Source organism: Rhinolophus sinicus, linkage group LG10, assembly GCF_036562045.2.
Source record: "Rhinolophus sinicus isolate RSC01 linkage group LG10, ASM3656204v1, whole genome shotgun sequence".
NCBI classification, from domain to species: Eukaryota; Metazoa; Chordata; class Mammalia; order Chiroptera; family Rhinolophidae; genus Rhinolophus; species Rhinolophus sinicus.
Genome location: NC_133759.1, coordinates 88,731,427 through 88,846,624, shown reverse-complemented (window position 1 = coordinate 88,846,624; position 115,198 = coordinate 88,731,427). Strand labels below are relative to the sequence as shown.

General features: G+C 41.5%; 2 protein-coding genes, 2 non-coding genes and 1 pseudogene across 14 annotated transcripts; 2 read left to right on the top strand and 3 right to left on the bottom strand.

Annotated features, from left to right (window-relative positions):
- Nucleotides 1–2,194: 2,194 nt before the first annotated feature.
- LOC109448712 (dolichyl-diphosphooligosaccharide--protein glycosyltransferase subunit DAD1) lies at nt 2,195–6,465 on the bottom strand (annotated as a pseudogene).
- A 13,364-nt stretch (nt 6,466–19,829) lies between these two features.
- ARHGEF37 (Rho guanine nucleotide exchange factor 37) lies at nt 19,830–69,999 on the bottom strand. Of its 5 annotated transcripts, none has more exons than XM_074313745.1 (14): nt 55,709–55,982; nt 55,491–55,567; nt 45,883–46,073; nt 44,554–44,677; nt 39,006–39,153; nt 35,906–36,105; nt 34,404–34,534; nt 33,443–33,547; nt 31,573–31,683; nt 30,557–30,886; nt 28,020–28,148; nt 25,099–25,294; nt 23,466–23,623; nt 19,830–22,750 (listed from the first exon to the last, which is right to left on the bottom strand). In XM_074313745.1, exons 3-14 carry the CDS (start codon nt 46,060–46,062, stop codon nt 22,541–22,543), a joined length of 2,022 nt encoding a protein of 673 aa, XP_074169846.1. In that variant the 5' UTR covers nt 46,063–46,073; nt 55,491–55,567; nt 55,709–55,982; the 3' UTR covers nt 19,830–22,540. The 5 variants fall into 5 exon arrangements, with proteins under 5 accessions (XP_074169846.1, XP_074169845.1, XP_074169847.1 ...); XM_074313744.1 differs by having other exon boundaries at nt 55,491–55,561; XM_074313746.1 differs by lacking the exons at nt 55,491–55,567; nt 55,709–55,982 and adding an exon at nt 69,814–69,999.
- LOC141567419 (U6 spliceosomal RNA) lies at nt 40,294–40,401 on the top strand. The gene has a single exon (XR_012490001.1). It is a non-coding gene; the product is annotated as a U6 spliceosomal RNA (small nuclear RNA).
- A 28-nt stretch (nt 70,000–70,027) lies between the features above and the next one.
- CSNK1A1 (casein kinase 1 alpha 1) lies at nt 70,028–113,740 on the top strand. Of its 7 annotated transcripts, XM_019734331.2 has the most exons (12): nt 70,066–70,757; nt 71,374–71,480; nt 88,277–88,403; nt 92,105–92,203; nt 94,531–94,614; nt 98,447–98,586; nt 99,914–99,992; nt 100,984–101,058; nt 103,640–103,746; nt 104,663–104,811; nt 108,483–108,593; nt 109,312–109,749. In XM_019734331.2, exons 1-11 carry the CDS (start codon nt 70,635–70,637, stop codon nt 108,515–108,517), a joined length of 1,125 nt encoding a protein of 374 aa, XP_019589890.1. In that variant the 5' UTR covers nt 70,066–70,634; the 3' UTR covers nt 108,518–108,593; nt 109,312–109,749. The 7 variants fall into 7 exon arrangements, with proteins under 7 accessions (XP_019589897.1, XP_019589890.1, XP_019589892.1 ...); XM_019734333.2 differs by lacking the exons at nt 108,483–108,593; nt 109,312–109,749 and adding an exon at nt 111,208–113,740 and having other exon boundaries at nt 104,663–104,775; XM_019734332.2 differs by lacking the exons at nt 108,483–108,593; nt 109,312–109,749 and adding an exon at nt 111,208–113,740.
- Nucleotides 83,264–83,367, bottom strand: LOC141567410 (U6 spliceosomal RNA). The gene has a single exon (XR_012489993.1). It is a non-coding gene; the product is annotated as a U6 spliceosomal RNA (small nuclear RNA).
- Nucleotides 113,741–115,198: the final 1,458 nt, after the last annotated feature.

Here is a 115,198-nt window from a genome sequence, read left to right as displayed (position 1 = left end):
AAGCCTGGAGCTGCTGGTGAACATCTGTCTTTGCACGAGAAGAGCCTGCCCAAGGATGAAGCAGGCAAAGGAAAGCAGAAAAAGAGACTAAGAGAGCCCAAGTCTTGATGACGTCCTTTTATCCCCTGGATCCAGCAACTCTGACTCTAGACCTACATTATTCAGTTATATAAGCGAGTAAGTCCCTTAAACCAGTTTGAGGTGGGTTTTTGTCCTGTGCAACAAAGAGTGCTGACCACATGGGGACATGTAAGTGCCTTCCCCCAGACAGTGGGATTCCAGCTTCTCTCCTGGATTCCAGCTTCTTCCATCAGGCAATGAGCTTCAAAAAGGCCCCAGAATTGAACAGCAGAACTCTTAGAGGTCATTAAGTCCCGTCCCTCCTTGTTTAAGTGGGGAGACCTGGGGGGCAAGGAAGGCTGAGTCATGCATACAACAAAGTCAATGGGACATCAGCCCTTGGCTCTGTCAATAACTACACCCCTACCATGGTGGTGATAACAGCCAGTGGTGCAGTGCCAAAACTCTGACCGGCCCCTTCTCAAGGACACCCAGGCAGGGGCAGGGGCTCACTCCTTCAGCATAACAAAGGCCTTTATTGCCCTTTTCTTCGTATCTCAGTTTCTATAATTCCAATTGAACAAACGCACACATCCACATTGTTGTTTTTAATCACAAATGGAGGGTATGGACTTGGAAAAATTTTTCAGAAGACAAAGATGAGCAGAAAGGGGAACATAAAACCCTCCAGTAATCTTACCACCTGCACTGACCCTGACAACATTTGGGGAGCCTATTCTTTTGTGTTTATTTTCTTTTTCTACAAAGATTTATATCATGCAAGGTGGGCATTAGCTCTGAGGGACCCAAATTATCCTCCTGAGGAAGAAACTGGGGCAAGGCTTGGTTGGAAGTGAGAGAGGGAGAGAGAGCTTCCATTCTTGGGGGTCATATCAGACAGGGTTCTTTGGGCAAGCACCGGAAACTAAAGCGAGAGGGATTTTGTTGGAAGGCCCATGGAGCCCTATACAATTGATGAAGGGCTAGAGGAGTAGGTTTGGATCAGCAGGAGTTAAGGGAACTCTGTGAGCCAAGAAGCAGGAAGCAGGAAAAGCAGTCGTTACCTTCCACAGGCACAGAGAGGGGATGCTATCAGTGACCTCACAACTACTATTGCCACAAAGAGAATGGCCAGAAGCCATTCCCCTGTCCTTGCCAGAGTCAACATCCTGGGAAAGAGCATTTTTGATCATGTGTCCCCACTGATTCACCCAGGTGAGAAGAAGAGGGAGCTGACTCTTTTGACTTCAACCAGAAGAGGCCAGCAGTGGGAGGAGCCAAGAATGACCCCTTCCCAAAGACAGTCGGTAAGAGGCAATTTCCCTTCATGAAACTAGGGTGCTTTTAGGAGGAGAATGGGTGCTGTACAATCCGAAACTAAGAGCTACCCACAAGTAAGCCTAGAAAGAACCAGCACTTGGGAGCTGCTGCTTCTAGAAAGAGTGTACATGTGAGTCAGGAGTCTTGATCCTTGGTCCTAGCTTGGCCATTAGCTTGCTGTGTGATCTTGAGCAAGTTACTAGAGCTCTCTGTTCCCTACATTCCTCCTCAGGCAATAATCTCTGCTCTGCCCACCTCAGTCCTACTCAATGGCTTGAATGAAGTTAAGGTTGTGAAAACCTAGACAAAGCAAAATAAATAAAGAATTATTAACAATAAGTAATGTGGGGAGATTTTCTACTGCAATATTGGCTTTTCTGGGGCTGCAAAGTTGAGGAACTAGGAAATAGGGTTCTGGTTCAGAAAAACAGTTGTTCAGGGATGCTTCTCCACGTGCGCGTGAGTATGTGTGTCTCCATCTCTCTCTGACTCCATGTTTCTCTCTGGCTCTGTTGTTCTGTCTCTTCTTTTGTCCCTCCCTCTGCTCTCTGTCTCTCTCTCTCCTCCATGCCTCCCTCACCGTTTCCCACTCCTATCCAGGCCAGAGCTGAGGTGTTCTCACAAGCAGCTACTCAGGGCCCTTTTAGACCAGGTCTGCCCTCTGTGGTTGGCAAGATCAGATCAAGTCAAGACAGCCTCTGGGTTTTTCTGGGGCTCTGGCTCCAGGTTTGGAAGGAAGAGCATTTCAGTCTCTCACAAGTCCCAGGAATGTGTGAAAAACTGGACCTCACTGACAGATCAAGGCAGAGAGGCCTCAGGCTGCCACACTCAGCTCCTGGGGAAAGAGAGGGAAGGGGAGGGGACTCCAGCACTTGGTGACTGAGGACTTCAAAACAAGTTAGACGGTACTGGTGGCCCCAGCTCAGCCCTGCTTCCTGCCCACTCCTAGCCTCTACCAGCTGACCTGCTGCTGCAGCCTCTGCACTCAAGACAAACCTGGGTGAAAATCCTGACTCTCCCACCTACTCATTGTGTAACCTTGGGCAAGTCATTAACCTCTTCTGACCTCAATTTCTTTGTCTGGAAAATGGAGATGATAAGAGGTGAATTATAAGGATCTTGTTCAACAATAGCATGGCACAGAGCAGCAGTCAGCAATCTCCAGCCTGCAGACCAAATCCGGCTTACCACCTGTTTTTACTTATGCGGCACTCAAATGTCTACTGGCCTTTACAGAAAAACTTTGCCTATCCTTGGCAGAGGTTTAAGAGTGCAAACTACCCGCGTTCTAATCTCTGCTCTGTCACTAATTTTGTGACTTTGGGAAGGTCACATAATCTACATGTGCCTCAATTTCTTCTTCTGTAAAATGGGAATAACAATTGTTATTATGGGTTGTTTTGAGGATTAAATTAGTTAATATTTGTAGAGCACCAGGACCAATGTCTGCCCATAGTATTACGTAAATTTAAAAACGAGTTCATGTCAATGAAGAATTAAGCTGTACCGTACGTTTTAGACTTAATCGGAAGCAAAATCAGAAAGAATAGTGGCTTTGTCCCTGTGATTGTCCTGGGCTACATTTTTTTTGTCGGACACTTGAAGGAAGACCTCTACTATAAGACGGTGGGACGCACCGAGGGTGTGCAGGTGTGGGGGAGTCACTGGGAAAGAACAGAATTGGATTCCTAGAAGCTCTGTGAGGAACAAAAGCACTAAGTATACAGATGATGGCTTGGAGCTGCAACCTAAGTGTGTTCGGTTACAGTATAAAGATATTACGTGTTTTGCCTTTTTTTTTTTCTCCTATTAAAGAATAACAAAGAATAAGAACTGGTTCTTGTCTCTTCCTTGACCACTCCACCTCCCGAAGAGGAGAAGATTTTTGACTCATGGACTCTTGAAAAGGAGTTGAATGTGGAATCAGTTTTCCCAAGGTAGGAGAGGGATTGGAAGACTTGAGGTGACTGGGGAGACATGACACAGTAGCACATGTATGACATTATTAAATACAAAGCATAATATGCTGCCACCAAGTGAATACAATCTCAGGCTGCATTAATAGAAGTAGGGCTTGTAGGAAGAAGGAGGTGATATCTTTCTCTCTACTCTGGCTAAGCATGTCCTATTCTGGGCAATTCAAGAGGAATGTCGACACATTTGGTGGTATGCCTAGACCTTCTCATCAGTTGCATTGGGTTTCTCCCCACTCTCATTATTCCTGGCCATTAAGAGCAATTGATAAATGCTAGTAGCTCCTGTCTTCCAAACCTTCTCAATTATGCAGTACTCACACAACTCTCCCCTGGTGAAAGTATGCCTGGAGAATGAGTTCTTTGGCAGGTCAAGAATTCTACTTTATCAGCAGCTACAAAAACATTAACCTGATCCCCAGGGGCAAAGTTTAGCCTGTTTGGTAACTCCTCGGATCTCCTGGCTGCAGGAGATCCTGAATCCCCCACTGGTTTCAGAGACTAGATGGTCCATCTCAATGTCTTTAAGGCCCCTAGCCATGTATCTGCAGCCTAATTTCCCAACCTTATCTCCCACTATCCCCTTTACACATATATGACTCAGCCAAAGGAGAATACAGTTCAGCTTTTTCAAAAACGCATGCTGTATTAGTTGTTTTGTCATTGCTAGGGCCGAATGCCAACTCAGACCAGTTGACCAAGAAAGGAAATTTATAGGGTCATGTGACTGAGATGGACAAGGTTGTCTGGCATCAGGCCCAGTTAGATCCAGCAGCTTAGAGGCTCTCTGTCTCAGTCTCTCAGTTCTGTGTTAGCTTCATTCTCAGACCAGCTTTCCCCTTGGAACTTGCAAAATGGTTGCTGAAAGCTCCAGACTCAAAGCTTGCAGCTCACCAACCTTGACAGAAATTAGAATTTCTTTCCTCCAAGAGTTTGAGCCCAAAGCCCAGGAACTGACTCTCATAGAACAGACTGCAGTTCTGTGAGAAAAACTGTTATTCCCATTTTACAGAAGAAGAAATTGAGGCACATATAGGTTAAGTGACCTTCCCAAAGTTAAAAAATGAGTGACAGAACGAGATTTGTACCCTGGAAATCAAGTCCTATGGCAAGAGCCATTGAATACAGTGACTGAACAGACCTAAGTCACATGCCCCAGGATGCAGAGGAAGAGACCTCCTAAGAATTGGAGTTACCTTCCGGGTCAGTGTTGCTTACACCACAGGGCTTGCGAGTGGGAGGGTGAGTCCCTAAAGGGCAATGTGCATTCTGCAGTTAGGAGCGGAAGAAACAGGAGACGGGCAGGCAGTAGCACATGCCCGCCACCACGCATGCCATATCAGTCCTCCCAGCAGCCCAGTGAACTAACTGCTGGTAAAGGAAGTAAAGTCAGGAAGCGCACCTCTCAGAGCTGGAGGGAAAGTCCCTCGGGAGAGGGGAAAGAAAGGGCAAGGGAGCCATGGGGAGGATTTTGAACTTTGAAAGTTGATCGCCTTGAAAGGATCATGACTAACGAAAAGAGAGATGCCTTCAGAACCTAGTCCCAGAATCAGGCAGGGAGACCCAGGAGGAGAGGAGAGGCATTGTGTGCAGATACTACCCAACACCTTTCATCCCTTCCTTCCTTCTGGAAGAGCTCTGTACTGTATTCAGGTGTCCACTCAGCCCAGCCTCAGGGTGAATCATGATTGGTCCAAGTCTGTCATGATGCTCCCACCCCTCTTGCCAATGACTGGATTAGGTATGAACATGTGATGTGATTCTGACCAATGATATGCAGGGGCCTTTCCAGAACCATTTCCTTCACTAAAAAAAAACACACACACAAAAGAAGAAGCAGACCAACCCCTAAGCTGGGCATTGTCTTGTCTGGAAGTGCAGCATCTATCTTGTAACAAGAAGAGAGCCAGCACGTAGGCCAGTTGACCCCCATAGAGGACAGAGCAGAAAAATGGAAAGAACCCAAGCCCTGGCTTACGACATTGAGCCACTAGATTAATCAACCCTAGAACCATCTTACTTTGGGAATTCTTAGAATGTAGTATAATAAATTTCCCTTACTCTTTAGGCCAATCGCATTGGCATCCTCTCTTATTGCAGCCATGGCACACTAAGTGACTCAAATAGGTTTTGCTTATTGAAGAGAGAGGACATTTTCAACACCAGCTATTGAGGCTCTAGGCAAGTGGCATCGCCATTCTGGAAAGTGTAGGTGATGGAAAGAGGACCAGCTTCAGAAACTCAAGACTCCTAGATCCATGCCCTTGAATACATTAATTCTCTTCTCTAGGCCTCAGTGTTTTCATCTGTAAAATGGAAGAATAACCTATACTTTATCAACTTGTGAGGATTGAGACCACACATAGGGTTCTGACATACATTATAATGACCATTTATGGAAGGATAGTGTTTATCTATATATCATTAGACCAGGATCTCAATGTCTAAACAATGACTTATAAAGTGGTAACTTTTCTTTTCTTTTTTAGAAAGGAGTGTCATAGAGTTTAATTTGAAAGGCAAAAATGTTCCACTTAATTGAAGGGTGAGGTTGTTCTAATAAATGCTCATTATAAAGTTATTCTGACGCAGAAGCAAGGGAACATTTCTGGCTCTCTGCCAGCATACCAGATCAGAGCCGGTTAACAGGTATAAATCTGAAGAAAATCCATGTGTCCAACAAGCTGTCATTTCAAGAGCTCTTTTCCGGGGGAAATAAAAAAGTGAACATTCTAGTATCCCACTCTTCAATTAAGCAAATGGGAGTGCTTCCGCTAACAAAGTTCATGACAGCAAGGTGCAGGATGGCGCTGGCAAAAAGAAAATCAGCAAAGGCTCGCTCCAAGGCAATGCCTTGCAAATCTGCTTTGTTCTGTGGGTTGACCTGTATTCTCGGACAAACCAGTAGGATGAAGCTCCCTACCTGAGAGATGAAGCCCGAGAGGAAAGAGTTGAAGGGGAAGGTCCCCATGAGGAGACCATGGCCAAACTGCAGCGCCCCGGTCAGCAGGATATGCAGGAGACTCGCATCCAGCCACTTCAGACACTGAGGAATGGACATTCAGTTCTTTTCCAAGAACTACAAGATGACCAACACTACCAAGGCCGACATGACTACAAGGGAGGTACTCTGGCCTGCACTCCCCAAATTCCTAGCGGACCCCACAACCACACCCAATGTAAAGTGGTGACATTTTATCAGAATTCCCTCAGAAGGTTTTTGAAAAGTCCAGATTCCTGGACTCCCTCCCTGGAGACCATGACTCAATAGATCTGAGATGGGGTCTGTGGATTAGTCAGGACTCTTTCACTTGCAAGTGGCAGAGGACCCCAGCTCAAACTGGCTGAAGCGAAAAACCAAAAAAGCAATTTATTTGCTCATGTATCTGAATGGCCCAGGGGGATAAACCTCAGACAAAGCTGGATCCAGGTGCCATAACATGTCAGGAGATATGTCTGCCTCTCTCTCTCTCTCTCTCTCTCTCTCTCTCTCTCTCTCTCTCTCACACACACACACATACACACCCACACACACACACCCCCTGGTCATGGTTTGCCTCTGAGTTGGCTTCATTCTTAGCCAGCAGTTCCAAGCTGACAGCTACCAACCTAGGGCCTCTGAAAGAGAGCATCTCTTTCGCTATAGCTCTGCCAAGATCCCGGGGCTGCTGCTCCAGCCAAGCTATGACCCTGGGCTAATCATTCTGTCCATGACTGGCCCAGCCGTGACTGAAAAATATTCTCAACCCCGGAAACCTAGCAAGCAGAGTCTCTACCCAAACCACATGGGTTGTGTGTGGGGCAGGGAGGGCTCTGTAAGAGAACACAGAGGCTGTCCTCAGGGAAAGAGGAAGTGGTGCTGAGCAGGCAAATGCACTACAGGGCTCAGAATCCATATTTCTGACCAAGTCACCCAGTGGATTCCGATGCATAGACACATTTGGGAAAGACTGCTGAATAGAACACTGGTTTCAGAGCCATGGAATCATTTGCTTTCTAGAAAATCTTCAGCAGGAGCAAGTGAACAAAAAGGATCCCCAAAGTGGCCTCGTGCGGGTGAATGGAGGTGTTTGGGGGCCTCCCATCATCCCCCAAGCAGTCCCAGAGGTCCCAAAATCTCCCCTGAGCTCCCTGATAGAATTGTTCTCTGAGATCCCTTTCACTCTGATTTCCAATCCTGCGTTTGGTGCATGAGCAGGTTGTTGGGGCAGGGGGCAGTCTCAAAGAGTTCACCTAATGCTGTCCTCTTTCCAGCACCCACCCCTGCCTTAGAAGCCAGTGCCAGAGGAATAAATAGGGACAGGAGGGGCTAGTGGCTGACTTAGAGGATGCAACAGACTTGCCACATAGGATGCTTCTGACTTTGAAAGCCCATCCTGGCGCGAAACCAAATGGCTTCATGGGATCTGCGGAGCTCTGGACCCGGGTACTGCGTGGGCGTTGATGAGCTGCCTGTCTGCCAGTGACAGAGGGGATGGCAGTCGTGCTTGCATCAGTTGTAGCAGAGGGACACACTGGCTGGGGAGTGCTGCTGGAGGATGAAGTCAATTTCACACTTTATTAGTCAGTCCAGGGCCAACTGGGGCCGCCCTGAAACTGGGCTGAGGACCTGACGTTCGTTCCCTCCTCCTTTCACCAGCAAGAAAGGCCTCTATCCTGAAAATCTTCTTGTTGAAGAAGCAGTGTTTTGTTTTTCTGTTCAAACCCCACAGCATTCAATGAGTTGGATCCCTTTTATTCTGCAAGAGACTGCAGCAGCTGAGAGATCTGCAAGGCTGAGAGGTGAATGGATTTGATGTGTGTGGGTGGGTGGAGAAGGGGGTGAGCCAAGAGGGTGGGACCATGGGCCTCAAGTAGGATTACCGGCTAACACACAGGGCAGCAGGGTTACATTTGAATTTCAGATAAACCATCAGTAACCTTTTAGTATAAGCATGTTCCATTTGGGCCATACTAAAGATTGAATTGAGTATTGAATCAGATGGATAAAATCCCTACCCTGAGGAGCTTACTTTCTAATGGGGAAATCAGACAACAAACAAACACAAATAAATAAGAAAGTAAGAGGGAATAACACAGTCTACAATGACAGTAAGACAGGGTGCTGCACTGGTGAGTGATGGGGGTCAGGGTGGAGAGGGTCAGAGGCTTCCCAGATGGAGTGGCCAGCGAAGCCATCACGGGAGAGCTGACCCGTGTGGAAGAAGCCCGCCTTGGGTAGATCTGGGGGAAGAGCATCCCAGGGAAGCGAAGGGCCAGTGCAAAGGCTCTGATTCAGGAACCAGCTTCAAGTCACTGAGGAATAGAACGCAAGCAAGCAAGCCCAGTGAGAAAGCCATAGTACAGTGATCGAGGCAGAGGGTATGGTGAGAGAGAGACGGGCCCCTCACGAGGGCTTTTAAGGTCAGAGTAAGGAGCATGGGTTTTGTTCAGTTTTAAGCAGAGGCGTGACATTCTCTAATTTACTTTCCTAGAATCACTCATCACTCTGTGGAGAGTAGGCTGAGGGTGAAGGACAGGGGTGGGAACCTAGAGACCACCAGGAGGCTCCCGCAGGAGTGCAGGTAGGACATGACGCGTTCAGCCGGGAGAGGAGGTTGTGGACACGGGAGCAGTGGGTATATTTGGGAAAGGCGGTGGAGGACTCGCTGAAGGATTGACTGTAAAGGGGCGAGAGGAAGAGAGGAACTGCTGTGAATCCCAGGTTTGGGGCATGAACAACTGAGTGGGTGATGGCACCATTTACTGAGAGGGGAAGACTGAGAAGAATGGCTTTGGGGTTGCGGTTGCAGGTTAGGTATTTGTTGGCACTATACCTTACAGAAGGCAAAGAAGTGTGACAGACTCTTGGGGGAGGAAGGGATATAATTCTAATTCCATATTTAACTTTATTAAAAATAATGTATTATGTGTATACTGTGCTTCCCTGAAAAGAAGACCTAGCCGGACCATCAGCTCTAATGCGTCTTTTGGAGCAAAAATTAATATAAGACCCAGTATTGTGTTGTGTTATGTTATGTTATGTTATGTTATGTTATGTTATGTTATGTTATGTTACGTTACATTACATTATACTATATTATATAAGATCTGGTCTTGTATTATAGTAAAATAAGACCGGGTCTTATATTAATTTTTGCTCCAAAAGATGCATTAGAGCTGATGGTCCAGCAAGGTCTCATTTTCGGGGAAACATGGTATTGTAATACCTTAAGAAAAACAAAGAGCACATTATTGTCACAATACAAACTACAGAAGGTAAATATGGAGCAAGTGGTTTTGGCTAGCAGCTCTGATTCTCCAGGTGGGGCGAAGGGACACATGACTCCTAAAGAGAGTGCCACACCTTGGACTCTCTGTCCTGGGAGGTGGCTAGGGGGGTGATGTGAAGGGGAAGAGGACGGGTGTTGAAATTTTTTCAATAGTTTGTGTGTGCGTCATTGTGTTTGTTTTTTTATTTTATGGTTGCTATTCTGACCTATGGCCGTTGTGTGTGTGTGTGTGTGTGTGTGTGTGTGTGTGTGTGTGGCAGGGGATGGGTGATGAAAAAGAATTTGTAATAAAAACATTTAGAAATTTTGGGGGAAAGAGCAGGGGGAGGGAGACCCACAAACACAGGCGTTATCAGCAAGGCTATCTACAAATACTCTGTGGCTGATGAGAAAGCTTCTTGAGAGAATGAAGTAATTCAAGATGGCCGACTCTAATCACCAGAGAGTATCTGAGGACGTGGTCACAGTTACATTCTCAGAGGAACAACCTTTGGCCTCTTATGACACACACTTGTTTTCAGTTTTGAAAGTGATCACGCAGTGAGGGGCTATTTTTCAGAGTCTGAGGTGGTGAAGGGTCAGGAACACAGACATTAGAGGAAAGGTTGAGTGTTAGTCCAGAGAAAAGAGAACTCGGGTGTGGGGTCACTGCCTGCAGAGTTTGGAAGGATGCTGTGGAAGGGGTGGGAGGGAGCAATATTGGCTTGTGTGATCAAGGATCAATGATTTTTTTAAGCACTCATATGTCCCAGATACAGTACCAAATGTTTCCAGGCCTTGTTCCATTTCAACATCCCAGCAACCCTTGAGGTAGGGTTATTTCCTGAGTTTACCCACAAAAGAGGAAAGTGAGGTTTTAGAGAGATGAAGTGACTTTTTCAAACAAGGGCACACAGCTGATAAGTGCGGAGTCAGGATTTGAACTCAGGCACTTTGCAATGTGAATCTGCGCGCCTGACTTCACCCTGCCTCTAGCCCAGACCCTCTCCCAGGTCCAGTCCAACCTTGCTCCCTAGGTCCAATCCCGGACTCAGATGGGGTTTCAGGCAGTCCTCAGAGCTCAATATAAAGTTGCTTGCATTAAAAGCCGACCCTACACATATGCCCGTGTCTCAATCCTGCCCCCTGCCATGATCTCTGTGTCTTTAGTGGACCTCATCCTGGAGTCCCCAGGACCTGATACTTGAACCTCAACCCAAAGACCTGGACCCTACTGCCCACTCTGTGAGCTGGTCTTGATCTCTCTCCTGCCCAGATACTAGGAGATACCTGTCCTAAACTGCCCCCTTGGGGCTCTGATTGCCTACTAGGCACCCACTGCCTCCCCCCACGAGTGTCTGGGATAACGGTGCCTCCCAGACTCAAAAATCCTTCACCTGACTTGACCCTCTTCTAGGACGGGCAGCTGAATCTGTGTCCCCAGCCCCAGCTCTGCCCCATGGGAGAGGCCAGGACCTCAATCCCAACTGCGACACCAGCTTGTCTGGTGAAATGCCTACTGAAAGAGGTCCATAGTGGCTGGCTGCTGGTGAGATTTGTGTTTTTGTGTTTTTTTTTAGCTTACAGCTCTTGAGAGCTTCCTCTGTGCCAGGTGCTGAATTAATCATGCAAAGTGGATTCCCTTATACTCTCCAACAGCCCTGTGAGTAGTGAATAGAAGCTATGGTGGTCACTATTAACGCTCTGGTCTTTCCCCCAGGCCAGAGGCCCTGCTGATGTGCCCAGAAACCCTAAGACCCTAGAATCAAGACAAGCGGCTTCTTCCCTAGAAGGCCCACCCTCACTCCCCATCTCCCTGACCTGGGGCTCACTGCCCCTGAGCCAGGGCCAGATGCGTGCTGCTGAGGCACCATGGCTGTAAGGAGGGGACCCTCACTCCTCGCCCACAGCCTGACTCTGCTCTCACACAATGGCCCTGGGACCTCCTCTGTGTCTGTCTGCTCTGGACCCTGCAGGAACAGCCTCAGCTGGTCAAGACGAGGGATGGCTCAGCAGACTCTCATAGCCACTAACCCTGGAGTGACCCATTCAGCTGCTATCTGCAGCTGAAGACACTTCCATGAGTTCCACATCGGGAGAGCAGGACAGTCCCCTGACCCAGGGAAGGTGCAGCAGACCTGGTGATGGTCCCAATCTTCCCTGAGGGCTGGGCAGCCTGAGAGGCAGAGGTTCCTGGGAACCCTGTAGTTCTGCTACTGAGTCCCTCCCTGCACCCATAGCCGCTGAGCAGCACATCAGTCATTGTCCAGTTGGAAAGAGAACCACTCTATTTGAACAGAAGAAATTTAATAGAGGGAGCAGGTTACACAGGTGAATGAAGAGCTGAGAAGCACCCCAGAGATTAACAACAGCAAAAAGACACTCCAATCTTTAGGCCGGAGGGTCATAGGGAAGAGACAGTGTTATTAGTGTCCAGTATCTGGTGCCACCTGACAGAAATGGGAAGCATAGCTGGGCCTGTCCAACAGGACCTGAGACCATGAAGGAGGGGCCACAGAGAAGACCAGGCACAGGCGTAGCGGCTGCCTGAAGCTGAGCGGGAGACATACATTGGGTTCTCCCCACCTCCTTCCTGCCAGTGCTTCCCGTTGGCCAAACCCACCAGGAAACCAGAGGGCAAAGGAGCCTGGGAAATACAGTTCCCTAAAGTACAGAGCCGGGAGGGAATGACTGTGAGAGCAAGCAACCAAATAACCAACCTCTGGAAATGTGAGTTGCTCGGAAGTGGTGGCGGCAACTCCTATATCCACTCTGGTCCAAACTTTCTGGGGCTCAGGGCTATCACAAACCTGCAGCACTATTTAGAGCTCTTTCCACTCACAGTGCCCTAGGATGTCCAGATGCCTGATGACAGGCAGATGGGCCTGAGGTGGGGAACCCAGAATGCCCCTGAGAAGTCCTAGAAACATGGGGGGGCTGCCTGAGACCTCAGTATTAACTGAATAGCAGCAGCTGGTGCTCACGAGCCCAGCCATTAAATCAGAGGCCAGGACAAACCTAGTCCCCCCTTTCTTTGCTCCCTAGCAAGGAACCTGGGGCCCCAAAGCTGCTGGGTCTCTTAGGAACAGCCCGAGAAGATGTTCCTGGCTGCAAAGTATTGCTGTTCCAGTAGTATCACTATGCCTGGTTATTACCTGAGTACCTGTCCAACATGTCTGGGTGCAGTGGGCAGTAGAAAGCCCTATGGCTGGAGAGAGGCCGGAGAACTTGGGGCGCTTGTGCCCATGAGCATTGTCTGGATGGGAAACATACCCACCCTGACCCAGCTGGCAGCACCAGGGATGGCAGAGGAGGGAGTCTCCCTGGAATGCCTTTGGGGTGTAACAGCCAACCCTAGCCAGGCCCTCAGGAGCCAGGATCAGGGGTCTTCATCTACACAGGGCAGTGGCCAGGCCCTGCCCTGTCAGCACCACCCCAGAGAAAGATAGGCCCTGAAAACCTCCTCCAAATGTCATGCCATCTCTTCTAACGTCGCCATAATAATGATAACTGTGTCTGTTGATCACTAATGAGCCAAATGCCAGGATAAGTGATTTTATATCAGTATCCCATTTAATCCTCAAAAGACCCTTGTAAGACAGGCACTATGGAGATCCTCATGGGTGAGTCAGAAAATATGGCCCACAATCTAATAAATGCTTGAGACAAAACAACAGTAACAATAGCATAAAAGGAAACAGTGCTCCCCAGAGAGGTAAGGAAAGGAAATTAATGTCTGATGAAGGAGTAAAGTGCAGACACAGGAAGGGATTTCACAGGAAATATAAAAATGTGAAACTAGGGGTGGCCAGTTGGCTCAATTGGTTCTTAGAGCGTAGTGCTCATAACACCCAGGTCGCTGGTTCGATTCCCACATGGGCCAGTGAGCTGCGTCCTCCACAACTAGATTGAAAACAAGGACTTGACTTGGAACTGAGCTGCGCCCTCCAGAACTAGATTGAAAACAATGACTCCACAATTAGATTGAAAAAAAACCCCACAAAAACAGCTTGACTTGGAGCTGATGGGTCCTGGAAAAACACACTCTTTCCCAATATTCCCCAATAAAAATTAAAAAATATAAAAAAAATATGTGAATCTAATTCTTCAGAGGAGACCCTCCACCCAGGAAAGTCACCCTACACTCAGACAGATGCAAAGAGTGGGCTGTTGTAGCCCATACAATCTTCACACAGAAGACTTCACTTCAAAAGATTAAAACAAACAAAGCCCTCGTTTCTGACTTCTCTTGAAAAAGTCAGAATGTCTGGCTCCACTGGGTCTTCATTCTGATGTGGCAACATAGATTGGAGTGAAGAAGCTGCTCCTTTAGACTGAGTATATGTGCTTGGGTCCAACACAGTCCCCACCACTCCCTAATGTCTTTCACCTGGCCCTTCCTCTCATTTGCACCACCTGCCCAGCACCAGTGGGCATTTCAGTTTGACTCCAGGGCGCCCCAGCCCCAGCTTTCCTTCAGCTGAATGGTGGGGCCCTGCTGCCACCTGGTGGTCATAGTTCATATATTCCCTCACTGTATAGTAGTGATTCTCCTGATGCCGCCATTCATGCTGATTGTTTCATTTACTCCTTTCATCCACCCAGTGAGAACAGGAATTGTACTCATTTTACAAATGACAAAACAGAAAAAGCAAGTTCAGAAATTACTGATAAGGACACAGATGAACGAGAGAAGTGTTTTGATCAGGAGCGCCAAGATGGCGGAGTAGATAAACATGCTTGCCTCATCCTATGAACACATCAAAATTACAACTAAATTATAGAACAATCAACCTGGAGAACCATCTGAAGTCTAGCTGAACAGAAGTTTTACAACTAAGGATATAAGAAGAAGCCCCATCAAGACTGGTAGGAGAGGTGGAGACACAAAACAAGTTGGCCCCAAATCTCCGTGTGGTGTATGAATATTGGGAGGGATATCTCAGTCACAGAGGTTCCCCACGGAGGAGCAAGGGACCCAGACTCACACCAGCTTCCCCAGCCTGGAGTACTAGTGCCGAAAAGAGGAGACCCCACAACATTTGACTGTGAAAAATGAGGGATTCCGACCATCTGGGTGGGGCAGAAGGCTGCAGGAAACCCAGATATCCTCTTAAAGGGCCCGCGCAAGCACTCACCTTGGGCTCTGGCGGAGGGACAGTGACTCTGGGGGCATTGGAGACATATGGGGAGAGAATGAGTTGTATTACTTCAGGGCGAAGACTGGAGGAATAGTCCCCATTTTTCTCTGTGTTGGGTCTTCCTTCTGTGCAGCCAGCAGGCAGGTGCTATATTTCCTGGGTTGAACCCGCCCCCACAGGCCAAGCCTGAATCTAATTGGCCTGATGAGCTCCACTGCTCTATCCTGCTGACTCACCGAGACCCTGCCTCACCCAACCTGTGTATTGCTGGAGGCTTTATCAGCGGCTGAACTTTATGTGAGCCAGCAGGTGGCTGTAGGCCTCAGAGTGTCCTTGCTTTTTACAAGGCTACCCCAGACCTAGTACTGGTGGCAGCAGTCCTCAGTTCACAGCATGGATTCTCCCACGCGCCTCCGGGTACAGCACAGGCAGCGACCAACTATGGATCGCTTTGTAGCTCCTACCAGGTACTTACTTCCCAGCCAGTCATGTGCAGTGGCTGACCTGGGCCTGCACCGAAGCCCCTCCCAAGAGGCCCCAGAACCAACATACTTGGAGGTTGGCTTCAGACCACAGCAGAGCACCACCCAATTGACCCCACAAGAGACGACATGAAGGGAAGTCTCAACAGGCACCAGAGCCTGCTGGGGTGAATCCCGCTTCCTGGGGCAAGCACCTCCCTGACAGCAGCCCATAAGCTGTGGTTGTGGCCAAACACCACAGCCAGTCAGCCTGAGGGTCAATACCACCCACTGAAATGCCAATAGCTATCAAGGCTCACCTAGAACAGGAGGGCACACACAACCCACACAAGGGACACTCCTGGAGCACCCGGCTCAGGTGACCAGGGACTCCTACTACATAAGGCCACCTGGCAAGCCTGGAAGACAGAGCAGCCCTACCTACTACATAGAAGCAAACACAGAGAGGCAGCCAAAATGAGGAAACAAAGAAATACGTCCCAAATGAAAGAACAGAAGAAAATTCCAGGAAAAGAACTAAACAAAATGGAGGCAAGCAACCTACCAGATACAGAGTTCAAAATAATGGTTATAAGAATGTTCAAGGAACTTAGTGAGAACTTCAACAAAGAGATAACAAGCATACAGAAGGATATAGAAACTGTAAAAAAGAACCAGTCAGAAGTGAGGAATACAATAACTGACATGAGGAATGCACTAAAAGGAATCATTAGCAGACTAGATGAAACAGAGGATTGAATCAGTGATTTGGAAAACAAGGTAGCAGAAAACATCCAGTCAGAAGAGTGAAAAGAAAAAAGAATCCCGAAAATGAGGAGAGTTTAAGAGACCTCTGGGAACATCAAGCATAACAACATTCACATCAATAGGGCGTACCAGATGGAGAAGAGAGAAAGCAAGGGATTGAGAATCTATTTGAAGAAATAATAACTGAAAACTTTCCTAACCTGGCAAAGGAAATAAATATACAAGCCCAGGAAACACAGAGAGTCCCCCAAAAGATGAACCCAAACAGGCCTACACCAAGACACATTATAATTAAAATTGCAAAGATTAAAGATGAAGAGAAAATCCTAAAAGCACCAAGAGAAAAGCAGTTAGTTACCTACAAGGGTACTCCCATAAGACTGTCAGCTGATTTATCAACAGCAACATTGCAGGCTAGCGGGGATTGGCACAAAATATTCAAAGTGATGAAAAACAAGGACCTACAATCAAAAGTACTCTACCCAGGAAGGCTATCGTTTAAAATTGAAGGACAAAAAAGAGCTTCTCAGGCAAGAAAAAGCTAAAGGAATTCATCACAACCAAACAAGTATTACAAGGAATGTTAGAGGGACTTAAGATGGGGAAAAAAAAGATAAAAATATGAATAATAAAATGGCAATAACTGGGGCAGCTGGATGGCTCAGTTGGTTAGAGCGCAAGCTCTTAACAGCAAGCTTGCCAGTTCAATTCCCACATGGGATGGTGGGCTGCGCCCCCTGCAACTAAGATTGAAAACAGCGACTGGACTTGGAGCTGAGCTGCGCCCTCTACAACTAGATAGAAGGACAATGACTTGACTTGGAGCTGATGGGCCCTGGAGAAGCACACTGTTCCCCAATATTCCCCAATTTAAAAAAAAGCCAAATCCAATAAAACTGCTAAAAATTAGAAAGGCAATAACTATCTATCAACAATTGTGTTCAATGTAACTGGGTTAAATGCTCTAATCAAAAAAATATGGTGGCTGAATAGATAAAAAACAAAACTCTGACATATGCTACCTACAAAATACTCACTTCAGATTGAAAGACACACAGACTGAAAGTAAAGGGATGGAAAAAGTTATTTCATGAAAATGGAAAAGAAAAAAAAAAAAGCTGGGGTAGCAATACTTATACCAGACAAAATAGACTAAAACAAACATTATACCAAGAGACAAAGAAGGACCCAGTAATCCCACTTCAGGGTATTTTTCCAAAGAAACTCAAAATGCTGCTTAGAGGGGATGTGTGCATCCATATGTTCATTGCAGCATTGTTTACAGTAGCCAAAATGTGGAGGCAGCCTGGATGTCCATCGATGGATGAATAGACAAAGAGGAGGTGATACATATGACCATGAAAGGTAAACATTTTGAATAGATTCAGGACGTTGAGGCAACCATGACAGCACAACTAAAGACACTCATGAAACAGGACTTCCAGAACTGCTTGAGAGAGTGGCAAACAATGGATAAGTGTGTTTGAACTAAGGGGAAGTATTATGAGGGGGATTAATGGCAATGTGTCTTCTAGTAATCATTTTTAAAAATGTAAACATTCACCACAGTTTTTGATCACACCTCGTATATACAATGGAATATTGCTTGGCTAGGGAAAGGAATGGGTTCTTACCATCTGCGGCAGCACGGATGGACCTGGATGGTATTGTGCTGAGTGGAGTATGTCAGACAGTGAAAGACAGATGCAATGTGATTACACTTATATGTGGAATCTAAAGAACAAAATAAACAAATGAAACAGAAACACATTCATAGAGAACATTTTGATGGTTGCAGATGGGAGGGGGTTGGGGTGGTAGGTGAAAAAGGGGAAAGGATTAAAAAGTACAAATTGGTTGGTTGTTACACAGTAGTCATGGGGATGTAGGGTTATAGTCATATAATAAGGATTGTAGTCAATAATATTGTAATAACTATGTATGGTGTCAGATGTGTACTCGATTTGTTGGTGTGATAGATGGGAGGGGGTTGGGAAGGCTGAAAAAAGTGAACGGATTAAAAAGTACAAACTGGTAGTTACAAAATAATCATAGGGATGTAAAGTAAAGCATAGGAAATGTAGCCAATACTATGGTAATAATTATGTGTAGTGCCAGGTGGGTACTAGACTCGTTAGGGGGATCACTTCTTAAATTATATAAATTTCTAACCACATGCTGTACACCTGAAATTGAATGTCAACTGTAACTGAAAAATTAAAAAGGGGGGGAGGTGAAGGGCAATAAGTGGTCCAATTTTCCAGGTATAGAACAAATAAGTCATGGGGATGTAATGCACAGCAGAGGGAATAGAGTCAATAATACTGTGATAGCGTGGTACAGTATCAGATGGTTGCTGGACTTATCAAGTGATCACTTCTTTAGGTATATAAATGTTGAATAACTATGGTGTACATCTGAAACTAATATAATATTGTATGCTAACTATCTTTTTAATAAAAATCTTTTTCAAATGCAAAGAAAAAAAAGAAAGAAGAAGAAAACAGTTGAGCAAGGTTAAGTGAATGGATTGTTCAAGATCCTAGCTCCTAGCGATGTTACCAGGAGTGGAAACTGGCTCTTTCCTTAACCCCACCCAGTCCGGGATATATTAGTCTCTTCCCTGCCACCGCAGGCCCTAACATGACTCTTTACTCTAGAAGTTAGGTCCTGGTAGAGACAGCCAGTGACTCCTTGAGATAAGTCAGAACTCTGCAATGAGTACTTTGGGGGCTGAGTGGGGAGGACAGGGGAGGCTGGGGACCCTCATCAAACTCTTTCACATGCAGAAATCACGGTAAGAGCATTTGCTACTTGCCTATGGTGTCAAGTTGGTCTTGAACTCAGGTTTTCCAAGGTCAAGTGCCGGCCACTTTTCACACCACCACACTGCCTCCCCAGGCCTGCAAAGGCCTCTCTTTCCCCCTTTGCTTTCCCTAATCCTAACATGGCCCAGCACCTGCCCCTCCTCCTCCAGGAAAGCTCCTTAACCACCTCAGTCCTCCCTCCACCCCCCAAATATCCTTCTTGTATCCTGCCCTGTGGTGCCGGGTAACTGCCTGAAGATTGTATGTCTTGCCTCTCCAACTAGCCGGGAGATTCCTAAGGGGCAGGGCTTCCATGTTCCCATCCCCTCTGGGATGTTTATCTGAGCAATATGTATAGAACATCTATCACTTAGGGCACATGACAGATGCTTAGGGAGATTCCAGGATGAACCAGAGCTTGCATCCTAAGATAGAAGCTCTGGACAAGTTACTCCCCTGCTTCAAACCTTTTAGTGCCCCCCCACCCCCTTCAGAATACAACCCAAAGCTCCTTACTGTGCTGACCTCTCTAAACCATCTCTCATGGCGCCCACCACCCCTACACGATACCCTGTGTTCTAGCTCTACAGCATTTCTGTTCCCCGACAAATCCTATGAGTACTTGCCCTTACCACTGGGCCTTTGCACATGCCCTCCCTTTCAACTTCACCTAATGCTAGTTACCCATCAGGTCTCAGCTTGGACGTCACTTCTTTCAGGAAATCTTCCTTAGCTGGCCCTTTGCCTATGCTCCAGTGGCACCTGTTCTTGCCCCCTCCTGACACTTACACTGCCTCTGACTGTTCACTTGTCTCCTTTACCAGACGGTGGGCTTTGGGAGGACAGAGCCCCCATCTGTGATTTCTTGCTGTATCTGCAGCAGTGAAGACCAACTCCTAGAGGCACCAAGGGTGTGCTGTAGACACTCCTTAATGAACACATCGATGAATGAGGGCCATTTTTATGTGTAGCAGGTGTTCGGTGAACAAATGTCACACTGGGGTATCTGACTATCCAGTGGTTAGAGTGACACAGATTCCAGAGACGCTTTCTTCTTTGAAGTCCTTTATTCACCTCAGTTATTCACCAACTAGTTCACCTCAGTTATTCACCAAGCTAGAGCCCATCATATTAACTAAAAATTCACTCATCTTTCCCTTGATATTGTAATTTGTCCTCATGTCCAAAATTGGACCCAAAATTTTAAAGAGGTCTCATTCCACTGCTGGAAGCAAGGAGCACCCCTGTGAAACAGTCTTCAACTCCTAAAAGTCTAGTTTGGTTCCTAGACAAATACTTTAGCAGGTTCGATATGTGACAACCTAATGGTGAAATAAACAAGACAGTGCAATGGTTCTAGGCATTTTGGGGGGGAAAGGCACGTTATACAGAGTCCCCTGGAGAAAATTCAGGCCATTCTCCATCTTCTCAATATGCATTTTCTCACCCTTCAGAGACTTTTAATCTCATCCCCTGGTCCACAAGAAACCATAACCCATGTGCTACTGAATACATTTTTATTTTCCCTTCACGAGATAGATTTGGTTCCAAGTGTATTTCAGTTTTTTCCCTTCTGCCTATAGGAACATCCAATTTTGTTCAGGTCCCTTTTAATGGCACTTAATAAATATACATTCTGGGACCTGACAGAACAGGCTGTCCTATTTCAAACCACCTCTAAAGCTGCCTGTTCAAAACACGAGCTAGTACAAAGCTGAGATGGGGCATGTCCTGCTTATAGCTTGTGGCCATTTCTGATCCCTAATTCTCTCTTGTCCACCACTGCATGTATGGGCAGAGGTCCCCAACCCTGGCCACACACTAAGCCTCTGGAGAGCTTTCTGAGCTCCTGAGGCTCAGGCCACAGCCCAAATGACATCAGAATCTCCGGTGGGGTCCTGGCATACTTGAGAGTGGCCCAGGTGACTGCAGTAAAGAGCCACGTTGAGAAACTCTGAGTGAGGTAGGGATCTAGCGCACCGCAGGATCTCGGTAAGTATTGTGGAACCACAAGTGGATTTCTTATTTTAATATCTGATCCCTTATGCTTCCTATTTGTATCAGAAATCTGAGCAGGAAAGGAAAATGAGTCAAAAGCATCTGTAAAGTGAATTTGGGGCTGGGAAAGGGGTTACGGGGACTGAGTTTCTCTAGCATTATGCAGTCTTCATGCTTTCACAAGCCCAGAGGAGGTGAGTTACAGACTGTCTGATGCAGACATGTCTATATTTCTTAAAAGCCCTCTAAACATCAGAACTTACAGTTACAAGAACATAGAGATGTCTTGGACGTAAGTCTTAACTGCCAGCTACTTTTACACACGCTCTAACTGGGGTTGGTTCCAAAATTTGTCATTTGTATTAAAGATCATGCTGGATCCCTTTGCTCTTCTGTGAACCTTGCGATCTTAGCCCAAAGTGACAACCTCGAGATGACCATTGAACAGCAGCTGCACCCAAAATTGCCCCAATGGGTCAGTCTTTCTTGAACAGGAGCTGTTTTGAATGGCTTCCATTTCCAGGTTCTAGAAAGGGATGATAATAGGTTTGATCTCACCAAATTCGAGAGTTTGGCTCCCTAGACTGCAGTACTGAGAAGGCTGCTGCAGCAGAACCCGGGCTGGTGGGAATGGACACCACGTTGAGGAACGACGTCTGCCACGGGCATGGAATGGGAAGTGGAGCATGGATGCAAATGCTGGGGCCACTTCCCAAACATCCTGCTACCGAGGGTAATTTACATGTATATAGATTTCACAATTTGGAAGGAGTTGCCACATCTTTCGCCTCCTGCCATTCTCACCACAGCTCTGTGAGCTAGGTCTTTGTGGGTGGGAGAACTGAGTCGTGTCCTATGTCTAAGGTCCCACAGCCAACTGACATCATGACCATTGTTGCCTCCAGGCCCTCGGCGGCCTCCTGAAACTACTGGGGGTTCTCCTGGCTCCCCTTCTTCCAGAACCAGGAAACCAAGCCATTACCTAATCTCCCCCACCCACCAGGCTTGTCATCACCTGCTATCATCGCTGTGATTTGCATGCCCCTTTGTCCCCTAATCCAGAGAACACAGCAGCAGAGTACAACTGCTGCCAACAGCCTCATACACCCCAACTAATCATCCTCAACATCCCTTTTCCCCTGGAACAGGCTCTGAATGTTCCTACACACATTCCAGAACTGTGACTTGGTCATACCCACTCCCAGGCCCAGGCAAGAGTCTCCTGGGAACCTCTCCACTGCCCCGACAAGCCGTCGCTCCCCTGCTAGAGAGGGCTTCTGGAGTTCACTGCCCAAGATAACTCAGCTCCCAGTATGGAGAGGTAAAAGATGACTGCTGTCTCCTGATACCACATGCACTGTAGAAAGTGAACTGTCAGGCCAGGCAGCTCCAGGATTCTCTAGCGCCCCTCACCGCCACCACACAGCACACAGGTAACATTCACCTGGGTGACCCACTCCACAAGCAGGCCCAGATGGGGGACACAGGTAAGACTGGCCATTAGCTATGGCAAGTCCTTACCAACCTGGCCTGCCATCTAGGATGTTGACTTCAGGTTGGAATGAACTCTTTATAAAGATAGCATAATGGGTCCCAGCTAGAGCTTTTGTGAAGGCCTGCCCATCTCTTCTGTCTGCCTTCTGGGTGCCCTTCCCCCCACCATGGCTTGATCTCTCCTTCCACCCCAGCTTGTCTTCCCTCCTTGGGTCACAGCCTCTAAGCCTCCCCATCCTTTGGCCACAGGGCTCTAAGGCAGGCACCCTAGGAGGGCAGACTCCAGCCCCAAGGAGCTGGGCTTGGGGCCCTGGCCAGGAAGCCGGAAGGCACGTAGCCCCTCTGTCCGTTCACTTCCACGAGGCTCCATTCTGGGTTCCCCTTCTTGTCGTGGGCCTCCAGGACAGTCACGGGCTGGCCGGCCTGCAGACTCACTTCATGGCTGCTTCTGGCCACAAAGGGGTACACTGCTACCACCTGAAACACACGAGGAGTGACACAGAAACGGTGAGGGTGGCCAGACAGACAGACCCAACCCGGAGAAGCTATTTATCATGACCCCTCCCAGCCAACTCGGTCCCATTGCTGGCCAGTCGTCGCCTCCCACGTGCATCCTTTGTGCGGAAGACAACAGCTGCTTCTGCTGCTTCCATCACTAAAACCTACTACGTGACAGGCTCTGTTCTAGCACTTTGCCTGGTTTTGATTTTCACAATTCTATAACTCTACTGGCCCCATTTTTTGGATTAGGAGATTGAGACTGAGAAGTCAAGGAACTTAGCCAAAATCACACAGGTAGTTTTTTAAATGTGTTCACAAGGCTGTACAACTATCACGACGGTCTAATTCCAGAACACGTTCATCAGCCGCCCCCAAAAAACCCCACACCAGTTACCAGTCACATCCCATTCCCCCGCCCCCCCAGCCCCTGCCAACCACGGATTTACTTTCTGTCTCTAGGCATTTGCCGATTCTGGACACTTCATACAATCCGCAGCCTTCTGTGTCTAACTACACGTGGCAGCATGTATCAGCACTTCCTTTCTCCAGGTCCCACCCCCGGCCAGGACACTGGTGTGGCCACTGAGCAAGGCCCTGGCCTCCCAGGGTTTGGCCTCTCTGGACAAGAGGAAAATCAAAGCCCATTCTAGGTATCCATTAGAAGGCAAGCCTCCCCCCTCACCAGACTCACCTGGGTCCCAGTTGAGACAGTGGGGCAGGGAGCTGGGGGGGGCTCTGGTGTTAGATGTCGGGTGTCCTCTGGAGGCCCCGCCTGCCCTCTGAGCTTCTCCTCAGCAGGGACGACATGGTACAGCTCCAGTTTCCCAGCTGGCACGTACCCTCGATGTCCTACAGGACATGCAGACCGTTATCTGGCTATGGGCCCCGTTCTCCATCCCTTTTTAGTGATAGAGTAAGTCTACACCATTTATGAATATCAATGTACCAAGGCAGCTTATTGGCACTCCAGAGGGCCCAAAACGGACGTCTAGGAACCTCCCAAACCCACCCCCCACCCTGCATCATCTCTGCCTTCTGCTTGCACAGCCCCAGTGACAGGGAGCTCATTCCCTATGGAGGCAGCCCACTCCGTTTTGAACACCTCTGACAGAGAAGAAGTTCTTCCGTTGACTGGGATGAAACTGCTTTCCTGCCACTAGAGGGGAAGGGACATGGGTCCACTTCCCCTCTAGTGGCAGGCCTGGGCCAGGCTGCTGCCTCGCACCAGGACAGCCTTTCCCAGGAGGTGAAAATTGCCTTGTTCTTCTTCAATGTCCCCAGATCCTTCTCACGTCACAACTACTCCAGGGCTGTTCTGGTTGCTCTCGTTACGAACGGCTTCCGCTTCCCGAGAGTGCACTCGGGGCCAGAACTGGCAGTGATTATCCCGGCTTCACATCACCTCTGGTCAGTATTGTCATTTCCATTTTACTGGAGAGCCAGCCCAGCTCTGAAAGGTGCCATAACCTCCCAGATCATGCGATTGGAAAAGTGGCAGATTTGGGATCCACACCCAGGCCCTTTGACCCCAGGGGTCTTGCGTGAACCCCCATTCAGCTGTTTTTCAACGTGAATCATGATTTCTGCTGGATTAAGTACTGTCTTCTTAATGTTTTAATAGACTCACTTTTTAAAACTTGTCTTGTACTTTACAATATGAATAAAATCATGAGTTTATGTACTACTTATATTTTTTCCAATACACATTAAAATCCTTAAGAAACAATCGTAATGATAAACTGTCCGAAGGAGGGGAAACTGTCAGTAGATCCCCTCCTAACAGTCTTGTGTAACCCTCATCCCGTGGCTCACATGCTATGTCTGGAACACACTCTGCTGGGCCATCTCCTCCTGGATTCATGCTGCCACTTGCCTCCTGCCCAGTTACACTGGGGCACCCAAACCTGAGCAGCACACCCCTAGGGTGTAACCCGTGTAGGGGGAACAAGATAACACCAGAATTGAGACGTCTGTCCATGTAGCCGGGATCCAAGCAACCCTTCTCTGTCAATCTCCATCTTTCAGGGTGTTGCTGAGTCCTGTCCGCCCTAATGGTCTACGAGGTTCTCGAGGTAAGGCCCTTGTCTTCCTTGCACAGCGCCCAGCACACAGTAGGTGCTTCATAACGGATGTTGCAATGAAAGACTCAACTCCTCTTTCTGGCATTTCATGCCCCACACTAAGCTGGCTGTGCCCTTAGCCCTGCATTTTCCCGTGCTCATTCCCATCCTGGATTTGCACTGCCAGAGCGCATGAGGGTGCCCATGTCGCCCCACTAGTGGCTTTCCCAGAGGGAGGGGACGAGTCCAGGAAGTCCCACGTACCCCCGGTGTCCACCAGCCAGCGGGTGCTGTTCCCTTTGGTGTCCTTGTTTTGAAGGAGGGCCACGATTTGGCCCCGCAGCAGCGTCAGGTCCAGGGTCCCTGCCCCGCTGAGGTTGCTTGTCACCTGGTACAGCTTTCCTGGTCCATACTTGCTCAGGAGAGCCTGCACCTGGCGTTCAGCCCCTGGAAGGAGTGGCTGGGAAGAGGAGAGACAGAGAAAGACAGGTGCTTGAGTTAGCGTGTCTAAACTGGGCCAGTGTTTGCCCTCATGCTGAGCGCCAGGAGTCCTGGGCAGACACCACCCTACCCATCCCTGAGGGGCCTGTCCCGACGGGGGCAGTAGTCCCTCACCAACAGATATCTGGACTGGGTGAGAAACACATGCTCAGTATCCAAAGGCATCTCAGAAGAAACCTGTATTTTAGCCTCTAAAATCCCTTCCAGGTCTAAACTACTGGGGTTTTCTACAATTCTAATTCGGGTTCTAAAATTGCTCAGTTACAGATCTCCAGGACAGGGCCCTAAATTCTGCCCGTACCCCCAAGCTACGTTACCCCCAGGAAAATGCCCTGCGTAGGTCTTCAACCCCATTAGATGGTGACCTTCACGCAGGCACCAGACTTTCTCATCCGGCATCTCAGCCAGCACAGGACAGACCCAGGTAGACCCTCCCACACAGGTGAAGGAAGGAAATGCTGTTTTCAGTCCACAAATATTTATTGGGCACCTACTGTTTGCCAGGCATGGTAAGCCTTGTGAATGGTGTGGCAGAAACATAGGAGAGAGCTTTGCCCTGATGGAAACTGCCATCTAGTTGGGAAGAACGATTCTCTCAGTGGTGCCTTCAAGCTCATCTAAAAAATCTCCTGACAGGACCTTTGTTTCTTCATTCACTGCTTCCAGCAAAAGAATCAACAAGAAGGGACTAAGGGTTGAGTGTCCCCTTTTTGAAAAACAAAGAAGAAACTGAAAATGTTGAATATAGATTTACTACATAGTCTCTTTCTCTTACTACATATATAGATGTGTATACATTCCCCATGTTCTACACTGTTAGTTGTTTCTGGGTGGGGAGGTGTTGGGTTTACGGAGGTAGACAGAGGTGCATGTGGGCACATGTGGGCACAGACTGTGCTGTACCCATACTCCAGTGGATTCACTGGGCAGGATCGAGAACCAGGAAAACCTGATGTTTCAAACAGGCCCTTAAATGGCAATGTGGAGACAGGCCAGCTTTTGTTCCAGACCAGAGGTATTTACCTGAGCATAAAAGCCAGTCAGGTAGCAAACACGTGCCTTCTTCCCCAAGTCTGGCAGCCCCTCCCTGTGCAGAGAACACCGGCACTCCCTGGACGGACTGGGGGGTGCGGGGGGGGACAGGGGGAAGCATGTGAAGATATCACTGGGATTGCTCCTGTCCTGGAGGCCACCTCACTTCTATGGGTTCTGTACCCTTAGCCAAAGAAGTCAGGAATTTAGAGGAGTGGGGGGGTGGGGTGGTGGTATGCGCATGCATCATGGGTACACGGGGCAGGGAGAGGGGAGAAGGGGTCTCTTCTCTTCCTACCAATTTGCAAAATACACTGGGATTGTTATGTTCCCATTTGTTTCTTCTTTTTGTTTTTTTCCAGTCTTTTTTCTACACTCAGCATGGATTGCTTTTCCAATAAGAAAACTGTTATTTTGAGTAGAGAGGAGGTTCCCATGACTCACTTCAGGAACAGCTCTGTTCATTTTCTGCATCCTTCCTCTCCCCAAGTTGAAGGGCCTATGTCAAACACATCCCGTTCCCCCTTCGCGACCTCTGCTGGGGCAGCCTAAGTGTGGGGGAGGTGGTGGGGACAGCTATGGCCCCAGGAACAGACTTGTATCTCTCATGGTCTTGGACGTCCTCTGCACTCTGGCCAGGTGTGAAGCCTACCTGTATCTGCCCATCAATGCTGGGCTCCTGTGCTTGTCTCTGTGTGTCTCTGGGCCCCCTTCTCCCTTCTGGGGAAACTTGGGGCTGTCTCCTAACCCTTAACTTCACATCTCACATGTGACTGAATACAGTTTCAGTTTTCTCAAATCCAGGTTTGTCATATTCTAGGAGCCCCTTTTCCCTTCGGCTACTTCAGTTACTTTTAAAACATACACTACCTGGGTACCCACCTGTTCCTTATATTTTAGATAAAAATACTTCACCAAAAAAGGCATTTGGCCAGCCAAAGTTTTGTAAACCATATTGTGGCTGAAATCCTGTCTTTTGCAATTAAAAATTCTTTGGCATACAAACTTCTAGTTATAAAATAAATAAGTCATGGGAATACAATGTACAGTACAGGGAATATACTCAATAATATTATAACTTTGTGCAGTGACAGATGTTCTTATCATGGTGATTGTATCGTAAAGTATACAAATGTTGACTATACCTGAAACTAACATAATATGGTATGTCAACTATACTTTAATTAAAACAAAATTCCATAGTGAAAAGAACATTTAAATGACTTCTTATTCAAACATTTTGCTCATCCTGAATGCTGGCTGGTATTGGAAGCAGGTTCAGTGAGAAGGTGGCGAGGAAATGGTAAATTTTGGTGAAAAATTTGAAGAAGTTCTAGGTTTTTGGAGTTAATGTCACTATGCCTAATTTCACTTACTATTAAAATGTTTGAGTTTTCTTATTCTCGACCCGTATTGCTCTTATGTTTGGCTCTTATGCTTAGTGGTCATGACGAGGATGTGTGTATGGGTGTGTGAATCCCACCAGACCCCTCTCTCCCAGCTCACAGAAAGAAAGGAGAGAGGGAAAAGGAGAACGTTTCTGTGGGTAACAGGAAACACTGGGAAAAGGGAGAGGAAATAGGAGATTGAGCCTTGCCCCACTGGCAGCTGACGGACTGGACAGTCTTTGTGGGGGAAAGGGGGACACTCACTTGTATGGTGGGAGGTGGCAGCACTTTCTCGAAGTTCTCTTGAAAGGAGCGAAGCTGGTGACCAGCCTGGCCTAGTGCATCCTCCAGCAGCTTCCTGAAGGCTGGCTCAGAGAGCTGGCAGTGGGGCAGCTGGGTGGGGACAGACAGTGTCTCATCAGAGCCTTCTTCGAGGGACAGGGAGCAGGGAGCCCCTGGCAGCCCACACGCTAGCCCCAGGTGTGCTAAGATGGGCCTTTTTGTCTTGGTCAGCTGGCCTTTTTGTCTCCCTACTGCCCCCCTTTCCTTTGAGAAAGTGTCCTTTGCTGACGGTCTATAGAATCGCCCATCATGGGGCTCTGGGCACAGAGCTGGCAGTCGTGGTGTCCCTGCTATCCACCGTGATCGGTCCAAGGATTGGACAGGGGGCCTGAGCAAGACCAATGGGAACCTCCCGTCAGATGCAGCAGGTGACGTCTGGGAACTAGAGGTCACTCTTCCTTTGGGTTCTGAGATTAAAGATAAATACTTGGAGCTATTGGGAGCCATCTTTCCCACTGTGCACAAAAAGGCCTGCCTGAGAAGAAAGCCAACCCAGGGAGAGAAACAGAACTAGGGATGGAATGAAAGTCAGAGCCCTGACATTATCTGTACTGTATGCAGCTGGGCCTCAGGCTTGATCCCCTCGTGGCGTCCCAGTTATACAAGTCCATACATTCTTCTTTGTGCCTCAGCTGGTTTGGAACCCCAAGCGTTCTGAGTAACACTCCATCCGGAGACTCAGGCATCTCCTGCACTCTCATCAGACAGCCTAGGAGGGAGTGAGACCCCACAGCGAACAGAGATGGGTCCTGTCTGCTTGTCACCAAATCCACTGCTCTCCTGCTCTTGGTTCTGATTTAAAGCCTGCCCCCCTCCCCCCAATGAAAACAGACTGAGGTTCTCCCTGCAGGCCTTTCCCAGGCTCCACAGGACAAGTCCAGGTGAATGGGCCATGGGCTACCAACAAGGAAAGTGGCATCAATCACTAAAGGCCCTAACATTACACATTACAGGACCACCCAAGAAAGGCCCTCTAAGCTTTTATAAAGTTGATCTCCCCCCTGGCATCCTGTAACACTACCCAGTCCTGCACGCTCCAGCCTAAATACAAGAGGGTCTGGCAGCCCTGGAGAAAAAACTGGATAACGGGAGGAGAGCGAAAAGATCATCTAATCGGATTTACCCTCTGCTTTCAGGAAAGAGAAATGTTTCTTATTGCAGATGGTTCAGGCCTAATTCAATTCAAAAAGAGTGTCTGAGACAGAATTCTGTACTAAATGCTGTGAGGGCGAAAAAGGAGAAAAGCCAATAGTCTCAACCCCCCTCAATGAGGAGAAACAGTCATCCATCACCCCAGCAAAAGGCAGGCTCTCAGAAGTGCTTAGCTGAAGCACATCCTAAGGTTGCTGGAGTGTAGCTGGTGGGGAGATGGAATCTTCCATCTGGGAGAGGGGAATTCTGAAAGCTTCGTGGAGAGACTCGTTTGCCTGTCACATATTTGGGGAATTCCTATCACATGACATACACTGTGAAAGGCATGGGGAGGGGCATCCAGACCCAAGAAGGAGTCTGTGCTCAGGAACCATTGTGATATGCTGGACATGGGGGCTACGGGCATAAAGTGGGACTACACCCCAGAAAGGTAGTGGAGGGGGCACACATCAGAGGAATTTTCACGCAAAGAACTGGATGGGAAAGCTGCACTGGGAACATGAAGCACAGAAGGCACCATGTGGTACGAGGCGTACTGAAACCACTCCCAAGGTTGGACCCACAGGCCACTCAACTCTGATTTGACATCAGAGAGGGATATGAAAGCACCTAAGCATTCTTTCATATATTGATCCCAGTCTTCCAAACTCCAAAATCAAAGTGTGCACTTGGAGGTTTGTGTAACCCTCTTTGCAAGCTCCTCTTACAGGCCGTTGAGCATTCAGTCCGGAGCTCAGGCTCTGGAGCTGAATTGTCAGGGTTCACATCTCACTATTAGCTGTGTGGTCTTGGGAAAACTGCTTAACCTCTCTGTGCCTCAGCGGCCTTTTGAATAAGGATAATAATAAAACTTAGGTTGTTTGAGGAGTGAGATAGATAATGCACAGAAGGAGCTCCAAACAGATACATAGTAAATGTTCACGAGGAGGCGGCTGCTAGAAATAGTGATAGGAGCAGGAACATTTACCCCTGACTGCATACAAGGGACCTAATCTCTGCCACCAACTTCTAATGCACTCCAGGGAATGGCCCTTCAAGGTCTGCTATTTTCCCAGCCAAGCCTCCTCTGCTTCTGAGTTCCAGAGCCAGGCAATGACCTGGAGTCCCAGTTCTATCATTGCTTTCATGGTCTGATTCCATTATTGGAAGGAGAACAGGCATGAGGATATCCAGAAGGTCCCCATAACCTCCTCCTAAGTACCCGATGACCCGTTTGGAAAACCCAACCTCCATCTCATCCCAGAGGAAGGGGCTTGGAGGCCTTGTCTGGCTATTCCCCAGAGGCGCCTGAGTCCCAGAGGCCTTACCTGGGCCAAGCTGCCCTCTGCCTTCTGCAGCACTTGCTCTGCAAGGTCCCTCTGGAGAGCCATGAACGTACGCAGGATCTGGCCCAGCCACTGCACGGCCAGCTGGTTAAACTGCGGGAGCTCAGCCACTAGCATGGAGTTGAGTGCCTGGTATGTGTGCCGGGCCTCATTCTCCTCACAGGTCACACTGCCCACCTCCAACAGCTTTTCTTCCAGCCGCTCAAAGTCCAGTAGTTTATCCAGACGCTTCTTGATCAGGTTCTGAGGGCCGGCCAAGGCTTTGGCCAGGCTGCACAGTGGCTGCCATACCAGGCCTTCCAGCCGCTGCTTCTATGAGGAGAGGTAGGCTTGGGAGTCCGGGAAAGAGGTGGCAGAGGGTGGGCAATGGGGAAAGGGCTTTAGGTAGCCAGGTAGGCAGGCCTGGGCTCCAGTCCTACCCCCACTGACTAGCTATGACCTCCAACATGTTATCTAACCTTTCTGGGACTCAATGTACCCCTCTGAAAAATGGAGACAATGCAGGCAATGAGGTTAGCAGAGTGCCTGGCGTGGAACAGGTATTCAATATGCCACTTCTTAATATCGTTACTTTGCACAGACCTTGAAAAAGATTCTGTATAGAGTGGGTGGTCAAAAGCATAGCCTTTGGGACTCAGATCTCAGCTTGCCATTGACCATCTAAATAACCTGGGCAGTCACTCTCTCTGAGCCTCAGGTCTCATCTGCGGAATGGAACTATTAATAGTATCTACTCCGTAAGCCATGCCGTGAGGATTAAATGTGGTGAAGAATGTAAAGGGCTTAGCCCAGTGCCTGGCAGACAGTGAGGCTCAGTAAACATTAGCAGGGGCTATTTTTATCAGTAAAATGCACTAATAATAATCTCTGCCCTGTTGACTACCCAGGGCAGTTATACGGATGTGACAATCGTGCGAAAGGCCTGACACCTAAATATTATTCTTACAGGCTCTGTCACCTGCCCAACACGGAAAGAGGCAAGCAGAAGTCCCACTCACAAACTCAGGGAAGGCGTGGAGCTGAAGGTCTCTTGCCAGGTTGCGGTACTGCACCACAGCGCCCCCGGGGATGTCCAGATCCCATTCCTGCGGCTGGAAGCGGAAGAAAGCCTGGACCCGAGCAAATGAGAGACAGTCAACCTGTCATGGTCATCTCACACCTGAATCCCCCTCCACCTTATGCCCGGAGAGGCTGTCCAGGCTGTCTGTATGCCCGCCGTGACAGGGAAGCATATAGCCTATTCTACCCTTGGACAACTTGGCTGATTCGAAAGTTCTTCGTTAGACTACATCAGTATCTTTCTCCCTATCCCAGCACTTCGCAGTCTTCACACATTTGCATACCTCCTTTGTGACTTTTTTTTGCCATATCCATAGTCCACATGTTTTTCCCCCCACATGTTTTATTAATACTTTTCTTTGTATCAACTAAGCATTCCTATTTAAATCAATGCATTAAAACAAACAAACAAACAAACCACAAACAACCTTCTGACACTACCATAAAGGGAAAAGCAGTCATCACTGCCATAAATAGGCACGTAAGAATGATTGCTATAAATACAAAGTCGTTAAGCCCTGTCTGGGCGTCACTGCCTGCTGAAGGCTGCCAGCCCAAGACTGGCCCTGCCTGTGTCAAAGCCATGCCAGCCAAAGAGGCTTTTCCTGGACTCAGAGGATTAACAGAGGGAGTCACTTTCTCGCTCTGGGATTCCATGTCAACACTGTATCTCCTGTAAGTCCTGAGTCTAGGGAAATGCAGCCTGAAAGCTTCCAAATATGCTTCCTCTCCTGAAAAGCCAGATGTGTCTCTCATGTGCCTCCGGGTTCTCTCTGTCAAGGCCCCTCCATTCTTGCTCCTGACGTGGCTCTGAGTGTTTTCCCCTTCCAGCTCCTTGTATTGCTCAGATCCTTCTGAGGGTGGAGCAGGAACAAGCAGGGAGATGTGCCAACTCAGAGAAATATGAAACTGCCACCTCCCTCCTTGTACATACTTCCGATAACGCCACCCCAAGTCCAATGATCCAAACAGCCCATTTCATCTGACTGAGACGGTTTGCGCAAATGGACACAACCGAGAATAAAACCACGTAAAAGGGACAGTGGGTAGAATGAGTCAGCACTGATGACAAGAATGAGAGAGGGATTTTGGCACAAGAAAAGTGACGTGCTAGATGGGAATGCAACCTGCTATTCCTGTGGGCTGAATTCAATGCGTAGAAATGTATTTTCTTGGGCCTGCACAACATTTAAATGTTTGTTTCATTAGTTGTTCACATGGATACATATGAGATTTCACCTAAAAGTCTGAATTCCTAGTTTTCCTTAAAATCAGAACTGGCTGCGCTGGGCCCACATACCCACACAGCAACAACTTTCGAGTCAAGAAATAACTGCCCCTTTAGATTTTACTCATTCATTCGTTTATTCAGTCATGCAAATCCCCAGTATTAGTACTTACTTAACTACCAAAAAAGTCTCATAAATAGACGTTAGGCTTTGTTGACCTGCACACTTCAGTCAGTAATATTACCTGCCTGGCCCCTTGCAGCCCCTGAGTTGACACGCCATCTCTGCTCCGGGGCTGGTCTGAGGGATCTCACCCCAGTGAGAATTTGGCCCCTGCCCAGTGAGAACCCTACCATGAGACCTCAATGGGCTCAGAAGCTGCCCCCGTCTGATGACCGATGGGCTAAGGAAAGCTTCCCAATGGGCCCTCTTCTGGCCTGCAGCCAGCCACTGGATGACCTTTTCCACTTGGTTCCTGCAGCTGGTGCCTTTGTCAGATTGTCCGAGGGGTCCCGAATACCTACCCCCTGCCCAGGGAACGCAGCTCAGCCCCGCCCATTATAAACTGCAGGATCCTCACCTCCAGATTATCCAGGTAAGCGGCCACGTTGTTTTTCAGCTCTGACACGCACAGCGAGACCCACTGGAACCTCTCTTCTAAATCATCAAATTCCTTATCTTCCGTCTGAGAGTAAAGTAATGCTTGTGAGGGCTGAGAATATCCACATGGGGCAGTGTGCACCCCGTACCTAGGCCCCAAGTCTTCACTGGGGGACCACCTTTCCACAGACCCGCCCACCAGAGCCAGTCCCTCCAGCCCCAAAGGTGAGTGGGACAGTGAAAGGAATGACTGCGGCTTAGTGGCTTTGTACTCCGACCATAGAATTAGGCACATGCGCATATGAGTCCACAGGAACGCATGAGTCCTGGTTCACTCGCTACCTAGCTGTGTGACCTTGGGCAAGTGTGCTACCCTCTCTAAGCCTCTCATCTTCAAAACAGGAGTAATGAAAACACCTAGGGGTGGCTGGTTAGCTCAGTGGGTTAGAGCGTGGTGCTCATAACACTAAGGTTGCCGGTTCGATCCCTGCATGGGCCACTGTGAGCTACGCCCTCCTTAAAAAAAAAAAGACTGAAATAAAAATATTCATAAAAAACAAACAAAACAATTACTTCATTGTGTGGATCAAGTAATGCCTGGTTCACAGTAAGTACTTGATCGACCTGAGCTGCTACTGGTAACTATTCAAGGCTGGTTCCATGCCCAGACCCAGCGATTACTTCTCCTATCTGGGTAAAGAGGCCTCACAGAGAGAGTAGCATAAGGTACAGTGGAGAAAGCCCTATCCTGGCTCCTCAGAATCAAGTGAGGTGCCAACCCTGCCTCTTCCTGGCTACTAGTGCTGAAACGTCACTTTGCTCCCTTAGCCTCAGTTTCCTTATCTCTGAAAGCAGTCTAAGCCCCCTGGCTCACCCACGGCACAGTCTTGCTTGCCCCTTGGGATGGATGGGATGTGACCCTTCTTCCCACTCAGGCTCACCCTGGGCACGAGCCCTGCCTCCTGTTTCAGCAGCTGGCCCAGCCGAGTGGTCTTCTTGGATAGGGTGTGTGTGTTGATGCGGGCCAGTCGCTCCCGGAGGGTCAGCTGCTCCACTTTGCTGTACTTGGAGGCTGCACCAACAGAGAGGGAGGGCATGGGGATGGAAGCTGACCCAGGAATGTAGGCGTCCCTGACACCTGGCTAGGCACCCTGTTGGGCCCTCTTTTCAAACATCAGGGTCACACCCATTAGAAGGGCGAGTCACCAAGGACAAGCACAGGGCCAGACCCTCACTCCGAGGTATGAGCCGTGCCTGAAGAGATTCCTGCCTGCTTGACTTGACAAGTTACCACTTCTTGGGCCTCCAGTTCCTCCTCTGTGAATGAGGCCAGCCAGCTCGAAGGACTGCTGGGAGGATTACATAAGATGACCCTGAAAATACTTTGTAAATAAGAACCCAAGCAAGAGGTGATTTGCCTGAGGTCCCTCAGTCGCTGTTAGCCTGGCCAGGCTGGGACCATACTTTCCCATTGCTGGCTCAGAGCTTTCTACTGATTGTCTAACCCAGGCCTGAGTTTGAAACCTGGCTCTGCCCCGTACCAGCTCTGTGATCTGGAGCAAATGACTGAAGCTTTCATTTTACTCGAGTGTGAAATGAGGCTGTGTCAGTGCCAACCTCAGAGGACTACTGTAAGGGTCAAACAAGATAATGAATGAAAAATGTGTCACAGCCCTTAATAAACATTAGCTAAATGATCACTATTATACTTCCTCAGTTGTGCAAATGAGCTTCTCTCTACTTTGCACACTGCTTCATTTTCTAAACCTTTCTGTTTTATCAACCTAAGGCAGGATCTCTACTTACCACCCTCCCCCCCACCCCCCGTCAAGGTGTATACACAGCCTGTTGCCTCCCCAGTATTCATTTCTCCTTCACAGTACACCAGCCATGTGGTTAGGATGGGATTGACCTCACTTTATAGTTCAAGGGGTGGGTGCTGAATGGTATAAACCAATCCACATAATCCCATCCTCTGGCCACAGGGATTGGTTCAAAGAAAAGTATATATAACCCAAGCCTCGGCCAATCAGCTTATGGTATTTCCCTAACCATGGTGATTGGTTCAGGGTGAGCATATGACCCAAGCAGGTGATATCAGAGTGAAACTCCAATTTCATATTCATGGCTAAAGGGAGAAAGGCTCTGTCTTATCTTGGAGGCTGTGGTATGCAGATGTGAGTCTTGGAACAGCAACAGCCATTTACTACTATGAGGGAGGGCAGCCTGAAGATGAAGGTGACACACAGTAAAGAGCAGATGAGAATTACAGGGAACTGAGCCAGCACCTTGATCAAACCCTACCTGAAGACCACTTACCTCTGGACTTGTGGTGACATGAGCTACTACATCCCCTTTATTGGTGAAGCCAATTTGAGATTAGCTTTTTTAATAAGTGGAAGTATGCTCACTAGTGTATCTTCTAAATTTTCCAAGTCCTTACCCACTTCCTTGCGCCTCTTGTACTCATTAATGTTGTTGTTCACGTCCTGGAGGGCAGAGGTAGCCCTCTGAAGGACAGGGTAGGCACTGGCATCAGGCAGTGTGTTCTCCAGAATTTTCTGCAGCAGCAGTGGGTACTTGGTAATCCTTTGTATAGGGATTACCAGTAAGAAACTGAGGCCTGAGGGTCCAGCTTGCGGCCTGAGGGAGAAGGCTGGTGTTAGGCAGATAAAATTCACCCTTTTGGACACCAGGGGGCCTGGGCTCTAGTTCCAGCTCTGCTGTTGAACTCATTGAGTGATCTCAGGCAAGTCACCTCCTTCTGTGGTTTCTCAGTTTCCTCATCTGTAATTTGTAAGGTCTAGAGGGTTAGACAGACGCTGTTCCTTCTCCTCTTACCCCCTTCCTGGGCCTTGGTTCCTCATCTGTACCAAACCCAATGGTCAGTGCTCTGCCCTCAGCTTACTTGCTCACTCAACAGCAGACACAGCTGACCATGCCCTCTTTTTCGAAACATTTTCTTCTTTTGGCCCCAGAGACACCCTTTGTCCTACTTCTTGTACTCCACAGGCCACTCTCGTGGCCAACTCCGCTGTCCTTTCTTCAGTGCTGGAGCGCTCAAGGCCTCCTCTCCTCCACTCTCTGACCGACCTCATTTAGTCTTATGCATCCCAAACCCAAATCTCCACTTACAGCTTCTGCCCGGAGCTTCAGACTCACGCAGTCGACTGCCTATTTGACTTCGCTACTTGGATATGGCCCAAGCACAACTCTCTATATTGGGCACCCGCAGGATATTGCATTTCATGAAATGGTGCTGCTGCTTTAAAAAGGAAAAGCTTTAAAACTACAGGAACTTAATGCTTAGAGATGCATTTAAACTATTTAAGAGGAAAAAGTCATAATATTGGTATCTTCCTTGAAGTAGTTTAGCATAAGAGGATGAAGCAAACAGCAAAAGATTAACACTGGTTCACTTCAGATGGTGAGTATGCAAGCGTTCATTACATTCTTCTATTTTTCTATAGGCTGGAAATTTTCCATTAAAAAAGGTGAAAAACAAAAACAAAACACAGGACTTAGTAGTGTCAAGGTCCCTTCCAGATGCACTATTGCATGAATGAATAACTATTTCTCTAATCCCCTTCTTGATGACGGCTGGAATTTGCAGAAAGAGTGTCCAAGTCACGGCATGTGGGACATCCCCGACAGTCCTACCTTGATCGTGACCCGTAGCCCTCAGCCCTGCCTTTCAAGAAACCACTGAGGGTTTCAAACCTCAATGTCCATACATACTTCCTCCAAAAAGACTCACAAATGCTACTCACGACCGTTCTCTGGCCCCCTCTCCATGATACCCTAGCCTCTTGCTCTTTTTCCTGAGGAAAAAATCTCCAGACCAAATGGCCAGGAAAGGTCAGCCATGAGGCTAAAAATAGGCAGAGCAGGTGGAAGCCCCCTCGTCACCTGCAGGGAGTGGGGAGGTAGGGCTAGGATCAATCATAAGGACACACCTACGCTGACCATCTGCTCTCACCAAGGGTTTCCTAGCGCTTGGCTGACCATGGGCAAGGGAGATGGAAACAATTGCCAGATATTTGCAAAACTCTGTCCTCTGGGCTTACTTTCCATGGGAAAGAGCCAACCGCCTCATGGGGACAACTGTCACCTCACAAATCCGAGGGCAGGGGTCTTCAAACTGATCACATCACTTTTCCACAATCCTCAAGGCATCGCTATAGAATGATGGAAGCCTCGTACATGAACAACCTTTCTAAGGAAATTTGGATAAAAATTTGTATGCTGCCTTTCAGACAGGCAAAAAAATTACAAGATAATACCCAATTCTAGGTGAATGTGAGGAAACAAGCCCTCTTGCATTCTCCTGGCAAGAGTATCAATTGGTGAGATCTCGTGGGAGAGCAATTTGGTAGTATGTGAAATATGCAAACCCTTTGTTCCATCAATCCCGCTCTAGGAAACTACCTACAGAAATATCAACTCCAGAGAGCAAGGTAGAAGTTATTCAGCAACTGTATTTATGAACAGTGAAAAGCTGAAAACAATCCAAGTATCTACCAAGGGGGGCAACGGTTAAATAAACCATAAACCTACCCTGGAAAGGAACTCTGTGCAGCTATTAAAGAGTATATATTTGAACTTGTTTGTCTATGCATAAAGGAACTCTGCAAAGATCCATAAAAAACTTAAAAGTGGTCACCTTAACTTTGGGGGTGGCAGTAGTAATTGGGTGGATGAAGGGCCAGGGTTGGGAAGATTTTTCTTTTTGCTGTATAATTTGGGATCTTTTAAAGCTTTTGAACCATGTAACTATGTCACCCATTCAAAATTTTAATTAAAAAAAAATATTCTCTGCATATCTCTACCTGAAGCTTGCACCCAATGCAATGGTGCCAGCTTGGCTGTGATGCCAGCCTGTGAATGCAGTCGTGATCCTTTTCCATGAGGCAGGGCCTCAGCCATCTGGAGAGAGGCCTCCCCATGTGATCCACACCGGCTTCCTGACACTACTGCTTACGGCACATGGTTCCCCTCCATCTCACTGCCCGTCCCATGGTAGTCACGAGAGCTGTTCACCAGCTAGTTCTGCTTTTCCCCCTCTGGACACATGGCAGATAGCACTCTATGGCCTCCTAGTCATTGGATGAAGCGATGGGATTAGTTCTGGCCCGTGAATTCTGGGAAGCAATAGATCTCATTTCTGGGCTGGAGCATTCGATTACCAGCATTAGACCCGACCCTCCCCCACCCTCCTCCCACCCCCCTACCCCCACCCCCCAGCTCTTTTTCCCTTTGCCACAATTACTAGCAATATTCCAGATGGTGGCTGCTGTCCCAGAGTGAGTCCCAGAGTGAGGATGATGCAAAGAGCCCCAAATCAACCCACAATGGAGCAAAAGGAAGGTATAAACCTTTGTGGTTTAAAGCCACTGAGAGTTGGGAGCTGCATTTTTCTGCAGCAGAGTCTAGCCTATTCTGACTAGCAGTGCGAGCAGCACCAAATGGAGGTGAGACCTTAACGGCCCGTGGCCTGGGTGTCCACGCCGCAGGCCAGGGTGCTCACTGGTCACGGTACTCACACCACTGCCGCAATGGTGTCCTGGATCTCCCGCTGCAGCTCTGGGTCCTTCCGGTACGACTCCACCAGCTGCAAGGCCTGGTCGTAGTTGACACAGTAGACCTTATAGACTCGCTCCAACTCCTCTTGGGATTCCAAGAATAGGTTCCCTGATAGGGAAAAAGCAACAAGGAATTCACAAAGGCATGTTGCTATGTCCCGTTGCTTGGGACAGGGAAGCGGTGAGTGAGACAACTGAACGCTCCAGCTCTAGAGTGAGACTGTCAGGCTTAACCAGCTTTGTCACCCTGGGCAAGTTACCTCCTCTTCCTGCGTTTCCATTTGTTTGATTTTACTTTCATGAGGTTGCTGTAAAGATTAGGTGACAGAATGATGGCGCACTGTGAGTACTGAATAAACGGTAGCTATAGTTACAGCAATAATACCAATAATGCTCAGATTGGGACACTGCTTTACAGTTTACAAAATACACTCATGTTCTATCTTTACAATTACTGTGTGTGGCAAGTGCAACCACTAAGCCTCAGTTTACAAACACACGTTAGAGCACAGCACCGGAAGTTAGAAGCATGGGCTCAGAGAGAACTAGCACCAAGTCTCCAGCCAACCCTTTCCCAGTCCTGTAACCTGGGGCAAGCAGGTGACCCCTTGGACCTCCCTTTTCCCATCAATAGACTGGAATAAAAATAGTACTCACCTATTTTGTGGGAAGGATTAAATGAAATAATTCACGTAAAGCATTTGACACAAATTTCATTCACCAACTATTTACCAACTGCTCATTGACTATGTGCCAGGCACTCTTGTAAGCTCTGTGAACAACACAGAGCCATTGCCTTGTAGGGCTTACATTCTAGTGGGACAGACAGTCAATAAATAAATATAATACGTACGCCAGGCAATGATGAGTGCCTGAAATGAATTCAAAGCCAGAAAAAGAGGTAGAGGGTGGTAGGACATCTATTTAGGGAAGGCCTCTATGAAGACTGTTTCCTAGGGGGAGAGCAGCATTCCAGGCCTAGGGAAGGACAACTACAAAGGCCCGAAGGCATGTGAGCACCTGACATGTGGGCAACAGCAAGAAGGCAGGTGTGGCTGGAGCAGACAAAGCAAGGGCACAAAGCAGAGCGAATAAATAGGAAACTGAAGCCAGATCACGGAGGGCCTCAGAGGGAGCAGGTAAGGCGCGGTAAGGTGTTTGAATTGTATTCTAATGGTAGCAGGAAGCCACTAGAGGGTTCCGAGCAGAGATGCCAGGATCTGATTCCTGTCTCAAAAGGATCGCTCCAGGGCTCAATTGCAGCAGCACATACACTGATGTTAGAACAACATAGAGAAGATTAGCATGGTCCTTGCACGAGTAGCACATGCAAATTTGTGAAGTGGCCCGTATTTTTAAATCGGAAACTTATGAGATGGGGTATTTGTAGGGGAAGATGGAACGGGGTGGAAAGGATAATGGAATGGGATGGGGTAGCAGGAATGAGAGGGGAGCAATGCTTTGCTAAATATACCTTTCGGTATAGCACTGACTCTTGGAACCATGGTAGTATTTAACACACTTCCCCCTCAAAAAAAAAAAAAAATATATATATATATATATATATAATTAAAATGAACCAGGATGTGGAGGGGGAACCCCCAAATAGAATACAAACAATAGGAATGAACCTAAACCTGTAACAAATGTTTATGTTATTCAACATAACCACACTGAAGGGTGTAGGAAGAAACTAATGTAACTATTTTTACAGGTTAATAACTCTGAAACTACTTAGGTGTCTACTAACTTTGAGCAAGTAAGTAAATATATTGTAGATAATGACAGCCATTTCTCCCTGTTACAAATAACAAAAAAGAGAAGGTTCCAATGAATCTTGCTGGTGGAATTGGAGGTTTCAGCATGAACTCATGGGTTTAAATATACATATATAAATATAGATGGATAGATACATAAGGAAGTATAGATATGTGTATATGTATGTATTAGTATAGAAACATGTATTTCCCAGCTGTTAGCTGAGAGGGCCTAGGAACAATGACACCCCAGGAGAAATGAACGCATCTCTAGTCTAGAACTTGGTTGTCTAAATACCATTCTTCAAAGATACGAACCAGGATTCCTAGGAGAAATGGCTGATTCCAAGGACGAGGCTGGGAAATTACAAGATGAGCCTGGAACATCTTGTGGTGTCAGAAAGGAAGAAAGTGCACAGAAGTTATAGGAGGCATAATAAAAGGACACGGGTGCCAACCTGAAGCAGCTCCCTATGGCCAAAGCTGGTACAATTTGAGCAAGAAAATCAATCATGGTAGTACTGATTTCTGCCTCATAGAATCAAGTAAAATCCATGAGTCTGTATTGATATAAATAAATAATTGAACAAAGAAATGAATGGGAGAGAAAGGACAGTTCTTTCTTCTAGAACACTTACAATTCATAAATGTAGAAGGAATAAGGGAAATAGAAAACTACCATAGAATACTGATAACAATTATTGTAGGCAAGAACCATGGATGGATGCTAAAATTAATGGATGAAAGTTTGAGAAGAAACAGAAAATTTGCATAATATCAACGTTTCTCTTCACAAGCTATTTATTCATTACGAAGGGAGAAATAACTTTTTAGCGGAAAACCTAGAAGATACCACCTTCTGTCAGCAATGGAATCCAAGTTAACATTATTCTAATAAGATATGGTGACATCACGTGTTCCTGATATGATGCACTGAGGACATGACATAGGCTTTGATGTTCTTGCCAAAAATGTGTAACCTTAATTTAATAATGAAAATAATTTTAATATTATAAATCATATAAAATATAAAAGTTATTATAATACAAATTTATAAAGTATACATTCTTATATAAACTTTTATAAAGTAATTTTAGTTTTAATAATTGAAAACCTCAAATGGAAGGATAGTCTATAAACTTGAACTCTTCAGAAGTGTTAAGGTCACTACAGACAGAGACTGAAGAACTGTCACAGACTGAAGAAGAGTAACTGGCAACATTTCAATAAGGTCTTAGAGTTAAAGAGTGTTAATTTCCTTTTTTCAACAAGTGCACTATGGATACGTAAGATGTTAAAATTAAGGGAAGGTGGATGAAGGGTATATAGAAGCTCTCTATATTATTTTTGCAACTTTTCTATAAATCTAAAATTATTTCAAGATAAAAAGTGTAAAAAGAACCTTGAAGACATTATGCTAAATGAAATAAACCAGATACAAAAGGACAAATACTGTAGGATTCCACTTATATGAGGTCCCTAGAGTAGTCAGATTCACAGAGACAGGAAGTAGATTAGTGACTGGTCATTGTTTACCGGATACAAAGTTTCAGTTTAGGATGATGACAAAGTTTGGGAGATGGATGGTGGTGATGGTGGCACCACAATGTGAATGTACTTAATGCCACTGAATTGCACACTTAAAAATGGATACAATGGTGAATTTTATAAGTTATTATATATATATATAAAGTTTAAGAAAGGATTTTTAAAAACCCTGCCTACTAGGTTATACTAGCTTTATTCATAATTGCCAAAACTTGGAAACATCCAAGCTGGTAACTGGATAAATACACTGTATTATATTCATACAATGGAGTATTAGTCAGTGATTTTAAAAAAGAAATGAGAGACAGAGAAAAGACCATGTGAGGACACAGGAGGAAAAGGCAGCATTCACCTGCCAAGGAGAGAGGCCGCATTAGAAACCGAGCCTGTCAACATCTTGCTCTTGGACTTCCACACTCCACAATTGTGAGGAAGTGAATTTCTGTTGTTTAACAACAACAACAACAACAAAAATGAGATTTCAAGGCAGGAAAATACATGGAGGAACCTTAAATGCATATCGCCTGATAAAAAAAAGTCACTGTAAAGGCTACGTACTGTAGGATTCCAGCAATATGACATCCTGGAAAAGGCAGAACTATGGAGACAGTAAAAAGATCAGTGGTCTCCAGAGGTTGGGGGGGGTGGGTAGGAATGAACAGGCAGAGCACAGAGACTTTTTAGAGCAGGGAAACTGCATATCTAATGCTGTAACAGAGGATACGTGACCTTATGCAACAGTCTAAACCTACATAACTGCCCAACACAAAGAGTGAACCCAGTGAATACTAGAGATACCCATATTCATTCATCGATTATAATGAATATACCACACTAATGCAAGATGTTAACAATGGGAAACTCTGGGGGTGGGGAGGGAGTCCATGCGAGCGCTCTGTACTTTCTACCTACTTTTTCTGGAAACCTAAAAGTGCTCTGAAAAATAAAGTCTATTAGATCCACACTATGTTGAGACTAAACCAGGGGTCAAAAGTGGTAACGGGAATAGCCGTTCAAGGATGCTACAAATACTCAGGCAAGAGTATTTGGTTGTCCATCTGGAAGGAAGTGGTGAGGGTAAAGAGAAATGTATTAACCACAAAAGGGCAGGTGGGTAGCTATGGGCCACAAGAAGCCCAACTGGCCCTACTGCCTGCTGACCCTGTGGGCTGGACTACTGACCTGGACAAGGCCCCCCTTGGGACACATCGGATGGTGCCTAAACCAGTGAGGTCCAGTTCTCAGCATAGACTCCCACAGCGAGATTACCAGCCCAGGACCAAACCCCTTCCCCAGTGCTGGTCCAGCCAATCCTCAGAGAGAACTCCCTCAGGAGAAGCCCCCAGAACTAAGAGGAATGTGACCAGGACAGGTCACCCAAAACTGCCGGTAGGAAGAATCAACATGATAGGGAGATCAGCCAACTGCCGAGATGATCTCTGCTAACAGATAACTTGGGCGTAGCCTTGAAACCTAGGGCAGTTCCCACATTCTCCTCAACATGGGTGTTTCCACAAAAATGTGATTGATGCCAAAGAAACTTGTCGGATACCAGTACAGCCAGGGGCAGGGGCTTGTCAATAACTGAAGGGCAGACAAAAGCAAACTCCCAGAGAGCAGAGCTGTCAAAAGAGGTAGGACTGCCCAGGATACCACAGTAAAGACTTATTTCCTTTCCTCTTATCCGTCTCCAGTCACAGACTGTAAAGAGTCACAGCAGCAAAGAAGCTACTCCCCGCATCTAATGCGCACTCTACCTCTAGCTGGGATTAGTCAGAAAGAAGACAAAGGGGGGCAGGATGGTCAAGAGCTAGGACTCTAGAGTCTGAAAGAACTGGGTTCAAATCCTGATTCTGCCTTGTCAAGCTGTGTGACCCTGCGAAAATTACTTAACCTCTCTGAACCTCAGGTTTTTCTTTAGTAAGATGGGGACAATAATAATAAGTAATGGTGTTGTGAGAATGAAAATGGCTACCACATGTTAAGTACTCATACTCTCCATCTTGTAAAGCGATGGGGTAGGACTAGATATTATTTGAGGGTCCTGCCAGTGCTGGCATGCTATGTTTCAGGGATCCCAAACACCGACTCCCACTGAGCTGCATTTCTCTGGAACTCTGGAGACAGTTTGGCAACAACCACATGCCGAGGGCAGCTAACTCCATGGGGACCTAAGGCCGATGGCTGCCTCGTCTTTTGCTCACCAATTAGCTGGACTTGTTCCTCTTCCTTGGAGTCTGTCTCCTGTAAGTCCTGAAGTAATTTGCTGTTCACCTTGATGATGTCATCGATGTTTGAGAACAGGACATCCAAATCTCCCTGTGGCAGCTGGAAGGAACAAAGAAGTCACGGCAGGTAACTGGGAGGTCAGGAGAGGGACTTGATTTGCAGGCTTTGGAGGACAATCCAGAACACTTATACCCGCAGGGGCCCATCAGTCTTTGGAAGACTGCCCCAGCGGGCTGTTTGCAAGCACTTGGAAATTTTACAATTTAGGTATTTCCCTTCCTCTACAAGGAGAGAGGAAGAAATGGGGCGCTCAGCATGGAAGGAAAGCTGAGCTGGGGTTTAATCCTAGGTCTACTATCATTTTTCTTCTCTCAGTTTCCCCATCTGTCATACAAGGGAGGGAAGTTAGACTTCTTTCCAGCTCTAACATAGTTGGTCCCTACCACCATGACCTTGAGGTGTATTCTGAACTCCAGTCCCTATTTGACTAGGCTATACCACTGTTTTTTAACAGGGCACTTTTTATGTGCTTCTTTCTACATATAGGAGATAGATGCGTAGAAAGATATGTAGAAAGAGATTTGATGCACGATCAAATGGGAAAAGCTAACTATAGAAAAATATCCAGAGTATGTTCTTATTTTTTGTTAAAATATGTAACAATCTATATTTGTTTAATGCCTACAGAGAAAAATCCTAATTTCTGAAGAGTAAAATATGAGAGGACTTTTACCTTCCATATTATCTACTTTAGTATTTCATTCATTCAAGAAACACTAATTGAAGTCCATTGTTTATGTGTCAAGAACTGGGGTATATGGAATAAAATAGTCTTTCTCCTTATGGACCCTACATGCTAGAGGGTGCTTGAAATTTTATAGAGAGCGCCTGTATAACTTCTGAAATCAGGGGAAAAAAGGTATAAAAATGAACACTAAAATAGAAACCCATCATAGTGGTAACTCTCCATGTCAACCCCGCCCTGAAATGAGACAATTAGAATGTAGGTCAGTTTATCCAATCTGTTCTAAACTTGATAAAGGGCTATTTTATCCATTAGCTCATTTAATTCTGTGAGGTGACTATTCCTCTCCCCATTTAGCAGATGAATACACTAAGACTCCAAGGTCTTGCTGAAGGTTATATGGCCAATAAATGGATGTACGGGGCTTACATCCAGGCAACTTCACTTCCACCACACCTTCCCCTCCATCAAGCCTGCCCCAAAAACAGATGTCAGGTCTGGGAACCTGGGACCACACTGGCCCCTAGAAAGAGGGCTGTGTGTGGCTCCACCTGGGTACCTGCTGCAGGCGGCTCCTGATGGCCAAGGCACAGAGCTGGAGCGTGTTCACATACGAGACCTCGCTGTGGATCAGCTCCCTGACAGCCAGCCTCTGATGGAGCGTCCATCTGTCCTCAGAGACCCGACTTTCTCCGTCTGGACTCGCAGTCCTGGGCTCATCAGCCCCATGATTGGCCATGTCAGTAGGTTCTGAGGAAGGCAAACACCCTGACTCATTTCCAGAAGCTCTACTGGGTGGGACATGCTGTCTCTAATCCAAAGACAACTATTCATTAAGCGGCCTAAAAACATCTTTAATGCATACAGTGTCAAGATGAACTGTGTATTAGTCTTCGTGGGCAGTATCTGAACAACCTTAAAAGAACCTTAAAAGAACATGGATGAGAAAATTGTTGACATTTTAAATTCATTTCCCAGGATTCAGACAATGTGCTTGCCTGGCTTTTCTTCTTGACCCAGATTTCTTTATCTGGTTCAGTTGAGTCAGTCTCTCCCTCCCTCTTTTCCTCCCTCCCAGTTGGTTCCCTCCTCTCCCCGCAAATACCCTATTCAGACCATACTACCTGTCTCCTGAGCTATTGCCACAGCCTCCAGGATCATCTTCCCAAATCCAAACCCCTCTCCTCCCGGCTGCCACGTACCCCATTCATCCTGGACATGCTTCCAGTTTAAACTTCCTGAAAGAAAGCTTGTGACTCTGGGAGTCCCTACTGTGAGATGCCCCCTGCAGCTTCGTGGTCCAGCTCCAACCTCCATTTTCCCCTTCCCAGACACACTCCAGTAATAAGAGAGTCACGGGCTTGTCTCCATACCTGCATGGTCACTTCCTGCCTCTGTGTTTTTGCACCTGCTCTGCCCCCTCCCAAGTCTCTATCCTCCAACATTCATCTCCTCTAAGGCCTTTCCTGATCCTCCCAGTCAGAGGCCCTTTTCTTCTGTATCTCTAAGTTTTCAAAGTACAAGTGTTGATGAGATTGCAGGAGAATGGGAAGTCTCATATACTGATATGATAATGTTGCAGACACTCTAAAGGGTAATTTGGCAAGCCCTAGAAAAGTTAAAAATGCACCCACTGTTAGGCCAAGGAGTGCTAGTCCGAGATGTGTCCTGACTTCATGAAACTTCTCCACACATACGCAAGGAATGTAGATAAGAATGTTCACTATTGCGCTTTTGATAATAAATAGAAACAACCTAAATGCCCCAAGGAGAGTGGGTAAATAACTTGTGGCATAGCCATGTAACAGAATCCTAAACAACAGTGAAAATTAATAAGTTATATATTGATGTATCAACATCGATATCTTCACAAACATTGTAAAGGGGAAAAAACAAAAAAAACAAAAACCAAGTCTCAGAAGGGTACATAGGGTATGATACTATTTTTTAAAGTTTAAAATATGTAAAACAATGCTAGATATTGTTTCGGGATACATACATAGGTAACACAGGTATTAAAACTTTTGTGGACGTGATTAGCAATAAATTCAGGATAGTAGTGACCTCTGGAAAAGGTGGTAGAGGAATGGAATTGGGGAGGTATCAAAGGAGACGTAACAGTATCTGAGGCATGTTTTTGTTTACTTTTACTTTTAAGATTATTATAGACATATGCAATAGTAAAAAATAGTACAGAGGTCCCATGTGCGCTTTCACCAATTTTTCCATCATGCAAAACTACAGCACAATATCACAACCAGGATAACCAGGAATCTGCTCTCCATTTCTGTAATAATGTCCATTCAAGAATTATGTAAATCATACGTATGTATATATAAGCCATACAGTATGGATGGAGCCTTTGGGGACTGACTTTATTGAATCAGCATAATTCCCTGGAGATTTCACGTTAAGCTGTTGGCAGGCATCAATCATTGCCTCCTTATTATTGCTAAACAGCTGATGTTTTATTTGCTTAAAAAGATACTGAAGCAAATATGGCAAAAAAAAAAAACGTTCGAATTAAACAAAGCTAGGTGGTAAGGTCATGGGAATTTGCTGTATTTTTTATTGTTCTTTTCTGGATGGTTAAAATATTTCCTAGCATTTATAGTGCATTGCATCCCATTCAATCTTACACTCAGGTTATTTATTGCTATGCCTCATCTTCCTTGCTAGACACTAAGCTCTCAGAGGCAAGATGAGCACCGATTCATCTTGTATCCTCCTCTGTGCCCCCCAATACTGATGATGACTACATAATTGTATATGTTAATGGTCCTTTTGGATGTATTAGTAGAAGCTTCTGTCCTGGGCCATAAGTACTGACTCAGGGACCAGACAATATGTAAACTGAGTGTTTGGGGAGAGCGAGGTTGTCCAAAAGGCAAAGGGCCCAGAAAGATCCCAGAATGCATCTGTCTATCGCACAGCTCTATTCCAGCTCCTGAACGCTGCCTAGGGTCTGCTGACCTGTCCCTGGCTTAAATTGCTGATGTTCACCACCCGGTACATAACTTCTCTAGAAAGACCCCAATAGGATTTCAGGAGAGCTACTCAGGTCCCACTACTCCCACTTGTTGCTAAACAAGCAAAAAGCCTAAGTAATACTTTATAGGGGGCTGCTAAATAGTTAAAGTAGCACTAATTTGTACTCAGCTTAATTGCAATCTAGACCTCCAAGCAGCCCTGGCAAAACCTCTCTGTAGCAGCATTTTGTTATCTCTTAGGGTATAGCCCATGTAATGGAATGAAATACATTTTTTTCTTAAAAAATATTACATATTATTTGGCAATGAAAAGGAAATACTGATATGTGATACAACATGGATGAATCTTGAAATCATTATGCTAAGTGAAAGCAATCAGTCAGAAAGGGCCACCTATGATTTCACTTATATGAAATGTCCAGAATAGGCAAATCTATAGAAAAAGAAAGTATAGTAGTGGTTTCTAGGTTGAAGGGATAGAGGCTTAGAGTCTGGTAGCTACTGGGTGCAGCGTTTCTTTTGGGGATGACGGAAATGTTCTAAATCTGTTGTGATGATGGTTGCACAAGTCAGTGACTATGCTAAAAACCATTAATTTGTACACTTTAAATGGGTGAACTATAAGATGTGAATTAAATAAAGCTGTTACCGCTTTATTTCTCTGCTGGCAAGGATGCGGAGAAACTGAATCTCTCATACAGTGCTGGTGGGGATGTAAAATGGTACAGTCACTCCAGAAAACAGTTTGTCAGTTTCTTTAAAAACTAAACACACACTTACCAGCAATCATACCCCAGGCCTTCTATTCCTGAAAACGTATGTCCATACAAACACCTGTTCATGAATGTTCCTAGAACGTCTATTTGTAATAGCCAAAAACTGTCAACAGCCAAAACGTTGTTTTCGTAGGTGACTTTAGTATGTGAATGGTTAAAAAAACAAAGTGAAACAAAGCTGGGGTACATCCAGTATCACTGAATACTCAGAATTAAAAAGGAATGAACTATTGATACACTGCAATAATGTGGATGGTTCTTGAAGGTATCACAGTGCCTGAAACAAACCAATCTAAGGTTCCATACTGTGTGATCCCATTTATATAACATACAAAATTACAGAGACAGAGAACAGAGCAGTGGCCACCTAGTTAGGGATGAGGGCGAAGGGCAGGTGCATGTCACTATAAAGGAATAGCACCGGGGAACTTTGTGGTGATAGAATGAATAGATCTATTATCTCAATTGAGGTGGTGGTTACACAAATCTACACATGTAATAAAATGGCATAGAACAATCATACACATAGATTATACCAATGCTAATTCCCTGGTTTCGATATTGTGCTATATTTAAATAAGCTGTAACCATTGAAGGAAGCTAGTGAAAGGTACACAGAACCTATCTGTACTATCCTTGCAAATTTATGTTGATCTATAATGATTTCAAAATAAAAAGTTAAAAACAAACAACATAGTAGATAGCATACGTGATCCACTATCTTTGCAACGCTCTCAGGGCAAATGCGGCTTAAAAGCCTGGAAGAGCACGCTGGGTGCCCGTATTCCATTTCCTGGTCTTCTGTGATAAGGAGGCTTGTCTTGGAGAACACACTGCAGGATACCTGGCTTTCCTTATAATCCAATCCATGCTCAGTCCTGAGATCTCTTTGATGCCCCATGACAGGCAATTAAGAACTCAAATCAGTCTAGTATATAGTCCGTGCTAAAAAAAAAAAATTACCTATTGAATATTCTGCAGCAATTGCTTCTGATTCTAGGTTGGGATAAAACAATTAATTGCCTTCCCTCTCTTCTCCTCTGTCCACAATGGCACAGGGGAATCTGGACATTCACATATTCACTCAACAAATATTTGGAGCAGCAACTTAATGCCAAGCATTTTCCTGGATTTGGAGGATACAATGATCAAGAAAAAAGGATAGGGCATTTCAAATATCTGGTTATTTGCTCTAAGTTTCATTCCTCTAAAAGCAGAAGATCTAAGTAAATGTTACAGACATCCCGATTATTCCATCCCTTTCAAGACAGAAGAAGTAACAAGGGGAAATGAGAATATGAATCTACTTCTGACCAATCGGAAGAACTGGAGAAATGGAAGCAAGCAGATCAGTGGGGGGAAGTGAAAGCATCATCTTCAAGTTCTTTCAGACGGTTCTTTCAGAACTGTCATGGCAGGGAAAGTTGAACGTCCATCATCCTCCCACCTCAAGTTTTAGAGGAGAGTCAGTTTGAACATTTAAGGGGGGGAAAAGGCAGTCAAGAGTAAAACCTCTGGTCTGAGACTGTAGAGATTAGGGAAGGCTGTGAAAGGTGAAGTTCAAGCACGGTGACAGCAAAAGACCCTGTAGAAGAATAAAGAAAGGAAACACCTATAGAAACAAGAGTGGCCACAGAGGGATCCTAACTAATGAGCCTGGTTTATAAAGATACACTAGTCAGAGGACAGGGTCCTATATGAAAGAGCTTCTAGAACTCTCAAATCCAGAAGAATCTGCGATGAACAAAATGGTAAGAAGAACCTCCAAAGCTCTGCCCCTACTATGACCGCCAACTATATTTTAAGATTCATGTTCAGAAAAAGCAAGAAATAGGTACCCTATTTAATGGCTTTGTTTCCTCTTCTTAGCCCTAAAGAGTGACTGCAGGAAGTACTGTAAAGTTTTGGAGTCCAGATCCTGGAGCCAGAAAACTTGATTTCAAATTCTGATTCTGCGATCAAATTCTGATTCTGGCTTTCCTGGGGTAATTATATACCCTTCCTGAAGATAAAATAATCCATGTAAAATGTCTGACACTGCCTGGTGCACTGTAAGCTCTCAATAATTAGTAGCTGTTGTTTTTGTCACTATTATTTTTAAACTGGAAACAGGAACATTACCACGAATCGGAGGAAGAAGTTGTCTAAGGACACGTGGCTGATCACACGCAAGCATATGGCGAGAACAGGTAATCAGAACTATACACCAGAGCCTGACTGAGAATGCAGCTAACACCAAAGAAATGGAGCTGAGAGATGGAGAGACCGTGAGACTGAGCCCTGATGGCATTATTCAATCCAGTCATGACGGACTCTGATTCCCTTTGGATTTTTTTACAGGAGCTAATATATTTTCATTCCCCACCCTGCTTTGACACTTTGACTTAAGCCACACTGAGTTGGGTTTCTGCCACCTGATTAAAACAGATGGTCAGCCCTTGGAAAGGGAAACAGAGATCACATGGAGCCAGCATAGGTTAACAACAACAAAAAACAGGACATGCCAGACTATCTTCATTCCCTTACTTAAAGTTAACGAGATCAGTAGATCAAGGGAGTGCTGTAGGCTAATGTAACTAAACGAGCAATGTGTTGACGTTAATCTCTCGTGACATCCTTACAAATAAGGACTAAGATGTGGAGGTGGTGGGAGTCAGTAGGACAATAACATGGACTGAAAACCGATACAGCTACCTAATCCAAAGAGCGTGGATGAGTGTCAACCTCTGGGATCTGCTCTGTCTTATTAAGGATATCCATTAGTTCTTTCAGTGCTTTCCATTTCTAAGACCACCTGAGTGTAAACCCCTTCCACCTTTCTCCTGGAGCAGCACAACAGCCTCCTGACTTTCCGATGCACAGCCCCAAACGGAGTGGTCATTCACAACATGAAACTGACTGCTTTACTTCCCTGGTCCACTCCCATCCCCCTTCCAAAGCACCACTCCTTTCCCCCAATTGTTATTTTTCTTCTTCTATTTGTTTTACTGGTTCATTCAAGAGTATAAGCTCCACAAGAGCAAGAATCATGTCTCTCTTATTCATCAACACATTACCTAGTGTCTACTCTAGATCTAACACATAGTAGGTGCTCAGTTAGTTGAATGAATGAATGAATGAGTGAATGACATGGATGAACACTGGCAGAATAATGATCAAACAGCCAGTGACACTATTACAAGTGCAGTTAGATTAACACGATCATGTACAACTCTAGGAAGCCACCAAAAAGTTTGAGGTCAGATAATAGATAGCAACTCCTCTTCAATTTTATATAAATGGAATTATACAGCATGTATTCTTTTTTTGTGTCTGGTTTCTTCTATAAAAATTGTTTTGAGATCCCTCCATGCTGTAGTATGCATCAATAATTCATTACTTTTTATTGTTGAGCAGTATTTTATCATATGGATATACCAGTTTGTTTAGCCGTACACTGGCTAAATTTCTCTGTTACGATAAAGTTGGACCTAGGAATTAAATGTCTGGAACACATGATAGGTGTATATTTAACTTTTTCAGAAAATGTCAACGGGTGACCGATTAACTCAGTTGGTTAGAGCGCGGTGCTCTTAACAACAAGGTTGTTGGTTCGATCCCCACATGGGCCAGTGTGAGCAGCGCCCTCCACAACTAGATTGAGACAACTACTTGATTTGGAGCTGATGGGTCCTGGAAAAACACACTTAAATAAATAAAAAGTTAAAAAAAAAAAAAAAGAAAGAAAATGTCAAACTTCTTCAAAGTGGTTGAGTCATTTTATATGCCCACCAACAGTGTGTAAGAGTTTTAGTTCCTCTACAACCTCATCAACACTTGGTGTATTCTAATTTTAGCTATCCTAATAGGTATGAAGCGATACCTCATTGTGGTTTTAAGGTGTATTTCCCCAATGATTAATGATCTTGAGCATCTTTTCAAGTACTTATTTGCTACCCTTGTTGGACATCATGGATCATTTGTTTGTTTGTTTGTTTGTTGAAATTACAAGAGGTTCTTGCTCATTACATTACTAGACGAACCATACAGAAATTCATAAAGCATGAATAGCCCGCATTACCAATCCCCAACACATACATAAGCTACCAAAGGTACATAAGAATAACCAGGAGCACTTATTAAGGCATGCACATTTTAGCCCCACTCTGAAAGATTCTGGTTCAGTAGGTCAGAGATGGTGCATTTTTAACAAGCCCCTAGGTGATTCTTTTTTTCTTTATCTTTTTTTTTTTGGAGGGGCAAAGATTTTTATTAAAGCAAAAGTACAGCTCTCTTGCAAGAGGGAGTACCCGAAACTGGGATGCCCCGCCCCTACGTGATTCTGATGCAAACAGTCTGTAGATCATTTCTTGAGAAATTCTGCTCTTAAACTTCTCCTACATAAGAATGGTTGAAGGAATTACGGCGGTGCAACTGGAGGGGAAACATACGCAGGAGTGAACGGATTGCCTTCAAATAAGGAAGAGCTTATGCCTGAGTGAGTAAGCTCGTTTGCTATGTTGTACCATGAAGCTTCTAAAGTTTGGAACCTAAAAGTCAAATTGGAAAAAACTTTCTGAGAGTTACTGTGAAACAAAATCAGGCCACAGATCCAGGAAGGGACTTTGACTTGCCAAAGTCACCGGGCTGCAGAAAAAAAGAATTTCTTTGGGTTGAAAATGACTGATTGGGAGTAAGGTAGAGAGAGGACAAGCGAAATCCCAGACACACACATACACATTCATTCATTCTCATTCTCTCTCTCTCTCTCTCCCCCCATCCTCACCCCCCCCCCCCCAAGGAAAAACTCTCCTTTTATAAATACATGGAGAGGAATGTAACCCATCAGACAGGTAGTATGTGTCTTAACCCAAATTAAATAGCAGCTATTTGCCCTAAGCCATATTTCCTTGGCTCTATTTGCAAGGCCTAAAATGGTAGAGAAAAGAGAAAACACAGTCTTTTGTAAGAGCAGTCCTTTTTATAGATAAGTAGATCTGTCCAGACCCTGTCGCAACAATTTGGGGTCCATAGATTTTTAAATTCTGAAGCTTGTCGATAAACAAGCAATAGGCTTTGGAAAATCAAGGTCAACAAATGCCATTTTGCTTCAGTTGCAGCACCCAAAGACATCCCCCTTCATCAGTTAAATAAAAAGCCATTTATTTGATCTAGAGCAGAATCAACCAAAGCACTGTTTACCACAGTAAGCTGCTGATCCAAGAGGGACGTGAGCCAACTGCCAGCAACTCCTGTACCCTGGCAGAAACTCAGCTGAGCCTTCATCACTGGGTACGACTGGGTGTTGCCCAGGTTCCCACGTACGTCTTCCTCTTTCCTTTCATTTAAAAACAAACCATACAGGTGCTGGCTCCTCTCAAAAGACGCAAATGAGGCCCAATAAACAGTCCTTGTTAGAATGCCTGATAGTTTTGTTTTGTTGTGTTTTTTTGTTTGATTCTTGAATGTCTGGTAGTTTCTACTTTCAGCAGTTGATCAAATATTGAATGTAGTGTATTATTCTAAATAAGGGCACTCTAATTTAGATTACTATCACCAAAGTAAGTCATTATAGGGTTGACTTTATATTTGCAGATTTATAACTTTTTAAATTTTGTTTTATTTCAGGTACCGCCCAGTTTCTTCCAGGTCACCACCCTTTCCAACTGGCACAGCTATGAGTCACTGGGTTACAAGCACTTTTACTGAGCACTTACTATGTGCCAGGATACATATTCTTAAGTCTGAAAATAGCCTGAAGGATGAAGCAGGCAATCCTATCTCCATTGTACAAAGAAAACTGGGCCTTGGAGAGAGTAAGCTATGTGTCCAAGGTCATACAGCTGGTGGCACCAGGACGCTGTCTGGACTCACTCTTTCACCAGCTTCTTCCTTTTAAAAGAGCAAATAAAGTGCTCTGAAATGGCACAGCCTGAGTGCCAGACTTCTGTCATTCCGGATAGCAGGAATGCTTCGTGTCAAACCTGAAACTGTTATGTGTGAACCCCTCTGTGGGGAGGGGACCCAGATTTCTAAGGGGTCAGTGAGCCCAACAAGGTTAAGAACCAGTGCCGGGGGAGGGCTGTCAGCTTTTCCATCACCCCTAAGGTGCAGGCGCTGACTGGGTAGGGAGCACTGTAGCAAAGCCTGACCTTCTGGCTTCCACTCTTAGCCTTGGCACTAATTTTCTGAGGACCCTTGGCCAAGGCAGCTCACCTTATGGACCACAGATTTCCGTTCTCTTCTCCCTGGCCTTGACTGTCTATAATTAGACTTCCCTTGGCAAGGATTCTTTAGCATTGTTCGATTATTCCACTGTTTTAACATACGGATTCTTACTAGAAGTCTCCCCAAGTCCTATAGTGAGGTAGGCAGGTTTAAACAGACACAAGGAATAACTAGTTTTTACTAGACCAGCTTACCTCCCTGGGCCGCAGTTTGCCACCTGTAAAACGACTCCGTTGGGTCACATGGATCAGGTCGCTTTCATTCCCTAAGGCTCAAGACACAAAGCTGGCTACCAAACAGCATGGGACCTGGCGTCATCGCTCCCGCACTCCCCCACTCGTCTTTTCGGACCTGACAGCAGCTGTTTTCCCCGCGCCCCTCCCCCGCCCTGTGTCCTGCTAGGCGGACTCACCGCTCTTGCTAGGTGCGCGTGCTCTAGCTCAGAGCTCGGCCGCCCCGCGACTGCCCAGCCAGGGCAGGAGAGGCGCCGGGCTCCCGGGACCCGCACCACGCCGGGCCTCTGCTCAGCGGTCCCCACGGAGGGCGTGGGTGGGCGCGGCTCTGCCCACGCTGTGTGCGTGCGTCAAGAAGGGTTTGCGAGGTTTCCAGCCTTTGTTAATTGTCTATCTGGAGCCAGGTTGTTTTCCACTCGCAGCAGCGCAGTAACAGCAAGGCCCTGAGCTGGCCCGCAGCCAGCGGCGTGAAATTGCCAAGTGGGTGTTAGCGCCACACCCAGGGACACACCCACCCGTGGCTTCTCGTTAAGCAGCTTTCTGGTTTGGGCTCCTCACCCAGAAAACAGGGGCCAGCACTTAAGCCCCCGGGGGTGTGGGGGGGGTGTTGACGTCTGATCATTGGATATCTGTGCTCCGGCCCAAATCAATAAACTTTAGGGCTGGACATTGATTTAATTCTGCGTGTGGGCTACCCCGGACCTCTGGGTTCTTGTCCCAGCTTTCCTGGGCCCCCTCTGCGCAATCTGAGACAAATCTGCCAGTCTCCCTACACCCGTTTCCTTTTCTATGTGGAGGAGTATGTCCCTTCTCTCACTACTGTGAGTGGGTCACTGTTCTAGGCACTAAGGATTCAGCAGGCCACCCGACAGACAAGTTCCTGGGTGGGTCAGACATCAAATACACAACTGACAGTGATAATTACTGTGAAAAGTATGGAAAGTTTCATATCAGGGCCACCAAACCTTCTTTGTGGAATCACAGACTAGGTTGATTTTTCTAAATCCTCCCAGTTCTAACATTCATTCTTAATCTCATAATTAGAGCTTATTATTTATTATTAGTGATAAAGTGGTACTAATATTGCTTACTAAATGCCAGGTACTATACTAAACATTTTACTTGTATTTTTTTATTTATCTCATTCACAACATCTCTAAGAAATAGGAAAGCTGCTGCTGCTTTTGTTATTATCCTCATTTTAGAGAGAAAAACAGGCTAGAGAAATGAAAGTAACTTGCCTACACAGCTCAATAACAGGACCAGTATTCAAATCCAGACCGAGGCCTCACGGTGCTTAACCACTACTCTACATCCACAAAAATACGGAGACCGAGTGGTGGTGTGTCTTGAATGCAAAGGATAAGAACAATGGAAGAGGAGGGGGTGGTTTTAACCTGTAGAGGAGAAAAGCAAAGGAAGGGAGAGCTTTCCTCAAGAGCTGTCCATGGATTGGACTTAACCATATGACCTTAGAGGTCACTACGGTAGCTTAGGGAAAGCTGTAGGGAGACACACTGCACACAGGTAAGGAGGAGCTTCTCTAATAACCAGAGCATTTCAAAAATGACATCAGTTACCTGGAGAGAGTGAACAACCTGTCACTGAAAGTCAGCATTCAAACAGAGAGGCTTATTGGGGACGCTTTCAAGAAAAGTCATGTAGAAGTTCAAGACTGGTTGACGTGATCTCTAAGTTTTGTTCCAATTCTGAAGGAAGTCTGAAGGGAAATTGAGTCCTAGAGTAGCTAAGTGACTTGTCCAAAGTCACCCAGGGAGTGAAGACCTGACCTCAAAACCAAGTCTAACTTCTTGATCACACTTCGTTTGTAGGTGAGGGTCTTGTGAGTGCTCAGCCCCTCAGTTTAAGCTCCTATAAATTGTGTGTGTGTGTGTGTGTGTGTGTGTGTGTGTGTGTGTCTTTTCCTGGGTGTGTGGAATCATCTGCTTTACCTATTTTACTTTACATTACCAATGTGTGCCTTTCTTCCTTGCTTGTGTTGAGTGTTTTCGGATACAAGTGTCAACCCCCCACTTCCCCCCCGGGGGAATTGTTGTATTATAGGGGTCCCAGAGGTAGCAGGGTCCCCACTCCCCTAGAGATGTATTTGGTAATTACAGGAAAGGGAGACAAGCTGGATAGCTTTTCCATCTAAGACTGATGTTTCTTTGATTTACTTTACGACTCTGGATTATCTCGAGTTAAATTTCTAATGCAATCTCAACCTTGTCACAAATATTTTGATGAGCAGCAATCCATTGCACCTTCACAAGAAGCATTCTTTTCTCAGTGCTCTAGAGAGCTACTTGTTTTTTTCTACTGGAAACCTGTAACAAAGGAATCCATTTGCCTTTCGGAATTGATTTCTAGAACATTTACCAAGAAATAGATATAACTTTGTCCCCCATTGCACTAACTCAAAGACAAAAAGTGTTCCTTTTCATTTCTACCCTCAACAGAGTGATCAATTTTTATATATTTTTTTGAAAACAAAATATATTTACCTGGTTCAAAATTCAAAAGTATACTTTCAGGGCTACAGCTTACTGATCTTGGAGTTCTCTCAGTACCTGGCTTATTGCCTCGTATATAGTAGGTGCTGAATAGTGTTTATTGATTGGGTGGATGAGTAAATGTGAATTAAGAAGTTGTAGGAGACAGAGAAAGAGATGGGTTAGGGTGGGGCAGCAGACATTTTGCCTGAGGTGCATGGGTTTAAAGGAAACCCAACAAAACTTACAGACCACTTGCAAACTTGACCATGACTTTATCCAGAGGTCTGTACCATCAGCAGCAGACTCTTTGGGGTTGAATATTTCCTAAAGACTATGTACTAGGCAGAGTCTTTTGGTTGCAAGTAACAAAAGCAGAAAAGGAATTTATTGAAAGAGTAGTGGGGAGCTCAAAGATCAATGAAAAGGCTGGAGAACCAGAATACAGGTGGGCACCGAGGGAACCTGGGTAGCCAGACCCACAGAGGAAACCATGCCACTGCTGCTGGACACTGGCCATGCCCTGGGGACTTGGTGCCATAGCTGACTCACCTGCCATCATTGCCACCAGATACTGAATGTCACCGCTACCAGAATAAATTTTACACATTGCCTGCTTCTCTTGACTCCTGTCTCCAGAATCACAGTCCGGGAGGGATTGGCTCACCAGTCCTGCTTGGGCTCCAAGCAGTCAGGGGTCAGGAAAAACTGATACCACAGCCTTTTGTCTTGCTTGAAGGAGATGCAGGGCCTGCCTCACACAAAGTCCTGTTCCCCAAACTTACAAAAGGAGTTTGGAGACTGGGCAACCAGAAATATGACAAATGTCCGTTATGCAGTCATCTGCTAATAATATGAATAATTAAAAAGTATAATCTGTATAAAATGCACCCGAAACTAATAAAAAAAGAAGAAGAAAAAAAAGAAAAAAGAAAAAAATAATTTGTATAAAATGCTTAATACAGCACCTGAGCTGAACTCTCACCACCAGAAGAAGTGCCTGTCACACTTGTTACTCAACCTTTCAATTTAAAGGATTTTAGAGCACCAGTATTGTCTTCCCAAGCCTCTCCTTTTCTTTCTTGTTGATCACCTGCAATTGCTGTGTTGAGCAGAGAAAGGCTGACAAAGGTGAATTGTGCCAAATGCTTCCTTAGCGGCACAGCAGGGGAGCAGTGTCAGGAGCCTAATAAATCCAATCTACTTTTCTGATAAATTAAAAAAAACCCGCCTACTCTTTTAGAGTCTCAGTCTTGGGATCATATCTATGTTTTCATTCAACTTTGTGAAATCTACCACTAATTTCTACAGTAATAATAAAAATAGATGCTATTTACTGAGTACCTAACACGTGTCAGAAAATATTTATGGATTATTTCTAATTCTGACAATTACCCTCTATGATATATTAGTTGCACTTTATAGATGAGGAAACAGAAGCTCACAGGCATTAAGCAACCTGTCCAAGATTACATGGCTCATAGGTGACAGGTCATAGCCAAGTCCACTACTATATACTATCTCTCATGTGGCTGCTTTCTCCAAATTAGCATCACCATTTTTTAAAATTCTGCTAAGTCCAAATATAAGTTTTGCGAATTATTTCTATTTTCTGAAATATTGTCAGAAAGACAAGTCATGTCTTTTGCAGAATTAAACTTTTGTTAGATAACAGGCTATTGTGGTAACCCCATTAGCAATGCATAAAAGTTTTTATAACAAGAATGTCTGCTTTATTGAGCCCAAATTATAACTATGTACTCTGCTAGTCAGTCCTAACAGGTAAGTATTACCATCTTCTTTTTATAAATGAGAAACCCAAGATTTAGAGAGTTAGAAACTTGGGGGGGGGGGGGCTGCTAGGAAGTGAGAGAACTGGGATTGCAATCCCAGCAGTAGGACTTGAGAAAGCCTGTGTTTTTTTCCATCATGTCATACACCCTCTGGGCCAGTTTTATAATTTGTGTTGAGAAACACCATTTAGTATCTGTGGAACAGTCCTGTTCTCAATCTGTAGAAATATGCGGAACTTTAGCTTTGAAGCTTAGGAGATTCCCTCCAAGTCTACTTTACTAGGACTCTATCACTGAATAAATGCCTCTGTTCTAGCAACTGACTTTAAGGTCATCAAGAAGACAGATGGCCGCCAGTGTGACACGGGAGCTGGACCTGGGCAACTGGAGGCTCCCCACTCTCTCTGTGCATGCCACTTGTCCTCCCCAAGCTAGACGCTGCGCAAGGACACAGCCTTGAGCTAGCAATGTGGTGATGAGACTCTCTGGACTGGGTACATGACTGAACTCTGTGAAGGCCTCCTATATATGACTGCCCCCAGTTAAGAGCTCTGTATAAACTTTTAAAATTTGGCAGGGTGGGTGCGGGAAACTACTCGTTTTGTGGTCGTCCTGTCTTAGCCTCATAAGTTCTATTGCTTATTAAACGTGCCATCTACCAATCTGGAGTGGTCTGCCTTTCTCTTGGGTTTCTCCTTGCCCTCTGCACATGGGGGCTGGGAAGTTTCAGATAACATCTGGGAAGTCCTGAAGAAGTTGCAACCCAACAAACCATTACCATCATGATTTTTTAAGTCCAGTTTTGGGGAATTTCTTTGCTTTTACCATATTCTTTGTTTAGTCAGGACTCCTTTGGTCCCAGTATTAGAAATCCAACTCATCCAGAAATAATAATGTCCATTAGAGGACCAAAGACCAAAGACGAAAAGAACATCTCTGCCTGTATGTCTCTTCAAGAGAGCAAGCCCTCCAAAAGCTCTCCAGCAGACTCTTCCTGCTGTCCCATTGACTAGAATAGCATGTCCACACCTAAGCCAATCACTGCCTGATGGATTGGCAAGATGGATGAAGGCAACATTGGGCCAGCCCCCCTCTGAAGCATATATCATGCAGCCTTAACAAAACTGGAGGTTTGCTGGCAAAGAAGGTCAAGGGGGAATGCTCTTGAGTAGGCAGCCAAGCGCGTCTGCTGCAGGAGGGAGTGGGCAATTCTGCAGGGAAGTTGGGGAGCCCCTCAAATACTATTCTAAGTTCCCTGACTCTAGCACTTTGCTGGGCATTTAATATTTGACTGTTCAGATTCAACCAGGTAATTCTAGCCATGCACGATGCTACGCCACAGATGCAGGCTAACATAGTAACAGCCAATGTGCCTATCCACAAGATGGCAGCATTGCATCATTATTGAAAACCATGATGTGGCACAGGTTCTTGACTGTACCCTTCAATATGTAGGATATGTAGAATATGTAGAATATACCCCTCAATATGTAGAATATGTAGATGGCATATTCTGCGATCTACTAAGTGGATGCTTGTTTTTATAGCTACACTTAATCTTGAAATATATGAGCAATTTCCTTCCCAAGGTGTTTTACAGTTCTGAGATACATGGACTGGAGAAATGAAGAAGCAATTTCTTGGGGAATCAGAAAAATCTGAGTTTAAGTACAAAATTGGATTCATTTACTGCACTTGGGCAAGTTAACAAAGATCTCTGGGCCTCAGCTCTCCTATCTAAAAATTTAAAACAATGAAAATACTTTCCCTACAAAATCTTTTTTTTTTTTTAATATTTATTTATTTATTTATTTTTTAAATTAGTTTCAGGTGCACAAGACAAAGCAAAACTTAGACGTTTATCATTTATATCCCTCACACTGTGTGAACCCCCCTCCCCACAAAATCTTTTTTGACATAAAATAATATAGGTAAGAATAATACCGTATAAATATTAAAAGTAATTAGCATGGGAAAATCAATCAGGGTAAATGCCATCTGAAAACTCAGTATCTTTAAGTTGATTAGAAGGTTCTGAAGCCTTTAGAATAGACTAGAATATTTGTTATGTTTCCTGTGACATAGCTTAAAAGCCTATAGTGGTGATCTTGTCAAAAGAAATAATCTACATAAATCAGTCAGTTGTGGTAGTGTCATAGTTGTTATACTTCTCTTATTTTGGGCTTTGGACAATAATTGTGAAGTTCCTATTTCAGCTGACAGTCTCCCTCCCTCCACCAGAAAGGTTAGAAAGTCACCTTCGGATTGAATTGCCTAATAATAACAGCAGCAGGGTATACTTGTATGAGGTTTATGGTTTAAACAAAGTGCTTTTACATATCCTATTTCACTAGGGCAGAAGCTATGCAATCAATGATTGTGTGGGACAAGAAAATATAGGCTAAGAAGGTCAACAGAATTTGAAATTTTACATGTAAGCAACAAAATATTTAAAAATAAGCGTTTCACATAGGTCAGAGGGGGCTGTAAGGTAAATATAAAGGGCTTTATGTCTATCATTTGCTTAGAGCCTAGAGAACACAGGTAAGTAATCTTAGGAGTTCAAATCAGGTTGAGTCTGACAGGAAGTAAGGAGGGTCTGGAAAGTCCAGTAGATAGCTACAATTATTATTGAATAGGTCAGTTGGCTTCAGAATCTGAAAGGGGGAGAAGACAAGTAATTAACACTGGGCAAGGCAGGTGTAAGCAGCATAGTCTAGGAGGGATGGCTGGTGGGGACAGGAAGATTGAGGTACATAACTGAGATTCGATAACCAGGATCAAGGAATGAGCTAGAAAGCCAGGGACTACTGGGTTTGAGACTCAGCCACGGAGATGGGTATCAGCTCTCAAAAGTGGGAGTTCAGGCTGGAAGTCAAAACCCAGACCCTGACTGAGCACCCAATTGCAAAATGGAGACACTGGACAGACCAACTAAGCTGCAGATGGACTGAGCCGGCTAGTTGGAGGGGGTGATCTACGTCAAATGTGGGTGTACTGAGGTAGTTACTGCTAACAAGCTCCTATCCAGGCCTCGAGCAGGCATAGGGTCTGGACAGGGCAAGGCTAACTGTGAGGAGGAACAAGCATACCTCACAGAACAGGGGAGTGAACTGGGGGGCGTTCTCACAAGCTGGGGGCACTGAGTAAGTCACCACATCTTTCCAGACCTTCCACTTCCTCACATGCAAGACAAATAGAACGGTAGCTGCTTTACCTACCTTTAATACGGGTCATGAAAAGCAGGAGTTAGTGCATCACAAAATACCTGATGAACTGTAGAGGGCTACGTAAATATGATTTGACTTTGCTTTGTGCAGTAGGGCCCTAGGATTCAGAGTTCCATTTTTGCCCAATCAAGCCTCTGGCTCTGTTCACTGCAGAGTCTTTTGGGTGGTATTGGATTTCGCCAGGATCAAATGGAGCAGCTATTCCATTTTCTGTGATCCATGCAGGAGCATGGAGAGGTGAGAGTTAACAGGATGTGCTCTTAGGACTGGCTCTCCTCGGGAATGGCAACTCAAGCATCTTCCAAATTTAGTCTCACAAAGAAAAGTAGATTACTATAGTGAGTAATAATGAGTCACAGGGAGCAGTTTCATACCCTCGCTAATGAACAATGCAGAGGAAAAGAACAGCAGCTGAGAAAGAAAGGGACACAGAAATTGCACAAACTCCAAAACACTAATAAGACTCTTCCAAACAAAAATAGCCAACACAAATATCCCCAAATGCCATTCATGACAGTGTATTTCCCGGAATTAACTGTTCATCTGATTAAAATAGAAATTTTAAAGTATAATTTAATTATCTAAATATTGCCAGGTCAGACAGATTGACCAGAATAAGATAATGGGGGTGGAGTGGGGAACTCAGCGGAAACTCAGGCCATTCATCTTTCATAGTACTTTTCAAGTCCTGGCCTTAGTCAGGTTTTCAATGAGTACAAGGAACATCAACGATTTGAATTTTCTCCCTGTCAGGACATATCTCTGCCATTTAAGTATTACAGTGCAGAATGTTCATTGCAGACAAGAGTTAAAGCCTCAGGCATTACTTCAATGCAACTCTGAGAGGGAGGGGTGGGGCTAGTGGAAACAGTAATCTAAAAGGACAAGAAACTAACTTTGCTTGATTTTCACTGTTAACTCTCATTCCTTGCCAAGATTGTTGAAGAGTAAGATCATTTCATGATTTTCCTCTATGAGACTCAAGCAAGATTTTTTTTTTAGACTAAAAGGGACCTATTGAGGTCATTTAAGTTAAGGCCTCTCCCCCACCTCCAAGGAGAGCTACCTTTACCTAAAGCTAAGATACCATTATAGTTGGCCCTCTGTACCCCCAGGTTCCACATCCGTGGATTCAACCATATGTTCGGCCCACAATGGTTGTGTCTGTATTGAACATGTACAGACTTTTTTCTTGTCATTATTCCCTAAACAATACAGTAAATGCTATTTACATAGTATTTACATTGTATTAGGTATTATAAGTAACCTAGAGATGATTTAAAGTATACAGGAGGATGTACACAGGATATATGCAAATACGACAGCATTCCCTATAGGGGACTTGGCATCTGGATTTGGGTATCCTGGGGCATCCTGGAATCAACTCTCCCTCTGCAGATACCAAAGGATGACTGTATTGCCTTTCTTACATATGTTTAAAAGAAGGTATTCCCCAATCTTTCTAATTTGGAAGTCTCTTCTAATTTCTAACTTTCTATTGCTATGTTTCACTGTTAGAGAATCTGATTTTCCTTACAATCTAGTATTAAGGAGCATGGGTGAGGACCTGCTCATCAGAGTTTCACGTATTATGTCAATTTTAAGAAGCTGTAAAAAGAGCATGTTAATTTCCTCCTTCTACATCAAAATATGAGAGTCATCTTCAGTAAATAGCACAATATTTTTAAACTAGAAAGAACCTTAGAATCTGATTTCTCTTTTTAAAAGATTGCAACGTTAAAACCTAGGAAAATATTTAAGGTAGAGTCGCAACTAAAATTCAGATTTCTTGACTACTTAGATTTCCTTACACCATTTAACCTAGCCCTTAAATACCCAAATAAAGGGATAATTTGGCTTCTCTCCCACCCCAAACTATTCTTTTTAGAATAAAATAAATGTCCACAACTCTGGCACTGTTTCATGGGCTCTTGCTGAAAGTCAGGAAAACTTCCAGGTCCTTTAATACTCTAAATGTAGATGGCAATGTTTTACTTACAGAAAAGGACCCATTCTCATTTAACAAAGTACACTGAAAAGCCTAACTCAAGCATTTAAAAGATTTCTGTAGAAAAGTCTGCTTATTCTCAGTTTTGTTAGTGACATATTGATTCTCCCCCATCTCTAAAAACTTGCACATTTATTTCTGTGAGAATAAATATTGATTTCTGTGGAAAGCATTGAGCTCATGCAAAATATGAGAGATTTGAACATAGATGAGATTATTCTGTTTTTCATACTTGATTAACCATATTCTTGATTTTGAGGGTCCTTTGACCTCTTATTAATTACCCCCCTTCAACTAACTCTAAATATCTACAGAACATAATTATTTCACCAATGGACAACAAATGTGTCTTGTTAGCTGTGTCCATAAAAGGGACATTTTCAACTGTATGAGCACATGCTTGCAAACCTGACTTGGAGAATTCTTGAGATTTTGACATGTGTGAGGAAGGGACTAGGGGAGTTGCAAAGAAAAGAACTCTTCCAAGTTTAGCAGGTTTCACAACAATGCTGGTCAAAAAAGAAAACCTAACAATCTCTTTTAAGGACAGAATGAAAGGATTAGGATTTAAATTTGAAAAGAAAAACTTAAGGAATAAGAAGATAGGCTAGCCCATGAATATAGGTTTAATCATCACAAACTGTACCAAAACAGAATCAGAAGTTGTCATGATACAAGGGGCTTTAAGACCAGTAGCATTTCTAGAAATATATCCTAACCAATTAATTTTGGATGCGAGCAAAGATTCAGCTACAGGAATATTCATTAAAGCATTGTTTATACTAGCAAAAGTTTGGAATTAACCAGAACACTCAGTTGGGATTGGTTAAATGTTGTTCTGTTAATATGATACATATTTAATATGTTGACATTAAAAGTGATATTTTGGAAAATTATTTACTTATATGGAAACATGTCTCCAACAAATCATTAAATGAAAAAAACAAGTCTCAAAACTGTGCACTATGATGACTTGTTGCAAATTTTAAGAAATAAAATGAAATGTATACACACAAATACACTGATAGATAACACAAGCAACACACACACACAGACACACAATGCACAGAAAAAAGACTGGATATTTATATACAACAAATGTTATTATGTGGCGATTATCTCTAAGATTTTTTTTTCTGATTTATCTAAATTTTCCAGATTTTTCAAATGAGTATTTGTCACATAAAAAAACAAAAAGAAAACAAGAAACACTTTATATGCCTATGTGATTATTAAAAGGTCACTGGTAGCATACATATGGAATTTACCAATCTTTAGAGTCTCGAAGCCTTATGAGTCAAAAGCATAAATAAGTTCAAAGAATAAAATTAATTGAAATAAATGTATGGTTAATGACTACATAAAATGTTTACAGAATGTCTCAAATGTGTTTGAAGTGGCTACTATAGACGCAGCAGTCCACTGTGACAAAACCTTGTGAACAAATGCAGAGGAAAAGAATGGGAACTGAGACAAGAAAGGGACACAGAACTGCTGTCATTGTCAATGACAGGAAGACAGACTGAATGGATTGTCACTGACCCAGCAGGACATTACTGATGTCCTCATCTCTTCAGTTACTCCACTAACTCACTTGTCTGATGCTGCTTATGCACAGGGCTCTGTAACAGTGAAACAACACCTGAAAGAGTGTTTGACATCCGAAGGCATTCCATTTTTTCTATTTATTTGTACCTAACAACTCTAGAGATTGGCAGGCCACCCTTGTGTTTTTATTCCCTTCCTTACAACATCCACCTATACTTCTCGTGCTTGTCCTTATCATTTTACTGAAAACATACTCTGATTACCAGTGACCTTTTCTTGGGTAAACACTGTGGCTTAAAAAAAAAAAGTTTTCAATGCATCTTGACCTCTCTATGAAAACAGAAGTCATCACTGGTGCATGATTGCCCCAATTTGCATTCTACCCTTTCCTTTTTCTTTTGGTTAAAGGTTGGGGTTGTAGTCTTTTCTTTGCCACTAAGATCTGTATGATCTTGGGCAAGCCACTTTGTCCTAGCAGGGCACAATTGATACCATGTTTCCCCCAAATAAGAGCTAGCCGGACAATCAGCTCTAATGCGTCTTTTGGAGCAAAAGTTAATATAAGACCTGGTATTATATCATATTATATTATATTACATAAGACCCAGGTCTTATATTGATTTTTGCTCCAAAAGACGCATTAGAGCTGACTGCCCAGCTAGGTCTTATTTTTGGGGAAATGGGGTATGTGTGAAACCACTCTGTAAATTGCAAAGCATTTAAAAATATGATTGTTGAACTAGATGATCTCTAAATCTCCCTCAAAGTCTAAAATTTTTACCCTATACTTTATTATATTTTCAGTGAATTCATCTAATCCAGGAGTTAGGAATCGAATTTTGTCACATTTTAGAAGACTCCTTCCATTACACCAAAGCTGTTGCTGATTCAGTAAGTAGAGAATGACTTGTAACTTTAAAACAGCAACACCTAAAACAGGTAATTCTTCAATTGATGAGGCTGAAAGCTACCACAAATGACACATGATCTTAAGGAAAAGGCTGAGTCACAGCCGACACCTAGAAACTTCCTTTTCTACATTAAAAAAGTCTTAACTTTTGTCCTTCTTAAATCTGACAAATTTAAACCTTAAGATGGGATCAACTGAAATCACATTTGAAAAGGCTATGACCACGCATATAGCATTTTAGTACATTTTGCTGGGTATTGTCAATGACATTTTGCTGGGTATCGTCAGTGCTGGAATAGTAACTATAGCAGGCTGGAAATGAATGAGGCACATCAAATAGATACACAAAATCATAGAATCTCGATTGGAAGGGCTTCTGAAGTCATTTATACTAGTGGGTCCCAAAATGTGGGATTTCAAAAGCTTATAAAAGTTCAAAAAAAGAAAAAAAGAGGGCAGACATAAAATGTCAACCTTAATTTTGCCAAATAAATATATTAACAAAACAGCTATCTACCATCAGCACTTTAGGGCCCTTTAATGTCACATATATAGGAAGATAAAAATCTCAGAATAAAGTACAATTTGAAATTACATAAATGAAAGAAAAAATGCATTATACTGCTCTTATTTTTCTTATATCTATATGGAAACCTTTGTTAAACTTTCCTGTCTATACACAAACCTTTGGGAATCACTGATCTAGTTAGTCCACTCCATGCACATACCTCTACTCCCAATCCAGCATTCCTATCCTCACCACACCAAAAACTCCCTTAATGTATACCTCACCCCGCCATGGGGAACTCCAAAAGCGGAGGAATCCGTTAAACTTTGGATGGCTTACACTTGGCTTTTATTTATTTATTTTTTAACCAGAATTAAACAGCAGAGATTTTCAAGTAGGCCAAACAAACATGCTTTAGAGTCACCAAAGGAGAATTTCTAATAGTGCTGATTTGGGAGCTAGCCAGCCTGCGTTTTGGTAGTGCCTCAAAACTTTATACTAAACATTAGGGGAAGTCTCTTTCCCCGTTTTCCAATTCAAGACATTTAGACTAAAGCTCTGACAGACACATTTAAGTCAGAATTAGAGTAACATGGAGAAATTGTAATTAGGGTATCTTCCAGGATAAACTCCATCATAATTATTTGGTCATTTTTCAAAGTCACAGTGAAGTCTACATTTTTCCCCCCATTTCCATTTTAATGAAATTATTTGGGATAGTTTTTGTTTAAATTTTTACAACTGAGGTTTGATTCATTCACGGTTAAATTCATTCCTCAGTGTTTGACTAATATTACAGATGATAGTGTTAACCACGTTTTCTTTTGTGATCACTACTACTACCAAGCCCGATTTTAGAAGGTCAAATTTTGTAAACCAAAATGCAGTCAAGGTTTAATTTTTGATTAACTGTAAGCAAAAAAAAAAAAAAAAAATGTATATATATCAGGGGTGTCCAAACTTTTTTCAACGTTTTTTACCAAGGGCCGTATGCGGTAAAATACACAAACAGCCCAGCCACTCACTCAAGGTGAAGTACATATTGCCTCACCTGGTTTATTTAAGTAAACTAAATATATTTTTGGAATTTGCTGCGGGCCAATTAAAAATGGATTGCGGACCACAGTTGGCCCGTGGGCCGCAGTTTGGACACCGCTGATATATATGTGTGTATATATATATATATACATATAGATATACATATGTATATCTATATGTATGTATATATATATATATATATATATATACTGTGTAAAGTTTTAAACATCATCAATTTCATCTTGTAATAGTTATTTCTAGTTCCATCCTATTTTGGGGGTGTCAAATGCTGCAGTTTTCAACACAATCAAGATATGATTCTTCAGGTTTTCTTTGCGGGGGTAGATATAACAACTTGTATGTGCAGTTTTTTCACAGTTGTAAATTTTATTTTGTTAACTGTATCTGCCACTAAAACTATGAATCAGATATTAGGTTCTTTTCTTGGGGATCAAATGTATCAGTGGGGCAACACAAAGACACAGGGGGCAAGATTCCTGCTTTCCCCCTTTCTCCTCCTGTGAAAAGAGGGTCTCCAACACTTAGCAGAGAGCAGAATTTTAAAGACTAATCAGTTACACTGTTAAAATAGGGAGCCCTGAACAAATCCAGCCAGTTCAAGGAGGCTTTTCTCACCCTCTCCACCAGAGGCGCCAGCCTCTTTCGAAACAGAAATTGGGCTGGAACAGACCGGTAGGGGGGCGTGGCGGAAAGATCAAAGATCAAACCGCCTCAAACAAAGAGCAAAGGTCAATACCCAACTCCAAGGAGACCTGAAGCTTCCATCTTCCATGAAAAATGAAGATGACGCCTCTCTAACTGCTCTCGAGGCCTGGGCCCGCGCGGCCTTCCAGAGACCACGCGTGTGGAGGTGGCTAACATACAGGTACCAAGAGTGCAACAGTCAACGACCGGAAGTGGAAGTGAGCCCGGGACTGGGGTGAGGAGCAGCCACTTCGCGCCCGCGCAGTCAGCAGGGTTGCAATACGCATGAACAGTTGGGCGGTGACTAGGTGACGCCAGGCGCGTGGGCCGCGACTCTCGCGGATCCGGTTCCGCCCTCCCTTTCGCTGCCGACCCTCCGGGGCTAGCGCCCGAGATCCCTTTCCCAGAGTGCTCAGCGCCGTGAAGAAGCGGCTCCCGGGGACTGGGGGCATTTTGCGTTGGCTGGAGCCGAAGTAACAAGATGGCGGCGTCGGCGGAGTGACAGGGGTCCCTCCGGGCGGGAGCCGGCAGCAGTGGTGGCAGCCGTATCGCTGCCCTAACTCACCGCGCCCCTTTTCCAGCCCGCGACATCGCCGCGAAAGCGAGGCAGCGGTGGCCGCTCAGAAACAAGTGGCCCAGCTTGGTAAACGCGAGGACCCCTCACAAACTGCGGCCTGGCAAAAAGAAACCTGACTGATCGGCGGTGATCAGGTTCCCCTTGGCCGATTCTGGACCCCGTAACGCCAAGAGCCAACGTTTTCTGCGTCCTGTCGCCCTCAACCTCAGCCTTGCTCCGGGGACGAGCCCAGAGGCCTCCGTCCTCCTCTCAGAGGTGTCGGGGCTTGGCCCCAGCCTCCGTCTTCGTCTCTCAGGATGGCGAGCAGCAGCGGCTCCAAGGCCGAGTTCATTGTCGGAGGGAAATATAAACTGGTACGGAAGATCGGCTCTGGCTCCTTCGGAGACATTTATCTGGCGATCAACATCACCAATGGCGAGGTAATCACCTGGGGTGGGGTCACGACAACGCTGCGCCCCCACCTCCCCAACCCCCAAGCTGCTCGGACCTTTTCCCACCGCACGTACGCACTGGGGGGAACCCAGAGGGAGCCAGTTTTCCTGGCTTAGGAACCTCTCCCACGCTCTTTCCCTAAAAGGGAAAGAACCCGATAGAAAGCTTGGGTGAACTGGAAAGTTTCCCAGCTCGTTACAAAAATGTACCGTAATTGAACTTTTTAACCGTCGCTTAAGGTGAGAACGGTAAAACCCTCTTTCTGTGACCCCTTGCTTTTCTCTATATTTAATTCTACTGGGCTTCTCGTTCCAATTAGGACGGTTTCCGATCGCCTGGTTCCTCCATAACCTCTCATTACGTTTTCTGGATGAATCATTTTCCTGCACTTTAGAGGACGTGCCGATTTCGTCACTACCCCCGAAGAGGCCTTTGAGGCTGGTTGCCTCGTTTTATAATGACAAAGAGCTTTCGCTTCCCAGCCTCTCACTTTCACCTTTTAGTCGCGAGTTGGAGCTTTGCTAACATTTCCCCCCCTGCTTTCCCAAGTGACATTGAATCCCCAAGGATGTTGATGCCATTATCCCCTCTTTCCCCCTGCAGGAAGTGGCAGTGAAGCTAGAATCTCAGAAGGCCAGGCATCCCCAGTTGCTGTACGAGAGCAAACTCTATAAGATTCTTCAGGGTGGGGTTGGCATCCCCCACATACGGTAAGAACCCCAAAGCACACAGGCGATCCTCGGGGGGAAGTACGAAATGGGGAAATTGGGCTGAGGCAGGTAACCGACCAGCTGCATCCAGGTCTTGGTATGAGTTACCTGGGTTTCTTTGAGCCTATGGTTTCCTTTGAGCCATAAGTCACCACAATCACTGAGTAAATTTAAGTTTGCCAACTTAGTTTAGAATTTCAATTTGTTACACTCTGCTCCGTTTAGCTTCCGTCATTCTTCCCGAGGCTTTCATTTGCAGTTAAGTCTGCAGGTCATCTTTGATAGCTACCCGGAAGGGTTGGCGGCTGCTTTCTGTACGTCTGCACCTCTGATGTCCTTAGGTTTGTCCAGAGAAGTGGATTTGAAGGTGCCAAAGTGACCGGGCTCGGCCAGATCGCATTGCTATTGGAGCTGGCTTGGGAAATGGCTGCTCTTTTGTTGTGTTTTTGTTCCAACATGTCTTCCTCCTCCGCTTAGAAAATGGCGGAACGACGTGACTCAACCGCATTTTCCTGACCTTTTCTCTGCTTGGGTTCACAAGTTAAGCCTCCTTGATTCTCCCTTTAGTAGCCCTGAGTGGATTAAACCTTTGAAAAGCCAAGAATAAAGCTGCTGGCGACGGTGGGGTGCAAGGAAGGAGATGGCATAATGACAGTCTGTTTGTGATCTCTGCAGCGGATGCGACGTGAAATTATTAAATTATACTATACAAAACCCTTCAGAGTCCTTTAAAGGTGTTAATTACGCTTTCATGAATGGCAGTGTTGGCTGCATTTCAGTCTGTGTACTAAATTTTTATGGGCAATGGCAAAGGCAGTTTGAGCACAGCACTATGTTGAAATTTCCTCAAATCAGTTGTATTAAAAGAAAGCTTACAAGGTACCACAGATAGACTAGTAACTTTAACCTGTTGAATTAACTTGGTCAATAACTCATCATATCAGGGAAATTGTGGCCTTTCCCTGGACAGGAGGACAGGATATTGGTGAAGGTACATAGTAATGAGAATAAAAGATAACCAGGTAAAGACATTGGGTTTTTAAATAGTTAACTTGAAAGGATTTTAGAATAGTTTGGCTTTTTCACATATATATTTATGTTTTTGTGTGTGTGTGTGTGTGTGTGTGTGTGTGTATATATATTTATTTTTTAAGGAAGGCACAGCTCACAGTGGCCCATGTGGGGATCAAACTGGCAACCTTGGTGTTATTAGCACCGTGCTCTAACTGACTGAGCTATTTAGCCACTCCTAGAGTACTTTGACTTTTGAGATTAAAGAGTCTCTTCCTGCAGTAGAAACTAAAATGTGGCTTAAAACCCAGCGATTTTCCAACGATTACTCAAAAATAATATTTGCAAAAAGGTCCAGAGATAGTTGAGAATTAAGTGAAATGGTATTTACTGTAGCCTCTATTTCTAGTTCAATTTCTATTCCTCAAATCTTGCATTAAGAACTAGATTACATACATTAATTCTGATGTGGAGACAACCAAAGTAACTATTCTTTAAAAATTTCCAGTGCTGATAGAATTTTCAATGGAGAAATTGAATGATAAAACATGTAATAAAGTAAATTATTTGGAAGACAATTGCAGGTTTATTTTTTGAGATATCTGAGATGATCCAGATTTGAGGTTTTTAAATGATTCCCATCCCTAAAAGAACGAAAATTTTGATTAAAATATCTAGCTTTTTTTCAAAATAAAAAATTGTCAATTGCATTCACCTAAACGTTGAAAACATCTTTCCCTTTTCATTTAATCCCATGTTTCCACCCCTGGCACTCCCTGATTTGCTTTTCATCACTAGTTTTTTCCTAGAATTTCATGTGAATGCAGTCTTATAGTATGAGGTCATTTGTGTCTGGCTTCTCTCACTTAGCATAATGCTTTTGAGATTTGTCCATGTTGGGAGGTTTTAATTTCACAAATCAGGTTGAATTTAATGTATTTGAAATCATTTTCAAAAAGCACCGAGCATCTGACATTTTCAGTGCTAAATCCAAATGAAATACATGCCCTTTTATCTAGTAGTTTTTATTTAAGGACAACACTGATACACACCAACAGAGGCAATAGTTAATATACTGAATAAGAACATGAATACAGGAAATTAACTTGTGAACAAAATAATAGGCGTCTGTTACAAGATGTGTGCACAGAGAGTTGTGGTAGTTATAAATTGTGAGTGGAGCTGGGGAGATTAACCTGGCTTTCAAGTTAAGGCTTCCTGGGAGAGAAGGTGGGATTTCAGGATCTGGCTCTAAGGAAGAAAGCTTGGTGAACTGGTTGGGGCAGGCATCCAAGAATAGTGTGTGGCTGGCCTCTGGGAGTAGTCTCTTAGGCAGAATGTAGTAATTCGATGAGGGTGGGGAACCAAGTACGTTTGTTTTAGGAGTGGTAGAGTCAGTACATAACACACAAAAGTGGTTTATTGGTTTTAAAGTGTGAGAACTTTTTCCACTGAAGCAGAAAGAATAAGAAAGACTTCCATAAGCATTCTTTATTTGGGTGGCAGCGTCTTCGCATCCCCTCAATTTGTTCCCCACTATTTCCACATTACCTATATATTGTAGATACTCAATAAATATTTACTTGGAGAATGTTTAATTAAATTGACTGTTTAGCTAGATTAAATAAGGCAATCTATGTGTTACCATTGTTTTAGAAGTGTTGACACTAAAAATTTAGATTTTGCTGCCTTTATGCTTCACTAATTCCCATCCCGCCTTCCCACCCTCATCCCCCTTTTCTTTAAGATACTTTGCTATATTCTAAAACAAGGGCTGAAAAATCCCTGGCCTACTTAACAGACCTGCCTAATCAGGTCCTTACTATGTAAAGGCCTTATTGAGGAATCTGTTGTTACATAGAGGCATAGCATCCCGTGTACAGAGCAAGAATGAGAGGATGACATTCAGTTTCTTGATATTTTTAAGAAACTAAAATCCTTGGACTTTGTGAATTGGCCCTCTGGGAGCTCAATTAAAATTACTGTATTTGTGTTACAACCCTCCCTTTCTTTGTGCCGCTGAATTAATGCAGTCTCTAAAGAAGCAGTTATGGTATAACCAAGCTCTAGGTATGCCAAGTGGTATTGACTGAGTGATCTGGTCTGTTGGTCCTTAAGGTCTGTCTAAAAAAGATTTTACCGAGTTATTAGTAATAATTTTCTTATTTTGTTAGAGTGGGAAAGGAGAGTGCTAAACAGAAAGGTTTAAAGGTTTCCTATTCTTCTGCTGGAAAAAGAATTTTGAATATGAGCTTTTGGGTAGGGTTTTGTTTGAACAAGTTTCCCTACTTAAAAGTCACTGGCCTAGTTGATCTCAGAACTTTCAGCTCTGAAATTTTAAGACTTTTTTTCAGATAGATTGTGTCTGGATCTTTAAATATTATTTTAGTAGTGAGATACCACTCGAGATTCTTAAAAATGCCATCTGCATCAGGTAAAAACCATAGGTTATTTAGAAGGAAGTAAATTAAAGGAATAAACTTTTGTAAGGAAATCATGACTATAGAAGATGGGAGGCGGCATAGGAGAATTGTTAACCTTGTTTATTAACTTTTTTTTTTGCCCTCTGAATGTCAATTACTATAGAAGATAGTTATAAAGTACTAGTTAATTCCTACTCTTAAGTGTTAAAAGCAGCCTAAATTTTAATCTTAGCTTTTGGGCACTGAACATATATGCTGTAAATAAGTTCTAATGCTGTTATCAGAGAGAATAAAGGGGACATCTGCACTGGGTAGGTATGTCTTTATTAGAGAGATCACTAATATGCACGAGAAATGTGATTTTAACTCACAGGGTAACTGAATCCACAGTATACTAAGGATGCTTATATTGGCTTACAATAGATTACTAGTTATAGAATGATGTAATGATGCTTAGGTAGGTAGCATTTTTGAGCTGGATGAAACCTGAAAGAGCCCAACACCTCATAATACAAATTAAAGACTATTGACCTCAGAGGTGTTACTAGAGTCTCCCAACTGAATTTTCCTGTGAGCCATTTTCACCTTTATGTCAAGGTCAAATCATGCTGGCTCACATGCCCCATAACTTTTTCATTTGATGCTGCAGAGCCATACTTTGCTTCCATCGCTTTATGGCATGTGGCCTCATACAGCTCTTCTATGAATGTAAGTAACCTATTTGTATTCTTTAACTAGGTGCTTATAATTCTTGTTCTCCCTTTTGAATCCATAGATTGCAGGAGGAGAGCTTTTGTTGGACATTATTTGTATTTTAAATTGGCGTAAATACTTGTGAACCCATGCATGGTATATAGTACATGGATTTTACTACCTTGGTTTATTTTTAGAGCTAGATCATTTTGTTTCAAAGTATATTTAAGCTGCACTTAAAGTATTATTTAATAAGGTTTTCTAATCTGTCAAAGTTTAGTAAGAACTTTAATGTCAAGAAGTCTATAAAAAAACTAGAATTTAAAACAGATGTTACAAATTGAATCTTTTAAGCTTATCCTGTTTGTGAGGTTAAATGAGTGCCTTAGTAGCTTTCATAATATAAATGATTACTGTATTTTGCCATGTATAATGCACTCCCATGCACAATACGCACCCATGTTTTTGGCCCAAACTTTCAGGGGAAAATCTTTCATTTTAACTTTTTAATTCAAATTTTTATTTGTTTACATTTGGGTACTTGTTTTTTTGTATTAGAAAGGAATTTTGGCATTTATTTATTAGCATATTATGGTACAAGACATTTTATGTGCAGGTAACAAGTTTATGATATTTATGCATCATAGAAGGCCAAGAACGAACTGTTGTAAGTTCGTTATAAGTTCAATAAAACCGATTATTGTATTCCAGGGTATTTTGAATACTGATATCTATTGATTTCTAGAATTATACTTTTAACTCATAAGCATAAGTAAGAGAATTAAAAACATTCATATCGATATGGAATTAGTACGACCCATGTATAAAAGCGCATCCTTATTTTCCCCTTAACAAATTTGGGCAAAAAAATGGGCATTATACACGGCAAAATACAGTACCTACTTTAAATGATGCTTTTTGTTACTGTTTTTGTTTTCAGTACCGTCTTAGATGGTTCTTGAAATTTTGAATGATTGGTAATCACACCATGGACTAGTGCAAGTCTTACTGGGAGTTTTGAGAAATGAGATGTAATTTACATAGAGTGAAATGTACAGATTTTAAAATGCCATTGAATCAGTTTTGACAAATGCATACACTGGTGTAACCTTTACCCCCTACTGAGATCAAGAATATTTGATTTTTGTAAATACTGCTCATCTTTTGGATCAAAGTTATACATATTTTTTCTGGATTTGATGTTTGTCCATATGCAACACTACAGGTTAGTAATCTGTTTATTGCCATGAAGTCACTATAAGATTTACCTAATAAAATAATCAGGTGGGAGTGGTGAATACCTAGTGGCAGTTGAGCTCTTTGCCTTATTCTTCTCTTTTGAGGAACTAGAATACTGCCTTTTCCTCATCTGTAAGTCACCAGTGGGGTGTGTTTTAATGGGAACTGAGGAAGTGCTCTACAAAAAGGTTTAACTAGAGAGTACTTTCTGATCCTCAATGTAAAGGGAAGTGGGAAAAGTTACAGTGAGTGTCAGGAGTTCACATTCTGTCTGAGATGTCATATAGATTTGAACCTGGAGCGAATTCTATAATTTATAATGTCAGCTTTCATTTATAAAAGTGATTTGGTAAGACCAACTATGTCTTAAGTGTTTTTTTAATACATCATATAAATTGATAGGCTCAGTAGGGTAAAAGATGCTTTTGTCATTCTCTGATGCAGTATTAGTTTGTTCTGACTGTAATGTATAGTTGCCTTTTATTCATACGTTAATATGTATTATAGAAACAAGTAGGTGGTTGGTTGAATTCACTGTGGCCAAACATTCCTTTTAACATCGACATGCAAAGAATAAAAAAATAGTTGACCATTATTTAGGCATTGTACCTGGTCTCGTTTAATCATTACAACAATCCTGTAAGTTGGGGTTTCATATAAATTGTGGATCTGTGGTTAATTTGCCTAACGCCACATAGCTAATATGGTATTTAAATAGATTCTGCTGCCTTTTTCAGCTGTACCGTGGTTCCCAAACTTTGCTGCACATTGGAGAACTTTAAAAAATTGATGGCGGGATCCTAACTAACCTGAGCCACTTACTTTGATATGATTGGTTTGAGGTATGACTTGGGCATCATGAGCTCTGGGGTGATTCTTATATGCAGCAAAGTTCAGGAACCGCTGTACTGTACCATAGTTTAGAGATTAATAGTAGTGCTTCCTTCCCTGTCCATACCCACTGACTCCCATCTTTTCCTAGAGCTACAATTTGATACAGCAGGTTTCTTAACTTACCTACCCCCTCCTATGAATTAGGTTAATTCAGGAAATCCTATACCAGGAAACATGGTACTGGAAAGTGCATTGTAATCTGATATAATCAAGTGCTTTGATTTCTGAAAGTTATCCAAAACCAATATGTTGAAATCGTTTTCCTACTCACTTCTCAGATACATTCCTACAAGAAAGCATTCTAGAAACTCCTTGAGCAAAAGAACCATGTCTTGGTTATGAAAGTATCTTTTATGTTTCTTTAGCATAGAGCTGGGTGAAAAGGCACTAATGATTCATAATAAAGATTCTGCTTTTATTTTATCTGTGTGCGTTTGCTTTTTTAATGGAACCCCGTAGACAGTTGCGGCTCATACACATTTATAGAATTTTAGGAGTACCTGATGCCTGCATGGTTTCTCAGTTCCTAATAGGAATATTCATCATCTCTGTAGTACTTACTATTTCTTAAACATTCTGCTGAACTCACTAGCTGGCATCCAATTTACAAATGGAAATGTGGCTGTACTAGTTCATTTAGCTTTGAATGCTGGTATAAAGATACTACATATCATTAAGTGCTAATGTCCATTAATTTCACAGTAAACACTTGCTATTGTGGACATTCATCCGCTTAAGTATCTATTAGCATCTCAGTGGTGTTGGCCTTTGGGAATTTATTTTGATTCTAGTTCAGCAACATCAGAAGTTCATTTCCCTATACTGCCGGATGGGGTCAAAAAAATAACTTTCCTCCTACCTTCTAAGTTCTAGCTGGGCTCATAATCAAATTAACAGGAGACAAATTAACAGAAAATGTCCAAAATTTATTATGGATGTGTTTGTGGGGGGGTGCCATAAAAATATGAAACCGGAAGACACATTGGGCAGTTGAGGTTCATATGCCCTTTTGGACAAAGGAGAAAAGGGGGCACGAGCCTGGGATTTCAAAGGGAAAGCAGGCAATTTGCACGTAGGCAGAAAGAGCAAATGTAAACATTCTTGCTGGGCCACCCAGAAACAATGGTACAAGGACAGAAGAAAGTTCAACAGGCTTTGCTAGATTTCTCCCAGTCTGTTACATTTATATTATGATGCTAAGGTGCTGTTCCCTTTAAGCAGTTTTTCTATCTGCATTTCTTCACGCAAGTAAGGGGGAGGGTGAAAGGTTCTTTCTGAGTCTTTTGTTTCTTAACCAGCTTAAAGTCAGCATTCCAAAAGGAATATTTTGGGGTGGCAAAACTTTGGTTCCTCTCAAACTGTTCTGTCCTTAATGTGGCTTTTGTGGAAAGGACATGTTGAGTTTAGAGTGACAGGGTATCCCATAGCTCTTACATAGTTAGCTCTTACATAGTTAAGTTAGCAGAAAATACAGAACTAAACTTAGGCCAGGGAATTAGGACTGGGGTTAGATCTGAGCAAGATCAGCCTAGAAGTGGTAGTGGAGAAAGTAAATTGAGAAGTGAGGACTAAACCCCTTGATGGAAATTCAGAATTAAGCAAGAGAAGAGTTGGGATAATGGGCTGTTGAAGTTAAAAAAAGAAGTCAGTTTTTAGGAAAAGGTAATATACGTCCAAGGGATAGACAAATGAGATTTTTAAAAGGTTTGGGTTTGTCTGGAATGGAGCCCGGTATATATTGATGCAGCAGTAAGTAACTGCTGACTCAGTGGTACAGGCTGAGGGCAGTCTGGTGAGGGAACAAGTATATAAAATTAAAGAAGAATCTGGCAGAAGCCAGATTTTGGAGATCCTCATATATATGAAACTTTTCTCTCTTTTGGTAGGTGATGGGGGAGGGACGTTGGTTTTCATAGAAAAAACGGCACTATGAAACCATAGAGGAGCTACTGGAGCTGATTGTTTAGGAAGCTAACAATAATCCAGGCGTCTTTCAAAATTTAGCTCAGATGCCACCTTATCTAGGAAACCTTCCCTTTTATTTTCTCTGAATAAGTTATTCCTCTGTATTTTTGTATTTACTTTATTGATGCTCTCATATTGCACTTGTCATTTATCTGTTCTTCTAGATCTTACGATGCCTATAGCACTTACCTGCAGTATCAGACACATAATAAATAGGTGCTTAGTAAGTGTTGAATCAGACTGGAGGAGTAGATTTTGGAAAAAGATTTTTTAACACCTTGATGAGATAATTTACATACATAAAGCTTTGCCCATTTAAGTGTACAATTTATTGGTTTTTAGTATGTGCAGAGTTGTGCAACCATCACCATAATCTGATTGTAGAATATTTTCATCATCCCCACAGGAAGTCTTGAACCCATTAGCAATCACTCTCCATATCCTGCCAGCCCTATACAACCATTAATCTACTTTCTGTCTATATATTTGCCTATCAGAAAAGATTTGATCATGCCTTTATAATTGGTATTGTGAAAACTGTAGCTATATTTTCCATTTCTTAGTGGAAAAGTCTATTTTGATACTGTATCCCCCTGAAGCTTCTAGTTCTCCACATGCTGTCTTCCAGTACCACCACTACCACTAGCAGTGACAGGGACTGACACAAATCAGATCATTTGTGGTCTTGGAAATACAATTTTGGGGTAGTATGGTGAGCACAATAACCATTTTACTGGGAACCAACAAAAAAAGAGTGAGGTGGTAGAGGTGGTAGATACAAACCAGGTTTTTAACAAGTTAATTGGTAAAGAAGAAAATAAGTTGATCTTGTCTCACTGTGTATTTGCCATGCTGGCCACTTTCAGTTTCTTATGAATACCAAGCGTCAGGTTCCCTCCTAACCCGCACCCACTCCCTCACCTGGCCATCTTCCATTTATGCTTCAAGAATCAACCATTCTTCGTCAAAGAAGCTTTCCCTAGTGCTTCCCTCTAAAAGATACACTGGGTCCCCATAATTTGTATCCTCTCAGCACCATTCTCGCCTTCATCACATGATGTTATTCATTTGCCTACCACGGTGAGCTGTAAGCTATGAAAACAAATTATTTGGTTTGGTCTTGTTGGCCACCCTAAATATTGGTGGCCACCATGGAAAGAATAAATGAATAGTAACTTTAGTAGTAGATGGTGACACTTACCAAAGCACATTGTTTTGTTTTGTGTGTTTATAACTTTTCAAGTTATAAGGCAAAGGGCCAGCAACAAGGAGACTGAAAAATATGAGAATGTTACAGTGTAATTCAAGGATTTTAGGGATGATATTTTGAGCAAAGGATTAGTTGTAACAATGAGGAGAGTTAGGATGAAGAAGAAAAATGTCATCCTACTTGACAGTATTCTATGTAAAGCATACACATGATGCCCGACTTTTAAATCTTATTCTGCCGTCAATTTACCTCAAAAATCTCAGTGTATAGCATGGGTTATTAGCATAGTTCAGAGATATCCCCCAGTCCCACTTTCCAAGAGGTCGGTTAATTTGGATAGGAAAAAAATTGTATTAGGTTGGTGCAAAAGTAATTGCGGTTTTTGCAGTCGTTCTTAACCTTTCAAACCGCAGTTACTTTTGCACCAGCCTAATATCTTCATTTTTCATAAACCTAACTGAATCTATTATTTCTATTATAAATGTAGGCAAGAAACCCTCACTAAGCAATACCTATGGCTTTGTCACCAATAGAAATCACAGGTATTTTCATGTTACATTATTGTCACAGGTATCTCAAAATACTTACATTCATTACGATTTCAAAATTATAGTACTAATTAGACCTGCCTCTATATCTTATTTAATGCATTATAAACTGCATGTGTATTACTATATCAAAATTGATTTTTAAAAATAATTTTATGGTAGCTGAATTTTCATTTAATTGGTTTCCTTTGTAATGCTGTATATTTTATTTCATGCATTTAAAACCTGAGAAGGGATCTGTAGGCTTCATCAGACTACCAAGGGGGTGGGGGTGGTCCTTGGCGACAGAAAGGTTTAGAACTCTTGGTGTATAATAGAGTGAGTTACTTCAATCCCCATGCCAACTACACAAGTTCTTGGTCATTGTGGCTAAATATATCTGATGCAGCATTGGTCTCTCAGTGGATTTCTAATATTTATTTCCCTTCCTAGTCTTGTTCAGTTTTAAATTACTTCCACGCTTGTTAATGTCTTCCCCAGGGATGTGAGATTATAATGTCTTCCCCAGTTAAAAAAGGTTGAATAGTCTTGGGAGGGGTTCAGTGAAGTAAAAGATTGAATTAATGTCTAAAATTTCTTGAAACTATCACATTGTCAGAATTATTATTCTGATCAACATACCCACAACTAAAACTGTGGCCTTTTTCAGTTACTTCATGTCTAAATCAGTTGTCACTGAAGAAATCAGCTTAACCTGTATTTGTATTTTTGGTTTTAGTTGCTTGTATTCTACAGTGTCTGTTTTCTTTATTAAACCTGATTTTCCAGTTCCCTGCAGTAGCCAAATAGCACTGAATGTCTTTCTCTCGTGAAAATGCTCTGGGTCCCAAATGATTTCAAAGATATTTCTGCAAGTTGTAAATCCAAACAAAGGATTATGGATAAAGATTATGTTACTGACATTTTAAAATCTAAATTGTATGTTAAATGTGAAATTGCAAGAGGTAATAGATTGCTTAAATTTTTGATGGCAGGAGAAATCGAGTTAGATCATTGAATTCTAGGTTCCTTTTATTCCAAGGAAAAGGAAGGCCACAAATCTAAGGAGCAAGTATAGGCAAGGAAGGGGAGCTTAAGGAGAAGGGCTGAAAAGAGTTAGCGTGAATCAAAATGTAGTCAGCCCTTCTGAAAGAGAACTAGACACCTGACTAAATGCAGGCTGTCTCCTGGTTTTCTGTTAATTCTTGGTAAACAAGATTGCTGTGTAACTCTTCTTCTCCCAATACACACACACCAAAAACAAACAAAGGGAAAAGAAACCAATGTGGCATGTTTACAATAAACAGGTAGAAAAAGTAGTATAGAAAAGTTAACAAGAATTGCCTGTAGGTACTTTCTTTGGCTCATGGTCATTTGGACTCTGTTTAAGAATGGGAAGAGGTGTCCGTAATTTAAGAATCTCTCTCTTAATGGCAAAATTACACGTTAAGAATGGCACACAAATATTAATGTATAGGAACATTAAAAGGAATATAGACAAATGGGTAGGGTGGCTGGAACTGTTAATAGCAACCTAAAGCGGGCTGGGGTTTGAGCCGGTTCTTCCAGTTGAGCAAGATTGTACTAGACCAGGTCCTTTGCTACCCTCCAAAAGGAACCTAAAGGTTCCATGACGATGTCTTGGCAAGAGTCTAAGAGAAGGTCTCTTGAAAATGTAGATGTTATCAAAGTGGGCATTTTTTTTTTTTAAATTTTAAGAATGTATTTTTCAATTACCATTGACATACAGTATTATATTCATTTCAGGTGTACAAAACAAGTAGTGATTAGACTATATACCTCACAAAGCGATCACTCCAAAAAAATATGGAATGCTCCACGAATTTGCATGTCATCCTTGCACGGGGGCTGTGCTAATCTCTGTATCCTTCCAATTTTAGTCTATGTGCTGCCTAAGTGAGCACAAAATGGGTATGTTATAGCGTTGATTCAGCACTTAAACTTTTCAGTTGTTCAGTGCGGATTGACATTAATAACCCAAAGATGGGAAGATAAATGGCATGAGAGACTTGCCAATTAAAAACTGTTACTTTTAAACTCTTGTAATTATTTGGCTTGTGTGAATGGGAGGTGGTGGGTATGTGTTTGCTGCTAACTTTAAACTTGCAATGCAGGGAGGGTTTTTGCATTCCTTTGTTTTCCTCATCTGTCCGATTAAGTACTCCCCTGACCTTTTACCGCCTCTTACATGGTTTTTCATTTAATTCAGCAAATGTTACTGAGCAGTTCCTGCATGTAAGGCGTTGTGCTGGATGCTGGGAATATGGTGTTGTGAACAAGGCAGGTACAATGGCTGCCCCTGTTGGATTAAGGTTCTAGAGAAACAGAAGCCGAAAAGCCTGAGAACCGAGAGCATGGAGGTCTGGAAGAGTCAATTCTCCCTTCCTCCTCTTTTTTGTTCTATTCAGGCCCTCCACCTTAGGGAAGGTGATCTTCTTTACTAAGTCTATCATTCAAATGCTAATCATCTTGATACAAATCCTAGTCTCCAGGGACACCTTCACAGACACACCCCAAAATGATGGCTTACCTGAGTGCCCAGCATCCCTTAGCCTAGTCAGGTTGACACACAAAATGAACCATCACATCTATCAAGTTAATAGTCTGAATGGGAGAACCAAAATAAATAAATTTTGTTGTTGTTGTTATTGCCCTAGTCATAGCAATGGAACATATTTGGGTGTTTTAATCGGAACTGCATACTCATGATAATTATAGTGATTTATTGTTCTTGGAAGTCCTTAGGTTTCATAACGATACTTAAAATGTTTTATTTTGTAATTTCTAAGATACTTCCATTTTATAGAGATTTTTCAGAAAAAGGAGACCCCTAGCTTCAAATCTTTAGCTGTGATGTAGCACTTAGAATTAGTCCTCATGTCCTTGTCATTCCTTCCCCTACTCCCAGTTTCCATATTGCATACTCATGCCAAAGCTATCCCTTAAAATATTGATTCGATTATACTCCAGTCACACTCTATTGATAGTTCCCACCAGTTCTTTATAGAATTTAAAGCTCTTTAGCCTGCCATTTAAGAGTAAAACGTAGCCCGAAGCTATCAGCCACCTTGGCACTCCTGTCTATAGGTCTGTTCTTGCCCCTGCCTAGTGTGCCCCTTTCTACCTTCTCTTTTAAAATACTGTCCATCCTTCGGGATCTGGCCTGTAGCAGACCATTTTCATAAGGCTTCTTTGGACAAACTTAGTTCTCTTTACCTTTCGCTTTCCTGAATTCTGTTAATGTTTGTTCTGTAAGATGACTTGTGAATATGTCATCTTATACTTTTGCTTTTTATGTGTGTCTTAATTCTTTTTTTAACTAGTTTTAGTTCGAATATGCGTTTACGGGAAAGGAAATGAGAACAGAGATGGATCTTGCCTTACCATCTTCTTCAGACCTTAAGGTATATTTTTGGAAGCTCTAAGAAGGTAATGGTGGTTTTATAAATTGTGAACTTATTCTTCAGCCTACTTCCTTGATTGGTCAGGCAATACCCAAAGTCTAAAGGCATTGATCTGAGTTTCTAGGCTGAAAGCATCTAGGAGGTGGAGAATAGGAGTGAGATTTTCATGTTGGTATGTTTCAGATTGTCTACAAACTTAAATGATCTCAGAATCTTGTTGCCTATGTTTTGTAAAGACTTTTTAAACAGTAAGCTCTAGCCTACCAAGCTACAGAGACACCAAAGTAACAGCACCTGAATATTGTATTGTCAAGGGGTTAGATTGTGGATACCGGCAATAGTCAGTGGCTGTGGAAATTCTGTGAGATGGGAGACCAATGTGGGATGGGCTCCTGAAGGGAGATTTCTTTGGCATCTCGGTATTAGGACATTGGGATTGCAAATAGAGAGTTAGAAGCTCTCAGAATAGAAGTGGGAAGCATGGAAGGCAGTGAAGGCAGAAAGTGAATAAGTAGAATTTGGGTAAGTAGAAGACTGTTCTGGCGCCTAGTCGGTGTGTAGTAATGTCTGAATGAGTTAGACAGGTGGAAAGCAGAGGGGGAGGATATGAGGTGTTAGCTTTAAGTAAAAAAAGCTCTATGTGCCTCGAAACCAAAAGGAAGTATGAAAGAAACACCTGTCACTTAGGTTTAAGGAGTTACAGTACTAATCTCTACACGGCGGAAAGTCCTAATTATTTTAGAAGTGCATGGTTGCTCCATGGGGGAAATGCCTTGGAGACATTTATATTTTAGCTGTTTTTATGGGCTATTTATCTTTATTTTAAGAATAGTGGATATGCCCTATACCCATACAATTCAGCAAGAAGGAGAACAATGCCCAACAAAAGGGGCAGCCGGTTTTCTCAGTTGGTTAGAGCATGGTGCTTTTAACAGGGTCGCTGGTTTGTTCCCCGCATGGGTCACTGTGGGCTGTGCCCTCCACAACTGGAGTGAGGCAGCTGCTTGACTTGGAGCTGCTGGGTCCTGGAAAAACACACTTAAAAAAAAAATTCTTTTTTTAAATGCCCAATAAAAAAATTTTTTTTAAGTGTGTTTTCAAATTCATCTAACTCTTTCAGCTTTCTAATTATTATGGGAGTATTGTGTTAAAGGTTTACTTTGCAGATGACTTTTCAAAAAATGCTTTATGAAATCATGTAATTACATGAAAATAATGAAGTATGAATTTGTGCCTTTTACATTTCAAGTTTGTATTTGAGCTTAGTCGGGTGGTTGTAAAATTTGCTTGTTCATTGTAGTTTTGTTAGAGAGCCACTGGTGCAGACCTGCTGGTGTGGAGATAAGAGGTGGTCTTATGAGAGTTGATTTATGCTTTCCCTGGTGCTTTTTTCTTACTGCGTTAGCTCTTTCTGGATTTGGTGTTCTTGTATACAATCATTCCTTTTTCTTTAAAGCTTAGATAAATTAGATCTATATTAAAAAGATGCTGTAACTCTTAGTATTGGATATTTGTAACAGCAAGAACTGATTTTGAAGTTGCTGACAGCTCCCTAGCACAGGTTTGCCTCTGCAGTTAAGTAATAGAAGAGCAAAAAAGGGAAGGAAAATAGGATAAAGAAAAGGAAAGCATAACCCATTCAGTTTGTTCATCGTTTACCTTTTAATATTATTTGTTTTATCCACCTCTTCCCATTTCTCCATTGTAAGCTTTTCTTTCAAGTAAACGTTTAAATAAATGTGAAGAATGTTGAATTCTCATATGGAAAGTAAAAGATGGAAGAGGGAATATTAATAGCGTCCTTGTGCAGCAGGTCCTTGAATAACCTTTTGTTCAATGTTGTTTCATTATGACATTGATTAGATGTTGTAACTCTTATTTATATCTTGTTTATTATAGCCTATGGTAAAATTGGTTTCATTATATGTCATTTTGCTTAATTAACTTAAAGTCACAGAACCTGTGTTAAGTCACGGTTTTAGGTATAATAAGGACAGACCAGCTCTGCCATTGGCCCATCTCTATTGCTTTTCTTAGGCTCATGAGCAAGATCTCTGGAAAGTTAACCAGAAACTTGCTCCATCAAGCTACTTTTGTCTGCAAAGAGGATGTGAAACGAATTCCTTTTTGTGAGTTTGATGGCAGTTTTTCATGTATCATGTTTGCAGAGTAGTTTTTAAGAACAGTAGAAGCAAAAGTGTGAAAAGGAACATGAACGTTTTAAGCCTAGTCCTCTTAGGATCTTTTACTCTCCAGATAAGTTTTTAGGGAGCATATTCATTATATCTGCACATGGGACCCACACCTATGTAGTTGACTTTGCATTTTCTAGAAAATAGAATTATCAAAATATTAAATAACCATATTCTAGTTTTAATCTTGATTTTTCTCTTAAGTAACTGACATATCAGCAAAACAACATATTAGAGCAAAATTTTTAAAAAGAAATAGCACTGTTTCCCACTAGACTGATACTTAATGCTTTTGACAGATTTTTTAAAAGCCTTTTCCCCCCATTGAATATTTTAAAACCACAAACTTTAAAAATATGGTAGACCTTGGTATCAGTTCTTACTGTACTTAACAAGGAAATGACTTCAGTCTAGCTTTAAAATAAGTTGCTTTTGCTTTGTTGCTGTTGTTTTCTAAGTTTAAATATTCACAGATCTCTTTTCAAGAAGAATTTATAATCTAGATAAGTTGTAAAAATGGTGTGTATTTTTAGGGCAAGTGTTCTTACCAGAATTATAGGCATATAGAAACTTGAAATCATTAATTGCAGTGATTCCCAGGCCTTGGAATCTCAGAAATGAGCAGTAGATACCCCTTGAGTTATTGAGGACAGAGTGTATATCCACAGTAATACAGCATGGGATAGTGAAAACATGATTCCTAGCAAAAGCAAAGGTCGGTTGTGTGGCAATACTGGTTATTTTCTGTAATCTGAAACTAAGCAAAAATGTGATTCCTTAAAAAAAAAAAGCACAAGTAATTATTGATTAAATGCAACTTGCTGGGAAATGGGACAGGAGATATAATAAAAGGGATCTTTGCTTTCTGAAATGTTTTGGAATGACTGATATGCAGTCTTCTCATTTCTTTAATTAGGTAGTAAGACGGGGTGAGATTAAGGACCTTGCCTAAGGTCACATGAGTCAGTGGCAGATGGGTATAAAATTCACATTTCCTAATAAGAGGAATGTTAAGGCTGCCAGGCAAGCCCTGTCTTAATAGGACAGTGGGGTCATTTGACATAAAAAAAAAAAAGTCTCCTTACCATTGTTTTGTGTTGGGCAATGTAATCAGTCAATGGATTCATCATCTGAACCAGAGAGGGAAAACTTTTTCTTCAGGTTTATCAGCTTTTCATAATGCCTTGCCTTTTCCTTTCCCCCTTTTATTTTGTTAGGTGGTATGGTCAGGAAAAAGACTACAACGTGCTAGTCATGGACCTTCTTGGACCCAGCCTCGAAGACCTCTTCAATTTCTGTTCAAGAAGGTTCACCATGAAAACTGTACTTATGTTAGCTGACCAGGTATGTGAAATTTTGATGAGAATTAAAACTGAGAATACGACTGTTCACCACCATTAACTGCAGTTTAAATGTTTATAAACCTGTGCGTCACTGTTTAACCTTAGGAAAGATAAAATAGTAGGGTGTACTCATTCAAGTGAACCACTCTGGTATGACTTGTAGATGTTTCCCTATGGTTATAGGACAGAAACATTATATTACTTTATTACTCACCTATAAACTAGTAGTTTTCAAGCTGCTCTGCGAGATGGAGTGTATTTGTTTTAGTGTTGAATATAGCAGGTTTCCTTACAAGGTTTTGTGTGAAGAAAGGGTTTCGAGTATATGTATGTAAGTATAAATATGCACATACATATTGAAATTTTGGTTAAATTAAGCAAGTTGAATGCTATGTATTATGTGTGGAACGATTAGGAAAGCTGTAGTTTTGAGGAAAATAAGGTACTGAAATAAGGAAGAATTTTTGACCAAGTTGATGTTTTTTGAAGTAATGGATTCTCAGCCATTGGTAACATTTAAGCAAAACCAGGGAAATTTTGGAGATGTCATGAATTCAATTCATGCATTGGCTGGCGGTTAGATTAAATTGTTTTAAAGCCAGAGCTTAGATTTTTTGATCTTGAGAAAATTAGTTTTAAAGAATTTAAAGATGGAATGGGGACAGGAACAAGCCTTGAGAAAACAGATAATACAGTAAAAAGATAATAGGTGAGGGTTAAGTAACTTATTTTGATCAAGATACCTTTAATGTTGCAAAGTGTTGGAAACACTTCAAGTTAAACTCAATGTGTTTATAAAAATACTGTGGAAGAGAATAACATTTTGAAAATTTAGATTAGATATCATTAGGAAAGTACAGGAGGGCTGGCCCGGTGGCTCAGGCAGTTGGAGCTCCGCGCTCCTAACTCCGAAGTCTGCTGGTTGCTGGTTCGATTCCCACATGGGCCAGTGGGCTCTCAACAACAAAGTTGCCAGTTCAACTCCTCAAGTCCTGTAAGGGATGGTGGGCTCCACCCCCTGCAACTAAGATTGAACACGGCACCTTGAGCTGAGCTGTGTCCCAGATGGCTCAGTTGGTTGGAGCGCAGGCTGTCAACTACAAGGTTACTGGTTCGACTCCCACAAGGGATGGTGGGCTGAGCTGCACCCTCCACAACTAAGATTGAAAGGACAACAATTTGACTTGGAAAAAAGTCCTGGAAGTACACACTATTCCCCAATAAAGTCCTGTTCCCCTTCCCCAATAAAATCTTAAAAAAAGAAAGTACATGAGGTGGTAAACAGAACTGGCATTTGAGGTAGAATTTTAGGAAATATATGTTCAAAGGATTAGAAAGTAGTGCTCATTTTTTGTAGTCAGGACCTGCTTTTCCCTAAGCTGAACACAAAAACTCTGGGTGGCTCAAGCAAATATTAGCAAATGACAGTGTTCTATTTGTGGCACATTATGGACTCAACCATTAAAAAGTTAAAAATCTTTTAATATGTTTTAACGTGTGGGTGAATCCTAATAAAAGTTTATATTCTGTAGGCTCAGTAACACATAGGTATTCATACAGTGAACATTTATTTAGGGCCTGCTACTGTAATTAGCACTTTGGGATACAAAGAGTAAGAACTAGTTCCTTCCAAGAGCATAGAGTTTAGTAGAGAAAAATAGAAAAACACGATATTTACTGTTCTGTGATAGAAGTCTGTATTGGGTACATTGGTCACATAGGAGAAAGAATGTAATTCAGGGTTGCAGGAAAGCATTTGTTTAGGAGGTAACAACTAAGTCTTTTGCTCTGTAGATGATAGACCACACTTGAAGTCTATAGTTTGTGCCATTAATTATCTTTTGCCCAAGGTTTTCCCAGTGAATTTAATGATGGGTATTACTTAGCTAGCATAAATGTGTACATTATGAGTCAAGTGTTTGTTTCACTTCCTTTAATGTACAAGTTGCTGCTGTACCTCAAGGTGGTATTTGGATATTGTATACATCTACTTTCTAGAGAGTATAAATAGTTTTTAAGCCAAAGATTACAGATTTGACTTCAAAAAACATTTGTCAAGATAAAGGAGTAAGATTTAGAATGTGTATATCCATGGTAAGGAAAGCTCTGGGAGAATGGGGACAAATGAAAAATTGAATCCTGACACATGCTACTGAGAAGAGCAAGAACATGGGTAGGAAAATAATGTTGGCAGTCTCTGAATATGGAAAACATTTCAAGTACACCTTCTAAGTATCTTAACAAAAAACAGGCGTATTTGATAATTTGAATATTAAAACTGTTTTGGAAGAGATACCATAAATAGTTAATAGACAAATTTTTAAAATGTAAATCTGTTTATGTAACAAATGACAGATAAAAGACTGTCTCTTGTGTACAAAGAATTTTGAAAAATTGACAGAGGGACAAGCCAAAAGGATATGGACAAAAAAGTATATATATATTGACATTTCATAGAATAATAAATCCAAATGGTCGGTAAAAATGAGCAGATTTCCAAACTAAGTATTATTAGGGAAGTACAGGTGAGGTCAGTACCTGTCAAATTGGCAAAATTTAGAAAGAACTAAGATCACTTTGCTAGTGGGAAAAACACTACTCTCAAGTAGTCCAGGAAAAACAAATTGGTATAGCCCATCAACATGAAAACTATATATACCCTTCAACCCAGCAACTCTCTCTATAATTGTGTGGGATTTATAGCCCATAGAAATAGAAGAACCAGTAGGTAGGATATATTTAAGTTTATTAATAGCATTATTGCTTACAGGGGGGAAATACTGGAAACAATGAGAGGACTGGGGGTTAGGGATGATTGGGGAAAATGTGTATCTATACCATAGAATATTTGTAGCCATTAAAAAGAATGCCAAGACCTATACCATTTGACTTGGCAGAATTTCCAAGAAAAACTTGTTAGAATGACATGTTTACTATTCAGTTTTTGATGGGATTATATAAGTGGAGAAAAAACATGGGCGAGTCCAAAAAACATGCAAAAAAGGAATATACACAACCCCATTTATATCAAAGTTATATGGTTATTTTGTATGCTACCAACGTCCATGAATGTTTGGGATATGTGTAGTTAAAAACAAATAAGCAAACAAGAATAAAATGAATAGAATGCTTCTATTTCAGTTTAAAACACTTAACAACTTATAGCTATATCTTTCAATTGGCCAACACCGCTTATTTCCAAGTATATGTGTGTCCGAGTTTATGTGTGTCTATATATGAGTGTGGAAATACATCCGGGTAATAATACCAGGCTATTTTAACATAAGTTACCTCAGGGGGAATAAGATTGGGAATGAAAAGTGATTATTTAGTTTTTACTTTATATAATTTATGACAACGGAAACAATTCTGAATTATTAGTTTTGCAATTTAGAAATTGCAAACACTAATTCTTCCTGTTAGGTTAGATGATGTCTTGTTTATAATTGTTAATATTGGAAGAACAAGTCAAAGGACATTAGGGGTTTATACTTGGATATATATCAGTCTAGAGATAAATGGAGAGCCTGGTTGCCCTTTCCATTTAATTTTGTCTAACACTGAACTCTAAAGTTATTAAAATACACCTGTGATCTTAAAAAAATAGTTGAGATATTAAAATAATTGAGAAATGTGTTGCTTTCTTTTATCACTTAATGCAAATCGCTTAACTCAATTATCTCTCTCCTTTTCTTTCCCCAGATGATCAGTAGAATTGAATATGTGCATACAAAGAATTTTATACACAGAGACATTAAACCAGATAACTTCCTAATGGGTATTGGGCGTCACTGTAATAAGGTTAGTCACATGTTCTTTGCATGAGAGAACAAAGTAAAACTCCAAGGATTGCTTTGGTAAACTTTCAGTCTTTAAAGAGTCATAGTACATTTAACTTGCTGTTGATAATTGCTTTAAAAGATTGTGCTAGCAGGATAATCCGCTAACTATTAATTTAGTAACTGGAACAAATTCTCTCCAATTTGCCCAACCAGGGTTAGTTATCTATATGGAAATAAAAATTTCCAAGGGCTTTATAATGAAATGTAATCATGTACATTATTTGACTGTTCAACAGTTTTATCTATTTTTCATTCATATGTGCTTGTGCCAGTGTGGGAACCACTGATCTATCTGTCACCATGGTGTTAACAATTGCTGACTGAGCATGGTTCATAATGAGAATTCTTCAGTCCTTGGATTTGTGTATTCAAAAGGATAACTTTTGGGCCTGTTTCAAAAATAGTTGACAGTTTCTTACTTGGGTGCCAAGTTGGGTGGGTTCTCCATCCTTCCTCGCCCTTTAAAGGAAAATATTAACAAGTGAAATGAGCATTCATACAACAAAATTAGTGTTCCTTGGGGTCTCAGAATGGATGAACTTGATGGGGTGATTGGGTTTTAGCTGGTGACGCATGATTACAGTTAGAAACTAATTGTGTTGAAATTTTTCCTGCAATGATTAGTTTTATTGAGTGAATTGCTTTATTTATCAATTCAATGTTGAGCTCGGGCAGACAGGCAGCATTGGCAATGCACTAAGCATATGATCTAATGATCTGATAGAAATTCTCAACTTCAGGACAACTTGGGGGCTTTTTGTTTTTTATGTTCTTTTGTTTTGTTTTGTTTTTGGAAGGAAGATTCCCATTTGTTTTTATAAACCATTAGGAAGCGTTTGGTGTTTTTAGGTCTAGCTATAAATGTTTACCTTTGTTTGCCTGTATGAATGCCAACTTGGAGCTACTGCCATTAGAACTGGTGTTACTTGTTAATGCGTGAGACATTAATGTTGGTCTGACCAAGTTTTAGGAAATTAAATTTTTTTTATTGAAAGCTGAGCTTTAATATTTACGAAATAAAGCTGTTCAAATATACGTATAACTTACCTTGTCATTCCCAAATTGCATCTTTTTCTTTCTTTTTTTTTTTTTTTAAATATTATATAGCTTCTGTCTGTGAAGCACCCGGGTTCTTAATTGCTATTGCAAAACCTGGTAATTTAATTGGAAAAAAGTATTACTGATTTTAATTTTGGGAGCAGTTTTGTCAGTTTGACCCTAATCTTTTGGCCATTTCCCAGCCCTCTCCTTCCCATTTTTTTCCCCTGCTAAAGACCTATTATCCTCATGTGATCCCGTATTCTACATGTTGACATTGCAGCACAGTTTTTTCCTTAAAATTAAATGATGGCCTAGATAATAACTCTTTGCTTCCCTTTCCCCCCCTTAAAAATAGCTTGCTAATCACATAGTTGTGTCAGGAAGTCCAACTTGCTGGGTGATGGAAATCTTTTTATGATCGTGTGTCCTCTTTAGAGCTACTAAAAAGAGTATTGTGGAGCTGCTTGCTGTTACTCAGATTCAGAGAGTCCCTAGGGTGGAAGTGCAGTGTTTTACTTAACTAAGATTCAAATTCTAAATGTTGTTCTTGAACATTTTAGATTAGTGTTTTGTTTATGTAGTTGGTTTTTAGCGTTTTCTGTATTGTAGTTTGAAAAATGCCAGTTGTATGAGACTGGATTCTTTGGTCAGCTTGTTCCAATGGTTTTCTATTTGTGGGGAAAAACAGAATTTTGGGGGGCTTTTGAGGTTAAAAAAAAGTCAAATTTCTTACTTTGAAAATTGTTCTGAATTTGATATTTAGGAGTGGCCACTCCAATCTTAGTGAATTTGCTCATCTCTTCCAGTAATCCGCCCTGCATGCTTATGAAAATAAATTTTAAGGTGACTAAATGCCTTCTACCTCTTCCTTACTGAAGATTTTTTTTCCCCTGTACAATCTTTTTTGGGGGAAGGGCAGATTGTGGTACCAAAGACTGCAGATCCAAATTCCCCATTTTTAATTAAAAAAATTAAAGAGCCAAATGTCACCATTTGCTATCCCTGTTTCAGACAGTGACACATTACAGTGGCATTAAAAACCTGAGTATTTTCCAGAATTCAAATGTTCTTGAGCATGTGATTCTTATTTGGAAAACTGAGAAGCTACAGTGCTTGGTGGAAGAAGGATGGCATTTGGCTACCCTGTTCTTTCTCTAATGCCTCGGTGTTGCCTGTCTGCGCCGGCCATTGTTGCAATGTAAGCAATACTGTTTGATGCACTGCCACCCTCTATTGTCTGTTTAGTGTTTAGAATCTCCAGTGGGGAAGAGGAAAAGAAGCATGACTGTTAGTACTTCTCAGGACCCATCTTTCTCAGGATTAAACCAGGTCTGAAACTGTCTCCTATTCCAACCTCAATCCCAAATTCATGTGCTTTTCTTTTTTTATTGTTTTATTTTGATTATTCTTGTTTTGTTTTGTTTTAATTCTGGAGAATGTAGATCTTATCTTGCTCAAGCACCTCTTATGTTGGCATTATTCAGACATACTTGGCAAACATATAACATTACTAAGATGTTTCTTTGTGGCTTTTGCTTAAACCTCTAAAGTTTAGAGAAAACCGAAATGAAAACAGGATTATATTTAGATCTCTGACATCCATACGAGGAAATATGTGAGTCAGTATTGAAATTCTTTACCTAATGGTAAACTTGAGTTAGACTGTTCAGGTTTTTAAAATGTATTTGGAGTTGCTGAACTCAATACATGAACTGTATCGAAATTTCAGTTGCACCGGTGCTGTGTGGTGAATATGTTCTGCCTCCTCTCTTCCGCTTTCCTAATGAACATCCGGTAAGTGGAGAGCAGATGGCAGACTAGTGCTTCTAGAATTGACTTACCTCTATCTGTGAGTTCTCTGAACTTAAAAGCATTATATGCTCTAGAACTAGAAGATATTTGCATTCTAACAGTATAACAATAACATAATTGAAGCACTTTTCGAGCAATTATCATTAGTAACAAATGCATAACCTGATTATTTCGTGTTTAGCAGGCCAGATAAACACCCTAATAATTTTCTAAGTTTTTTTTTTTAACTGTAAGCAGAACTCTTCACGTTCTTTAACTTTTGTAGAAATTGGGTAGCTTTTTTAACTGGATGGCTTTTCAAACAAGGGAAAATAGTTGTTGTTTTTTTAATCAAAATTTAGGTACATAAATTTTGAAGCTCCAGAACAAATGAATTTTTATCAATTTAGAGAAGGAAGTATTGGCATGAGTAATTTAAAAAAAAGAAAAAGGTTGTGTTTGATATGTGAGCATACTTTGTAGTTCATTAATACCACATTGATCACTGAGTAATCCATTAATACCACATTGATCACTGAGTAATCCTTTAATCTTTGTCCATACTGCTCAGCATAATTCTAGGGACCACCTTCTGCTGTTACAAAGGCTCAGAAATACAGATTTATTTTTATTCACAAAGAAATACCCACTGTGGTGACTAGATATTGGTTGGAGAGAGAGGGAGGGTGGTGGGTAATTAGGCACATTGTAAGGCAGTTCTGGTGCCCCTTTTTTACTTATTCATTCACACATTTTGCTTGTATTTTGTAGCATAATCATTTAATACTCTCCATAAAATTTATTGAAATGTTTATATTCCCTACACACAGGTTAGCTGGGCTGTGAGGAAAAGTGATCTTGGAAGGATGCGGGGAGGAAGGTGGGCCCCTGGTTAGGAGAAAAAAAATGCTGCAAATACTAAAAGCTAAAATTGGCAGTAGTGTTTCTGAAGAAAATGCATTTAGTTATCCCAGTATATCCAACATTAACTCATTCCACATGCCTTTGAAGAATAGCCTGTATTCTTTAAAACGGGCACAAATTTTACTTTACAACATGTAATTAAAATCTACGGAAAAGCAGCTTGACCCACCAAAGAGATTAGGCCTCTCTGTGCACATGCAAACCTATAAAAATACATTATCTTACTGACGTCCCCGTTCGGTTCTACCTTTACATGTTTGCTGGTTCTTCTTTTACATATTTGCGGCTGTTTGATCATATCCTTGGTATCACATGGTTTCGTGTAACTACTTCCATTATATGTTTACATTCATTTTTAAATTCCAAACATAGAGAGTTATAAAGAGGCTTCATAGGTCCAGAAGATAATGAATTACCAAGAGATTTAAAAAATTTTTTATTTTGAATAGTTTTCCTTTCAGTTGTTTGCTCAAAATAGGATGTATACCTTTGGTTGGCAGTGACATTACTTTTCCTGACTTTAAGTTTTTATTAGAAGAGAAAAATTTTAATTGATTTATTTGCTTTATAGTATTTTGTTTTGATACTAAAGATTGAGATATTTAAGAAGATAGTGTTTGTATATATTTTTTGTTTTGTTAATTACATTTCATCCTTTCGAGTTGTGGAAGGAAAGAACTCTAATAAACACTTGAGTTTTTATAAAGCAGTCTTTTAGTTATGAGAAAGTGTCTGGTTATTGAATTGCAAATGGAGCGACTGAATGTAGATTTAGGCATGAATGAAGATGTCAGACATAATCGTGTCAGATGGTCCTATTTTCTCCTCCACTTTGAAGTGCGAAAGGAAGCAATCCCAGAAAATATCCCTTAGAGACCCATGTCCTTATCACTTTTTATTCAAAACCCACATACTTTTTAGGGGTATTTTTGAAATACCTTGAAGCTCGATGTCCTGTTGTGTTTATTTTTCCCTTGGCTTATTTTCAATATTAATATGCAGAACTTAGGTCATAATTTTTGTTTTGTTTAACAAGTATATTTTGCTCATTTTGATATTTGTATTGAGCTGATACTCATACCAAGGGAAAGTGTGAGTTTTATTTCTCTTCTGTTTTATAACACTTTCTCATGTTCCTGTAACTCAGTTGGGAAGTAAGTTTCATCTTAGAAAGTTTTCATTATCCAATTACATTTTGCTAAAAATTTAATTTTCATTCTTTTATAGTAATAGACCAAGTATCACATTGTTAACATGGTTACAGAAGCACAAACCTCAGTCGGTGTCTTTTTCATCCAATGTATACCTAAGACTAGGTTAACAGTAGCCTGCCTGAAATAGGTGTTTGTCATCCTCCTAACAGGATCTTTTTCACCTAAATCAATAACTTGCATTTATTTAATTTAATTTATGGCACAAACTCAAACAGATTAGGTGTTCAGGTTTCCCAGCACATCACATTATAAACTGTGGCAGAAGGGACCCAATGAAAAGAAGAACTATACAATTTAGGCATAACCAGAAAACAATAGTCTATGGCTACGTTAGTGTAAGGGTACACAGACTTACTTTCCTTAATAATCTTAAATGATTTTATGATAGAGGCTAAACTTTTAAGTAAATACTGTTTATTTTGCTTTAGACGGTAGGAAAATGTGAACATATTTAAGGTTTTTTTTTTATTTGTTTTTTTTTTATTTTTTTGGTCACAATAGTTTTGTTTGTTCTTTTAAAGGTTTTAATCGTAGAGTGTAAACCTGAATTAATTAACTACATTATAAATGAGTATCTTATTCTCTGTACCATATATATGAGACAGCAGTAAACATTACTTTGTTTCAAGGTACTAATTTGGTTTTTAGTTATCTTATTTAAACTGCTACTTGTAAGTAAGCTGCCTTGATACTAAGTACTATTTTAAGATTTTAGATCAACTGGTTACAGTCTTTAGAAGTTTAGTCTGGTCACATGCATAAATGGCAGTGGGAAGTAGAATATAATGCATGCTTATTTTTAAAATGCTTATTTTTTGTTAATAAAAATCTTGGTTTTGTTGTCAGTATCAAACTTTGAGAGTTGTGTTATTTACCAATAGTAAAGGATATCCGGTTTCATTATGGCACACAGCACACTTGTCAACTTTGCTTTCAAGCATTTATACATTTCTCCACTGTTTTTCTAAAGATGGGCTCCTGGGTGTGTGATGAACTGGGCCTGTGAAATTATTCAGTTGACAGGATCAACCATTTGACTTAACAGTATTTTTTTAACTTTATTGATGAGGACTAGTAAAAGCTTATTGGAGTGTTATGTTTACTCATCTGTTCTACTTAAGATACTTTATCTTGATATATTTGAACAAGTAAAATAGATGCCATTTAATGAATAAGTAGTAGTTTAATTGAACAAGGTTGGAAACCTAATGTCTCTTTATTTTCTTTTAAAGTTATTCCTTATTGATTTTGGTTTGGCCAAAAAGTACAGAGACAACAGGACAAGGCAACACATACCATACAGAGAAGATAAAAATCTCACTGGCACTGCCCGATACGCTAGCATCAATGCACATCTTGGGATTGAACAGAGGTGAGTTTGACAGTTGAATATGTTGATGAAGTCTGTAACAGGAGCCTTTGGTGGGTTTTTGAAATATCTCAGTTTCTTACAATATCTAACGATGTCTCTTGGCTAGGATTTGAAGGGTGCTCATTAATCCTTTCACCTGCTGTGTTAGCCAGTGCCGAGAAACCGATTAAATGAGGCCTTTTGTTTTCTTTGTTAAAGGTTATCTCTTGGGGAGAAAAATACTGCATGATGAAAAATCAGAAGCATAAATGCAATTTTATCATGATGTTTATTTTTGCAGCTGAAGACAATACTTATTTTCTTAATGCTGATCTTGGGCTTTTTATATTTTAGTGGTGTAAGTTGAGTTTTGGGGTAGAATGTATTGGTTTTTACAAGGAAAATGTTATCTGAGTCCTAATGAACCAAAAGGGGGTTTGGGTGGGCTGTCTCCTGTTCTACTCTTCCATTCCTACATAAATTAACAGGATCTGGTTTGAAGTAAAAATTTTCATCATCTCTACTCTATGACTAGTTTTTCACGTTCCTTTCATCTTTTTCAATCGTTTTTTGCTCCTTAAACAGAAATGACAAATGATATGCTTCCAGGTTCAGGAACCTCATGAGAAGATTTAAGCTTCGAAAATATCCACGACTATCTGAATACACTGGGTTAAACTATAATTTCTTATTTTCTGTATGTCAAAGTATTACCAGTCTTGAAACATATGTAGCTATCTGAATATATATGTATGTGTGTGTATATATGTATATACAGTTGATCCTTGAACCACTTGGGGATTAGAGGCACCTACCTCCACATATTCAGATCCCCAACTCAGGTTTGAACTGCTCTGGGTCGATTGAAAAAAATCTGCATATAAGTGGACCCTCTTAGTTCATACCTGTGTTGTTCAAGGATCAACTGTATATGTGTGTATATGTATATATTCATACAGAAGTTTAATTAGGCTTAAAATGTTAATTTATTTCAGCATCCCTAAAGTTTTTTATGAGCTTCTGCAAAACTTAACAAGTGTCCTGCTCTTTGGTTCTTCCATCTTCATGAATCTTATTTGGAGATTTGTTTAGCTAAATCCTTTTTGCTCTTTAAAAGTTAAGTTGTAGAACTGTGTTGGATTTTATAATTTTGGAGTCTATGAGAAAGTTTTATTTAGAAGTGTAACCCATTATGAGCTTTTTTATTACCTTAACTAAGTACCCTCTTTCACAAGACACTAAACTGTTCTGTCTCTCTCACTTGAGAATGTATTCTTGTGTACCTGTTCTTTTTTTTCACGTTTTCCATAATAGTTTCAGCTCATAAAATTTACATTTTCTTTTCTAGTCGCCGAGATGACATGGAATCATTAGGATATGTTTTGATGTATTTTAATAGAACCAGCCTGCCATGGCAAGGACTAAAGGTAAACTAGACTCACACTACCAGTATTTTGTTTTGTTTTAAGAATAAAAATATATATTGGAGATGATCTTTAAGGTCCTTTTCAAATATGAGGTTTTCTAAAAGTAAATTAACTTTAATTTTTTACCGTGTATTAGGAAGATAAAATCTGATCATTAAGTTAACAGAATCCCACAGACAAAGCTGAGGAACAATATTTTGGGGAGACAGTAAGCAGGTACCCACTGGTAACCAGTAACTTGATCTGGGTGGGAGTCGACATGGGCATAAGAAATTAGGTGGAGACTTTCTCATTTTGATATGTTGCCATTATGTTAAGTGTATATAAACTGATTTATCCAGAAATAATAGCTATATTATGTGATTATTCTAAAATTTTATTTCTGTTAATTAGTTTCACCATTACTTTTGTTGAGTGTTTGTGTGTTAATGACATATCACACTATGACCTAGAATTTAATGGCTGTTTTGATATTTTATTGGTCCTTTAAAGGAAAATGGTCCCTCTATTATTTGAGCATCTGTGAGGTAGACAAGTTGCTGAGTGCTTGTGTGGGTAGCTTTATCTAATATGAATAATTTTATTTGGAAAATATTTTGACTTAACACCAGTTATTCGTGTATTAATGTCACTGAATGATGGGCATTTTTTTTTTATCTGCTTATTCCTTTGCCCCTTGTGTTGAATATGGGTTAAGAAAACTCATTTCAAATTTGACTCCACCTACCTTTACTTAAGTTATTCATATTGAGGTTCCTATTAGACTCACCCTTTCCTAATAGCTAAAAATGTTCTTAAAGTAGAAACTCATATAAAAAGTTAACAATTTAAGGGGGGGGGGAATGTAGATGTATTTTACTTTGATTTCTTTTTGTAGGTTATGATTTCTCTTGAATCTGAAGTTTACATTTATGTCTAGTGTGTTATATTAAAAAGGTTTTTCTCAGTAGTATTGAGTATATCTGTGTGGTTTGGTTCTTATTTTCCATAGGCTGCAACAAAGAAACAAAAATATGAAAAGATTAGTGAAAAGAAGATGTCCACTCCCGTTGAAGTTTTATGTAAGGTAAGTGTGTGTGATGAGTAATTTTTTTTTTTTCCATCTAAATGATCCAGGAACAAAAAGGAACATTTGTTTGCCGCCCCTCTAACTTAAAACATCATTTTAGGAGCTATTTGCCATTTTAAATTTACTTATTGATGATTCTGATTATCTTTAAGAAGGGCTTGAACATATGACATTTTAAATAAATGTTTTATTGTTTCTGGTTTGTTTGGGCTCTGCCATCTGTTAAAAATTAGAGGAAAAATAAGAGGGCAGGTTACCTTTCCTAATAGAACCTCAGCAATTTATGAGAAAAATTAAATTTAAAACCATTTTTATTATCCCTGAACTGGTGCCAGAAAAGAAAAGATGTCAGCAATATGTATATCCAGGAGTGGGGAAACAAAGGCAGGAGGATTGGAACAATATAAAATGGCACATGTCTGACAATAATAGATGACAGTTTGAATCATCAGGCTCATTTCTCTGAACTCTGAAATTTCATAGAGAGGCACATGAGTTGAGAATGGAGAGATATTTATATCATGATGGATAACCATGGTCTTTCATAGAAAGAAGACCACATGGTTATCTTTGAGACAATTGCATACTTGAAATAATTAGAAAACAGTATATAAGTACATCATTGGGTGATAGAAAGTAGAAATCAGTATGAGTTGAAATAGTACATTGTGGAAGGTGGGAAGTGGTTGTGTCTTCATGTTGAAATAGTACATTGTGGAAGGTGGGAAGTGGTTGTGTCTTCATGTGTCTCCCCATCCACAAATTTGCTTTCTCCTTTTCTACATATCTATAGTAAAGGAGAGGGCGGGGTGGGAGATTGTGGCCTTTTCTGAGGCTCTAGGATTTGTTTTAAGTTATAAAATTTTAAGGTAGTGAATAAAATGTTCGTATGTTAAAATCCACCCAAATAACTTTAAAATCTGTGTACTTCAGGAAGCAAAACATTATATTTTCTATGTTACTGTTTCATGCAATGGAAAGATTCATTTGGCTTATCAGAAAAGTCAGCCATTTTTACAGGAAAAGAAAGGACTTGAGTATAGTCTCTGCTTGTAGGCTATGTCTCTTTTTGGATTAGCTACATATAAGTGATTCAGGATACATGAACACAAAAGTATTAGATAATAAAGTACTTAGATTGTTTTCAGTCTTATGGTCCAGTTGTACTTATGTCACATCTGTAATGCTTATACTGGTAGTCTCTTGGTAAGGGTTTTGCCTGTTTTCGTAAGGTGGCAACACATGAAGTATACTACTTGACCTTCAGTTTTGGTTGTTGTAACTCCATCTGTAATATATGTTAAAGCAAATTCATTTGGTAATTGTTGCTTGCCATTACCACAGATCATGAATGTATGTTAAAAATTTTTAAGTCTGATTAAGAGTTTAAAAAGACAAAAATGTACACTATATTCATGGCATTAGTTTCAGATGTCCACCCGAAAAATAAAATAGCATAGAAGTATTTTGTAAAAATTAAAAATCTTTATATCAGTGCTGCAATCATTAAAGTAAACGTTGCAGATATGTGTGTGTGTGCAACATACACACACACACATTCTATCCTACCTTGGTCTTCTGGATATGAGAGATTCCTCAAAATCGTGAGGTTGTGGCAAGAGACTGCCTCTTAACTTACCTCCCCTCACATATACTCAAGGAGAGGAGATGTAAGGATTTCTGTTGTTTTAATACTTTATATATCTACATTCTTGATGGCAAAATACTTTTGGTTACTAATACCTGCAGTCTTAAAAATGTTTGTATACATCTTTGAGAATCTTTCCTAGGAAACTGAACATTTTAAAAGGTTTATGCCCATAGATACACTTACTAGTACTTACAATAGAGAAAAATTGGAACCCCTAAATATCCAGTTATAGAAAACAAGTTAATTATGGTGTATTCATTAGGTCAGCTATTATGCAGCCATTCAGAAGTTTGTGAAGAGGTTGGAAATAATAGAAGAGTGCTTGCAATATAATGTTAATGGAAAAAAAAACAATATATAACATATGCAATAATAATAACAATTACAGGGAAAGGAAAAGGCAAACCTAAAGTATTTATAAGATGCATCAATGAATTGATCTATGTAACAATGGTGGTTGCTTTGTATGATTGCACTCTTGATTTTACTTTTCTGTTTATGTAGGTAGAGTACTACTATGATAAAAAAGAAAGTAATTGCAGAATGGGGAGAAAATGCTCATTCATTGATGTTCTAGGAAAGAACATTACTGGCCTCCATTTTATCATTGTTGCCATCGAATTATTAGACATTAATAAAATAATAAATTAACAAGTGGGGTATTTAAGAACATAATACCATAGTAAAAAGATATATATTTCTTCTACCAATATTAAACAATACTGTACATAATAAGGTGCTCAAGACAAAATTTTGTTAAATTTATGAGGATATCAAGTCAGTTATTTTAGTTCTCAGATCTTCCGATAAAGTAGTAAACACGCCTCAAATAACGTTTTTTGCTTATATTTAAATACATTTATTTTTCTACCTTGAAATAAGTTTTTTGTTTTTTTTTACTTTGTGTTTTAACTCTTGAACTTGTAGGGGTTTCCTGCAGAATTTGCCATGTACTTAAACTATTGTCGTGGGCTGCGCTTTGAGGAAGCTCCCGATTATATGTATCTGAGGCAGCTATTCCGCATTCTTTTCAGGTCAGTTTTTAAGGTATTTTAACACTATGAACTCCAGTGAGGGTAATTAGTTAAATCCACCCAACATATTTATTCTGAAAAGTGGCAAATTAAAGTGGGTCTAGCCAACATGAATAAAATTTTGAAAAGCTGAGTTTTTGGCTCTTTTCCATTAGTGTAAATGTGCTTGAAATTAGTTTGGATTGGAGAGGCAGTTGAATCAAACTCAAAGTAAAATCTAACTTTTCCACAATAATTGTATTTCACATTAGACCTAAGTGATTGTCAGTGGCCCTGGGAACTCTCCAACTTTGGTACAGAAGCAAAATGAAAAGCAATTAATGTATCAAGCAGTCATGGAGTCCTGGATAGTGGAGGCAGTCCCAAACTCTAGGTTTCCCTAGGTGCAACCCAGAATTGGTCTTGAAAATGGGGGGGAAGAGAGTACAACATAGTTCATAAACTAGTTGGAAGTGAATATGAATTGGAGGTAATCCTCTAACCCCAGAACAGTCTTCCCAAGCCACCAGCATAAATACCTACCTCACAAATTTATAGTCCCATTCCTACTCTTGATTTGTTTTTAGGAGGTACCTCCTATGGTGATTACCCCCAACACATAACTGACAGTGTTTTGTTCCTGCTGCCTTCCATTCCCACCCTCCTTCCCCCTTTAAGATAGTTTAAAGGCAGCTTCTTTTTGAAAAGGGAGAGGATTTATTCTTAACTGAATACGGCAGACCAAAGTGCTGACATTTTCCTCTAATGACATGTAAAAAGTAGAATTAATTAAAACTCTGAATAGTGAAAATTAGAAATCTGCCACACTTGGAGAAAATAATCATTTCCTTAAAAAATTCCCTCACTGTCTTGAAAGTTCTGTAGTGTATTAAACTAGTCTTATCAAAGGATTACCATACAATTTTCTATTTTCCAGGACCCTGAACCACCAATATGACTACACATTCGATTGGACAATGTTAAAGCAAAAAGCAGCACAGCAGGCAGCCTCTTCAAGTGGGCAGGGTCAGCAGGCCCAAACCCCCACAGGCAAGCAAACTGACAAAACCAAGAGTAACATGAAAGGTTAGTAGCCAAGAACCAAGTGACGTTAGAGGGAAAAAAATTGAACACAAAATTGGGTAATTCATTCATTTCTAACAGTGTTAGATCAAGGAGGTGGTTTTAAAATACATAAAAATTTGGCTCTATGTTTTTAAAAAAAGACGTCCTTGGAAAATTTGACTACTAACTTTAAACCCAAATGTCCTTGTTCATATATATGTATATGTATTTGTATATACATATATGTGTGTATATATTATATCATTTCTCTTGGGATTTTGGGTCATTTTTAACAACTGCATCTTTTTTACTCATTCATTAACTCTTTTCCAAAATAAATATTTGGTGTTGGGAATATGGTATAATCAATCAATCCAAAATCCTAGACCTAACACTTGTTGATTTTTAATAATGAGTTTGGTTAGCCATGATGTCTTGACTTTCTTGCAGACTAACAGTGTTAAAGAATTTTTTCTGCATGGTAATGCTTTAGCGTTTAAAATGAAAACTTGTAAACATGATCTGATTTCAAGAGGTGAGTCTGGCATTGCCCCCAAAGTGTTTATCTTCTCAGTTAGAGAGCACCTTGTTTTTAAGCTCTTAAATGCTCAAATAACTGAAAAGCTCAACACATCTTTCCTAGTCCAAAAAATAAATTTCTCTTTTAGTTGTTATTTGACTACATATGTTCTTAATTTCAAAATGATTCTTTTGTTAATTGTCTTTATTTTTTAAAATATTACTGATATTCAGGGTCTAGGGCTCCGACGTGGAATTGAATTCTGCAGTTAGGCCTTGCAAATTAAAAAAAATTGGGGCAAATGCCATTGAACTGCTAGTCTGTTTCCTTTCTCTGGCACTCTTGGTGCTGTGAGGAGTAGAACTGTTAGAGCACAGCTCCATTTCTTATCCCTGGTGCCTTACAGTTCGACTCCTGTGTTTCATGTTGTTTGTTTTCTTTTCCCCTTTGTGGGGCTTTACTCCTGATTGATACCTGCCTACTTTATGGAAGTGGTGGGCAGGTAAGGTTTGGTTTGATTTCTAATTATTTAATTTCTGAATGACTGCTCTAGTCTGAACTTGGTCTTTGGTCCATATCTTTAGTGTTGTATTTAAACTATTTTATAATTTAAAAATAGATTCTAATCTGAGGATACTTTTCACAAAATATAATTAATTGATGTCATCCTCATCCCAGCAGCTCATCCATTAGGAATGAAGTTGAGATACTTCCATGTTTCTGTATTTGGGAAGGATTCACGGTTGAAGATTTAATCTAATGAAGGTCCTTAAATGATGAGATTTCAGCTCAGGATAGCAAACACTAATGCTTGCCCAGTACTCTGCCTGTGCCTCTCAGTTGGGACTTAACTGCCCCTTTTGAGTGTTTTAATCATTGTATAACTAATCATAGTGCCAAGGTAGGAGAAATGATCCTACTATTTAGGTAAAATGACATAGAATCTCTAAACAGAGGACTTGTTACACCTGACACCTATCGTATATTTGCTTTTTCTCACAAAATGAAACCAATTTTTGCTTAAAGCTAGCTGGGATAATAGGATCATCATGAGTTGCAGTTTCTAGAACTAAAATTAGATTGAAATCTCAGCTGACCTAGAACATTTCACTTCAGGCATTCAGCAGCCTTCAGAAAGAATTATACCTTATTTTGAGCTAATTCCATTGTTGGTTTACTGTGTCTCTCTTACTCAATAAAACAAGCAGAATTTTTGTCCTACCTTATCCAGGTCTTAAAGATGAGAAGTTGGACCCACTGAGTTAGTATGTTTCCTTGGGGTGGGGGGGAATTGTAATTAAACTTAAGTTTAATCCTTACTGTGTATTGTAGCTATTTTTCATAAAAGCAACTTAAAAGCTTATAAAAATCTTATAGCATTATTAGACACAGAGGTTATACAAATTATTACATAAACATGGACTTGTAAATTTTTGGAAAAATTGGACTTTTCATAAAACACATCACATTTCATTGACTACTTTCAGAGATGCATATCCAGACACTGTAATTTGACTCCAGGCAAAATACTGCTTGCAACTAAAATGTGCCACTCCACAGAATACAAACAACAAAATTCTTTTTGATCTTTGATTTCTTGAAAACATATTTATTTTGGATATAGAACTTAGTGCCCCAAACAAATTTTACACAAAACACCCTATACAAGTATATAAAGCCATGGAAGTTTGAGCAGGTTTTGAGCAGGTGGCATGAAATAGGTATGGGGGAGCCAGTTATCCTAACGTCTACCTCTAACCCCGTTTTCTGGGTCAACCTCTAAGTAAGGGTGTTTAAAAGCATCCTATCTTAGGGTCCACTACAGTTTTTTATTCAAGGAAGAGCAGCTCAATGATTTGATTCTAAGAAATCCTTTCAGTGACGGTGAAACACCATATTTCACTTTTCTAGTTAAAATTTTAAAAAGTGCTTTTATAAATGCATTATATTAGGTGTTATTCACAGAGTTATACTTTCAGAGGTTTCCACATCAGAGAATTCGGTTTCTTTAATGAATCTTCAGCAAGTAAATCTATATTGCAGGAATATTGGTTTCTAGAAAAATCCCCCAAATGGTGGCATTCACTAGTATATTTTATGATCATTTTTATTTTTGAAAAAAATCTATAACGAAGGTTCCATGGACAGCTATAAGTTGTTTTAGCAGTTCACTAAAAATGTCCAAAACTTTAAAGTCTGACTTAATTCAGCTAAGACGGGCTAATTATATGTAATAGGCTTCTATCCTAATAAATACTTTTCTAAAGAAAAGATCTTTTGAAATGTTCATTCCAAAGCCCATCAAAAAAACTAAGAATAAGAAACAGGGAGTTTCTCTTAATGCCCACTGTGATCTATACTAATTTTTAGTGCTCAGCTGTTACACGGTTATAATTGTTTTTATACATGTTAAAGAGAAAAATAAAAAGATTCACGTTTGATACACTTCCAAATACATTTCACTCCCTTTTCTTCAACTATGGGGGATTATCAGAAAAGTACTTGTCAAGACATAAGTAGTACTAACGGAAAAGAAAACATTTTTAGGACTTTCCCAATCCAATTAAGTCCATCATTTCTTTATAGTTAAGGGCAGAGAAGGGGAGCATTTCAGAAGGTAGAGAAACCAAACGTGGATCCTCACATAGGTCTGCTATTCTCATCATCTTAACCCATTTGTTCACTGCTTCAGTCATCAATACTAAGCATAGTATTATCATAATAGGTAACTGAATGTCCAACTGTTGACATTCAAGAGATGAGAAATAACTTTCCATCCCATTATTCTACCATATCTTCCTTGAATTACCTTCCAGTATTTACTGGGCTTCACCTACCATTTATGTGTAGCTTAACTTTTTCTGACTTCACCAATTGCTGCTAGGAACGTGGCTGGTCACTTAGCAACGTAGCCCAAATCACAGGGGAAGACCTTGAAATACCTGGAGAGACTGATCCACTCTGAATACACACAGTTCAAAGAAGTGCCAGGGAGCTGCACCTGCTTGCTGAAATTTTTGTCAGCTTTTTTCACTGTGGACAGACAATAAAGCTGGAGAGAAAAGAACTAAATAACTCGAAATGAAGATGAGTGTGCAAGAGTTGATCTGTGATGATCTGAAGTCCAGATCTCCAAGGCTTGCTGGACCTATCAAACTTTTTAACTTGTCAGATTGTCTGGATGATGCGACAGTCCAGAAGACCTAGAAGAGTTCAGTGTCGCTGTGACTCTGGTGTAAAATGCAGACCGTCTGCCCGTTGGGGAAGGAATCACTTGTAACAGGTATTTTAAAATTCAACAACTTCAACTCTCTGGCAGAATGAATTCTGTAATAGGGAAGATGAAGGAAATCAGATCCTCTGTCTGGTTTCTTTTTCTTTTAATGCAGTTTAGGGATGATGTGTACCTGCTATACTTAAGTTGTCATTTATCTTATTTGTAGTGATAAAATCTGTTTCCTTTGTCTAATTTGATATTGTGGAGGAGGAAGTTATTGTGGGGAGGGGTATTGGTTATTTTTCTTCTTTCATTTTTATACTGCCAATCTGATTCAGAATTCTCTAAGCTTGATTCTGATTGTATGCAGCCAAAAAAACAGATAAGCATGTTATAGGAAAAATTAATTTATATAAATAGCATTGCATAGTGACAAATATAAATATTATGTTTACATTTAAGAGTTATGTCTTATACTATGAAAGGATTCTACATTTCAAAAGCCCATCAGAAATGTTCACACCTTACTATTATATAAATATCCTTTTGAACTAGCTTGTAGTTCTATCAAAAAAATCAGGGTAATCTGAAGTTAATTCACAAATCGGAGCAGATACATTAACTTTTCAGATCGAGGGGCAGAATCTCCTCGTTAGTTATATAAAAATAAACATTTTTTCTCTTTTGCAGATTTGAAAAGAAACTTAGATGTAGCTAATAACTCCTGAATCTCAAATTAATCCTCCAACCCCGTTTTAACTTTTTTTTCCCTCTTTTTTTTTAGGAACACAGGGATCCATTTATTTTAACTACTGTTGCATTGAAGATGACTTTTTGGACTTCTAGAAGCCAGGAGACCCCACCTAAACTACAAGATTAAAACCGAGGACTAATGCATACTGGGAAAAAGCATGCTTAGCACATGAAGACTGAATGTTGAATACCTGCTGAATGTTCCTATTGAGATTTTGTTCTAAACAAACTTCACTAACATCTTAGGACAATACACTGGAGAAGCATTGATCCCTGGGTGGAGTGTCCTACCACTAGCCGATCTGAAGAGTTAAACCTGGATTTGACTGCTGTGTTTTCTACCGGGAATATTGTTAGGCTAGCCTTTAACCAATCTGTTAAACAATTACAATCACTAGTTGACCCAGCAATTTCTCAAATATCAGATAAAAGATGAACAAATAAAATTCTTCCCTAGGTATAATTCTTATCCCTATTAAAGACATGACAATTTTCTGACACTTTGAACACCAGTGTAACTTACATTTCCATTTCATGTGTTAGTGACAGTGGTTTCCATTTTAAAGCCGTTGGATATTCAACATAGTAATTATTCAGTATGATGTGATTGCATAAGCAAGCTGTGGTAAAAGAAAACCTAGAATTGGGATTAGATTGCAGATGGTCAGGTTTAAAAAATTTAGTTCAGTTTGATTTTTTTCTTTTGATTATTACCTTGATAATCCTATTTAATATATATCAAATAGATAATACTCCTTGTGGTGAAGTACATTTTCAAAAAGTTTTGTTATCTTTCATTTTTTGGCATTTGCTTTATGAACATAACACTTGGGAGAGGCAACAAAGATCTATTCTGTCCCTACTCTGGTGAGAGGCACTATGGAGCGGCAAGAAGTACAGGGCTTACATCTAGTCCTCAGGGCTTAGCACAGTGTGTTTATTAAGTAAATGGAAATGATTCCTGCCCTCAAGGGAAAAAACTCCTAGTTAACAAGTGGAGGAATATTTACCAAGAAATGATATGTAAATGTTTGATATTATCTTTGAAAAAAGGCATATATGCATGGAAATAAATTATGGAAGTATTTTATCCCCCCCAAATCCATTGAAGATGATCCAACAAAGGAGAAGTACCAAAAAAAAGGAGTGTTGTTTTTTTTCCTAAGGAAGGCACAGCTCACAGTGGCCCTTGTAGCCACAGATTAAGTTTGTAGGGGATAGATAGGCACATTTCCTGTGGTTTCTTGTAGCCATAGATAGCCTTTCTGAGGAAGCCCTAGTCCAATTGTGTCCGAGGACAGCAGGAGTGTTTACAGGATGGGGAGGCTTGAGAAAAAGAAAGCCAAAAAAGCACCTCATTTATGTTTTGAAATGAGGGACAAAACCTAACATTTTTAATTTAACTGTTGGAGGTAAAGAATTAAGGTCTGAGGTTTCTGTATAAAAAACATACCAGTTTTGTGTTCAGTGGAATAACTCAAATAATTATGCCTTGAATACATGTATGAAAACTTATTCCTTATTTGTATCAGAAATAATGTACAGAAAAGTTCCTGCTCCTAGTATGGTTAAAACTATACTTTCTAGTTAAAGCAGTACAGTTTTCATTCATTTGACTTATAATTGAACATATATGTTCTAGGTATTAGAAATGCAAAAGTAAACAAAACAGGCTTACTGGAATTAACAGTAATTCTCTAGCTTGAGAATTGTATGCTGATTGGCAGGTTTTGATTTCACTGTATACTGCTGCTACCTAGAAGTATCCAGAATAGGAAGGTTTCTTGTTCTTCTGTTTTAAAAAATTGAGCTAGTGATTTTCGAGTAGATGAAAATCACGAGTCCGCGCAATGGGTGTAGTTTAAAAAAAAATTTTTTTTAACTTGGAATGTTAACCTCTTTTTTCTGTTTTGATTTTTTAAAACAGGTTTCTAAACATGAATCGAGGAACAGAAGAAGCAGTGCAGATGATCGGAGCAGCATTTGTTTCTCCCCAAATCTAGAAATTTTAGTTCATATGTACACTAGCCAGTGGTTGTGGACAACCATTTACTTGGTGTAAAGAACTTAATTTCAGTATAAACTGGCTCTGGGCAGCATGGCTGATGCTGTGTCCCGAGTTGTAGCCGCTGTAATTGTGAATATTAACTGAGATAGTGAAACATGGTGTCCAGTTTTCTATTGCATTTTTTCAAGTGGAGAAGTTAACTAAATGGTTGACACACACAAATTGGTGGAGAAATTGTGCATATGCCAATTTTTTGTTAAAATCTTTTATTTTGAACTATACTGCTTTGAGATCTCATTTCAGAAGAACGGCATGAACAGTCTTCAGCCACAGTTGTGATGGTTGTAAATGCTCACAATTGTGCGTTCTTAGGGTTTATCCATCCTGGGGTTTGCAAGTTGTTCACTTAAAACATTCTTAAAACGGTCGGCTTCTTGTTTGCAAGCCACCTGATATGGTAGCAACCAAAGATTCCAGTGTTTGAGCATATGAAAGACTGCCTGCTTACCTGTGCTAGAAATAACAGCATCTAAAGTGAAGACTTAAGAAAAACTTAGTGACTACTAGATTATCCTTAGGACTCTGCATTAACTCTATAATGTTCTTGGTATTAAAAAAAACAAAAAAACATTTGTCACAGAAATTTAGTTAACATCTTAAAACTGAACATGTATGTATGTTGCTTAGATAAATGTAATCACTGTAAACATCTATATGATCTGGGATTTCGTTTTTATTTTGAAATGGGAGCTTTTTTGTTTACAAGTTCATTAAAAACTAAAAACTGTTTCTGTAAGGAAATGAGATTTTTTTTAAACAACAAAAAATGCCTTGCTGACTCACTATGAAATCAAATCTCCCCAATTTTTTAATAGACTACTTCAAGCCATTTGTTACATAATACTCCTTTGCAAATCATTTTAGGTTTAGTGTTCTAACTTTTCCTCAAATTTTTTTATTAAAAACTTTTTTGTTTTTTTGTTTGAAGGGGAAAGGCATTGTTTCCTTTTTTCTTTTTTTTTTTCTTCTTTTTTTTTTTTTTAATGACTTGCAGGCACAAATACCTAGTGCTGCATCTGCCAGGACTTGGTATTATAACTCCTGCAGCCTCAGACTAACAGCTGGACTGATTTTGAATAAGAATGAAAGCTTTAAAGGGTTTAACTACAAGATGAAGTTTTTCTTTAAATCCCATGTTTGTTCATTGGCTTGGAGCAGATTGACTCTTAACCTTGGAGAACATCACATCAGTGAGGTTCCTGGGATTGCTGACCTTCTCTGACCCACCCATTTCTGTGATTACCTGCGCTATTCTCAGTCTTATTTGCCTCTTTTTTTTCTGACCCAACAGAAGGACTTATTGACAATACTTTTTAAAATAGTATAATTTATTCATTCATAGCATGTCAGGATAAATTAAAGGAACTTGCGTCTGAAAATGCTGCCAGGAGCCTATTGTATAAATGTAGGTATTTTGTAAAATAACCATGAAACGGTAAATTGACACGCGTTTGGTCAGATTGTGTCAAGCTTAATTCTCTTTTTCATTTGAAAACTACTTTAGCAATAATTAATTCCATGATTGCCACATTCTGCCATTAAAGGATATGTTAACACCATCATACTGCAGAAATCTTAATGAGTATGAACTTTGGGTAGGCAGCTTTGTTTCTTTTCTATCCATCCATGTCAGTTAAGGTATTTGTTTCTTGACTAATAAACCCTTTGATACTTTTAGCCAGAAATCAGTCTCATAAAGCTATTTTTAAGTATAGTTTGTGTAAAATAAAAATGTTTAGCTTTGGTAATAACTTCCGAGCTGAACTCCCTCTAGCAAGATATTTTTCAGTGCTTTTATTTACTATGCACTTAGACTATGCACTTTTTCTGAAATATTTTTGTAACACTTAACTTTTTTGTATTTTTGCCATTTGAAAAGGTTGTGGTGTAGTTGGTCTGTAATTAAGTTGCAGGTTTATAACTGCTGTTAGCTTTGTAAATCAAAATATAGGTGTTTGTGTCCTGGTCTATCTTCATTCCATCTGCAGCTGGAGCTGGAATCCCATTGATCTTCTAGCTACCATTCATTTTCTTCACAGTTCACAAAAGAAGAGTGTGAAATTCAGTGAATGCTGTTACTAATCCTGTCGGGAGATGAATCTCATTTCACCAAAATTAAATTATGTTTTTCCACTAAAATGATGATACAAGTCGAAGACACATCACTCTGAAATTGGAAGACCTCACCACTTAAGGCTCCACAGTGGCTTACTCAGCTGAACTCTAGGTTACTACTCTTTACTTTGTTTACCCACTTGGGGGTGCAGTTTTTTTAAATGTTGGGAGATGGCCATTCTAACTACTGTTGAATGTCTCTGTTTTGGGAAGGTATAACAAAATAAAAAAGAATATTATGAAGGGAGAGACTCGTTATCTCCTCCCATATGGTTGTGCTCATGCTCCTATGGCCTATAAATGGAATTTTGGAGGTTTTCTTTTATTCATCAACAAATATTAAGAGACTTCTCCTATTTCTACTGGTCCTTGCAGTACTATTAAATGTTTCAAGCAGAGTATACTGTAATAGTTATAAATTTAACTATAATAAAAATACCAAACAAGGATTTTTAGAACCCAAGCCAACAAGCTAGTTTTCCCTAACGTTTGCTGAAGTAGTTGTCAAGAATAGGTTCTTTTAAGTTGAATGTACCATGGGAATTCTAAGAAGGGGTGGCCTAGACATTTGTAGCTCAGCTCTATAAATGCAGCAGTAGTCAGGTGTGTGACTTGCTGAGTCAAACTGATATGTAGCAATATTTTAGGTTTTTCTTTGTTTTTAAACACTAACTGATGTGAGCATAGGTCTATGTGATGTGTTAACAGAAGAATTTATGTGTCTCAGATGTGCTGTCCCCTTTAAAATGAGACTTTGTGAGACTATACTTTCTTTAGTCATGTTACTATTGCTCACAACATTTTGGGGAATCCCCTCCCCCCCAAAGTCTTTTCCACTCCTCTGGTATATATCTAATAATGACAAACTTGAGTATACTAATCATCTTCTGAAACAGCCAAAGATGGCAGTGAGTCAAGTTGATGTAGTCAGGCTATGCATTCTGTATTTAATCAACCAGTATGTAGTTAAAAGAAAAATGATTCGTTTTCTGAATTGACTTGTTAGACCAGTTTTGAATATAGATGCAAAAGTGTGATGAAAATGTTGAGCAATATTTGAGTAACTAGCTGTTCAAGACATGTTTCGAGTTGTTGATCAAATGCGTCGTGTCTGTTGCTGAGGCTGTGGACCCACAGTGGCTACAGTTCTATAGTGAGACCACACCCAGCAGGATTGAGAGACCTGGGAATTTCACGCCTCTTTTTGGTCTCTGCTTTTTTTCAGCCTGGTGGGGTGAATAAATATTGGGAGCGTTGTTGAGTTAATTGGTGTCAGTACTACCCAACACCTGAGACAAAACACCTGCCTCATTGGATGATTTCTGCATGAGTAGAAGAATAAAGTGGGGGTGAAAGTCTTAGAGACCAGTAGATCCAAGTCCTTCATAGTGAGTGGGGCAACCAGAGTGTATAAATCATAGTTATTTATCTGATATTTAAATTCAAGATTTTATATTTTACCTAGTCATTTGTCACTCCAGGCATGCAGAGTTTGAAGAAGTGGACTGAGCTGTTTTGGCATCACAGTGTACCTTCCAAATTGATGTTAGACTGTCTGGAGCTATGCCAGCAAGAGGGAATTAAAAAGTGACCAAGACAATAGTTTACAGTGTAGTAGAAGAGCAATTTCATACCACGCTGTAACTTTTGCTAAAAGGGAGCATTTGGGTGCTATGGGAGCACTTAGCAGGGATGGCCAGTTCGGTCTTGAAGTTGTTTAAGGCTTTTGGGAAGA

Excerpts from the sequence above, each read along its gene's own strand:
- ARHGEF37 (XM_074313746.1), bottom strand. The coding sequence starts at position 46,062 with ATGGCCAATCATGGGGCTGATGAGCCCAGGACTGCGAGTCCAGACGGA. Across the intron at positions 44,678-45,882 it reads TCAGGAGCCGCCTGCAGCAG|CTGCCACAGGGAGATTTGGA; the intron begins GTACCCAGGTGG and ends TGTTCCTTCCAG. Across the intron at positions 28,149-30,556 it reads CAGAGGGCAGCTTGGCCCAG|CTGCCCCACTGCCAGCTCTC; the intron begins GTAAGGCCTCTG and ends GTCCCCACCCAG.
- CSNK1A1 (XM_019734331.2), top strand. The coding sequence starts at position 70,635 with ATGGCGAGCAGCAGCGGCTCCAAGGCCGAGTTCATTGTCGGAGGGAAA. Across the intron at positions 88,404-92,104 it reads TACTTATGTTAGCTGACCAG|ATGATCAGTAGAATTGAATA; the intron begins GTATGTGAAATT and ends TTCTTTCCCCAG. Across the intron at positions 101,059-103,639 it reads CCGTTGAAGTTTTATGTAAG|GGGTTTCCTGCAGAATTTGC; the intron begins GTAAGTGTGTGT and ends TTGAACTTGTAG.